Genomic DNA, 102,720 nt, shown 5'->3' on the forward strand with positions numbered 1-102,720 from the left:
CTTGATGTAATATGCTGGTAAAGATATATACTCATATTTCTTGTTGTAAAGCAAACCATGAGAACCATACATATAAAGTTTTTATGATATAAGGTACCATCAACTCAAATTACTATTACAAATATTTTTTTAATAAGCTACTCCTAGCTACAAGCTCAAATATATCAAAAAAAAAATCAAAAATCAAGCTGGTGTGGACAATAACGGACTGGACGAAATATCCAAGTACAATGAAAAACAATTTATACAATATTGGTGAAACTTTAGCTAATGACATCTTGAAAGAGATATATTTCGGTGCCTCAACTTTGATCTTGTTGCACTTCCTCGGCAAGAAAAAATTTTAAAATGCACAAAATAGATACAAACATAACATTGAAACATTACTTATGCGTCCTAATTATACTATATTAGTTATTTTTAAAAATTTCCAAACGCTAGTAATTGTGTTTCAATATTTATATCCCTAAAAGATAATTTTTTTGTAGTGTAGTAAATAAGTATCAACTACGTACTTTTTTGGGGGTGACACTTCAAATTCTACTTACGTCCTTTAATTATAATTGGGACACCAAGAATAATAACGATGTTTGAATTACCTGCTAAGTGGGCCTGGGCCGGCCCAGCTCCAAGTTGTCTGGCCTGAGGCGGCCTAGGTCGGACTAGGCCAACTGAGGCCATTTGACAACTATATCTACTTTAGTTTTTTTTCTTTCTACTACGTTACTAATTTCGAATTGAGTTTTGCACTGTCCACAAAGCATACATTTTTTGGGGAGCGAGAGTAGTACTCCCTCTGTCCGCTATTAGATATCCCATTTTTGAATGGTTCGAGTGTTAAGACATTATTTGACTTTATAAAAGAGATGATAGAAAAAGTTAGTGGAATGTAGGTTATACTTTTATATTGGTATTATAATAAAATATGAGTTGAGTGAGCTAGTGGAATGTGGGCCCCCTTGCCAAATGTAGTAAAAGTGAAATGAGACATTTATTGACGGACATATAAAAAATGAAAAATGAGACATTAATGGCGGACAGAGGAGTACATCATTACTAACATTTATACCAAAAATTAAATTTAAAAAATAATTATTCTGATTGATTTATTTCAAATTTATGGTATTTATTATTTCAATGTTTTCATATGTTAATCATCTTTAATAAAATAATTTTTTATTTCTAATATTATTACTCCATTAAAATAAACATGTTAGGCCATCCACAACGCTGTCTCTATACCGTCTCTTAAACCGTCTCTTAACTACTATTTGAGGGCCCCACTGTCCTTTTTTCCTCCATCTCTTAACTAAGAGACGGAACCTGCAACGCTCCGTCTCTTAACCGTCTCTATAACCGTCTCTTAATTACTATTCATTCAATTTAATTTATAATTTTTTTAAAAACCCAATTCAATTTAAACAAACACACTTTATTAAAATTAAAACAATATTACAACTTAACATTAAAAAAAACGAAGACATAATTAAAATTATAAAAAAATAAAAATGACATAATTTAATCTTCTCCGCCAAAGTTTTCCCAAATGTGCTCAATTAGATCCTCTTGGAGTTGGGTGTGGGCGCTAGAGTCGCGTGTCCTTGCCCGAATAGCCAACCGTTCTTGTATAGATGGATGCGCTCCACTTCGCGGCGGACTACTTGCGGTTGAGCTTCCGGGGGATTCGGGGTCGAACCAATTTCCGGCATCGGGTCCTTCGTCTCGGACAATCATGTTGTGCAAGATTATGCACGTATACATGATGTCGACCATGCTCTCCATGAACCACGAACGAGCCGGGGACGACCGACCGCGTCGAACCCTTCTCGGAAGAACTCCTCCCTGGCCGCCAAAGTATTCGCTATGTGGAGAAATAGTGGTTTCCGCATGCGGAAACGGCGACGGAAATAGGTATCTCCCCAAATCGGGTTATCGCAGAAGTAGTCGCGTACTAACCGTGCGGCGGCTTCCTCCCGGTTCCGATTGATGTACTTCCGGGAGCGTCGTGGGGGTGGTGCGGCTTCCTCCGCCTCTCGTCGTCGATCTTCTTCGAGTGATTGTTCCATTAATTGGCGCATTTGCTCAAAAGGATCCATTTGTTTGAGTTGATTGAAGATGGAAATTGGAGTGATAGAGAGGATTTGAGAGGAATAGCTGTGTGTTTGTGTTTGAAATGAGTATGGAATAGAATTATTTATAGAGTAAAAAAATTAAAAATTTTAAAAATGAAAATAAATATTTAACGGTAATATTACCGTTTGAAAAAAAAAAATTTATTAAAAATCGATTTTTTTTTAAAAAAAATGAATTATTGCGTCATCAGTGACGACGCCCACTCGCGGGCCAGCGAGTGGGCGTCACGCACGCATGGGGACGTGCCACGTGTCCCTGGCGCGTGGCGAGACAGCTCGTCTCGTGTCTCTCCGAGACGAGCTACGCGACGAGACGGTCGCGAGCTGGAGACGAGATGGGCGCTGCAATGCGTCTCGCGGGGGTCTCGTCTCTCCGAGACGAGACGCGAGCCCGGCGCGAGACGCGTTGTGGATGGTCTTAGGTTTGTGGTGAATCAGCAGACTCAGAGTATGGGTGTACATACACCAAACAGTAAAACACACCGGATAATTAATCATGAGAAGTCAGTTATAACTAACTTCATTTACATAGGTAGTATTCTGTTTCCTAGATAAAATAATATCAAGATATAATCTAGAATTGAGTTATGAGATTATTTTAGTCATAAGGGGTTAGCTATTACTAATTATCTCATGATTATCCATCTAAGAGTTGTGGGATTGAATCTCATGAACTAAAAACACTACATATTTAATTCCGGGATACAATATTGCAAACCGAACACCCCAATTGTATATATAAGTGTGTGATGTGATCTCTTTGAGCAGATGAATGCTAACGCTAAAGAGGGAGAAATAGAGGAGGATTGGGAAGAGAGAAACAATTGTGACTTAGTCTTGACATTTGATTAAGAGCGTTCTTCGTTATCCATTTGTGTTCCCATTGTAAGTGCATCTCGATCTTGCCCTTACAACTGTGTTGCTAAGTGAATAAAGTCCATACCTAGTCACTTACAACTGTGTTATCCATGTAGGCTTTCAGCCGAACCTCATAAGTTCTTGTGTATTGTTTACTTCTTATTTTTTTCTCGTTTGTTTGATCTTGCCAAAGCCAATAAAATACTAATTACTAGTGGAACGCCCACATAAATATTGCTCGGATAGAAAATTCCATTCGATGTAAAAAATGAGTTTATACGACAATCTTTATTTTGATACATTATCTTCATACTAACTTTTTTATGATACTAGTATTACGTAACTTTTACAAGCATCGGAATGTTTATCTAAGACTTTGTATTTGAGTAAATGTTAGCTCAACATATAATTCAGATACTAGCTAGAAGGTGGAGTAATAGTTAAATGTATATGTTTGAATATATGATCAGCGTATAAATTTTTTGGACAAAGACTAGAATTATAGTCCCTTTCATTAGTTTATTAAAGTCACGTGGTCCATAAAATTACCGACATCAAGCTGGTATATACCGCCAATAAATTCAAATTCAGACCAAATTTCAAAATATCTTTGACTAAAATTCGTTGACTTTTCTGCGCAGATAAATAAAGAGAAAGTTAACCATTGATAGAAAACAATCTAAACTATATAAATTATTCAAGAAAACTTATTAATACTAAAAAAATTTATCAATAGATGCATTATTATTCGCAATATAAGATAATAAAGTTAATAAGTAGGAATGCTAGTGTAATCCGGATAACTCATTAAATTCAGAGGATTCGTTAAGATTAATTTAAGTTGAATAGAGCTGACCTAAGAATCCTATGGGTTGGCCCAAACTATAACTATTGCCTAATTTTTTTCACAGTTTGACAAATAATTTGATTCTCTTTAATGACAATTTCAAAAAAATTAATTCTTCCATTTAAATTAATATAGCTTCATTAGTTTTTACTAATATACTGTTAATATAATAATAGACAAAAACTCTGCCAATTCAAGTTTACTGTTAAAAATATTCCGAATTCTAAAATGTGATTTGAAATTGGTAAGATGTGTTGTTGTTTCATTTTTAATTCTATAAATCTTTAATTAATTTTTTTAACACGTCAATTTTTATCATAACTTATTATTTTATAAAATGATCCGAATGATTTATCAAGTTTTATTTGTATCGAATGTCATATTTTTAAATTTTTATACTAATATTGAGTCATGTGATTAATATCTTTAATATTTAAATATAACTACTGATAAAAAAAATATAGGTTTCTAATGAATAAAAAATTGCATAACTTTTAATTTTATTATTTAGCTTTTTAATCTGATTAGCCAGCTGAGCTAGCCCGAAATTTGAACATTTATGATTAGAGTTTCGAAATTCCTAACTCAATTGCCCGCATCCGATTAGTCTGTAATTTTAGACGGACCCAAATTCGATAGATTTGGCCTATTGACATCCCCACTCATAAGCTTAGCTAAATGTATTTTTCTATTTTGCATGAAACACGTTTTAGGTAGAGTTTTTGAAATTACTATGGTGTTTAACGACTAAATTTTTAGTTTATAACTTTATACGAACAATTTTCATTATTGTATCGTTCGGAATTAGAGTTGCAATAGTGGTGGTAATTTGATAAGGTGGTAGTTGTTATCAAATTTTGAATAATTACACAATTTATACTACTGTTTGATATTGGTATGAAGGAAGGAAACCCCGATATAAAAAAACAAAACTCGACGACTAATATTGAAAGAGAGAGAAAAACAAAAAAATCTATAATTATTCAACAAATTCTTTGTCCTTTCAAAGCAAGACAAAAGTTAGTAGTTGTTTGATTTATTTTCAATAGTGTAGCGCATTAATTAAATTTAGTGGAGTATATATTTTAACCGCCACCGTCACCGTCAACCCCAAACAAATTAACCTTTCACTCAATTCACCGAATAAGTCTGACTAGTAGTAGTATTAAAATATACTCCAAATTAACGTGGACTTTATTTTTTTTATCGAATATCTCATAGTGTTCTCCACTACCCAACTTGGCTACTTCAATATCAATACCACTATACACACAGTCGTCGGCAAAGTGTCTAGCTTTCTCAACTCAGACCATTATCAAATTTTGGAATACTTTCCGTGCAAATATTTGAACATTTTAATTAGTTTAGAATTTCGATGAGATTTAGAAAATTACTCACTGAATTATTTGATGATTACATAGGCATATATCAGATTATAATAATAGACATGCCCGAGCACAAATAATTTCCAAGTTCAGTGACGTAAATACTAAATATACCTTGAATTATTTATCATGTCTATCCATAACTACTACTATGCGTCATTCTTACTTTTGTAACACACATCCCTTAATATTAACCCTTATTTACCAAAAATGTCATTAGTGGACTCACCATAATTAGTATTATTGCAATAATAGTCATACTCTTACTGTATTTCATTTCAAATTACATTTAACTAATTTAAAACTTAACAAAAATGAAACCTTCAATTGACTCACATGCACTTAATTATGTAATTTAAAAAAAATTATCCCAAATCAAAAGTGATACTCCCTCCGTTCCAACATAAGTGAAATATTTCTATTTTGGCATAAGAATTTAAGTAGCAGTGATTTAAATTTTACTAATACTATTTAATACGAGAAAAACTAAAGCAGGGATTAGAAAGAGAGTGTAGAATAGATTAAAGTAAAGTGAAGTAAAGTAAGGTGAAGTATAGTAAGAGAGAGTAAAATAGAAAAAGTAAAATGATAAAATAAGAGAAAGAATGAAGTTAATTAAAATGAAAATGTCTCGGGCTGGGACATTTTAGAAAAAAATACGCCTTATTTAGATTGAGACGGAGGCAGTAGCGTAGCCAACATATAACATTCGAGTTTTGACATTAGAGCATCTATTAGCATAAAATTTTGTTTAAATTAATATAATTATTTTTTGCACTCCCAATTTTAAATTTTGGATGGAAGGAGTAATATTATTTTTGGACAAGGAGCTTAGGATAGAATAACACATATTAATTAGTTATATTCTTAAGTGGTCTGATTTTTTATTAATAAAAACAAAAATACTCTGAATAAGAGTCCCATAATAAAGATATTTGAGGTAACAGAATTTAGAGTGATAGTTTATAACGTGACTCGCCTTTTTTTATATAATCATATAAAATTCGTATATACATGTATGATCTATCATATCCAAGTGGCAAAGTTCTTCAAGGCTTCCTCTAGTCTTGCAGCCACTTTTAGGTTAAATAAAAAACTGAATCAAATGAAAAACTTCCACGAAAAAATCAATTCATATTCGAACCCATGTGCTAAGCTATTCATCTGAACATTTAACCTAACAAGATTAAATGAAAATATCATCCAATTATTTGTATAAATAAACGTCATGGAATGTTAAACAAAGTGGAAAAAGGGAGGTGAAAACATGATCAACGTGTCGGGACATGATTTAACATATTTATAAATAATTGATGAAAAAGGGACGCTAATCCGTCACATGTCGGTGAGGTGACTCCTTTTAAAATAAGCCGCGACTGCCCTTAACGGCTAAACCCATCTAACCCAACAAACTTTTTAGTCTCTCTCTCTCTCTCTCTCTCTCCCTCCTCTCTCTCACACACTATGGGTTCCTCTGCATGTTGAATTTACACACTCCTCTGGTTTTGCGTAGCTAGATAGACAACGGAAAAGGGGATAGTTCTGGCCGGGTTAAGGCTCTTCTGTGGAAACCGGCGGCGGAAGGTCAAAATTAAGGTCATGGATTGGTGGCACAAAATCGTCTTCCCGGTTAGGCGGGCTTGGTTTGCCGTCTCCGCCCGCGTTAAAGCCCGAAAACAAGGTCAAACTCTCATCTCGATATGCCTATGGAGTGGAATTTCATTGTATTACCACTCAAATACTAGTACCTTTTTTTAAATATTTTAACTATGAAATTAGTAGTAGTTAATTTCGATATTATATGTTAATTGAGGTTTTCTGGAGGTTGAAGTGATTTTCGAGCAATATCAATATACACTACGTGCGTGCGTGTAAATAATTTGGTGCACTGACGTTTGCGAGGATTAAAAAGATGGTTTAATTTCTTTCTGTTTTAGCAATTTTTTCAGTTTGATATTTTCCCCTTTTACGAGTAGTTGGTAGGAGCTGCAGCTGGAGATTTTCTTGTTTTATGATATGAATTTCCTTTCTGCGAGGGCTTCAACGGAATCATGTTTTGCTCCCCTGTTTTCATTTCTGTGCTTATGTGAAGAAATTATGCATGATTTAGATTTTTACTGGAATTTGGGTGATATTCCGTTTTTCCTTCTTCATAGAATTATATCCATGGAATTTACTACACCTTTAAAGTAAAACACTTTGTAAGGGGACCTTCTTGTTCTTCGAGGATATAGATCATGTCACTCGATGGATTCCATTGGATGTAGTATCTATCGTTCATTTGAATAATGTCGCGTGCAAAATGGAATCCGTCTGGTATAGCATCTACGAGACTTTCTCTAAATAATCCTAAAAATGTGAGGATTATCTCATCTCAGTTTCACTCACTGTAGGAAGATTCCTTGCTGCATTCACTAATAAAGTGCCCCTTATCTTTTTTGCTTGTTTCTTTAACTATCATTGGATGCCTTAACCAAAAGTCTGTTTCCGAATCTAGAAAGAATTGGGTCGATGTGGAAAGAATTAGGAGGCATAGACTTGGTGTGTCAAAGGATATAAAGGTTCCGTTGACATAGATGGGGCGTTTTGCTTAAGCTTTCGTACTAGTTGTTGCTGTTGATAGTGCTTGGTGGAAGATGACTACACAAACACCGAGTAGAGCTCCCAGCCCCTGGTTTATGCAACGAACATTAGCAGATTATACGAGTGTATGATGTAAGAAGGAGAATGAATGACCAAACGAGGATGATGTTGTTTATAGCTATCTGGTCAAAATGAAGTATTTAGAATGTATGACAAGGATAGGTTACTGATTTGGACACTATTTGGCTGAAGTATTTTATGATGTTCTTGTCATCCACTTGTGGATTAGTGCAGTCTTAGCCTTTGAAAACGGTATTCTTTCGCGCACTGATGATGGCTTTTGGAATATAGTTGCATTTGTTTATTGTATGGGATCTGCTCATTATACCTAAATATTCCACTTATAGGTGCTTATAGTTAGTTCCACTCAAGAAAACAATAGATTAAGAGGTAATTGGCCCCTTTAATATGACAAAACTAAAGCAATGTCCCACTTTTTTATTCTTTTTTCGTCTCTATATTGCCTGCTTCGCTTTCGGTTTCTGTTCTTTTCTTCAGATTTTTGTGGCACTAAAGATCACATGGAAATGGGATGTATATTAACTCTTTGATGCTTGTCAGTTGTTATCATCCTAAAAATTGAGTGATTTGAAGTGGGGCTCTGACGATTTAGTAGGATAAGGTTATAGAAACAGCCAAAGAATCAGATTCTTTGTGGATGAGATGGCTATACGCATCTTTCTTTTTTGCTTTAATGTGTGCTCATGTTCATGTCGCTTCGTCTGAGGAACTTTGGCCGTTGATGTGAGGGAATGAGAATGACTGATGATGGATTTTACTCTGCTGTGTAGGTGGGGGGCTGCTGAAACTTCACGATGACATTCAGACATGCGGGTACGAGGATGTGCAGATCATGTGGGAGATGTTGAAGAAGACAGAGATGGAGGTGATGTCAAACCACAGCAAGCGCAAGCGCTGGTTCTTGAGGAACTTGAATCGAAGTCAATAAGGGAAAGCAGTCAGCAATTCATGGGTGCAGCAGCAGCAGCTGTTGCAAATAATGGCACCATCATCATCATCATCATCTTCACCCCTTTTGATGTTTTACAGAAAATGTGCATCTTAAATATAGGATTGTAATCACTTCATTATTGCAGTGAAATTTGTAAATATGGCTTTGCCATCCATCATCAATCCTTGCTCCAAGGAGGTTTACAGTAAAAAAACAATCTCTTGACTTTATTCCATTCCACACACGCTCTCTATCATAATCACAAGATCCCAAACATGAAGCAATAGAAGACAGTTAAAGCTACAACAGATATCCCAATGAACAATTCAATTCCAAAGGAAGAGCAGCAAAACATAGTTTCAGACTTTTAACAATGAACATATGCGACAAAGACCACATTTTGGTAATCATCAGAATCTCTAAACCAAACAGTCACCTAAAACGAAGGGGGTGATCTCGTAGTTTATGGTCTGTGAAGATGCATTGGTAGGTGCTCCATTTTCTTTTCACATTACGGCAAGTAGTGGGATCCTGAGCTACTAACTTATCCACAAAACAAAATTTTACAAACGTGCACTTAAAGAGATAATGCCAAGAAAAGATAGTGATTAAGAATCTTTTCTGAAGGATCTCAGTTCTCATTATTTAGATACTACATAAAGGCATCTACATCATCATACTACAATAATAGGAGAATTTAGATTCAGGTTTGAAAATAACTTCTCTTTTTTTGGCCAAACCTCATAAAAAACAGCTGCATTATTTATACTAGCTCTGATAAATCAGGCAAAGTGTTGCCACGGTACGAAAATGCCTCCATGCCCGTGTCAAATGCAGTACAATATGATAACATAAACATCATAAGAAACCGGCCACCACAGACCTGTGTTATTTGTAGAGCTCCATGCGCATGAATACTAGCATCAGCCTTGATCAGTATTATAACAAAATGCTCCCTCACCTGCAGAAGAGTTACAGGAAGTAGCAACGAGAGAAGCAAGAAAGAGGAATACCATATATACCAAAAATTTTAGGCACTGACCAATATCTCTGTCTTGGAGTAATCCATCAGATTTCAAGAGGCAAAGCAACCTGCAAAATACATACAGAGACTGGTCTACGAAAAAAAGTATGCTCATACCATTCAAGGGAAGAGATAAAGCATTTATGGAGTAAACTAGTTTCAACATGTTTTTACTTATAAATAGCCTGCTATATGCATGATGTACTAATACAGATTAAATAAAATACAAGGCCAGATCTTTAGCAATGAATCAACGACCATCATCACGGATTCTGATCAAGACGACATAACTAACAAGTAGTAAGAAACATATAAGTAATCATACTTTTGGAAACAGTAAGGTAAAATGTTATCAAAGAAGGAGAGGGCAGAGCACAGAATGGAAGCAAGTGGTTAAACTGTATTGTTAATATTAAGATCCCAACCAATCTTGATGGTACATACACAAGACTATTGTATCATGCAACCCCACCACTTTTTCCACTGAGCTACACAAATTATTCCTGCAAAACTGTTCTACAAATTTCTCACTGTAAATTACAGGACAAAGAAACAAAAAAAAAGAACTTGGGATCAAGCTAATCATACAACAGCGAGCGCGACCTTAGATTCGTGCATTCAGCTCATCACAGTGGTCGCTAATAATGGGTTTTTGGATTGAAGAGAAGCCAGAAGCAGAATGGAATAGATATTCCTGCTTTTGCCCTGGACCGGTCATGAATTTGAGCTACTAAATCCACACCAGGGCCAGAAGAGTGGCAGCACAAGCATGCCTTGAGATCCAGTAGGACTAATTACTCAACTATGAACCATAAAAATGGGAGCTCCCCGCTATTCTTCAAATGCATGTGTACATATCTTCTCCAGTAACAACGGCCAGTTCTTCACCAAGTTTTCGAGGATTCAGCTCCATGGCTACTCTAAAGTCCTGTAACGAAATGGGGGACTGACTTCTTTGGTCTTGCACTTCCATCGTCTTCCCACTATGTTGCATCAGATATTGATGACCTGGTTTTACACCGTTTATCAGCTTCATATAACTGGGATGCTTGTTGGGTTTGTTCTCCGTTGTCTCATGCCCCGATCTTGACCCTACAAGCTCGATGCACGATCTAATCAATCCTTTCATGTAAGCATCTAAACCGTGGTTCAATATGTTGGCAGAATCCACTGAAACCCCTTCAAGACCCTGTACGAGAGCAATCTGCTCCATCCGTTCCCTTAATGTTAGACTGTCCCAACAAAGAACCATTGCTATATGAGCCAAGACATCTACTGCTCCTCGATAGAGGCAGAGCTCTGTGTGCCCCACCAATGCTAACAGGACGTAACTGAACCCCAAGGGGAGCTCGAAGTGGACTCCTAGCAGAAGCCTCATTCCCATCATCACTGACGATCAACTCAGTTTGATCTTTGCTACATGAAGGAGCTGAAACATCCAGAGATCTCCTATCGATGGACATTTTAGCAGCATTTGGGGCCAAGATCTCATTTTCGCTCCCTGATTGCTTCAGTAGCCTTCTCATATCAGGTGGATTCAAATCTCCATTCTCCAACACAGCACCAAAGTCACTTGACAGAGTAGCAGCAGGAAGGTGGGTAGCAAAACTAGCCTTCCCATTAGGTCCAAGGGCACTACGACGGTCACCAGTTTTCCGGTCACGGATATTCGTCCTGACCTTTCGAGGCGAGAGAGGTAGCAGATCACCACCTCCATTTGATAAACAGGGTGAACCAGAAGCCTGAGCTACATTGGCGTGGGACCCGTTTTGCAGGAGACTGTCAGTGGACATATCCTTGCCGGCAAGGTGCACACCATGTCTCGAAACATCATCCTTCTGATTGGCCGGCGGTGGTGTCTTTGCACTACAAGCATTTCTCAGTATTGAACGAATCAACTGATTGTGAAGGGGAATATTCTCCCGGCCAATAATTCTAAGACACAGCTTATTGAACTCAACCTTACTCAATTTCAAACTCAAGAACATATGAAGGAAATAAAAGTATTGCTTTGACCCCTCTGGCCCAACTTTCTTGACTAACTGAGCTTTCAATTCAGCAAGATTGATCCGCGAATAGTGATGTGGTGGTTGCATCTCTCTCTGTCTCTATCTCTACACTAAAATCAATATAACAGAAACACACACTTGCACACAACCTTACAGCACCTTCAATGAGTTAGGGGTTTTTAGCTGCTACATCTCCAATAACCCAGTTTCCAAATATCCAATCCCTCTAAAAAAACCCTAAAACGGTCAAAGCTATGGCTCATCTCCAACACTTCAGTTTCAAACACTAAAGCAATTTGAGGCTCGAGTCCAAGCCCTGAGATCTCAAACTTCCAATTAAAATTGAGTCTCCCTCCAAAACCCCAAATTCAAGATAATTCACAAATTCTTCTACACCAACCACGAAATTCACAATTACCATCCAAACATCCCCTTTATTGAACTAGACCCCCAAATCCAGATACGTCCATGCAACTCCAAGTAAACCGCCCACCATTTTCACCTGTATTATACAAATTCAACAATAACCAAAATGCCACTCCCTCAATGAAAGATTCAAGCTTGAATTCTGAACTTCAAGCTCAGATTTTTACGCTCAGAATTCAAACTTGAACAAAAAAATTGAATCAACTAAGCATAAAGATTCAAACTTGGACAAAAATTTGAGTTCAAACCAACAAATTACAAATGGGCTGACCTTATTGAAGCTCCCGAAATTCAGATTCAACACAAAATTTAATCACATAACACTTCCAGCCTTATTTTCTTCAAATCTTTTTAACTACTAACTCTGACCCATCATGTAGCTTTCTCCCACCATTGCTTCAAATTCTTGCTTCGCATTCCCCAATTAACTCTCTAAAAATTTCTTGCAGAACGATTCTGAATCAGAAATTTGAGAAGACCCTTCTCTTTGTTTTCCTCTTTGATCGATACACCCTTTCTCTCTCTTCGCTCTTTCTCTCTCTCTTCGATTTCTGTCTGTAGAAAGTAAATGTGTTTTTTGTGTAATTTCGTAGAGAGGTACAATCGTTGATGCACGGTATACAACATAGGAATGTTGTACGTTGCGCAGTAGATATTGTATTTCGATCTGGCAGGGGGAATATCAGTTTGGCATTATAAATTTCTTCTTTTAGAAGGTTTTGGATACCACGCTCTTATAGATCCGTGATAACTACTCGCCGTATCATTGGTAAGTTTAAGTGACGTGCTCTTATGTTATTGCACCGAAAAAACACTCTCCTCAACTGCGAATGTGGATAAGTAACTCATGGGGATTTTTATATTATTTTCCTATTAATCTTTGGGTGAGAAATAAAATACACCCTCCGGTCTCAACTAAATTGTAGTAGTAATTTTTTTTATACGTTAGATTAAGAAATTATGTTAAATGATTAAATAATAATAAATTAAAATAGGAGATAAAGAAAAAATATAAAAGCTAATAAAAGTAAAGTAGGTGATTGAGTAAGAGCGATTATATGATTTGTTTGACCATAGTTGTTATTATGCAGGCTCATTAAATGCTAGGTCATTTGAACTTTAAACGCACAAGTATAACTTTAACTATCTCAACTAAACCTCCTAAGAAAAGACAATTAACAAAAAACAGAAAAAAAAAAACGAAACCTCCTAAGAAGAAGAAGGACAATTAACATGTTTTGCTTAATATTCCATTAGTCTCAATTAAGTTGAGTCAAAATATTTAAGCACAAAGATTACAAAATTAGATTAAAAAATAGGAGAGAGAAATAAAATAGAAAAGATAAGAGCATCCAAAATAGGAATGTCCCAGCAACAACCCAGCTTAAAATTCCTCCTGCCTAGACCTGCCCAAGGTTTACCGATCCGGTGATTGAAACCGAAACCGTCGATTTTTGAACCGTGGTTCGGTTCAGGTTCAAAAAATTTCAAACTGAAACCGTGTCGGATCTGTCGGTTACGGGCGGTTCAAAACCGGAACGGTGAAAAACCGCCAAAAAACAGTGAAACCAAGCCGGATCCGCAAAAAGCTGGCGGTTCAGAACCATGAAAAACGATAAAAAAAAAACCTCCGAAAAACTGTCGGTTCGGAACCGAAACTGAAACCAGCAGTTTTGGAACCCGAACCGTAACCGCGAAACACCCTCGCGGTTCAGTTCCGGTCTGCCAATTTCTAAAATCGGAACCGGCGATTCCGAAACCGTGGGCACCTCTACTCCTGCCACATCATCATGCCCTTTCCACAGCCTAGCCAATGCTCTGGCCTCCAATTTAATTCATTTTAATTGTTGGTGTTTTTCAAATATTTAAAAAAAGTGCAATGGACTTGTATATATAGAGTAGAAATAAAAATAATAATAAATAAATAAAATAAAAATGAAAAATTAGCTCAGCTCGGTGGTCGGTGTGCAATAGGCGCCTAGCCACCGCTTAGCCGGTTCGGTCGCACCCTAGCCGACCGCCTGGCCGCACGCAGCCGGCTAGGGTGGTGGCTAGGGTGTGTATCGAGGATGGTCTAAAGAGAGAGTAACGTAGGTGATGGAATAAAGTAAGAGTGATTGGATGTTTTGTTTTTTGTCAAAAAATAAAATGACTTAACTTGGTAGGAACATCCTAAATAGAAATACGACTCAATCTAGACATTTATTTATATTTTTGGTAAAGAAAGTGGGCAAATTAATCTCGGATACAATGAAACTAACTAAGATGAATCATCTAATTTATCATGCAAAATCTAACTATAGATACTTTGTTGGAATGTTTCCAAAACATGAACTCCTCTATGAAATATAAGCATAATGTGACAAATAATCAAGAACAAAATTATCTTCTCTATGTATGTACTTGATCACCACATATTTTGAAATCTTGACACAATCAATGCACTCTTTTAAGTACGAACGACAATTAACAAAGACCACAGACCGCCCATAATCATTAACTCCAACAAAACTATCACTTTCTATTTCAATTTTTGAAATCACAACGTTTTTGTATGTCGGAGTCCATAATATATGCACTAATTCTTTGCTTTTATAATGAAACAAACTCCAATTTTAGTGACAAAATTAGGCCTAAAATTTTTTACTTGACACGAACACGCGCGAAATTAATGGTTTCGGTAAATGCTTATTGGGTCCATGTTCTTACCGGATTCACCCATCAGGAACTCGATAATTTTGAGTTGAGTTATGGTCGGATAAACCTTTAAAAATATTATTATTATTTTTATTCCCAACTTAATCTTTAGTTCTATTCTCTAAATTCGAATAAATCAAGTTTAAATCGTGTATATCAAATTTTATCGTGTAAATCAAGTTTAATCATGTAATATCAGTTTTGATCGTGTAAAAAATGCCTAAGAGCATCCGCATCGCCATCTCGATGCGGGCTCGGACTCGTCTCGGCGAGACGAGCCAGCATCGAGATAGCGATGCAGCCCTCCCGTCGCGTCGCGTGTCCCTCCGCCTCGATGAAGCTGGCGAGCTCTGGCGCGAGGCGTGACGCCCACTCGCCAGTCCGCGAGTGGGCGTCGTCATGCTGACGCAATAATTTAAAAAAAAACGATTTTTCGAAAAAAAATATTAAAAACTAAAATTTTAAAACGGTAATATTACCGTTTGAATTTAATTTTTTTTTATTTTTTATGTGTTTTTTATTTTTTTAGGATTTTAAATTATAATTTTCTTTTATTTAATGAAGTGCGTTTTTATTAATTGAATTTGTTGGAAATAAAAATAAAAATTGAAATTGAATGAATAGTTAACGGATGAGATGGTTAAGACATGAAGGGTTGCAGATGCTGTCTTTTAGTTAAGAAATGAGGTAAAAATGTGCAGTGATGCCCATGAATAGTTAAGGAATGAGACGGTATTGAGACGGTATTGAGACATGGACGTGAATGACCTAATATCCAATTTTAGAAGAAAAAAAAGGTCACCCACATTTTGAAGCTGTAGTGTCTCTCTTTTGAGAATAATATAATTATTTGCATTTCGTCCTACAATTAAACATAAATGTCAAATCAAATAAGCTTTAAACTTTTATACAAACTTTATACTAATTGTCAAGTTGGTTTGAACTTGATCAAGCTCTCCCAAACGCACTTTTTTATACACACAAATTTTATGTACTACTCCATGACTTGACAAGTTAATAATTAACACCAATAAGATTAAATGGAGGATGATCAGTACACGCTCGTAAAGTGTTTTTAAATTAGGATGAGGTGCAAAAACTTCCTACACATTTATGGGTCCAAACATTTTAAATTTAAATTTAATCCTAATTCATTATTTTGCCAAAGTAGTAGACGTTACACACTAAACTACTGTCCAGTTCTTGATTCCCTGCCCACTCATTTTTCTTGTCCATCTCAGGAAGGTTACTACTGAACCTCTACTTTTTGGCTACACAATTCTGTAAAGACACCGAAAAAAATCCAATCTTTCTTCTACAAACGCTCTGCTTCAGCAAATGGAAGCAGCTTTTGAAGGTTACATTTCATCCATCCCCACTTCCTCTATTTTCGATGATTTAAGCTTAACTGTTTCTTGCCACTAGAGTAACTAATTCTGATATGGTTTATCGAATTTCTGTTACCAGTGTAATGTTGATGAAATTCTTATTATCATTATAATTCCTTTCTGTTTGTGCAATGAAAGTGTGCTTGAGTTTCTGTGCATTAGGCCTCTAGGTGAGTTTATCTGTCAAAGGAATTAAATAAAGATCAAAATTTGAAATAATTTTTATTTCTTGTTCTTGAATTTGTGGATAATTACTTGTACAGCTCTGAAATGATGAAAGATTTTTTTTTCTTGGATTCTTGAAATTGTTCTCGAATGATTTTTGAATTGCTGTAGTGGATGGAGGAGGAGAGCGTCTGCTAGGTTTGGTAGATGGGCACTCTCCTGAAATGAAAATAGAGGTGAGGGATCTGACAAGGGTTTCTGACAAGGGTGTAAGAATACTGAACAAACTCAACCTAGACATTCCCAAAGGACTGATCATGGGGGTGATCGGGCCGAGTGGCAGCGGGAAATCCACATTTCTCCGCACCCTCAACCGGTTATGGGAGCCTGCCTCTGCCACAGTGTTCTTGGATGGTGTGGATATCTGTCAGCTTGATGTCCTCAGCCTTCGTCGAAAAGTTGGTATGCTGTTTCAGCTTCCTGTGCTGTTCGAAGGTAAAGATGTTTGTATCTTGATGTCGATGGGAATTGCTTAGAGTTGGCAGTGAATTAGCTAGATGATCATAAAATTTGATTAGTTTTTGTGTGTTTTGATCCATTTAGAATGAAAGTAAGGCTGCTTTTCAGCTTGACGCTGTTCCATTATTGCAATGAGTGAATTGAAAGTGAAGTCTACTTTCACAATTCTTGTTAGAAGCAAGCTTTTTAGCTCTAGATATCTTAGTATTTGAGTAACGTGGTTCGATGGCATGCTTTGTTCTAAGTTCCACATAGTTTTGGTAACTTTTACTCTCCTTGTTCTGTCACATATCGAGTAAAATGGAGTGAACTTGTTGCAGGAACTGTTGCAGACAACGTGCGTTTTGGACCACAGTTGAAGGGAAACAAACTAAGCGACAATGAGGTGTACAAGTTATTGGCTCTTTCAGATCTCAATTCCTCTTTCTACAGCAAGTCTGGAGGAGAGCTATCTGTTGGTCAGGTGCAAAGGGTTGCTCTTGCAAGAACCTTAGCTAATGAGCCTGAGGTGACCTGAAACAAACTTCTAGTAAATCCCAAGTACATTGTGCTCGAGATAATTGGTCTGCTATTTAATCTGGAAACCCCTTTTTCTGTGAAGGTTTTGCTGCTTGACGAGCCAACGAGCGCATTGGATCCGATATCAACCGAGAACATAGAAAATGCTCTGGTAAGGCTGAAGAAGGAACAAGAAATGACAATCGTTATAGTGTCTCACAGCATCAGACAGATCCAGAGGATTGCCGATGTGGTGTGCCTCGTTGTAGATGGGGAGATTGTTGAAATCTTGAAACCTGATTGCCTCTCCGAGGCTAAGCATCCCATGGCACAAAGGTTCTTGCAGCTTGGATCTTAAACTTTAATATATTTATCACAGCAGTAAGCCACAAAAATTTGTACCGATAAACTTGTGCAATATGTATAATATGCCATGTTGATGATCACCTTTAGTCCACTTTTATTTTGTCAATGCTAAATTTTACATGGCAATCTTCACAATTTAGCTAGAGGAATGAATTTGACAGTATACATTGTTGAGAGAAGTTGATTATTGTGAATGCTATCAAGGGAAGAATTACAACTCTTTCAATGACTTATTCTAGTTGAGGGGCTCCCCACCTCATGACAGATCCGAACAACTCTTGAAAAAACAGAGTTGTAAAAGTTAAACATTTTGATACCGGTTGCTGTATCAAACTGTTGATGCTAGGTAAATGCTGGACAACACCATTGTAAACAAGAGACCAAGGCCGTAACCAAGAGGTGTGGCCGCGCTCTTTGCTGCTGGTTTACCTCCGGCTGGAGTTGCTCCTCCAACCTCTGATGACGGTCCCTCTACACCTGGAGCCATAGCTGAACCAGGGGCGTTAGCCGTTGGTGTTGAGGCTGGGGATGCGGATGGCCTGGAAGAAACTGGTGGCGGGAATTTTGAAGGTAAAGGGGCCTTGCTCAGCGTTGGTGTGGTTGCAGCTGCGACAGGAGCAGTGCTCGCCTTTGGTGCGGCGGTAGATGGAAGGGGAGCAGCAATGCTCGGTGTTGGTGGAGCCAGGGCTGGGACAGTGGCTGCACTCGGTGTTAGTGGAGCCAGGGCTGGGACTGGGGCTGCTCTCGGTGTTGATGGAGCCAGGGCTGGGACAGTGGCTGCGCTCGGTGTTGGTGGAGCCAGGGCTGGGACTGTGGCTGCGCTCGGTGTTGGTGGAGCCAGGGCTGGGACTGTGGCTGCGCTCGGTGTTGGTGGAGCCGTTGATGGGATCGGAAGCAAGCTTGCTAGTGGTGGCAGAATTGGTAGAGAAGGTAATGTGGTTGGCGGAGGGGTTGCAGCGGCGGTGGCTGGAGGTGGAGGTATTCCAGCAACGGTGGCTAGAAGAGGAGGGGTTGCAGCGGCGGTGGCTGGAGGTGGAGGGGTTCCAGCAACGGTGGCTAGAAGAGGAGGGGTTGCAGCGGCGGTGGCTGGAGGTGGAGGGGTTCCAGCAACGGTGGCTAGAAGAGGAGGGGTTGCAGCGGCGGTGGCTGGAGGTGGAGGGGGTTCCAGCAACGGTGGCTAGAAGAGGAGGGGTTGCAGCGGCGGTTGCTGGAGGTGGAGGGGTTCCAGAAACGGTGGCTAGAAGAGGAGGGGTTGCAGCGGCCGTGGCTAGAGCAGGAGGGGTTGCAACGGTGGTGGCGGGAGGGGAGGTGGCCGGCGGAGAGGAAGTTTTGGTGCCATCAATCCCCTGAGGCATGATAACACTGCTGACTTGTAGAATTGAGATGTTGTAAGGCTCTAGGAGAACAGATTTGATGAGGCTCGAGTCAAGTGGGGATCCGGGCATGGCTGAGCCGAAGGAGAAGCTGCCGACTGCGGGGCTGGAGACGCTGACGAAGCCCTGCTGGCCGCGGGCGAGGCCGGTGGTCTGGAAGAGGGTGGTCATGAGGTTGCGGCTGGCGGCTTGAGTCTGCAGCCTTGGGGCATCGTAGTAGTCAAGGAGGACGTGCACGGAGAGGATGCTCCTGATGAGCTCGACGGGCTTCCCGGAGAGGGGGGAGAGGCTGCCGTTGTCGAGGACGAGGAGGGTGATGGTGTTGCGGGCGTTGATCTCGGCGGCAAGGTTGGTCTGGGAGAGGTAGCTGTTGAAGGTGGCGAACTCGGGGTATTGGTTGAGGAGTTGGGTGATGTCGTGGGCGTAGGCAGAGTGGAGTGAGAAGATGAAGAGGGAGAGAAGGAGAGAGAGGGGGGGAGACATTTTCATGTTCATTTTGATTTTTGAGAGAGGAGTGATGAAGAAGAAGAAGAAGAATATGGAAGTGAAGAGTGGGAGGAAATGGTATTTGTATATGAGTATGTGAGCATGAGTATAGGTGGTTTGTAGGAGAAAGGTTCGCTCTCCTTAAAAGGTGGAGATGGTTGGCTGGGAAGGAACACGCAGGTGGTGGTCTAAGAATTGGTATAACTTCTCCTTTCTTAAAATAGATTTACTTCAATTTTACACTACTTGTTTTTCTTCATATAGGTTGTAGTAGTTGTAGTAGTTATTTTGTGGTATTTCCTGAATTTTATTCTAGTAATTTAGTTGAATATTGGATAAACTTTAATTTCAAATGCCAACCAAATGACCGTTACCTCATTTGATTAAGAGCATCTAAAAATGTTATGTTATCTACTTTCTCTGAACCTCATTTGTGAATATACTGCTTTTCTTTAGGCTGCATCAACCATAGTATCTATTTTGTTTTTATATACGAGTACTAATTTCTCCCTAGTTCCTATAATACTACTTCAAAATTACATAACACTCAAATGCTAACTTGTTCATTTATATAACTTCTACTATTTTTTTAAATGGATTTTAATTTTTCCATATTTATAAATTAACAATATTAATAACAATTTTTAAGTTGTTATAATCAAACTAAATATAACACAGAATTAATAATATCAATATGGTTATATTAACACAAGTTTAGTTGACATAGTACTTCTTTGTTTTAAAATTTAAATATAGATATCAAAACAAAGGTATGAGTATGTCAACTAAATTTGTATTGATAGACTAATATAATCGTGTTGCATTTTTAACATATAGAATTGACAAGTTAGCAAATTAAACTAGTTATTGATCATATCATATATCAATAATGACTGAATAATTTAGTTGCTCATAGATATATGTAAAGAAAAAAATACTACTAATACTTACACCAAATAAGACTTTTCTCTATTTATGAATTTTTTAAAACAAAATGTTTTTTTCACATTCTATAATTACATTTTCAGAACATTTTATTATTTTTTATGAAAATAAAACCTTTTATTATAGTCAAGTTATTCTTTTATTTGTTTGACTTAACGATTATTATATAAAACTTCTCTTAAATATGATGATACTTATTAAATGTATTAATAATGTGAAAATTTTACTGGTTTAAAAAATGGGTGTAGTTAAAAGGTTTGCTGGTTTTATGAAAATTATATAAAAATATAGTTATACCTTGCAAAAATTAATAAATGAATATATTATTTGATTTTAGGAAAATTATTATAAAAATTTCTTAGCAAATGAAAGCCTTAACTATCAAAGCTAGTGATGTCGACGGTAGAAAACCGGTGGTTTGCAGCTCTTCAAAGGGAGGATTCATAACCAGCCCGTGTAGGGAGGAGGCGGTTCAATTCCGGTTCAAACCGTAAATATTTTTAATCCCGTTTCAATTAATTTCCCTTTAAAGAAGATATTTGAAAAAGATTATGTGAAATTGAGATGTTTAATTTATATAATTGGACTAGATAGCCGATAGTATTACTGACTGAACTCAAGTTTGAAGTTTAATTATTTATTTTATCAAGATGAACATAGTACACACTTAAATTCCATAATATTCGAGTTTCACAAATTAATTTCATGCTTGGAAGTGAATGATTTTGTTTCTATCACACTCCAATAAAAAAAATAGTGTATCAGATTTTCCAGTCGCAACAATGGCCAGATTACGTTGTGTTGTGCTCAAATAATGCATGAGAGAAAGTGAAACACAAGTTTAAAAAGGCTGATTATTGTCATTTCCATTTCATCAAGGAAAGATTTGCATCTTTCAATGACTTATTGTTGTTGAGGGGTTGCCCGCCTCCTATAATGATCCGACAAAATTATAGTAGTATGTATGTGCTAACAACTCTACAAAAATCCTTTCAATATTTCCACTCTTGTCTCATATCGTTGATGCTAGCTGGAGAGTGGACAACGCCATTGTGCATACCACGGCCACGCCAATTTCTAGCGCCGCTGCTGCACCCTTGGCTGCAGGTGTGCTCGAACCCGGTTCATCTGATGCCGGAGTATCATCTGCCGATGCAGCAGGGGACGAGGCTGAGCCCGGGGCATCAGATGGAGTGGTCGCCACGGTTGGGGCAGCTGCCTTGGTTGGCGCAGCCGCCTTAGTTGGAGCAGCCGCCTTGGTTGGCGCAGCCGCCTTAGTTGGAGCAGCCGCCTTGGTTGGGGCAGCAGCCTTTGTTGGGGCTGCTGCCTTAGTTGGAGGGGCAGCAGCCTTGGTTGGGGGAGCTGGTGTTGGTGGGGCCGTGACCGTGGCATTGGCGGGTGGAGGAGTGGCTGTGGCTGTGGCATTGGCGGGTGGGGGAGTGGCGGTGGTGGCGTTGGCAGTGGCTAGTGCTGGGGGAGGGGGAGTGGTGGTGGTGGTGGTGGCGTTGGCAGTGGCGGGTGCTGGGGGAGGGGGAGTGGTGGTGGTGGCGTTGGCAGTGGCGGGTGCTGGGGGAGGGGGAGGGGGAGTGGCCGTGGCGGCAGTGGTGGCCGCGGGGGCTGAGGTTTTGACACCATCAATGCTTTGGGGAATGATGGGACTGCTGATTTGGAGAATTGATAAGTTGTAAGGCTCTGAGGTGACAGACTTGACAAGGGTGGAGCTTTGGGTGGAGCCGGGCATGGCAGAGCCGAATGTGATGCTAGCTGTGCTCGGGTGAGTCACGTTCAAGAAGCCTTGCTGGCCTAGAGCGAGGCCGGTGCTCTGGAAAAAGGTGGTGGGGAGGGGAGAGGTGGCCGTGAGCTGTTGGAGCTTGGTGACATCGTAGTAATCGAGGATGATGTGTACGCTGAGGATGTTCTTGATGACGTCGGGTGATCTGCTCGAAAGGGAGGCAATGTTGGCGTTGTCCACGACAAGGACGGTGATCGTGTTGCGGCTGTTGATGGCGCTCGCTAGGTTGGTCTGTGTGAGGTAGCTGTTGAAGTTGCTGAAATCCGGGTATTGGTTCAGGATTTGGGTGATGTCAAACCCATTACTACTATGGATCAACAGAAGGAGAGACAAGATCAGAAATGAGGGAATAACACTCATTTTCAACTTGTTGTTTTGGTAGTGGGAGATAGAGACAGATGATGATGAGTTGATGATGAGTGGAGGAGAGTATTTATATGTGCAGTTAGTGAGTAAGGTGTGTGAATTGAGCACAAGTGTAGGTTGTTTGTAGGAGGAGGGCTCTTTCTCCTTCATTTCAGGATCTAAGCTTTATAACCCATTCTTGAAATAGCTTGTAACATTCCAACTGTATCAATATTTGTACTTGACTCTATATAACTTTATACTAACAGTTTATAATATCTTCAAGTAAAAGTCTAAGATAAACATGTCATGTGAAATAAGACTTTGATATATCACATTTTGATCGTGTATATAATCTTTTACCCTGTAATTCCACTTTTATTTGGAAAAAGAATACCAGAAAAGAAAGCATGAGTCGAAAAATCATGGAAAAAAAAAAAGTGGAAAAGTGAGTAGTATGCTACACATTCCATTGGTATAGCGCACAATTCTTTTTTGTATGCGTGCATAATTCTTCGGTCTTGGCATATTCTACAATGGCTTGAGGCCGTGTATAAGTGCCGCCTCCCACACAATATCAATCTGATCGACGTTGATCGCCCCAACCTCGTGATGCTTCCATCCTTCAAGAAAATGTACAACTCCTCCTGCATGACAAGCATGCACCACACCTCTTCCCATTGTGTACTTGAGAAGAAAAGGAAAGTTTCTAGTGTTAGGACAGTAGTAAAAGTTTCAAGAATGATCGTATTTTACGCGTTCTCAGGTGCATACCTCGCATGATCCGAGCCCCTCAACGTCATCTGGCAGCCTCATTGCTGCCAGCTTCCCATAAGTGCAGTCCCTTCTAAAAGGGATGATGGGAGGAACCACAAACTGGTGGAAATGTGTTCCTGATGGAGCCCAGTACTGCTCTCTAGGCGTCGTCCACTTTCCGATTATCCATGTCTGGAAGATTCTTGAATTGTCAGTACAAGGTTGAAAATTGAGTAGAATTGAAGAGTTGAGATGGACATAGAATCACCTTACAGTGTTGTGCTGCCTGATACTTAGTGACTTGAACTAAGTGTTTTTGGCAGTCTAGTGGTGCTTCTTTCTGAATCTTGTTGAATCTCTCTGCCGACAGCGTCAGCATCTGCGTTCAGACATGTTTTTAAGTTTAAAGACGACGTGATTCTAGGATCAATAAATGAGCATATAGTAAGAAGCAAATGGCTCCATCAGCTGATCTATGTACAAAAATGTGACTGTGTACTTACCAAGACTTTAACCTTGCGACGAGCAAGATAGAGAGCGATGGCTCTCCCAAGTTTAGAAGTAGCACCGGTTAAGAAAACTTCGTCTACATCATTAGGAATCTCATGTAGGATCACAGCAGCTGTGAGGGTGTTGCCATGAACCACTCTGACTCTGAGGTTGGGATGCTTGGTGGTAAAGAGCGTCCCTCCTCCATTAAGGCTCTCGTTCTATCAAAACAACAAATGTATCACCCTTGTGTCCACGATGTCAAGAGGCGAGGCCAGCGTTAGGACAAGGCTTACCTTATTTAGTGCAGCAAGACTAATAACCTTAACTCCGAGCCTATCTGCTTTAAGGATAGCATCTTCTATCTGATTATTTATGCCTTTTGTTGCAAAAGGTAAGAAATACTGCCAAAAATAATTGAAAAAAAATTCAGAGGACTTTCCTTTATCTCTGCCAAATGCCAATATTGAAATATGTATATTAGGGGTACCAAAATGCACCTGAAAACCGAACCTAGGGACGATCCACGTCTCGTGCAATTTACCTCTGAGATAGTAAAGGCTGAACAAGAATGTTTTAGCCTTTGCCCACATAACAAGCATCACCAAATAGGTAAAAGGCCACATTGGAAACAAGAAGGGCTTTATAGTGAAAGGCATTGAGCTGAATGATCGGAAAACGAATGGAGAGTGTAACGCTGATATAACATCAACGACATGTGCAAGAAACACAAAATCTGCTACTCTGCTCTCTGCAAAGTTCCACTTTTTCTGAGTTCTAAAGAACTATTTTTGATACAAGTGTTCGTTTACTTTTTTTTGTGATAAGAAAGAAACCTCACTTTTTCTTGAACTTATCTCTCGTTGGAGCTCCCATGATTGGGCGTTTGTAGTCTTCCATAAACTGTCGTAGAAGGGCATAAAGAGGCAGAAATTAGTCACCATGTCCGTGTGATGAAGACTGTGGTATCTGCAGCAAAAGCATGAAAATGGTTTTTGATCAGATAAGCAGGACTATGAAGCTCACATATGCAAGAATTCAACAAAGAAACATGATGGACTTACGTAGGTGTACGAATGATATGCTTGAGAAGTGGGAAATTATCAAACAAGTTACTGGGGAAAACTTCAACATTGCAATGAGCCAAACACTGAAGAAAATCGAAGGCCAAAAGATAACCATACATCAAGCTTATCGACCCGTATCCAATATAGATCGTTCCCAAAGTCGGGATTCCTACAACTACACAAAGCAGCAGATGTTCCAAGAATGTAGCATGTCCAGCTGCATACAAGCACAAATCAGCCACATACATTTTCATTCTTGATCAATCGAAGTTAAAGGACACGAGCAACGTAGTTTCTCTCGTATGGTTCCTAACCTGTGAAAGGATGCAGAACTCTAGAGCTATGGTGGAGCCAATGATAATGTTGGAAGAAAGCAGGGGAATGTAACAACCTATGCAGCCAGTAATACAGTGGCTCTGAGATTCCTATGTGGAGAATTAGGCACCACAAAAAACCCCTCGAATCGAAGATGGGAAAATCGGATAAAGGCAAACTCAAGCACAGAAATGAAGCCGCAATAAATTGAAGTATCAAGAAATTGTCCCTGTTGCATGATCAAAATTCAAGATTTAAGCACAAGAAACCAAATTTATCCTAATTTGATAGAATTGTATTATACCAATGCCATTCTGCATCGATTTGCTTGAATTCCAAGCCCTTTTGATCGATTCTTCGATTTCGATTAAGGAAAAGCATGCTAGAATAGCTCCCCCAAAGCTGATGAACAAGGCCTCTAGCCCCAAATAAGATGAGAATATGCAAGCACCAAGCTTCATTCTTGATCTCACCTCTATAGATGGCATAAAGGGCATTTGCAACTAATGGAGCATACAACAAACACTGCTCCAATAGATTAAAAAAACAGAAAAAAAATCAAACTTTTGAAAATAATCATAAACAGTCAAATTCTTCCAGAAATTAAAAGTTGTTACCTTTAAAGTACCCAAGTTCTCCCATGGCCAAGAAAACAAAGAAGCTTCATTCCTACATGAAACACTGCAATCTTTCTCACTTGCCATTTTTTTCTGTCTGAAAACAAGACATGCGAAAAAATTAATCTTGGAGGGTTGTAATAAATGAATCTTGGACTATAACAAGGAGACCATTAATATACAAGTACATTTTCCCATATATCATTGCACTTTTTTCTTGATCTTTATTGCACTCCTCTAAAGTCTTAAAGCTATAGAGGCCTTATTATACACGTACATATATATATATATATATATATATATATATATATAGATAAAAAAAATTTTGTTGAATTCTACAGTAATTGAACCTACTGAAATATGCAGAAAGTAAGAGATTATTTTATGCCGAGATATAACTCAAAAAACAGTTGACAGCTGGGGGTTGGCACCACAAAATCAAAGAAAATTTAATGTGAGTGAGAAGAAATTAAGATGGTTGGGTGCAGAGACATTAAGCTTTTATGGGAGTTGTAAACTTTAGTTAGTGGATTACAGATTGTAGTTGAGATGTGGACGAGATAGTCCTAATCCTCTTATTTGCTCTCATCATCGATCTCAATTAGTGCTACTTTTTTGTATTTTTTGGGTTCCCATTAATTCATTCATTGTCTACAACTTTCGACATAGATTTCTCTAGGAATAATGAGATCACAAACATTAAATAATAAGTCAGGAATTTAATCATGTAAGTCATGAAATATAGGCGATACTTGTGATGTTGAAGCTCTTTTGTTCATAAATTTTGTGTGGTGCCAAAGTCTTGTAGGGTTGGGACTAGCTTCCTATAGTCCTTGTGTCTTAACCGATTTCTTACCTAACAATCCTATATACTTGGGATACTTATAATTTACATTTCCTTTTATTTATTATCTATATATAATTGTGTCTCACTCTAATTTATTTCGATCACCGGCTATTCAGATCATAATTAGGCATACAATTGCGTAGTACGTGTCGTGATCCGATTTGAGGTTGGATGAGCTGGCATTTTGTAACAATTGATTAATTTATTTAACTCATTTATTAACTACGCTGCCCTAGTATTTGTTTCATTGAATGATGATAAGAGATGTAGATCATTGCCCACTGTACTTCAATATGTTTGAAAGGACGTGTCTGAATATGAAGTGTTCACAATGTCAGCTTATTTAATAAACAGAAAATACCAAATACAATCATCATAAATTTACCTAAACATAGAATGAATATCCAAATTGATAAAGTTCTGACCGACCTAACTATCAATGTCGATATCTTATTTTTGGTTTTGGTCAATATCTTAGTTAAATTTTATTCAAATTGTTAAAGTAACAGATTCCTATTTAGATAATTTTAAATTTGCTTATAACTAAATCATAAAGTATTTAATTTAAGTTAATTTGAAATATCTACGATTGCTAATAGGGAGTAATAATTTTGGTTTTACCATATAGTAATTTCAGTTTTATAATGTAATAATTTTAGTTAAATTATAGATTAATTTACTCAAATTATAAAATGATCTCAATAAATAAAGTATTTTAATAATTTGAATAAAATACATAATTAAATAATTTAATATGTTGAGGTGTGATTCATTGCTAACTTTCTTAAGTTGCTAACTCTCCTAACTCATCAACGTAGTGTATTAAAAATGTCAATACGATGACATTGAAATGTCAACGTAATTAACTTAGTTGATATTTTAATACACTGTGTTGATATTGATATATAAATTGTCAACACAGTATATTAAAATGTCATCACAAATTTATGTTGACATTTTAATGTGATCGTGTTGATATTTTAAATACTTTGTGTTGATAAGTTAGCAAGTTAACAATTTAAGAAAAATTGACATTATAACATACCCCTTAGAGCATCCACTATAGGGGCGGCGCGCAGGCGCCGAGGTCGCGCCGGGCGTGGTGCGAACGCTTTTTTTGGGGCGAAAGGGCGATCGGCGACTAGGCGCCGAGGTCGCGCCGGGCGTGGTGCGCCGCGCCGACAGGAGCGCCGGCCTATAGCGCGGCGGTGAGCAGCGCGCCGGTAGGGGGCGGACAAAATTTTTTTCCATTTTTTAAAAATTTATTTAATTTACCTATAAATATACCTCATTTCCCTCATTATTTTCACACCATTCCAACTCTTTATTCATACTTTCTTTCACTAAAATTTATGGATTCCATTGGTATTAAAAATGGACAATTTATGGAATGACGCGTGTAATTTGTGGATTCCATTGGTTTTAAAATATAAAAATAAAAAAATAAAAAATTAAAGTGAAAAGTGGCTAAAAAAAGTGTCCATTATTGCTGCAGACACTTTTTTTATGGGCGCAGACAATATGAAGTGGCTGTGGAAAAAAAAGTGACGGGGCTATTAGAAGTGTTCACCTTACAGTGGATGCTCTTAATATGTTAGTGTCCTAGATTTAAACTAAATAAAAAACTGACTGAAATTAACAAATTCTTTGAAAAAGTCAACTGAAAATCTTAAAAATTGGTATGCATATTCATAATTGATGGAGATGATATTCTTCGGAATATAGTAGTAGTATTTTATTTGGTGAGATAGGCTGCAATTATAAATAAAAAAAGTAATGGTAAAGCGTAATAATAATGTTGAAATTGCATAATTAAAAAGTAAGGATAGTTTTGGTACAATATTTATAAGTTAAGTAAGTATTGTACGAATATTATTAAAGTTCATAATATTCTTGGTACAAACTAAATAATCTAGGATTAAATCGAATAATTGCCTACACATGCAGCACATGGTTGCGTGTAAAAGACATGTAATTATACAGTTCTACCCATGGCTTATCAATTCGCATTCAACAAATTAAACACATACCAAAGTAACATTAATAATTGGTTTTAGTATATTCCCACTTCCCATCTTTTGATCCTCTCAAGTCTCATTCTCAACTACTTGAAGCTAATTAATACTAAAACAACTGTATGTATTATATCATGACAAGTCATGCTGTCCTAACCATATTCTGTTTTACATCACCCTCACCAATATTTATATATAATCGAGATACAAATTGAGGTTACTATTGAATTAAGAAATACAGTCAGGGATAATACTGTGAACGAATTTAATTTCTCCTCTTCGCCAACTGAATTTAAGAAAATAGGGCTCACATTCACAAATCAAACTCTTATTTATTTTATTTTAATGTCACACCCCCACAGTCAACCAACTCAAATACTTTCGTAAATACGTGATTTTTTTTATGGTTTTCTTTTTTTTTTTCTTTTAAGAGCATCCACATCTGTGCTCTTGCCAACGAACATGGATATGGGCCCGGACCCACTTTTACTCCCTGCTCTTAGGTAAGAGCACAACACTCACATCCGTGCTCTTCCGCAAGGACAAGCTCAAGGATCTCACCATTCTATTATTCAATTTAAATAAAAACATTTCCACAATATTAAAATGCATTAAAATAACCAGAATAATATTACAAATTAAAAAAATTAAAAATTATATAATTAAAATCCTAAAATTAAAATTTTAATAATTAAAGTCTTAAAAATTAAAAATTACATAATTTAAATCCTAAAAATAAAAAATTACATAATTAAATTCATAAAATTAAAAAAATCCACTACTCGTGGCCGAATTTCGCCCAAATGTGTTTGATTAGGTTTTCTTGTAGCTCAACGTGGGTTTGGGTATCGCGCATTGACATGCGAAAACGGCGCCGAAAGTAATCTTCCGGAAACTGCGGCTGGTCGGAAAAATAGTCAACAACGAGCCTTTCGTTGGCTCTCACCCGGTCACGATGGATGTATCGGCGAGTTGATCTAGTTGGTTGAGGAGGAGGGGTGGGGGTATTCGCTGCGACATAGGCTTCATAGTATTCTTGTTCTTCGCGTTCCGATTCCGCAATGAGATGGGTGAAATCCATTTTAGGGTTTGAGTGAGAGAGGAAGATGTAGATATAAGTTGTATGAAAAATATGAATGAGAGATGAATGAGAGATGATTTGATGTGGAAAATGAATGATGAATGTGTGTATTTATAGATGATTTTGGGGATAATAAAAATTAAAAAATTTAAAAAATCCAGAAAAACGGTAAAAAAATGGCTAGATTTTTGGGATTCTGAGTTTTTTTTTAAATTTTTGGTATTATTTTTTATTTTTTTTAAAAAAAAAATTGAATTTCCAATGGAAATGCCATTAGCCAATCAGAACGCGTCACGTCAGTTGCTCGCTAGCACGCACATGCTCGATGCATCGAGCAGCGCTGCACCAGCGGCAAGAGCGCAGCGGCGGACAGCGGTGCCGTGCCGCTGGCACGGACTGACGGACAATGTCCTGCTCACCGCTGCGGATGCTCTAAGTACTGTATTAAATTTAATTTATGTCCAGTGTGCTAAGTACCTTTTGTTCTTTTGGCATTCGTACTGCCTAGGGCGTTTTCGTGCAAACTCGACGAAGATATAATCAGATAATGACCATACCCTACTGTTTTCCATCAAATATGATTTCTAACACTACTTCAAATAGTCAACAAGGACGAGTAACAAAGAAGTTATGGGCCTCTAAAGATTTCAAAATTTACGGAAGAGAGGGCTGCCTAGGGCGTTTTCGGGCAAATTCGATGAAGAAATAATCATATAATAACCATACCCTACTGTTGCCCATCAAATATGATTTCTAACGCTACTTCAAGTAGTCCACAAGGACGCGTAACGAACAAGTTATGGGCCTCTGAAGATTTCAAAATATACGATAGAGGCGCTGCCTAGGGCGTTTTCGTGCAAATTCGACGAAGAGATAATCAGATAATGACCATACCATTCTGTTTCCCATCAAATATGATTTCTAACGCTACTTGAAGTAGTCAACAAGGACGACTAACGAAGAAGTTATGGGACTCTGAAAATTTCAAAATATACTGTAGAAGGGGGCTGTTTAGGGCATTTTCGTGCAAATTCGACGAAGAGATATTCAGATAATGAACATACCCTACTGTTTCCCATCAAATATGATTTCTAACTCTACTTCAAGTAGTCAACAAGGACGAGTAACGAAAAAGTTATGGGCATCTGAAGATTTCAAAATATACGGAAGGGTCTGCCTAGGGCATTTTTGTGCAAATTCAACGAAGAGATAATCAGATAATGACCATACCCTACTGTTGCCCACCAGTGGGAGGAGTATCTGGTCCTCGCGGATTGTCCGAAATTCAAGGCCATCGTGGCCCAAGAGGTCAACACAGCTCCTGGGCAGAAGCGCACAAGGCACAACCTTGCCGGGGACTACAGCAGTGGAAGCGGCTCGCACGAGTTCGATTAGCCCGACGAGCAAGTCGAAGAGCCAGCCGCTACACACACTAGGCGACGACGGCCCCCGGGACAACAGGCCTCTATTCGCAGCGCCAGAGGGGCTAGAAGTGCCTCCCGCCTATCGGCTGCCGCGTCCAGATCTCACATCCCCCCGCCCGCCCCAATCCCACAGCACATGGTGCAACCCCACGAGGTCTTGAGAGATAACATAGATGTGCAGTTGATGCAACAACTGCAAGATGTATGCAGCAAATACGGAGTGAAACCTGACCCGTACGTCAGGAACGTCTACAAGAGGCTCATTACTCGGATTGAGAGTCGGCTGGGGTTGGTTGATGATGCTCCTGGGGAAACCGCGGCCGGCAGCAGCGAGGGAGGAGGAGGAGGAGGAGGAGGAGAAGAAGAAGATGATGAGGAAGCCGACTCCGACACCGAGTAGACGGTGGCGGAGTTTTTAGTTGTATTTTATTTTAATTATTCGTTGTATAATTTTACCCGTTTGCAATAGAACGAATATTCGGCCCCAATTACTTCGTTTTCTAATTATTTACACTGCGATTATTTTAATTATACCTGATTAAAACTAAAAACATTTTAAAATGAAAATTGATTATAAAATTTGGGGGCTATTGGAAGTGTCCACCATAGTGACGGAAACAAAATTTTGGGACTATAGACAAAAACTGAGGCGGAGCTATTTCGGTGTCCGCCTTATAGTGGACACCCTTACATTGTTACTGACCGAAATTAAAATTTGATTTATTAGCTTGCTTAATTTGTAGTCGTGGGGCCCGATCTTTCATTAGTTTATTTTTCTTCAGTTTTTGTGTAATCGACGTATTTTCGTCATTTCATGCACGTAACCTTCGAATATTAACAGTTGATTTATTAATTGAAGAGTGAACTATATCAAAAGTCCCTAACTTTTCGGTTTGTGACATTGTAGGTCCCTAACAAAAGAAATTAGCGCCAGAGGACCCTAACGTTAAATATAATCACGAATCATATTTTTCAGACCAAAATACCCTTAGGCCCTAAAAGGGCATTTTTGTCGCTCCATTATATTGTTGACATGTGATTTCTGTCACATTTTTGGTCAGCAACTTCTTATGCAATTTTCTAATAAATTCTAGTACTTCATACGTAATTAAAATTTTGTCATTATTTACACTTTCTAATTTTTTTATAATATACATATTTATCATTATCTACATTAGTTAATATGAAAATAATTAAATGAGACCCTTGCTTCCTTATAAAACTCACTTTCAGGTATTTTTTTCGATGTTTTCTATTTCCACTAATTTTTATTTGTTTGTTACCTTGATTTACCGATCGATTTTATTTATTATGATAGTATCCCAATTTTGCAGTATTAATTTATAAATTTACATTGTCTTAATTTCAGATACTATTATTAATTAAAAAAATCTACAAGGATTAAATAGCTAATATCACATGCTTGAATATTTTTAAAATATTACTCATATTTCAATTTTATCATAAATGACAAGAAACTATGCAAATTTATATATAAAGATTGAATATTCATGTTAAAAATTTGAACTAATTAAATTATAATTCTTAATAAAATATTAATAAATATAAAATCGTCTTAAAGTTAGGCTTACATTAACAAATTAGTTCGATGATATATAATGAAAAAATATTTTAAATGTCAGTGTTTTAAGAAAATAATACTGTATCATTTAATTAAATATGAAATATTTTTTATTCTGTGTATTATTGATTCAGATTTTATTTCATAAATAACTTCACTTTTCTATATTTTTGTTATTTTTCGATGAATTTCCTATATGATATACTTAGTATATTGTTACCACTAACTAGAAATAGAGGAATATAAGATTTTTTTTGTACAAATATTAACAAAACTTTAATCACGTATGAAGTATCAGAACTTATTAGGATATCACGTAAGAAGTTGTTGACATAAATGTGACAGAATTTATATATCAGTGAATTTAGGGATTGCCAAAAATGCCCTTCAAGCCATTTGGGCATTTTCGTTCAAAAAGTGGCTAAAAAATATGATAATGATTATGTTTAACGTTAGGATCATCTGGTGATATTTTTTTTTTGTTAGGGACCTGCAGTGTTACAAACCAAAAAGTTAGAGACTTTTAATGTAGTTCACTCTTAATTAAAAGATGTAATTATATTTGTGTAATAATGTGTTGCGCGTCTATCATTTAGGCGATTGGACACATCACTCATTTTTCTCTCTGTCCATTTAATTTTACTATTTCCTTCAATCTATCTATCTTATTCTCTTATGCCATCTCCTTGTTTTAAAAATATAAACTATTTCATTTTGGGCCATTTATTCTAAATAGAAATTTTCAAAATTTTCTATTTTAGGAAGTGGACCACACAATTCACTAATTCTATTTCCAATACTTTTTTCGCTTCTTTTCTCTTATGTTAATCTTTTTTTATCTCTATCTTATTTTACCAATTATTCTCTCTTATTTTATCAATTGTGTATTAAAACTCATATCGTTTCAAATGTTTCTATTTTTCAAAGACTGTAGGTAATAATAAGAACCGAAAAGCAATAGAAGACATAATACAAGTTACTATTTCCCTGTTAGATCCGGATTAAAACAGGTGTTCGTGTTCCCCCTTTCGTTGATGAATGATTTAAGGGATACAAGAGAGTGTACCAGAGGTTGATGTTGGATTCGATGATTAGACCCATTTTTTTTCTAACCTAATTGCTATCTTTTTTTATTGTTTGTTTGGTAAGTTAGCAATGCTTCCATGTTCTGCTTTCATATTTTAGTTCCAGGATGTTGCTAATAATAATTTGTTTGTTTGCTGATGTGTTTGTGTCAGCTTGATTATCTGAGAAGTCCCCTTTTTCTTGGATTTAGGTATTGGTTAATTGGATCATAGGAGCTTTATTATTTGATGTATTGCATGAGACTTGTTCTGTTAACGATTTTTTCTCACTATCTACTAGCAGAGTCCTTTTTTTCTTTATTACTCCAAAAATTAAGCTTATTTGATACTCCAATTGGATGTGGTAGTGATAATTAGTTTTATTGTGATAAACGCATGCCTGATCTGGTGCTTCTTAAACTCGTAAAATTTTTGTTAAAATTAGTACTAGACTTAACCATAAAATAAGTAGGATATGACTGTGCCCAACTCTTCTATATTTCGATCAATCTAGCTTATATAGTTAGTTGCTATACTTTTTATATACCAAAATGTCAAATTCAATATAAATTTCAGGTTTTGATCGAGATTAACTAGACACATATAGTCACACAAGTATCATTTAATTAGAGCACCCACAACCGTGCTCTTGCCAGCGAGCACGGTTATGGGCCCGACCCCACTTTTTCTGCCTACTCTCTGGTAAGAGCACAACACCCACAGCTGTGCTTTTCCGCAAGGACGAGCACAATTCAATTTAAAATTCAATTAAACAAAAACATTTCCATGATATTAAAATTCATTAAAAAACCTAAATAATATTACAAATGACAAATAAAATAAAAATGATATAATTAAAATCCTAAAAATTAAAAAGTACATAATTAAAATTCTAAAAATAAAAAATTACATAATTAAACTCTTAATAATTAAAAATTACATAATTAAAAGCTAAAAATACCCCGTGGAAGACTACTCATCCGACAGCTCTACCCCCAATTGTCTTTGGAGGCCCAATATCATGGCCTCATGCGATCGAAGATGCGAGGGGGTCATAGTTGACCTATCGGCCATATTGAGTTGGGCCAAGAGGGTCCACAACGAGTTGGTGGGGGGTGCAGGTGGCGCATATGGAACGAGAAACGGGAGCGGGTTCGGGAGCATTGGCGGTTGCAGTCGCGGCTCAACGGCGGTTGGCCGCCGCCTTCTTCCTTCCTTGCGATCGGAGTTGGGAACCGCTCGGGGCGGCGTCGGGGCTACCCAAGTTAGCTCCGGCGAGTTGGCTAACCACTTCTTCGGAGCCGGCGTCGGATAGAGATACCGACCTTGACCGTTTGGAGGAGCCGCTAGAGGAGGATGTTATGCCTCCCCTATACTTCGGGTGTGTCTGCGTCTCCTGCCAAACGTTGAGGTACTTGAATGGCTTGTAGTTTTTTTTTCTTCATCTTTTTAAAGGAGGATCAACGATGGTTCCCCATCTACCCCCCGAAGTGACTCGGACCCCCGACCTAACTGTCGGAGGTGAAGTTCTTACCACCGAGTTGCGCTTCGTTGTCTGGGTGGGAACAAACGAGTCCACCTACCTCCCCCAAGCACGGGTCCAGGCCGCCTCCCCCAGACATGGGTACAGGCTACCTCCCCCAGCTCCTGGGTCTAGGCTAGTGAACCCATCACCCCCAAGGGAAATTAATCCCCAAGATGCGCCTCCCAGAGGTCGAACTCGTGACCTCCAGGATGGACGCGGCATCCAGCGCCCTTTACCGCTAGGCCAAGGGGCTTGGATACCTGAATGGCTTGTAGTTCATGGATTGGTAGGTGCTCATCACGGCAGTGATGATGTCGACCTCGCTCCGGCCGCTCCCCGCCGACCGCTCTTCCTGGAGGAAATAGCCATTGAACTTGCCAATTTCTTCGTTGGCTCGGTAGATGGCGTTGCGCACCATACCCTCGTTGCGCTCGATTGTTCCCGGCGGCCGGTTTTCATTGTACCGGCGAGCGATGCGCCACCAAAAGTGATCACCGGATTGGTTCGTGCCAACCACCGGATCTTCGAAGATTTCCAAATACGCCGCGAACAATATATCCATCTCCGCCGAAGTGTACGTTGTGCGGACACCGCGAGTAGGAGGAGTCGGAGTTTGGGAGGGGGCGGTCGGTCTAGGCTCGGGTGTCCACCCGTATTGCCCTTCGGGGGCATCTTGGGTCGATTGGGTATGACCGGTAGCCACCCGGAACGCCCGAACTTTGGGTTTGAGGAGGGGCCGAATATTCCGTTTCCGGACTAGGAAACGGTTGTGAAGAGAACCATTCGGGGTTCCAATCGTGGGCGCCCGGGGGTTATTGCCTTGGCCGTACATTGTTATGTTGTAGGAGTGGAAGAAAGATTGAGAATGAATATGGGAGAATGAAGAAGAGAATGGATATGTGAGAATGAAGATGAGAATTGTGTAGTGTGGTGTGAATTTTTGGGTGTGAAAGTGAGGGTATTTATAGATGAAAATGTGTATTTTTGGAGGAAAAAAATATTTTTTTTTAAATGGTAAAAAACGGTAAAAAAATGGATATATTTTTTTTGGGAAGTGAAAAAATATTTTTTTCCTTATTTTTAATCGGTTTTTTTTATTAAAAAACGATTTTTAATTTAAAAAAATATTCAAAGGCAACGGCTATGTCGTTGCCCAATCGCTGCGCGCCACGTCAGCTGCTCGCTGGCACGGACGTGCTCGATGCATCGAGCAGCGCCGTGCCAGCGGCGCGAGCGCAGCGCCGACGGAGCTCGTCCTTGCCAGCGGCACGGACGGACGGACCGTCCGTCCACTGTTGCAGATGCTCTTAGGCCTTTTTCATATGATTTTTTTTGAAATATGCCGTTTTTCATAAATGAGCTATAAATTAGGGAGGGTGGTTGAAGATCTTATTCCAATTACTATCTAATATCATTCTCATCTAGATAAAGAGAATTAATTAAATAAATAAGAATCTAAACGTCATCAATTTTTTTAAATATTTTTTTTGTATATTCTTGCGATATGAGAATACTTGCAAGTTGAATGTTACGGACGTCCTCCGTAACGTGACCGGCTATCTATCTTCTCGGACGGATAGGGTGATCAATCCTTCGACAAGCTCGAAGGAAGGCTCACGGATTTGCTGATTCACAGACGTTCTCCGATCAGCAGCAAATAGGGAACAATAATTATACTTGATACTCAAGACAAGTTTAGGGAAAATATTATATTGATTGAATGAAAAAAGTGATAACAATAACTCCTATTTATAATGCTACTAACTTAATGAACAAGAAAACAAAGATATAGAAAAAGATACGCAAATCCCTAATATATCTAAACTAAATATTCATAGTATAAGACTCGTATCAACTCCCCCACGGTTAAAATTCACCTTGTCCTCAAGGTGGGAACCACGAACCAAGGACGAGAGTTGAAAGCAAAAGCTTTAGCTAGACGTCTCCTCCTGGATCAAACACATATCGAGCAGCTGAATGTCTCCCTTTATCACCTTTGTCAAAAGTCAACAAAGGAGACCCAATGTTGTCGGCAAAATTCCATGCCAAAACGAAAAGCTTGTTCACGCCTCCCAGAATGCCCAAGCATGGCATGTCATTACTCGGAGGGATCAACCTTGCATCTTTGTCGAGCGATGTTGATCGATGATTCATACTTGGAACATCACCGACATTCAAATCCACATTGACACAAGCAATTACGGGCAATTCGGTGTAAGCATCATCTCCTTTCTTGCCCCAACAATTTCCAACAACATTTTTGGATGACACTTGAACAACATTGAGTGAGGCGATTATCTTCTCCACTTCACCAATAGAACCATCCTCCTCTTTATCTTCTAGCAATGTCTCCTCCTTTTCACCAATCTTCTCATCATATACCCCAACGAGCACTTGCGGTGGCTCATTGTCGTTCTTGACAATCCCTTTGTTCTGGAGGAACTCTCCAGGGGACTTGTTGTTTGGAACATCAAGAGGAGCGCCATCATTGTGAACATCGGTAATGTCATTGGGAACATCATCACCGAATACTATCGTGAGAGTATTATCAGTTTTCTCGTCGGCTAAATTCTCACCTTGAATGTTTTCCTCAAACTCCTCCCCATCATCCGCATAACAGAGAATGCGTTGTTTACACACATGTCCCATCACCCATTTCTCGGGGCAGTGCCAGCAGAGACCCAACCTGGATCGTTCTGACTTCTCCGCCTGGGAGACCCGTATTAGCGGCAGACGTGGCTGCTCCGGAGTTTGGCTGGTCACACGCGCGGGCTGACTGTACAGGTCCCGCGTTGGCTTTTCGGTGGAGTAGCGGGGCTGGTGGGAGGCGGGCTGGACTCGCGCTCTCACCTCCTCCCGAGGGCGAGGTCGGTCCCAGCACGTCTCCGAGCGTCGGGGCCGGTCAACGGTCGGGTAGCCGCGGTCCTGCTGTTGCGCCGGTGGGTCCCAACAGGTAGGTCGGCGCTTAGGCGGTGATGGCGAGTACATATCTAGCTCGTAGGATGAAGAATGCTGATATGCAGTGGTCCGACGGGTCCATGGTGGGTCCCAGCAAGTGGGCTTTCTCCGACGGGTCCAGGGTGATTCTGTATCAGGCCACGACGGCGGACGGAGTACTTCCGCCCGGCTGCTCGGAGGGTCCCAACAGGTTACACGACGAGGTTGGACCGGCTGGTAGGGACGGAATGGCTGTGTGGCCTGAGGGAAGTCGTATTGACGACGATGATAACCGGCGTAGTCGTATGACATGTCGACGGGCTGAAGCGTGGTTGTGGTAGATGATGATCGTCTGACTTCAACGCGGCACGCGGGAATCCTTCCCGTCGGGCGTTGCAGAAGTAGTGTTGTCCGGCGGCTAGAGCTCGGCGGATAGGCGGAACTCGGTAACCAAAGCAGTTGCTGTGCGCGGAATGTTTTCCGTCGGGCAGTGGTGTAGCTTCGGTTCGAGATGGTGGGAGGGTGAGATCACGATGAAAGCACCAGTTGTTACGGACGTCCTCCGTAACGTGACCGGCTATCTATCTTCTCGGACGGATAGGGTGATCAATCCTTCGACAAGCTCGAAGGAAGGCTCACGGATTTGCTGATTCACAGACGTTCTCCGATCAGCAGCAAATAGGGAACAATAATTATACTTGATACTCAAGACAAGTTTAGGGAAAATATTATATTGATTGAATGAAAAAAGTGATAACAATAACTCCTATTTATAATGCTACTAACTTAATGAACAAGAAAACAAAGATATAGAAAAAGATACGCAAATCCCTAATATATCTAAACTAAATATTCATAGTATAAGACTCGTATCCTTGAAGGAAACATTATTGTCTCTATTTGTGTTGCGCCTCAACAATGCTACTTTAGTTTATATATATTGAGAATATGCTATCATATACTTGCTCTACTTTACAATGTGAAGACAAATGTCCTTAGAGCATCATCAATGGCAGACGTCCACACGGAATTCACACCGGCGTGCGGGAATTTCGTGGCAAATGTCCGCCATTGTGTGTCCCTTTCACGGATACGAAATTCGCAGTTCCGCGGCGTTCCGCGGAATTCCGTGCGGACGTCCGTCATTGCATTGACGCCCGTGGAATTCCCGTTTAATGCATTAAATGTTTTTTTATTATGGGAATTCCTTCGGGAATTCCGCAGGGAATTCCGCCACTGTGCAGTGGGAATTCCGTATGACGTGCCACTGCAGTGGGAAGTCCGTATGACATGGCATGAGGTGTTTTTGGGAATTCCACAGGGAATTCCGCCGGGATTTCCACACCATTGTTGATGCTCTTACTCAAAAAAATAACTGCAACTAACACCCCACAAAACATACATGAAAATGATGTAGATAATTGAGTCGAAGAAACTTGTATTCCCAAACTAGATACACGTCTTAACTCGTGAGTAGTGCTCATAATTTGGGGTGCCATTATTAATAATGAAATAAGTTGAAGAATCTTGTATTCCCTAACCAGATACATGTCTTAACTCGTGAGTATTGCTCATAATTTGGCGTGTCGTTATTAATAATGAAATAACTTTGTCTCGTAAGAATAAGATAGCTGTAGTGCAAACTAACGATCTCCAGCAAATTGGAACAACAACAAAGGTTGAGCTTGGACATGCTGTGAATTTGAAAACAAAAACCAGTATCCATAATTTCATATGAGGGAAAGTGAATGGGCTTGTTCTGGGCTTCATGTCCATTCAGTTATAACTTGTGGAGTACATACAATGATTACATTCCTTTCCTAATAACTTTTGAAAATGGATTTTGAAAAACAAAATACTCTATATATTGGATCAGTCACACACCACTTACTTCATTTAATTTAAGAAAAGTAAATATTTAGCAAAAAAAAAACGAGACACAACAACCACTTAATTAAAACTTGCAACTAACTTAACCAAACCTTATTTTCCAGTGTTTTTTTTTTATCTTTTACTTATATGATCAACATTGAAATTGCTTTTATACAATCACAATACTAAGATTAGGTGTGGAAAAAGGTAAATACAATTAGATTAAAATTTAATACTCCTATTAAAAAAAAATGCAAGTCACGTGCAGCGGACGTGCCAAATTCAATGTAAAATTGATTTGAAAACATCCAAGATTTCTTTTTGGTGCACTTTTTCATTCTCTCAAATCTCAATTCACTCCTCTCCTCTCCTCTCTCGATCCATAGTGTGCTTCTAGGGTTTGTATATTTCTCAATTATCTAACATTTTTTCAGATTAAAACTGTTCGAATTCGCCGATATGAAGCTCACCGTCAAAACTCTCAAAGGCAGCCACTTTCAAATTAGCGTCCATGCTACCGATACCGTCAGTAACATCTCTTTCTCCCCTCTCCCAACGTCAATAATAATTGCATTTTTAGTGTTGAATTTAATTTTAATTTCAAAGTTGTTTTTTGGGTCTGCATCTGATACCACACTTTCAGCTTCAGCACTAGCCGTTGTTCTGTTGTTGAGGTTTTATCCCTACCTTTTGAAATTATGGAGTATTTGACAATGTGGGGTTGTTGATGACCCTTTCGTGTTTAATTGCCAAGGCAATTCAAAGGAAATTAGTAGTTATAGATTATGTCAATTGACTTTCTTTGGTTTTCTAATTAGTAGAAGATGAAATTGTTAAAAGGATTTGGTTGTCTATAGAAAAAAAGCTATCATCTTGGTGCAGTAACTCTCTGTTTTTTAACTTTTTGTGGGATTTTTTTTTTGCAATTTGAAATGACAGGGAGTCAGTGAAAATTGTGGTGGATGTGTAATGTGTTGTTACTTGTGGTGATATGAATCTGTTATTTTCTATTTAATTACCGTGTTATATTAGTGTTCTGCCTCATTGTTGTCGACTGATCAAGATCTGGATACTCCTCTGTTCTAGATAATGGCTGTTAAGAAATGTATCGAAGATGTGCAAGGAAAAGATAATTATCCATGTGGTCAGCAGTTACTGATTTATAATGGGAAAGTGTTGAAAGATGAAAGTACCTTAGCTGATAACAAGGTCTCCGAAGATGGCTTTCTTGTTGTCATGCTAAGCAAGGTGACCACTTCGACCTAGGTTTTATGCTATGTACAGATTGTAATAATACTGCACTAGCCGTGCTGTCTGTGCCACCAACATATTATTCTTGAAAAAATTGTATACAAGCCTCATTGAACACCTTGTTTCCCTGCTTTTTCTTTTTTTTTTACAGAGCAAAAGCTTGAGCTCAAGTGCGTCAACATCTTCTCAGGTGTTAGCATTGGAATGCACGTGTTTCTTCATCTGTATTTTATTGTTGGTTATGTTTTGAGACAGTTAACAATTTAATTGTTTCTGCAGCCTGCTTCCACTGCTGCACCATCTAGTAATCAAGCTGCTCCAGTTAGTAATCCTTCTCCGGCTCCGGCTCCTGTAGCTGAAGCTCAACCATCTGTACCGTGAGTTGTTGTAAAACACCAGAATTTGCTACATTAATAATGGTTATATATACATGATATCATGTTACTTTCACTATGTAGGGCTCCTAAGATCACCGGACCAGTTTCTGTTGCTCCGTTAGAAAAGTATGGTACTTTTTGTGTTTTTTCTACATGCTTGTGTAAAATTTTTGGATATTTGGTAGCAATAGTTATATTGTTGCTACAGTGACAAATCTGGATCATACGAGGAAGCTGCTTCCAGTTTAGTTGCTTCTGATAATATTGACCACACTATTCAACAAATTATTGATATGGGTGGTGGTAGTTGGGACAAAGAGACAGTGAGACGTGCTCTTCGAGCCGCATACAATAATCCAGAAAGAGCTGTCGATTACTTGTATTCAGTATGGTTTGATTTACCTTTATGTTTTACTTTTATCTATGGTGGTTGGAATTTGCACTGAATCTTTATTTTCCTCTATCAGGGAATCCCTGAGAGCACAGAAGTCGATGTTCCATTGGCTCAACCTCCAGTAGATTTGATGGATTCAACTGGTCCACCAGCTTTAGGAGGACCGAACTCATCCCCATTGAATTTGTTTCCTCAGGTTCTTCATCATCCTGGCGCTGCTTCATATTTCTTGTTTTTTCTCGTGTTCCTTACCTTCCATTGGAAACCCTCCAGGAGGCTATTTCTGGTGCTGGATCCCTTGGTTTCCTCAGGAACAACCAGCAGGTGATTTTTTTTTCACCATGGATCCTTTAAAATCTGTTGACATTTTGGAAATGCTTTTGAGATCCTATTTTCTAATGTATTGTCTATCCCTCTTAGTCCTCCTAAATGTTTTTGAGCTATGTTACTAAAGTTGCTCTGTTTGGATCCAGTTTCAAGCACTGCGTTCACTGGTTCAAGCTAATCCACAAATTCTACAGGTTGCCTTTGTGTAACTATATATTTGTCTGTGTTAATGTTTTTTTTTCTTAGAGGCTAGAGCTAAAATTATTTCTTTTACAGCCCATGCTTCAGGAGCTGGGAAAGCAAAATCCTTCACTCCTGAGACTCATACAAGAAAACCATCAGGAGTTCCTCCAATTAATTAATGAACCCGTGGATGGTTCTGAAGGGTGAGTATTAAGATATTGCTATATAAATCAGCATGCGGGGTTTGGGTCTCATAAGTTTCACATAAACGTCAAACTGCTTGACCTGTGCTTTGATCTGTTTACTGTGTGAAATCTGGTACTACTGTGGAGCCTGCTTTAGTAATTTTATACATTATCCTATGGCATCGTGAGTAAGGTTTCCTGTTAAACATCACTGCTCCCGTCACCTCTCCTTTCCTCTCAAAATCTGCTTGGCATATGCTTCAAGCTAATTGTTCTGCCAAATTTGGTAGTGCTGTGAGGTAGTAGTCATCAGTTTTACTATTTCCTCTGGCATTGTGGATGGAGTTTTCTAAGTGTTTCACTTTAGTTTTCCTCTGGCCCCTCTTTAACATGTCGATTCCCATTTTGATGTAAGATTTCCTTGCATTTAAAAGTTTATGCATTCTAAAATTTCGAACATTATCTCTTGATGCACCTGTGTTTTTTGATGTGAACATCTCCTTGTTCCAGGGATATATTCGATCAGGCTGACCAGGACCAGGACATGCCTCACGCCGTCAGTGTCACACCTGCTGAACAGGAGGCTATCGAAAGAGTATGAAACATGCCAAATGCCTTGGCTCCTTTATATACTAATTTGAGAATTGTATTTTGCATAGTAACATTACTAAACTAGCATCATTTTCTAGATGGAAGCCATGGGATTCGATAGAGCTCTTGTGATCGAGGCATTTTTAGCTTGTGACCGCAACGAAGAACTAGCAGTGAACTACTTGTTGGAAAACGCTGGAGATTTTGAAGATTGAAGGCGCTGACAGGTTTAGATTGAAGATTTTTTTTAAGTTAACCACAACACGGTTGAAAGAATTTTTCCTTGTTAACATTTTGAATGATATATATGTTTGGTGTTGGTTGAGGTGTGGATTGACAATTTATTACTAATAATGTTGATCAACTAAAGCTTGTTTGCTTGCTTCTTCTGCCCTAGCATACTTGACAACCGATCAACTAAAAGAAAATCGTTTTTCGTTGCTTGATGGCTGGATTTGATAGCCAACTGTATCTATCGGACGGAGCTTTGCTGCTCCATCCGAGGCACACTTTGTTGCATCTGCACCCTGCTAATTAAATTCTAATTGTGATCAACAAAACTTAAATTAACACTGGAATGCATTGTGCCAATTCAACGTGCATAAAAATTTACATTGCCTAATTAGTTTAGACAAAGAGTATGAAAGGATTCGGCATCAAGATTTTGCGATTGTGTTCTGACAAAAAGAATGATGATAAATACGACTGCGGTTTTAAATTTGACGCCACCAGACTTTCTAATACTTCCATTCCATATATATATTTATTAAAGCCACATACTTTGGTACTTATTTACAAACAAAACAAAAATCTGGAGCAACATGAAAGCACAACCAAATAGTACAAGTTCCATCGGCAATCTTGAAAGTCAGTGTTAATCTACACGCTTACATCCGTCTGGATTACATTGGTTCATCAGAATTCTCTGTCGGGGAAGAGGACTGGTGCAACTAGGGACCAGATGAACAACGCAGCGGTAGCCCAACCAGTTACAATACGAACCCAGACAGACGGCCAACCTACATCGACCAACTTCCCGCTCTCTCCAACAGAGGTCGACCATCCTGTCAGCAGCATGGCAGAATACATGCTAGCTAGGGAGAAGATCAAGTGGAAAAATGAATACGAGTATGTGACAGACTTTTCTTTCTCTTTCTCTTTCTCTTTCTCCTCATAATGCTCGTCTGCCTTGTCCAATGGTAGCAATGGCTTCCCAGAACCTAAGCATGATGAACCAAAAACGAACCATTTAAACAAGGAAAAAAAGATAGTCAATTCCTAGACATTGTTTCCACTTGTCTACCCCCCCAGTCACTTTATTTCCACTGAAAAAAGGTTCAGAAAATATGCAAGAGAAATGCATTGGAACATGCCTTTTGGTTAGAAGGGGAAAAAAGGCATTTACAATTAACAACCTACTCTAATGTGTAGAAGTTCAGTTCTTTTTTCTGGAATCATATGTTTGTATGGGAAATAACTCCAATTGTACACAATTCTTCATGTGGATTATTAGAATGGCCAACTAGTACAAAACACTCATGATATCATTGTGAACTAATATAAAAATTCACTAACCTGCTCTTGGAGAGCTTGGAGGAGAAAGCAACGTTGTAGAAGATCCTGCTCGGACAGCAGAATATACAACAGATAAAACTGTTGTGAGCAACCCAAGGGCAAGACTACTGGTTGAAACTGCTCTAGAGTGCTTGTGAAGACCATTGCATTCATAATCCCTAGGTTCACTAGCAAGCCCAGTGTAGCAGAGGTACATGCAATATAAAGATATAACCGAAGATGGCAGAATGCTTCCGCTTACCTATTCATTCAGAGCATATTAAGATCAGAATTCATAGCAATCTTGCATACTGAAAACAATAACTATAATAGATAATATTTCTATACTAACATGCAAAGCAACAGAAAGAAGCTGATGACTAGAGATGAGGAGAATAGTAAGCATAACAATGCCAGACAAGTTCATGAAGTGATATGATGATTTATTTAATATCGGCATGTAACCACACATTCTACATACTCAAAAGCCAACATTGTTAATCCAAAAGAAAGTCATGCTTCAAAAAAAAATTGCTTTTGGAAAGACACAATATAGGAATCATATACTCCTTCCGTATTCAAAAAATAGAAACATTTGAAACGACACGGGTTTTAATGCACAATTGGTAAAGTAAGTGAGAAAAATTGGTAAAGTAAGAGAGAGGAAGAGAAAAATGAGTAAAGTAAGAGAGATGAAGATAAAAAGTAGTGAAAGTAGAGTTAGTGGATTGTGGGGTCCATGTTATAAAATAGAAAGATTCTAAAGTTTCTATTTTTAAGGAACGGCCCACCAAAATGGAAATAGTTATTTTTAAAAAACGGAGGGAGTAATGACTAACGATGTCTCCCTTATATATCTGAGGCCAACATGAGAGTCTGGATAATATGAACTACTACATCTTAAGTAAGGAACAGATGTGATGTGTCTATGGCCAAATTGTAAAGCACAAACAGTTTAACATTTTCCCAGGGCAATGCAATCCCAGCAATAGTTTATGATCACCATTTTGATTATAGAGGATTGATTAATGTAACTACATAAAGTTCAGAAACTTACTGATGGATGCAATGTGACAATAGTAAACACAAAAACGAAGATCAATGTTATCACAATGAAAAAGGTATTGAGTCCACAATCAACTCCGGATGGGGTAAAAAGATAGAAGAGCAGGGCTGAGAACAAAATGGATGCCACGTAGCAAACAAGTGAGACCACAAGCAATGCTACAAACCTGAAAAGCACAGGAAACAACAGTGAGTGGAAATAAATTTGCTATAGGTATGTAAATAAACAAAACGAATAGCTCACCAAAACTGTTCACCATATCCAACCCATTTGTCATTCCATCCATGAACAAAATCTAGTAGAAGTACAACTTGAACAAGAAGGAACAAACCCGATCCAAACTTGGAAATAGACTCTGCAATTATAATTCAAAACTAATAAGGAATAATATCACATCTAGACAAGTTATTATGTTATTGGTTTCCTTTACTTAGATGTTTTGCTGAGTCTAGTGAAAGTGATTCAGGGCTGTTACTTGCATTGGGTCATTCATTAGAATAGAAATATAATCATATAGTTTCGCTTCATTATAAACAGAACTTCAATAGGAACAATTCCTCTTGTTCATGTTCCTTCCACTTGTAGGTAGAATTCAAAAGAATTTAAGCAAGGTCTTCAGCAAAATAGAGACAATATTTATCAACACAAACAAGTTTTTTCACAATATTAAGCAATAAGATCATCCAGATATTCCAATAAAATTTTTGGATCTCTTAGCTCAATTCTAAGTCCAAATAACAATGTGCATCCAAGGCCACAAGAAAAGTCTGTTATTCAAATTGCATTGAAAATTCAAATTTTGAATTTTGACCTTTGTGGAGACAGCACAATGATGGGAACATATACATAATATGGGCCATAAATATAAAATGTACTACCATAGAAGCTCACGATCCCGTTGGGGAGAAAGAACATCAGTATCACCAAAATGCACCAGCAAATGATTTTCATCATCCAGCCCCCATGGTGCAAACTATCCCGAGGATCCTTCTGGTTCTTCACACCAATCATAAAAATAGCAAGGATGGTAAAGAACAAGAAATTTCCCAAGCTCACTCGCAATACTGCATCTGTCTCAAACCACTCTCTATTTGGAGTTTGGTGAAAATGATTGATCCCTTAAAAAAATTTATAACACTATCAGATCACATTGCATCACAAGAAGTAACAAAAAACTACACATTAACAGAAAATGTAGCCTTTTTTACAAAAACCTTCAAAATTTTGTTTAGCTCATCCCTTAACCTCCCTTCGATTCAGAGCAGTGGAAGTAATCTATACCCATTATATTAAGGACTCCCCTTATCATTTCCCAACAGAGAGTACAGCTAGAACATCAAAACATGGGCGACTCAACAACCCAGATGGATAAATCGAATTTATATACTGTATTAAACTTTTGCTAACATGTTATTTGAAAACTCTTAACTGATTGACACAAAATCACAATTCATCAACATCAACATATCAAGAGGGGGAAAAACAATGCACAGAGTTTTGAGCTTGAGTTTATAAAATTCAATAATACAAAACAAACTGAGTTCCCAAAATCCAATGACACCAAGGAAGCACTTACAAGGAATCTTCTCCATGAGGGGAGCAGCAACCTCGCGAAGAATCCACGAGACAATCAGCGAAAGCGCGAAGAGACCACAGTAAGCAATGCGAGCCGAGCGCCGACTGATCCCTGACACGACAGTCCGGCACGCGTCGCAAGCGCAGGCAGCGCAGCATGATGCTAGGCATGAAGCAGCCCACATCTTGGTTGTATGCGAGACCTCAGCGAACGATGATCAACTGGTTTTGCAAATATATTCAAACCCTACAGCTACGGAAAAAAAATTGACCGATCAACATGAATTCAATTTGTTAGCATCATTCAAGATAAGTCGGAATCGTAAAACCCTAGGCAAATTCAATCAAATTTAAAGCCTAGAGGATAATTCAACAATTTTTTTACTACCAGCAAATCACGCACACGCATATAGAAGGTTGAATGGTTCGATCATACCTCCTAACTGGGTGAGGAGGAATGGAAGATTGAGAAAAGGCGTGTCAGCTGCAGAGAAGAATAATATGATCAATTTTGATTTTATCTATCTCATTCTCATCTATGACTCTATAATACTTGCATATAATACATAAGCACCCCTAAAATTCCATGTTATTCTGAGATGACCCCAAAACAGAAATAATTCTATATTAGTAGTTTTGATATTTTGACCCAATATATTATTATACTTTATCTAAAATCCCCAATTACGCAATACATGTTAGTATTTGATAATTTGACCCAATATATTAAACAAACTTGACATCAACTAAAAAGATAGGTGTTACTGTTACATGGCCATTTTCTGCCTTGTAGTTTGACATGATCAACCGGTAATGTCAAAAATTAGTTCCTATTAATAGGGTCAACCTCAATAAAAGCCTAAACCAATAGTTGTACACCTTTGAAGTTCAAATGCTAAAATATCGGTCTCACCTCCACAAAAGTTTCATCAATAGCAAATACTGGTATATACTATTAAAGTTGACACATTTTGTATTTTCTTTATGTCCCATTCAAAATGGTAAACATTAGTACTTTCTTTATTTTATCATTTCTTTTATTTTTCTCTATTCACATAGCAGTTAGCACAGCACAGTAAATAATATTGATAAAATCTCTTGCTAAAAAATGAAATATTTTACGCGAGGAGATAATTTTTGTTAACTAATAATATATGTTAATGAAATTTTGGATTTTGAATTAGATGGTGTACATTATAATGAGATTTTTGAATGGATATATTTTTTGCACTTCATTCATATACTACTTTGTTTTTTTTTATTCAAAATCATCCACCGAAAGTGTGATATTTTCATTTATGACTTAATGAAATAGTTTCGTCTAATTTATGATCTTTGCTCTTGCACATTAAAGACCCATTGTAATTTTATTTATTTTCAAAAATAAAGAATATGGATTTTGAAAATGAGTAGAAAAGTCAAAACCATTAAATGACAAAATGATATTACCCACCGAGTAAATATTAAAATGAACAAAACAAACCATGATATAAATTATAAATGCAATAGTCTAAAAATAGAAAAAAGAAAATAAGAGTGTGTCTCTCTCTCTTGTTTCCCAACCCATTTCTAGTTGCGTCGCTCTCTCCACTGTTGGAAAGTGCGAAGCGCGTTCTCGCCGGCAACTCTACTTATATATCTACCCGAGTCACAAGCCCGTAAAAAAGGAATCACAAATTCGCAGAAAAATTCGTTGAGTGATAGTATTAGATACGTAGAAAACCAATTCAATTATTTGGGTTTGAAGAAACCCGTGTCAGTGTCTTTTCGTTAAAGCTTCTCTTGTCAGCGACAGGAAGGTATGTTCTTGATTTAGATTAGATCTGCCTGTTTTCTCGCTTCTCTTGTGTGGGGTGTTTATGATTTAGGTTTGGGTGAAGTGCGCTAATCGTATTCTTTATTAATTGCGTGTTAGTTTGGAGTTTTTTGCCGTTTATTGTTTACGATTTAGTGGAAAGATAGGATTTTGTGATTAGGGCTTCAGAGTTCGGATCTAGTTGAATTTCTGAGATACGCGATTTTATTCTAAAATAGTTTTCTTGATCTGATCTGGCATTGGTGATTTGGGGAAAGAAAGAATGCAGTGGAATTTGAGGAGATTATTGGATTAAATAATAATTTGGAATCATATTTAGGGTTTAATTTGTTGTTTGTTCAATGCTGTGAAATTATGTTGCTTTATCTTTTGTGTGTGTGTGTGTTTTCTTGATGGAATTAAATTTCTTAAGAAAAGAAAAGTGTTGACATGAAGTTAATGACATTCACACCTTATAGTCTTGTTAGGTTTTAAATGTAGTGATTAATTATGATTATATTTCATGATTATACTGTACTTGGTTTGCATTAATCTGAATGAATGCATTCTCACTTTAGGAATAAGCTAATATGCAGCAACAAATCGAACCCTATGCTATGCTTATTTCTAGATAGCGTAGATACAGTGTGTGGTAACGAACTCATCCTGATTGAATTTCTATGCAGCTTTCGACATTTAAGCTTCATTAATGATTACAATGAATCAAGAATATTGCTTAGCAAATAGCAATGCATCTTTGTTTGTTTTGTGTCTGGCAATCAGTTTGGTTTCGTTTATCGTGTGTTTGAAGCCCTTTTTTGTCTTTGAGATGATACTGCATTTTGAATGCTATACCCAGCTCATATATCATGGATAAAACATGTACAGGAGCAAAGCAATTCAGGACATGGCTGTTGACAAAGTTATAACTTCACCTCATCGGAGGTCGCAGACACAGACTGCATTCTCTCCACCTTCACCTAGGAAGCAACACTTGCGAGACACAGAACTGGGAAGCTGCACAACCCTTGTTCAGAGACATCAATTCCTTTTGATAGCCCTCGCACTCCTTGTAGTTCTGTGCACTATTTATCTTTACTTTGCCGTGACTCTTGGGTCTGCCGATGAATGCTCCAACTTGGCAGGGGCTCAAAAGGCATCATGTCGTCTTCAGTTGTTGAAAGCTTCTGCAGCGAAGGGGAAACTAAAATTCCTTTAGGAAAAGGACTATTTATACCTTGCCCTGTCTCCGGAGTTAAGTGCCAAAATTGTTTGAAATATCCTAGGCCTATTTTATTCCTTCCGAAGCTAACTGATTTTTGGTGTATATTCACAAAGCAATGTGCTTTGATACAATTTTCTATGTAACTTATACTTGTGATATTCGTATTTCTAAATCTTCTCTTTAATTGTAACATATGCAACAAAATTATTGTTTACTATTTCAAAACAGAAAGTGAAATGATGCTAAATTCAAGATCATCTATTCCTATGCTAGTAAATTTTCTTCACGGCTAATGAAAAAATCTGTTTATCTCCTTTTCATATCATGAAGAAATGCTCTAATTCCCAAGTAGCCAAACTGCCTCAGACCCCACGGAAGCAATTCATCAAACTTTATATCTCCTTTTCATATTATGGTGCACGGAAGCAATTCATCAAACTGCCTCAGACCCCAACATCCTGTCAATCGTCATCCAAATGTCAAAAAATCACAGAGCACCGACCATTATTTGCCAGCAGCCAAATATACTAACATATCATTTTGTTTGAATTGTATGCAACAAACGACTGGAACCATGCTAAAACTTCACATTGGAACGTTTCCACCTCAAAATTCCCAGAATTCAACTAGTGTCATGTAGCAGAAAACAGGGTAAGTGCTGTATCTGAGCCACAGAGCAGAAATACCAGCAGGCACCAATATAGCACACATTACAACGACTGTCATGTTGCTTTGCCGAAGAATGCTACTCCGCAAGATAATTTTGGTTCTGTGCGTGCACATCATTGTGTTGTGTTCATCCACCCGTGTAGCTGTAGAGAGAAAAGCGGCCTTCTATGAGCACAGGAGGTTGCAGAGATCTTCAATCCTAGCATGTGAAACATTAGCATAGGGAAGCACCCTATACTTGCCATTGATGGAGCAAGTCAGAGTCAACTGTGCTGCACTTACCATTGCCTGCAACACGCACAAAACAAGAATCTTTATATCACTTGCTGTTCTATTAAGTTTAAAGTACAGGTATACTCCAATAAGAAAAAAAATTCTGCGTTTTTCATGTTATAAGAAAACAGCCTTGATACAAATCATCTCTTATACTACGATCCGTAGATGTATAGATACCTGGCATTCCATTGTTTGGTCACTGCAGCTCCACCATCTAGAGGGGACACAATCCAAGTACTTGCACCAGGCACAGTATTTGTTCAAATTCATGTGTTGGAGAAGGGCCACAACACTTCCTGCAACTCTGCATGAAGAGGAGAATTATGATAAGATTTCACCGGAAGAAGGAACAGATATAGAGCAGAAAGAAGAGCATGGACTCACAGAAGGCTGAGGACGACAAGAGAAACAATCCTTGAAGTTCGCATGTCCAACTTCCTCTCAAGTTTGATGGAGCTCTTGACATCATAATCAAAAATGCCTCTTCTGTTTAGGTGCAGTTTCCTCGTTTCGGGTTTAAACAGGAGCATGAAACCAGCAGTGAAGCCGGAGATAAATCCTCCAATGTTTGAAAAGTTGTTGATGAGTGGCATCAGGCCAAGGATGAAGTTTAGCAATAAGATTGTGGCAAAGGCAATGAGAGTTGCAAACTGCACATTAACCGAAGAGATGCCATTGGTCTATGCTAAGATGCGATCAGTAAATAAATAAAGTGGATTGCAACATCTAGAACCTTTTTGGAGTAAACTTTCCAATTCTGGATAAGCCCAGATAGCGTGGCACCAAGCAATCCAAATAATGCCCCGGACGAAGCTACTGAAGGCCTGTCTTGTAGAAATAGGGCTGCTAGCAAAGAACCCGTAAGAGCAGAAAGTATGTAGATAACTCCAATCCTTACTGCAAAGATAGAATGAGTGTAAGTGAATGAGTAAGTGCATCAAAACAAAAGTATAATAGAACGAGTTTGGCTAAAGAATTTACATGGTCCAAACTCTTGCTCCAAGTGAATTCCAACAAAAGTCATGCTAGAGAGGCTGATGATAAGGTGGAAAACGCCTGCATGCAAGCATGGACTTGTGAAAAGACGCCATAATTGTTTATCATTTTCCAGATACCTTAGTCGAAGCGACCCCATTATGTCCAGCCTGTGGCAGGGAAAAAAATTCCTTAGATGTTTAAACTCAGACTGAAAGAAGCATTTCTAACCCTTCAAAAGATTGACATTTTTTTCATATATATCAATTTATCGGACGATCAATCCAAATTTCATAAAATAAATAAATGAAACAGGAAGCATAAGCCACCCCTGGAATTGGTTGATCATTCAAAATGTTTCAACAAAGCCTACAAGTCTATACATCCCCTCAAAGCAGGATTAATACATTAATCTAAAAAAACCAATCAAATGAGGAAAATTTCCATTTGAACTTGCCAGACAGCATATCCCAATTTCAAAGAAGCACAGGACTAGCGTAAGCCCTTTAAAATCAGCTGATTCATTAAAGATGTTTGAATAAAACATTACATATCTGTATATCAAGGATTGAAGAATAAATCCTAAGTCATTAATCTAAAAAATCAATCATAAAACTAAATTTCAGGAAATTGAGAAGCATCTATATTTTCAATAATATGTCATCAATCCTACACATTATGCAGATATACAGCAATTCAACCTACTCTGAATATCAATTCGTTCAAAAAAGGAACTCAGAATAAACAGAAAGAAATATCCTCTAAAAACCCTAAATAAACTCGATCCAATACATTTTCCATTCAATTAAAAAAAGTAATCGAAAACTCAAGCAGTAGAAACTCACGTAGAGGCCGAGGGGCCGAGCAGGGGGTTCTCCGACAGCGGCTGAAACGAGAACCTACCGAGTTGCTTGAAGGCACACTGAGCGTGAGAATTTCCCCAACAATCATTCACAGCCATGGTTGTGACGAAAGCGATCAAATGCAGGATGACGAACAGAGAGATGATCCATGTGCTCTCCTTTCTCTCGGAAATCCGCCTGAAAAAGGGGAATGGAATTCTGTGCTCCTTGAGCAACTCTTCCGTGCTGAGTTCAGTCGACATTCTCGCAAATGAGTGTGGTGGAATCGACTTGATCTCCACGAAGGTTTGGAGCTTTGGGATCGGACTATCCGCCATCGGAACTTGATTCAAGGGTTTGGTCGAAAGAGGGGATTATTTAGATTTTAGGTTCAGAGAGAGAGAGAGAGATGGATGTGGAGTTGTGGCGGTTTTTACAGCTGTATCTTGGCGAAGATGCTTTATATTGTTTGGCTGTGGCGGGAAATAGATTTAAAGTGCAGTTAAGTTAGGTACAAGGTCTCCAAGCCTCGTTCCTTTAATTCCGAATACATATTTATTACTATAAACATTTTACAAATTTAACCACCTATGTTCATTGATGATTATTTAGAAGAGGTGTGAAAATAATAATCATTAAATTTTCTTTAATATCTAGTTTAGTTTTAGATAGACTAAGTTCATTGATAGTTCGTTGCTCGGATTATCCTCTTACGTAACGAATCACACATCGTTAGACATCCGATAACCTATTAATCCAGTCGAAAGTTGGCTTGGCAAAGTTATAGCTCTCCAATGGTTCGAGATGTGATTCCGTATATTCCTCATGGGAGAACGCCCCAAATTATGTGCTTAAAATAATCTCAATCGATATTGAATTTCAGCGCATGATGGATCATGTATGTCTAATTCGAAAGGTCACAAACATCAACAACATTTGTTTAGAGACATAGTGGGCGGTATGGAATTTAAGGTACGTGTGTAACAACTTGAAGTCCCATTTTTACATAAAATGACAAAATGTAAACCATAAAAAAAAAGAACTCTAACTAGACTATCTTGAGTTCTTTGAGCCAACAAGTGTGCAAGGGACATGGATCCTGTTTGCCTTGAGCGATCGCCTTCTCTCTGAGAGAATAGAACCATCCATTCCTCCATTTGAACTGCAGAAATAACTCCATAATCAAATTTTGAGCTCAAAATCATTACAACAATCAAAGCATCCGAAGAAGAATTCGCATTGGTACCTCTTTGACCGCTGTTGGGAAGTGAGCAACTGCCCGTGAGTAAGCGCACAGCCTCTCCTCAATCGCACCCTCAAAGACCAAACCTTTCTCATATGCTGCAGCTGCAGCGAGTTCTCCTATAAGGGCTGATACCTGCATGTGATGATAGCCTCTGGATTAGCATACACCTTCGTGTTTTTCTTCCCATCATCACTTATAACTAAGGCCAAACAGAGAATAATGTCATTTCTTCCTATACTAGAGAATGTTCATTTTCTACCTCAGAACGATATTCCTTCTCCACAGCGCCTACTGATGCTCCAGGATGACGAGCTCCAACCAGCATGAAAGCACATATCCATATAAGCTTCTCAAGCATTTGTTTCTGGAAAGCCTCTTTCTCAAGCACCTAAAAGATTTTTTCAAGAAAAGAACTGAATCCGTAACAATGTACTGGCAGCTACCACACCATCCAAAACCATATCAAACATTACTAAATCATCAAGCCCCTCAGCTCTTACCTTGCAAGACAGCCCCCCCGCACGCAATCTCCCAGCAACAGCAGTAGCCCACTTCCCATACGCAGCAGTTAGTCCCTCCGGATTAGTATCAGTTATCCCGTCCACTGGAGGCTCACCCAGCTTTGACACAGCAAAATACGCCAGAACTTGATCAGCATCTCCAAGGCCTTTAGTTTCAAACCACGGCTCCAGCATTCCGTTCTGGAAAAACACCAAATCTGCTACATTGTTAAGAATCATCACCATCAACTGATGAGTATTGCAGATAGCATTATAAACACAGACACAACCACAAAACTTTTGCAAATATGGCCATATCCATATCCTAGAGTAGACTGTAGCTGCATAATCACGAGTGAGCTAGTTGTAACTGAAAATATAGAACCCACTCTAGCAAAAGCAAGCTAGGAGCTACATGTTTTGCACTCAGATTCTATACAATAAAGGCCTGAAAGATTTCAATTTTCAGCAAACTGTATATGGAATCAAAATGTAGTAGTACAAAATACACACAGAAACTTGCAGTGATACCTTGTTCTGCTTGACTGATGAAAACAATTGTCAAAGAACCAATGCAAAATCAAAATCCCTAGTTTACAAATAACACAAATGTACATATACATACATGTATTATGCATAATACAGTATAATGCTGCTGCAGACCTAATTTTAACAACATTGGCAGCATTACACATGTTAAGCACACTCTCAAGCTCAAATCACTTTAAATTTCATAAGCATCAATCAACATTAATCAGAAGTCAGAACAAACTGCAATTACCGCCAATAAACAATATTTTAAAAAAAAACCTCAAATCATACCGCTCCATCGCGATTTCGGAGTGGATTCAAGCACTGCATCTAGGTCATCATTGCGGGTGCAAACCAAAATCGGACCGGCGAAATCCAGTGGCACGGGCTCCCCTCTCTTAACTAGAACATCATTGCCGCCGCCCATGTCTTGCAGGGATCTCCCGACGCGGCCACCGCCCACTATGACTGCGGGGATAACCTTCTCCGTCGTGGCGGCCATGGATGACGGGGAGGTCGACAGAGAAGCTCTGAATCTGAAGCTGGGGCTGCTTCTTGAAGTGGATTTCGCGCAGTGGTGCAGAAATGAGGAACTAGATAGAGAGAGCGTGGTAGCCATGGCTGATGTTGGAAGAGTGTGAAAAAGCCATGGTTGGATTGGATTTTCTGGTTTGGGGGATCAAGAAGTGAGCCACTCGTTCTTCTGAACCATATCCGGATCGTTTTTCGCTTCAGTGCGGGTTGTACCCGACCCGATATTTGATCTAATTTAAGAAATAAATTTAAGAAACTTTTGTTGAATCAGCCCATTGCCATTGCAGTGGTGAAGCCCATTAAAGGGATACTTTATACTCTTATTTAGATGTTAGATGGCAAATACACTATGTTTAGACGTTTTAATTCACTTTATTTCAATCAATAAAGTTATGCCTACCATCAATTATAATAACAAATGAAAAATGAACTTATTGTTTTTTTATTATCTTTCTTATGTACCATAGGTACTAAATGAAACAAAATATGTGAAAGTCATCCAAAAGAGCCCAAAATAGCAACTCATTTTTCAGTAACACATTAGGCTAAATAAGTATTATGAGTTATTTCTGTGACTACTTTTGTATATTAACACAAACAAATTATCTTAAGATCCTAACACATATTCCAGAATACAGAATTCATAAGTATCAAACTCTACATGTTGATACTCATTTTGCGTTATCAATAATTATTTTGTAAATAATCACTAGTTCTTACTGATTTACGAGGAATACTTCACTGCAGCTTGATATACAAGTCAATAATAAATAAAATTATTAAAATTTAGAATATGAGGACAGGAACATTATAATTTCATTAGTCTTAGAATAAAACAACATGAATCTATATATATTTCCATGTTACACATGAATAACCAAATAGTCTTAAAACATTCCAATCTCCATCTATAATTGAGATAGAGTTTACAAATAATCAAATCACCTAAGTGTAGAAAATCAAAAATCAAAAATCAAAAACCAAAATATACTATTAAAACCTCACCTTATTCATTTATCCCCCCTTTCTTTCTTGATCATCTCAAGGCAAATCATTTGATATCATCATCAATGATTATATAAAAAGATATAAAAAAATAGTAAAATTTGTAAAAGATCACGCTGATTCATCAAGCTCACACTGAAACATTGACAAAAAGTCATAGTCACCAAATGCATTGTCGTGTTCATCAGCATAGGTGCTCAAATCTTGAATATCAAATGATGTTTGTATGTCATCTGGGAAGCTACTACGTGGCGGATTTGGCTCCATCATATCTTTGAACTTGGTGGATTGCAAAAGAAGCCCGAAAGCCTCACCGCCTTCTCCCCCAATAGGTAGCGGGGGAGACGCAGCGGCCTCAGCCTCAGTCGGAGAAGGGAAAGCTTCACCTTCCCCGGCTACATGCCTATTTTCATCCATGTTACAATTAATGTAACGGCTGAGGTCAAAATTGGTAACTGCATTATTTCCACGGTATTTTATTGCTGCCATGTCATATGCAGCTGCTGCCTCTTCTTGAGTGGCTACATAAAAATAGAAAATTGGAATTAGGAAAATGTGAGGGTATTTTTGGAAATTCAGGTGGTTGGTAAATATTGAATTCAAGAATTTAATTTGCATGAGGATTTCGGTGGGAAAGGGGGAAATTATGTCTGCAGACCTATAGTAGTTGAGAGTTGGTAATTTATGCTTTCTAGCCAACCATATTTGTTTGCTTTTTAGTACTAATTGTCTATTTATTATACCATCATTAAATGTGCGTATCATATTGTACTATATATAACAAAAAGAAAAAAACTAATATGTGGTTATTTTTAAAGGGTCTAGCTTCCTATTATATAGGGACATTTATAATTGGCTATTAATGTAGACGTAGTTATGTAGGTAACCTAAGATGATGTTGATTTGTTGTGTAAACCACTTTCTTAGCTAAATTATGAATAAAACAATAAATCGAAGTCTAATGTTTGCTCATCAACACACACCAACTTATTGGTCGATTTCCTCCATTCAAAATAAAATGGTTGGAGAATTAAATAGTTAGGCTACTTAATGTATACGATAAGTAGTACTAGTAATTAAATTAAATTGTATGGAAGTATATTGGCCTACCATATGTACCAAGGTATAGGTACTTGTTGCCAAACACCCTGCCAATACGAGCTTCCCATCTTCCATTATGATGATGCCTGTCCACACACAATATCTAATTCAAAATTTATTATCTACAAAAAGATGCAATAAATTTAATTTGATCCACTAAAATCATTAAATTAAAAGTTTATAGTTTATTGCATAAGTTTTAGTATATTATTTTATGGCTGTGTGATATTTCATGTTTCACTATCACCAAATTATACTACACATATAGACCATCACACCAAATTTTATTATATAACATATACACATGAAAAATATTAAAGAAAGTGAACAAGAAATGTAATGATATAGAAAATTAGAAGGGTAATATATAAGAGCTAGTATAATTCAATATGTAGCATTAAATTTCATTCATGTACATGATGAATTAGCAAACATACACAAGCAATCCATAGTACTCTTTCTCTTCGCCGATAAATATTCTAATATTGACACGCGTGGATTTTAAGAAATTGTTTAACTTTATAAAAAAAATGGGGAGAAAAAAGCCAGTGAAAAATGGATACTACTTTTATGGAGTAATAGTTTTATAGTAATAAAATGCTAGTGGAATGAGTATAAAATATTATCACAATAAAAATACCAAAGGCAAGATATCGCTAATCAAATTGTTACCTTTTTACTGAATTAGGTACACATTCAATACTTTTATGAAGCCACAATCCAAATCATACTAATTGTTCTAATTAATACGTACCTTGCTACGCCTCGGTATTTTGATACACCACGAGAAAAACCACTACTTTTTCTGTCATTTCATTTCAAAAAAGATAAACAAGTTATGATAAATACAACCATTTTTATAAATAAAATAGAACAGAACAGTTATAGTAATTTAATAATTAGAGTCCAGTAATACCTTCTCAATGAACAAATATATTCTTCCTTTGACTGTGCTTCCATTTCTTTAAGCTCATTTTGATATGTGGGTAGCTACAAAAATAATAAATTAATTGTATAAACACTACTAATATGAACATTATTAATTTAATTATTATATTAAATGGATTCTGACTTATTAAATTATATACATACTGGAAAGTTTAATGTGGTGTCTTGACCCCAATATTTCAAGGCAGCCAAGTCGTAGGCACGAGCTGCTGCTTCCTCGTCATTATAGGCCCCTAAAATAATTTCATAAATATAAGAAAAAATATATTCAAAGATATTGGATAAGGTCTATTGGATAGAGCCAATGATAACAAAAACAAATGCCACATCATCACAAAAATAAACTGGAGTATATTTTTTATTCACTTTAATATGGCATAGAGTGGAACAAGGAAATGCATACCTAAATATACTGCATTTTAATAGCATCCCCACAACCATCACCATCAAAGTAGACCACCAAATTAGCAAAATAGAGAAAACAACATTAGTAAGCATTGAGTAGACAATAGTGTCATACAGTAATTTGATATTCACAGTAGTTATTATTTTTCGCACAATCAAGTTAAAAGCATTATAGCAAAGATTATACTATATCACATCCTCAATTTAATGATTCTGTTTTATATTAGTAATATCAGAATAAAAGATTTAATTTTGTAAAATAGGGATTAATGAAAACGACTATTGAGAAACCTTGTCTTCCTTTTTTGTTTTGTGACTCATTCCAGCAATCCTTATCCCATAAATGAGCTTCAAAACGGCCTGTCCACCGGTGCCTGAATTCGTCATTTCACAAATATAAAAAAATTATTCTAAGAATTAAGAATAAATTACAAAATTAAACATGCAAACAACGTAAAGTAGTAGTATAATGTTATAATTACTTTCTAAAAATACACTACTGCATACAAAATTACAAATAGCAATAAATACTGCTATAATGTCTCGTTATGACCTGTCACGAGTTTGAATTTCACCAAAACGAACAGAAATAATTCAAAAAATGACCTCGTCACGCCTCGGTGGATTGAGCTACGTTGTTGTGGGGACTCCCTAGGTGCACTTTTTCGCTTCCGCTTCCCCTCGTGGCGGTCATTGTCGGAATTCTCGGCGGCGGCGGCGGGGGAGCGATTCTTTTGTTTTGAAGACCGCGCCATGAAATGAAACTAGAGTTTAATTAATTAGAAGGGGGACCACCAATGAGAATAGGAAATGGAGTGAATGAGGGTCGGAAAATGGGGGATTTGGGCGGAGGAGAGGCGGCGGAATAAACAGCCGGCGACGGCGGCTGTGTTAATGTTGAGTGAGATTTTGTGTCAAGTGTTTCACTTGTTGTGGGCTCTATTTATATGTGTGTGTGTGAATGTGCTATACAGAATCAGTTGTAGACTGGTAGTCAAGATTGGTGTGGGCTTTCCCTATTTTACTGTAATTATTTAATTTTTGGAAACAATTAATATGGCTTCTAGTAAAACGTCCACAATTTCAGTTCAAAATTTAATTCTCAGCTGCAATTTCTGATCCATACTTTTCTGACCTTCTCTCTATTTTATATGCCGCAATTTACACGCAAGATACCGTTACGGGTATTTTTATTTTTAATTGGTTAGGCACCCTTTTATTTCATTATTGTGGTTATGGATGTACTACATCTCTTTTAATTCGTTTATTTATAGTGATCATTTTTAATGATTTGATAAAGGACATTATATATATATATATATATATATATATATATATATATATATATATATATAAATTACTCCCTCCTTACGAAAAAAAGTTATATATGGAGGAAAGCTTCTCAAAAAGCATCGAATTATACATCAAAATTAGTAAGGCACTAAAATGCAATAAATGGGTATCAAAAATTTAATTTTTTTGGTACCAAAATGGTGACCGACTATGGTGCTTATGATTTTTTACCCTTATAAATGTCACATTTCTGAGTAAAAATTCCATGATCCTTCCATACCAAGTTGGCATGGTGATTTGGTATACTTCACCAATAATTTATTGACAAGTGGAAATAAAAAAAGGCCTCATGCCACATCAATTCAATAAAACTTAACTGCACAAAATAAACTTTCACTAATCATGGAAAGTAGCATTATATCACTATTAACTATGGAAATTGCCAAATAGAATAGGCGTGCAATATTACTAGACATATATATGTATATTGACCTCTTAATATAATAGGAGTAATATTTACACACAAAAAAGTAATCATATTATACTATTTTTTTATGTAAAGAAAGAAATTATTCCTTGATAGTACTAGTTTGAGATTTTATTAGTGAGACCTTTTTTTCTTATTTTATATTTAAATATATATTCGAAAATTTTATACAAATAACAACTATGACTATAATATTATATTTTCTTATCATAATCTAAGTCTTAAGTAACTAATTAAGTATATTTTCAATAACTTTCAATATATTTCTTGATATTTTTTGCATGGTAATAAGAAAATATTGAAAATCATAACTGATTACTTAATATGCTAACAAAATATATTAGTTATAGTCATAAATTTTATTTGTGTAAAATTTTTGAATACACATAAATATAAAATAAGAAAAAAAGGTCTCATTAATAAAATCTTAAAATAGTATTATCAAAGAGTTGTAATGTGCTTTTTTTTTCTTGACATGTAATATGATTACTTTTTTACGTGAAATATTATTACATTAAGAAGTCAATATACATACATAATTACATAATGTAGGACCTATTATATGAATGTATCAATATTTAATAGTGGTAAATGTTACTTTCCATGATTAGTGGACGTTTATTTTGTGCAGTTAAGTTTTATTGAATTGGTGTGTAATTGATATGGCATGAAAGGCTTTTTTATTTTTATTTGTCAATAAATTATTGGTGAGGTATACCAAATCACCATGCCAACTTGATATGGAAGGATCATGGAATTTTTACTCCACATTTCTACCTCAAAATTCGTATTAAATTTTTTCGATTGCAATTAAATGTTTTAACAAAGCAAAAACTCGAGCTGTGCCGACCTCCGCAAGCATTAGTTAAAGTTAATTAATGCGAATTCCTTAGTAAAAGATGTATTAGGACTTTATTAGAGATTTAGAGCTTTTAATTTTGATATTGAAATCTAACTAGCTGTAATTAAATTTAAAACTTATCAATCATAAAAAAATAACGGAAACACAAAAGCAAGGGCACTGTTTTTAATGTTGCCTTTTTACCAATTAGTATCACTATTTCATTTTATTATTAAGGACATTAATCTCAATTGTGGAATGGTATTTAAATAAATAAACGCTAGTATATACTGGCATTATGTAGACATGGATTGTCCATTCAACAGTTGGTATAGAAATGAACTAATGAAGCATGGATGATTGTGAACAATATAAAATGAAAATATAGTGATAGTAAATTTATTAAAATATTATTATAATATTATGATAAAACGCACACAATTGCTAGAGTGTCTCCTCCAATCAATAAGTACGGGTCAAAGTCATCCTAGATGGATGCGTGGCAGTGTGGGTTGTGTTAATTATGTACTAGGAATACTAACCTAAAACATTTTATGTTACTTAATTCATAGCGCCTAAGGCCATCCATTACTCTGTCCCTCTACTGTCCCCCACCTTCCCTTAAACTACTATTTGAGGGCTCCACTGTACTTTATTCCTCCATCCCTTAACTAAGGGACGGAAACATGCAACCCTCCGTCCCTTAAATTACTATTCATTTAATTTAATTTTTTATTTTTTTCCAACCCAATTCAATTAAAACAAACACACTTTATTAAAAAACACACAACATAAAAAAACACACAACATAATTTAAAATACAAATTTAAAGAAAATAAAAAAACTACTCCGCCGGCTAATCATCCTCCGGAGGCGGTCGAGGTTGAGGGGGAGTCGGAAGGCCAAGTTGTGCTGCCATATGCACAATTCCTTCCACCAGGCCGCGAATTGGGCGTGCGAGAAGCGGGAAGTGTCCGCCATTGTGGCGGTCATGTACGCCACCATAAGTGTGTCCGAGCCTCCCCGCGAGCCCGATCCCGAGGCCGCCTAGCTTGATTCGCCTCGGTCCTTCCTCGCTCTAGCCGCTTTGGCAGCCTTCGTCCCTTGCGGCCGACGGCGCCCACGGCTGGATCCTCCAGCATCGCCGACCGTACCCACAAACTCATGCTATTCAGCCTCATGTGGGCTGGTGCCCTCAGCGGTGTCACCACCAGACGAGTATTGGCCACTCGCCGTATGCTTCGTGCGCTTCGAGTTTGAGCCCGAGCTGGAGGGGAAACCGCCGGCCCACCGTTCCTCGTCCTTCACGGCCTGCCAAACATCAACAAATCTGAATTGTTGACGGGTGTCCTGGTAGTAGGCGCGCAAAGCGGACGTCAAAATGTCAGTTGCCGTGGCGCCGCTTTGGTAGCGCGCCGCTTCGGCCGAGTAGAGGCCGCAGAAGAATAGATGTGTAGTACGATAGAAGAATAGATGTGTAGTTGTGTGTGAAATGAGGATGAGTGTAGGAGTATTTATAGAGTAAAAAAATTAATTTAAAAATAAAAAATTAAAAAAAAAACAGTATTATTACCGTTAGAATTTTTTTTATTTTTATTTTTTTTAAAAAAAATTCATTTTTTTTAAAAATATTTATTGCGTCAGCACGTGACGACGCCCACTCGCGGGCCGGCGAGTGGGCGTCACGCACGACGCCGGGTTGCGCCACGTCGCATAGGCGCGTGGCGAGACGGCCCGTTGCGTGTCTCGTCGACACGGGATGCGGGACAGGACGGGACGGATGATGCAATGCGGCGCGCGACGGATCCGTCTCTCCAGGACGGGTTGCGGGACGCCGGCGCGCCGCGTAGGGGTATCCTCAATAGTGTGGACAGTTCCCACCTGCCTGCTACTTTTTTTTTCACAGTCATTTCTGATTTGTGCACAGTCATAAAAAAAAGTTTCCACGGCAATAGTGGACACTTTTTTTAGCCACATTTCACATTATTTAATTTTTTGTATATTTTATTTCAATTATAAATAAAATTATCGGATTATAAATAATTAGAAAACGAGATAATAATAAAATTTAAAAAAAGTATTGGGACCAAATATTCGTTGTATTATGTATACTGGAAAATTATACAATGAACATTTAAAAAAAACAAATAAAAACACCGGCTATGTGTGCTTCCGCCCCGAAAACACCGGCACCCAGCTGCTCCCTGATATTCTGCACTGTGCACTTTTAGAGATAGAAAAAAATTAGAGAGTGAAAAGTGGATAGAGAGTGAAATGGGTGTGAAGAGGTGTGTGGAGTGAAAATGAAGATGAGAGGGGTATTTATAATAAAAATTATTAAAATTTTGAAATAAAAAAAACGGCTATAGGCGCGCCGACGGGCCGTGTGCAATAATCAGCCGTGGCGGAGAGGGGTATTTATAATAAAAATTATTAAAATTTTAAAATTAAAAAAAAACGGCTATAGGCGCGCCGGCGGGCTGTGTGCAATAATTAGCCGCGCCGACCGCCGCGGCTACCCCACCATCGTCGTGTCCTCGCCGAGTAGTCGGTGAAGGAGCTTCCGCCCCCTCCCATCAGTCTACGCCGCGGCGCCCGTGTCCTCCACTATGGGTCGCCGCGGCTTAGCCGACTCTGGGGCGGCCGGCGCGCCGCCCCTATTGTGGATACCGTAAGTGAAATAAACCTATCTCTTTCTTTCGTGTTTAGCTTAAATCAACATTTTACAATGAAAATCATTTTAATATCAATAATACGCGTCAATCTTTCATTACTATCATACTTTGAATTTACATAGTTTTATAGTTATTTTACTAAAATCTTCAATCTCATGTTGGATGTTATGAATAGCCATCAAATTAAAACAACTTGCATACATATTTATTCTTAAAAAAATTATTATTCCCCGTTCCATCATATGTGATAGATTTATTTTCAAAGGAGATTTAAGAAAACGATATTTATTGTGTTTATGTAGAAAATAAAGTATGAGAAATTATAAAGTATAAAATAAAGAGAGTAAGTAAGAGAAATTTTTGATATTTTACTTTTAGCTAAAAATTGATTAATCACTTGTAATGGAATAACCTAAAAAAGGAAATCAATCACTTTCGATGGGTCGGAAATAGTACTTAATATTTATCTCACTACTCTGTTGGTTCAGTATACAATGGTAGAGTAATATCCTCATTGAAACAGTTCCAGCAAACATCAACGCTGAAAACATCGACAGTGTAGTAATAACTTGAAGTTCGCACGATGTAAGTTTCAAATTGAACATGCAAATACTCATGTCCAAATATAGTACTAGTAAATGTTATAAAATTCAAACACATTCCTCTTGTAACTTGATTTCTTATGCAGCAATGGTGAAGAAATAAAAAAGCAAAAGCAAAGACGCAAACACAACCCATTATTAATAGTAGTACTCCATATCCGAAGGATTTTCATCTTAGGGCATCCGCAACACGTCTCGTTGCGATTCCTATCTCGTCTCAGAGAGACGAGACAGCAGCGAGATGGCGTTGCGGGAACCGTCTCGTCCTTAGCCCGTCCCTATCCCGTCGCGTGTCTCGTCGAGGAGAGACAGCTAGCCACGCGTGTTGGTGACGTGGCGAGCTGTGGTTCGTCCGTGACGCCCACTCGCCGGCCCGCGAGTGGACGTCGTTTATTTCCGTTGAAAATATATTTTTTGTTTTTTTTTTAAATTCAGAAAAAATTCAAAAAATAAAAAAAATTCCAAAATTATACTAGCCATTTATAGCCGTTTTTTACAATTTTTTTTTATTTTTTAATCCCCAATCACTTCTATAAATATCAAATCATTCCTACAAATTAATCCACCAAAAAAACTCTCTATTCTCACTCAAACACTCTCAAACACTCTACATTCTTCTCCCAAATTTAATCCATTCATGGATCCATTTTTAGGATTTTATTAATGTGGTTTTTTATTTTTTTAGAATTTTAAGTTGTAATTTTATTTTATTTAATGAAGTATATTTTTATTAATTGAATTTGTTGGAAATAAAAATAAAAAATGAAATTGAATGAATAGTTATGAGATGAGATGGTTAAGAGATTGAGGGTTGCATATGTTGTCTCTTAGTTAAGAGATAAGATGAAAAGTACAATGGGCTCATGAATAGTGAAAAGATGAGACGATTAAGAGACAGATAAGAGACAACGTTACGGATAGGAAAGTCAAATGCCAAATAGATGTTTAATCAATGAGGCGAAATAAACCCTTTACTAAAAAAAAAAAATCAAAATTCAGAAATTTCCAAAATCTTCAACCCGATGTTCAGAAATGCGATCTTGCGAGAATGCGAAACTGTTCGAACTTATAGAATTTGAACTTGATTTCAGGGATGAGTAAGGGAGAGGGATTCCCGCTCCCAGTCGAGAAAGAAAGAGGCGCGAAAATTGGAATGTCTGGCCGAATTCCAAGCCCTTTCTGCTCAGTCGTTTATGGGGTGGTGAATCAATCAATGGATTGGGTTTAGCGTTGAGGAACGCGGGCCGGGCACGGAATAAAACATGAAAGCTGAGCAGAAATTGCAGCCCTCTCTAAAGAAAGCTCAGGTCTACCCCTCCATGATTATGATGCCTTAGATTGTCAAATCTCTCTGGGTGAGACTTGATTTTATTATGTTGCTTGCTTTATTTTATGGGAAAGTGAAGTTTTTTTTTTTTTTTTTTATCCAAACGCTAAATATAAGTTAGTGCAAAGTGAAGTTTGTGCTGTGAAGATTGAGCTTTTTGATGATGTAATTCTTTTGACATGTACAGCACAATAAGGACTTTCTCATCCATACAACTATACAAGTGTGAAAAATGAGTCACTGTATTAAGATATTTTCTTGAAATCTTACTAAGGTCTTAGCCCAGTTATCAGTTCAAAATGAAAATCATTTCTCAGGTGGCTTCATGCATATCATGTTCTGGACAACTAGTTTGTTTAGTTTTTAGCTGATAGCATGCACCTTGTGATGAGCTTCTTGGGGATTAGGGCTCATGTAGCTAAGAGTTGTGTGCCTTAGTTTATCACGTAGTAGTTGTATAGTGACAACCTTGAAAGGAATGAGCTAGAATTAGATTAATATGGATTAAGTAATTATAGTTAGGCTACAATTATATTAGTCCATAAGCCCAATAATCATGAAACAAACCCTAGTGACTCTTTATCTATATAATGGTTATTTATTCTCCATTGTGGGAAATGAGAAATAGAGTAACAGTAGAGAGAAAATACGTAAAGTTTTGTAGAGAGAATTCCTAGCATTCTTCTACGGAGCAATTGTACCGGGATAGTTCCTGCATCGGATTGGATTGCACGTGGACCTCGATAGTAGTGGATTCAACTTGCAGGATTCAATCGTAGAAGAAAACAACACAACAAGTAAGATTTAATCCGTTGTGTTTTACATGCTCAACTTGTAATATGATTATGAATCTAGATCTGTTATTCTTGCAATTTCCGCTGCGCTCATTAGATGAATACAAGAATTTCTAATAGTGGTATCAGAGCCCGGGGCTCGATTCATAATTTGTTTTGTAATTTGATTATATGTGGCGATTTCGGAAATCAAACTTTTATACTTGGTTTAACAGTTTCGACAGAAACTGAAATTAGATTTCAAACTTCGACGTTTCGAGAATGGTTTGAAAAATGGGAATCAGATTTCCATAATTTGGGATGTTAAAGAGAACTGAGTTTTATTTTTCATTGAAAACTATTTTATCAGAAACTAGTTTTCAAACTACTTTTGACATGTTTCTTATCTTTGAAACTGGAATTGGATTTCAAGCAAACTTTGAGAATTGAAAATTGTTCAAAATTTGGAAATTAAAACTGAGAGTAAGAATGGTTTTGGAATCCAAAATTAACGAATTGACGGGAAAATTGAAATTGAATTTCAATTCAGTCATTTTCAATGAGTGGTTTTGGAAAACAAAATTGACCATAGCCATGACATTAGAACTTGGATTTGGAATTCAAAGAATTGAAATTTGATTTCAATTGTATATACAACCATGGAGGCGGACTGTTCTTTTCCAAGAACCCGCTGATGATAATTTAGAATTAATAATATTAATCAAGCCAATAAATTATTATTTACTATCATTATTTTGAATATTAATAGTAAATGTGCTTTTAATATTAGTTTCAAATTAATAATAAGTATCTGTTTATATTAATTTAGAATTGATATAGATTATATGATAAATTTATTAATTGGATTAATACATTTTATTACATTAATTTCGAATTAATGTAATTTTAAATTCACATTTAATTAGAGAATAAAATTTGATTTTATTTGTTGAGCATTATTTGATATCCTATGTGATAAGCATGTTATTTGATTTATGCTCATTTTATTTAACTATAGTAGTTAGAGACCGTGTTATATTATGTCTGGGTAGGCGGCGCCCAGTATTTGTAGTCTGTGTTATACTATGTCTGGGTAGGCGGCACCCAGTAATTGTTTGAAATTTAATATTGGATATTATATTCACAAAACTAGTATCACACATTTTCCCATAAAATATAAGTCTTGTTTTTGAAACAAACACATCGTCCATCATAATTGTTTGATGTACCTAGCCTTTTCGACCACGAGTTTTACGCCAAAGTGTTTACTCTAAATCTACAAGGCCTAGGCTCATTCATAGATGCTTGGTTGGCATCGTGTGATGGGGTTGACTTGCTTAAATTATTTAGTGACGCCAAATCGACCTAAATAGTTTATGGATGCATATTAATTAGATTAATAAACCAAGAATTGCAAAATAGTTGTTGCAATTGGCTTGGAGGCCTACCTTGTGATATTATTGTAGTGATCAGTCAAAGCAGGGGCTGCAATAATATAGACTTGGATCTTGGACCACTAAAATTTATATTTGATATAAATTTGTATTTTATGTTTGGGGGACATAATATATGTTAAAATTAGTGGGAGCTAATCAATACAATAAACCTTTTTGTTTGATTAGTGATACAAATGTGATCTTTATATGCTTTTATGATTTATTTTCATTTTATTTTTTGTTCAGATAAAATGTCAAACTTGGCTTATAAATGTTTGATGGAAACAAACAAGTTGACTGGGTCAAATTTCACGGATTGACTCCGTTGTTTACGCTTGGTGCTAAGGCATGACAAGGTTGAATATATCCTGGACAAACCAATCGGTGTCATCCCCAATAAGGAATCTCCTGAGTTTGCTACGTTTGACGTTGAAGTTCATCAGAAACACATTGATAATGCATCTGATGCCCAGTGTGTCATGTAGTCATCTATGAGTTTGGAACTGCAAAGACAACATGAACACATGTTACCATATGAAATGCTTAAGCACTTGGAGAGTTTGTATGCTTCACAAGCTCAAACTATGGAGTATGAGATACTTCGCGATCTCTTCAAGTGCAAGCTTCATGATGGAGGCAAGGTTTCTGAGCATGTGCTGAAAATGATTAGTTTGATTGAGAGGTTAGCATCGATTGGAACGGTGTTCCCCGCAAATGTCTCAACAAATCTAATTCTGCACTCTCTTCCTAGTAGTTTTGAGAATTTCATTGTGAATTTCAACATGAACAACACAAAGGTTGGGCTGCCAGAGCTGCACAATATGCTTAAGACTTATAAGTCTTTCACTGCTAAGGTAAAATCTGTGCTCATGGTGAGCTCTTCTGCGAAATCTTCGAAATGGAAGAATAAGCAGCAACAGAACAAGAAAGCATCTAAGGATGCTGTTCTAAAGCCTAAGAGTAGAGGGGCCAAGAAGAAGTCAAAATTATCAAAGGATGAGTGTATTTTATGTCATGAGAAGGGACACTGGAAGAGAGACTGCCCAAAATTCAAGGCACAAGGTGCAGAAAGTAGGAGCTCAGGTATGTTTGTCATTGAGATAAATATGTCTATGAATAATTCACAATCTTGGGTATTAGATACAACTTGTGGCTCACACATTTGTAATAATGTGCAATGTCTAAGTGACTGCAGGAAAGTGAGACCTGGGGAAGTTGATTTGCGTGTTAGAAATAGAGCAAGAATTGTTGCCGAACGCGTGAGAACTTATAGATTAGATCTTTCCCTAGGACATAGACTAGATTTACATAATTGTTATTTTGTTCCAGTTATTTCAAATAATATTATTTCCATTCCGATGTTAGACATTGAAGGTTTTTCCTTCCATTTTGCAAACAGCAGATGCTCGTTTTCTTTTAATGGATTGTTTTATGGAAATGTCACTCTTGAAAATGGATTATATATACTTGAATATAAACGAAATATTCTCAATGTGCAAAACAAAAGACCTAAGCTATGTAATACGAATAATGTAACTTATCTTTGGCATTGTAGACTTGGTCATATTAATGAGAAAAGAATAGCAAGATTGAGAAAGTTAGACTATCTCACTTCATTTGATTTAGAATCATATGCAGCTTGTGAATTCTGTCTCAAAGGAAAAATGACAAGTAAACCATTTTCTGGGAAAGGGGTGCGTGCCAAGGATTTGCTAGAGTTGATTAACACAGATGTGTGTGGACCGTTTTCAACTCAAGCAAGAGGTGGTTATTCGTACTTCATAACTTTTACTGATGATTTATCAAGGTATGGATATGTGTATCTTATGAAACATAAATCTGAGGCCTTCGAGAAATTTAAAGAGTTTGTGAAGTTGAGAAACAACTTGAGAAAAGTATCAAGACTCTTCGATCAGATCGAGAAGGGGAATACTTGAGCCGAGAATTTCTTGATTACTTGAAGTCACATGGAATCCAGTCAGACTGGACACCTCCTAGTACACCTCAAATGAACGGAGTATCTGATAGGAGAAATCGAACATTATTAGATATGGTTCGATCCATGATGAGCTTCGCCAGTCTCCCTTTATTCTTATGGGGTCATGCCTTACTAACGACTACTTATATTCTATTTGAAGATATTACTATAAACTTTGTGTAAAGGTTTGTTTACAGAATTCACGTAAACGTCCTTCATATATCGAGCTACGCTCCAAACGCAGTCTAGGAGTTTTGTGCAGACTTCGATTAGATTGTCGTCGATAATGAGGGACTAAAGGGTCACACTATATGTGTATTTTGATCCGCTCAAGGTTACAAAGTTGGAACTGCATATTATATCTAATGCTAGTCCAAGTGGGAGATTGAAAGGAATGAGCTAGAATTAGATTAATATGGATTAAGTAATTATAGTTGGGCTACAATTATATTAGTCCATAAGCCCAACAATCATGAAACAAACCCTCGTGACTCTTTATCTGGTTATTTATTCTTCATTGTGAGAAATGAGAAATAGAGTAACAGTAGAGAGAAAATACGTAAAGCTTTGTAGAGAGAATTCCTAGCATTCTTCTACGGAGCAATTGTACCGGGATAGTTCCTGCATCGGATTGGATTGCACGTGGACCTCGATAGTAGTGGATTCAACTTGCAGGATTCAATCGTAGAAGAAAACAACATAACAAGTAAGATTTAGTTCCGTTGTGTTTTACATGCTCAACTTGCAATATGATTATAAATCTAAATCTGTTAGATGAATACAAGAATTACTAACAAACCTATCAATTAAGACATAGAGAACACGTTTTATCAAGTGTGCACAGTTTATGGAGAGTTTCGTTCAGAGTACTCATGAGGGATATAAGATAACTATTTTTGATGAAAATTAAAAATGGGTTTTTGTACCTTTACTGGCTTGTGTTTATTAAGATACAAAGATATCATAGGTTTTTTGGTCTTCAATGATCAATCTCGATGAAGACATGTTTCTGTAAAGTGAAAGTCTTTTACATGAGCACCTCTACTATATATGAAATGAGATATTCAAAAGATGCTTCTATGTACACGGTGCACCCCAATATTTCTCAAGGTTTGACCCTTTGTTCTGATACACGTTTCCCCATTTTTCGAATCAATTCCAATGGATAGAGAAATCTGGAGATGAATTTAGAAGTACCCAACTCAAAATTCTGAATATCTGCCTTTTCTGGGAAGAGCACTCTATTCATGAGATGTTAGTGTGTTGTTATAGCCACACTTTTTGATGGTAATAATTAGGGTTATAACCGAACGCCTTGTGCAAAATTGGCATCATATTCATGATTATTCTATCACTCAAAAAGGACATGATTATTCTATCACTGGTGCTGCATTTGGAGATGTTACTATCTATGCATGTGTTACTGATAATAGTATGGCTCATCGCTCATCCTTCTCTTGGTGGAGAGATGCATAGCCTATGGGGATTGTGCTGTTCGGTGGGGCAGTTAGTTGGATTCACACTAGTTCATCAAATAGGATCCGTAGTTACTATTACAATAGCACGGCATATTTCTGCCTCATTGTTGTAGATATGAGAAATGTAAAACTTTACTTTCTAGCTTCCTGCTTCAAGCTATTGTTCATATGGCCAACTTCTTATGTTAATTTGCTTTTTGTGCTGATTATTTACAACAATTCTTTCCTCACAGGGTGCGTTAGGGGTCTTTAGGACCATAGCATTCCAGGTGCACTTGTGATTGTCGTGGGAATCATAAGGAGCCGGTGATCAGAAGTTTCTTATAAGTGAGTAAGAAACAATTACGAAGGTCATTTAGTTTTATTGCTTGTGTGGAGCTAACATGTAAAATTCATTTCTGAATAGATTAGTCAGAAGTTTCAGAATGCTGGTGTGAGGCATGTGGATAGCTCGCAGATCCCCTGTTGTTTGGAGGCCATGTATATGCATGTACCAATAATATCTTTTATTGGTCTACCAATGCACCAAATAATCCTTTTATTTAACAGGCATTTCTTTGTTCTTCAACCTTTTATTCTGGAGTCACGACATCTGCAAAATTCTCAAACTGAATACTTACTCATCCTCAAAATATCATACTAGTTGAATGCGTGAGCAATCTTTCCCAATTGCTGGAGGCAGTTGGATCAAAATCAGCAGCTGTTGGTGGCTGGTGCAGTAGGCTCTCTTTCCGCTGAGTGCTTCTGTTGGCACAGTTGCTGCATGTTTCTTCAGGAATGCTGGACGTGATATTGGTTTTACGTATAACTTGATTGTTGTGGTTCCGGATTATGTAGTCATATTTGGTGCAGCTGTCAGTCATGCGATTGGACGTTTTAAATTGATGCCTCTTCTAGTGGAAGCTCTGGCCCTGGCATAGAAGGCAAGTTCGTTGCCTTGCCCGTTTCAATTCGATCATGCAGGTTCATTCATGGCATTAGGACTGATCATAGCTCATCACATTCATGTTGATATTGAAGCTGACACTGTTAGATTTATCCCTTGATTGCAGAAGAAATAGATCGATCCATGGTTAGCCGAATGCACTTTTCCCTAGTCAAATACATAAGAGGATAGATACACCAGCTGGAGAATGGTGGCTGCAACCATCATCTGCTTAAAATTTCACATCTGTAGAAGTTCCTTTAACCATCACCTTCTGTGAATTTTGTCAGATAACTTTGGTTTTCATTTAAAGAATAGGCAACATGTCAGTGAGACGTCAGAGGATCTAACATCGAGACATGCTTTACAGGCCTAAAGAATTCAAGAATTCAGAGATTCCCCTTGAAAAATATAACCTCATTTGTGGTGATTCTGGTGAACATGCAGAAACAATTCCCTTTTGTCCTTTTGTTTGTCAGTAACCGATGTACTTATATGACTAATCTATTACTACATTTGTCTATTTCTGTGGAGTTTATGTGGTCTGGATGAAAGATCAGGTTTGAGAATATCCCATCTTCATTTTTTGCCTAGTTTCTTTTATATCTCTCCAGCAGGCTTCTTTTCCTAAGATTAGGAAAAGCTCGAAGTTCAAGACGTCAAGAAGGCGGGTCCCCCGAAATTCCCTGTGTTCATATGAGGTTCCCTCTTTTCTAGCAATCTTTCTGCTGAATAATGTTTATTTTTTTTTTGTCATAATATGACATTACATCAGTGCTTAGACAAGAATATTTAGTTTTATTTGTTTGTAGCTGATGTAGTTTCCTATTCTTGTTTTCTGGGGATTATATTTCAGTAGGGCTTCTTAGCGGAAGATGATCTTCGTATTGTCCAGTAGATGCTATACACGATAAAATATGGAGTACTACATGGAAGTTCTTGATTTATCATACCTTGTGTGGGAGTATTGTATTTGGACATTAAACACAAAAAATAAGACTGAATCAATATTCTATACCACTCTTACAACAAATTCAAATTGCTGAATCAAATCTAGGAAATCAAACCTTTTTAGCTGTATGTGTTCATATTCAATTGGCTTTGCCAATGAATTTCCTGAATCACAATTACAAATCATCACTCATTTCTGTGTCTTAACTGAAACTGCAAACTTCCTTCGCAAATCCAACTTGCATCTGCTTGGTATCATATACGACTCTTGTGTTCCTCTGCTGATAGTTTCCTATGATCCCAATCTGGTCTTCATAGGCGAGGCTTGCAAGCGCCAAGCACACCTGAGATGCGTCCCTCTTAGCGAAGTAAAACATCCCAGTTACATCCACACTAATCTCTGCATCTCCTTCGAACTGCATCTTAAGTGTAGGTATGTTGACCTCGTCATATGCTGACAGGTTGAAGCAGGTGTCGAGAATTGAAAAGCTCGGTGCTGAGGGGTACCCAGTGAACTGTCTCAAGAACTCAGCCTTCACACATGTGTACACAGATGGGGGCAGCCTCGTGATCACGGTCCCTGAGTCGATCAAGACCCCGTTTCCCCCAAACCTTGGGGACTGCAGAGGCACCCCTCCCACACTAGCTCCTGTCATGTTCAGAATGTAGAAGCTGTACAGCTGAGGATTCGGAATGAGCCTTGTGTAAGAAACAGGTGTTGTGTTTTTGAAAACCAATGTATCGTTTCCTAGTATTAGCGAACCCGATGTTCCAGAATCCGAATCGGGCAAACAGTAGGAGAAAACTCCACCAAATACATCACTAGTTTGAGAAATGAGTGAGAGATCATTCCTGCCTAGTCCCAACAGGCCAGAAGCTGCACCAAATAAACCTCTGTTGTTTCTTCCACATCCAAACACAAAATTCTCGACTGGAGTCATTCCAAGAGTGAGCCGGTCTCTGCCTAGCTCCCCCCGGGTGTATGATCCATCGCCATAAGTTACTGCATAGTTGCACTTAGGTGCATTGTTGCCACATAACCCTGAGTTTCCTGTGTTGGACTGCAGAGTATGGCAGGGCTGCGAGTTGCACTGCACCGATCTGTATGAGGGTGACACCAACGGGTTGAAGAGGGGCTCCGGTTGAGTGTAGCACAGCCTACAGGGCTGGCATTGCACCCAAGAGAGGTCGCTTCCTGTGTCCACGATCATAGTTAAGTTCCGAATGCCTAATGTTACTATGACAATGTAGTTTAATGTCTGAAGCTGGATGCCCGAACTGATAGGAACACGGGCTTGTGATGATTCTACGCGGCCAGAGACGACGTTCTTGATTCGGGATTGTATGGACCCGACTCGAACTACATCAAGAGTCAGCCCTTTTTGGATGTGTTTGATGTGCTTCATTTCTAGTATGGTCGCACCATCCTCTGTTCATTACAGAAGAGAATTTAACCTTAGTTTTAGTATATATTTTGAAGCCTATTACTTTGATTCTTGAAATCACACACACACATATAGTACTATTGTAAAGAAAGGAAAGGATAAAAATAGTAGATACCTTATATCTTCAACTACCTTAACTGAGGCAGATTCCTAAACAAAAGATAAGATGCAGAGTCATGCAGGCATGTTTTGTTGCATATATACAGTTAATACTCACTTGGTATATGCGAGAATCGGGCAGGGGCAGGCGTCGTTGTGAGGCGTTTGAGCGAGAGAAGCTCCTTCTGACCGAGACTGAAGACCCCATTGAAGCAACTGAAGGCAACAAGAATGAGGAGAAGCACCATTGTTTTCTTCCCTAGTAGAGATAAGAGAAGGGTGAAAATGTGGAGAGGGAAAAGGAAGTGGGGAGAAAGAAATGGTTTAGAGGGTGAAGAGATTCTTAGGAGTTGGAGTTTGGCATGACAACAAAAGGAGGAGTTGGCTGACGACCCCACTTTTGCATGAGAAATTATTGGGATTTCACGTGCAGAAACTTAGGGGGAAATATTTATAAAAAACACAAAAAATAATAACTGTATTGTAGGAAAATAATTTTGATTTTTGGAATTGGTTTTGAATGGATATGGTCTCTCCCTTGCCATATTCACGGATTTAAAGTTTAAACTGTCACCAACCTACTAACTAACACGAAAAGGCGCTTTTCTTACATACTTATTAGTTTCTCATAATATTATAATTATATTGATAATTGGTTTATTTCGAATTGATCAGCATGGACTTCCCTTCATATTTATACAATTAATTAATGTATGCATCGATGAGTAATGTTTCACTATTTACGTACATCTATTGTGCGTATTGATGACGTGCTGTCCATATCATCATTTTTTTCCTCTTTTATTTTAGAGATTATGATTGCAATAATTTATATACAAATTAATATTTTGATTTATTAATTTTATTCCTATAGTCGAAGTTAGAGAATAAATGATACTTTGATTTTAAATTGTTGTTGAGATTTCTATCATCCATCTCACACCAAGTTGGTAATAGTTAGTGGATTTATAAATTTGATTATTCCAAAAGGTAAGTTGATAATGTGTTCTTCAGTTTTACGTGTGGAGATAACCATCTCTTTTATACTCATTTTAACGAGCTGAATGAGTTATATCAACATTGCTAATTGATGGATCCACGAATTTCTGATGTTAGTAAATGCTGGTAGAGAATAAAGACTACGACACAAAGAATTTACGTGGTTCGATTTACTGAAGTAAATCTACGTCCACGGGAAGAAGGGAGGGCAAGATTGTATTGCTTGATCTGGGATTACAGCTTACAACACAGACTTGCTATATGATTTTTTATCTCTAGAGAGCTTAACCCTGTCTATCTGATCTAAGTCCTATTTATACATTGAACTAGGATCGTGGTTTGCAGCCCCACTAACAAGATCGTGGGTGAGCAATAACTGCTCAATAACTGCTTCGTACCACTAAATAGATCGTGGGTATAGTGGAGGTCGTGGAGGCCTTTCATGAGTCCACTAACTCCTAGTTCGGTCGAATGCTGAGACCGAACTGCTGGACTTTACCGATCAGCTCTTGCCGATCTGAGAGGAGAGCTTGACTGGTCGGCTTTTACCGAGCTGTAGGCTGAGTCCGAACTCTTTGGTCGTGCCGAACTCTTTGGTGCCGAACAGATACTCTTTCTTGGGCTCTGGGCTGATGGGCCGTCACTGTTATTGGGCTTGCCATTAGGGTTTAGTTCGTACCCCATCACTACCCCCCCCCGAAAAGCGAAGTGAATCACTTCGGCGAGGTGAGTCACTTCGGCATTCTGGATAACGGTAAGGGGGAGGCTGACGTCAGGGGATGTGCCTTGCGCGTGCCTGCATTAAATGCGACAGTAAAATCCGGCCGTTGAATCCTGAAAAGGTGGGATTCGAAACAGCGCAACGATTTCGAAATCTTTCCCGAATCTGATAAATATGCTCTTTCTTCCTCATTTGAACACTTTTGCTGTTGCGTCTTCTATACTCTCTCTTTCTCGAGAAATTTTCTTCCGCTTTCAAGAGCTTCTTCAGACTTTCTTCACGTTCAAAAAGTAAGAAAAATGTCTTCTTCTTCTTCTTCGGAGTCGGGTAGCGGTAGGAAAGGCGGTAAGGGGTCTTCTGGCCGGAAAGAGTCCGGGGAGAAGACCGTAGAGTATTTCCATAGTATTTTGAGTAAGGATACTGTGATATCCCTACCCGAAAAATACTTTTTTCCTGGGGGGAAGGCGGTGGTACCTGACGGTGATCATAGGGCTGACTCCCCGCCGGAGGGTTACGCCACCGTGTACGAGGCCAGCTTAGAATGCGGGCTTCGTTTCCCCCTCCCTTCTGCCTTTATAGATTTACTAGATTTTTTTCAGCTTCCTTTAGGCCAGGTGACTCCGAACTCTTGGAGGCACTTGTCGGCCTTCGCTGCCGAACTCCGTAAGTTAGGAAGGGATTTGTCTTTGAAGGCGATCCTTAAATTCTTTCAATTTAAGAGGAAGGGGTCTTGGTTTTACTTGATCCCTGTACAGCCCTTTAGGGCCTTTTGTAAAACGAAGTGGCCGAAGTGGCAAAACCGCTTCTTCTACTATGATAGGACCGCGGCTCCTAGTTTTCCCTGGAGAGGGCCGAAGTCCGTTATCCGTCATCCTCGGCCTGAACCGTTGGACGAGCTCGATGGCGAGCTCAACAAGATTCCCATAGTTAGGAAACAATACACGGAGTCTGAGCTCGTCAAGGGCGACGTCGTGTTCGACATCTCGTCTTCGGACGAAGAGGCCGAGGGTGAGGATTTCTCTTTATCTTTATGCTCTACTGCTTTAACGAAGAAAATCTGACTTTGCTTTCTTGCTTTTTGGCAGTGTACATGCTGAATAAGGCTATCCGAAAGTCCTCCGAGCTTGTGGAGCCGGAGAGGCAGAGAGCCCCTCGCTCGGCGTCTGAAGCCGAGAAGAATCCGAAGAGGCAAAAAACCTCTTCTTCGGATCCGAAAGTGCCGGAGTCGTGTTCGGCTAAAGGGAAGGGGAAATTTCATGAGTCCCCAAGAGTGCCGGGGAAAGACCTGGTCATCTCCGAGGTGGTTGCAGACATCCCGGAACACGTCCCTGAGCCTTTTCAATGGCCGACGAATTTTGTGGAGGTAAGCTTTCTGACTTGGCTTCTTTTCCACATTTTTTGATGGCCATTCTGTTGAGTTTTTTCCTTGTTCATCTTCAGAGAGCCAAGCTCGTCTCCGTGGAGCTCTCCAAAGCATCCCACGACTACGAGGAGATGCAGAAGAAGTTGCATCTTGCTCGTAGTCTGGCCGAACAGGCTGAGGCCAAATTTGAGAGGGCCCGAGCTGCTAGGATCTCGGCTCAGGATGAAGCCCGGTCAGCCAAAAACCAGCTCATCATCCTGCAAGAGCAGACGAAGCACCGGGAGGCTCAGAAGGAGGCTGCCGCCGTGGCTGCCCAGGGGGAGGCTCTCCGTGTTTACACGGAGAAACTCTTTTTGAGCAGCCAGTTCTCGGCCTTTGTCGGTAGTCTGGTAAGGCTAATTACCGATAAGGGCGAGCAGGGGGCCGACGTCGTGCTGCCTCTGTACAGCCGAGAGATAGCAGCTCGGCTTCAGAATCTGCCGCTCCTTGAGGAGCTCGCTTCATCCTCGGTCCTGCTTTCTGCAGACCGAGTCCGGAGTTGTCGAGCTGATCGGGACGAGAACCTGGAGGCTATCTTTGCCTCCGTGGGACCCGTTTCACCCGCTTCGACTTACAACGGAGAGGGTGAGGCCGAGTCGCTGGAGCTGGAGGCCGAAGTCGAGCGGGCCGGGCATCCGGAGAAGGAAGCCGATCAGGAGGCGGAGGCGAGGCCGGCAGGATGCGAGGCCGAGGCTGAGGTAGCTCAGGAGAAAGAAGCTGAACCAGACCAAGGAGCCGGAGACGAAGCTGGCGGAGTATGATTTCGTCTCCCTTCTCTTAGTCTAGTTTCTTCCTTGTAAAATGGCCTTGAAGCCCTCCTAGTGTAAAAATTTTCCTTGTGAATGAAAAATTCTCTACACTTGTCTTCGTATAGCTTTTCGTACTCGCCTTTATTCCTGTTGTATTTTACTATCTGCTCGGTACAGCTGCCGAACTAATATAGCTGCTTTGTACTCAAAGGAGATGGAGATACTTCACTGGAAACGGCTGTACTCTTCGGCTTTAGACGAAGCTGAGAAAAGAGCTATAGCCGATCAGACGAAGAATGACGAGCTTCTGGCTCGTTTAGTGAAGCTGGAGGCCGATAATAAGGACTTAGAGTCCGATAAGAAGGATCTGGAGGCCGAGCTGAATACGACCATTGCTGAGAGGACTGCGTACGAGGATTACATCCGTGTGCGCGGGGGAGTGACCATATCAGATGTTCAGAGTCGAGTTGATGAACTGTGGGAGGAATATCATGTACTCCGGAGGAACAATGCGCTGGAGAGCTCGGCTTGCCAACAAGTTGTGAAATCATTGCGGCGCTGGGCTTCTCGGTACGACATCATTCTTTCCCGGCGTCCCTCAATCGGGAGATTCCTTAGGCATTTCCCGCCAACAGATGCTCGTACTCCAGATCAAGCCTCTGGTTCCCTTGTTCAAAATCCTACTCCCAGTCAACAACGAACTCCGGAACAGCCGGAAACGTCAAGACGAGAACGGGCTCAGGAGCAACCGGAATCGTCAAGACAGGGACGGACTGAAATTCGCCGAGGAGTTGTGACTATGAGCGAGCAAGATCAGCAGATGCTTATTGCAGAGACTCTTCATCGCCGAGGGGTTAGAGCTTCTGGGGCTCGCGGAAGAGGTGTTGGGTCGAGGATAGCATCTCGTCGACCTGCTTATTCTTCATCTGCTCGGAACAACCGAACTCGGCTTCCAGAGGATTTTGCAGATAGGTGGCTTAACTTTAGCAACCGAGGACAGTAGAATAGTCCTTTGTAATGGCGTAATGCCTTCTCGTAGGGGAGCTGAATTGTCTGCCGAACGAGATTTAATAAATGAAATTTTTTCCTTTCGCTTTTATCACTGCTTACTTACAGCTCTGCGAAACAATTTCATCGTGCTCGTCATCGGTCTTATGAAGTGAGCTTCTTTGATCGGACTCGTATTTGGACTTTGAAGTAAGCTTCTTTGACCGGACTTGGTTTGTGTTCTAATTTGGCGATTTTTGTCGCCGGGATCGAACTTTCCCTTGTCCTAATTCGGCGAGTTTTATCGCGTGGATCGGACTTTCCCTGTTAACCGAAGTGGTCTTATGCAGTAAACCTCTTTGACTAGACATGGTCGTCCCCGGTCTTGTGAGGTAAACTTCTTTGACCGAACTTGGTCGTCCTAATTCGGCGAGGTTTATCGCGTGGATCGGACTTTCCCTTATTGCAGTTCGTTTCAGACGAAGTGCTTATTTCTTAAGCCGAACTGTGGTCTTGTATCTTCCTGAAGCTTGGACTCACAATCGTTGGCTTATTGCAGTTCGTTTCAGACGAAGTGCTTGTTAAGCTGAATTGCGGTCTTGTATCCTCCTTGGAAGCTTGGACTCACAATCGTTGGCTTATTGCAGTTCGTTTCAGACGGACTGCTTGTTAAGCTGAATTGTGGTCTTATATCCTCCTTAGAAGCTTGGACTCACAATAGTCTTTAATAATCGATCTAAAAAGGGGATCAGTCTTTAAAGAACGATATACCTTGGTACCATTTGTAAGAGACGACAAGCACATAGAGACAAAACACATAGAGAAAAAATGAAAAAGATGAAGGAAAAAAACTTCAAACTTTTTTTAAAAAACGACAAGTAAAAGGTACAAGTAAGAAACAAACAAATAAAAACATATACCCCTATGACCGAACTAGACACGAGACGGACTGACCGGACTTTTGTCTCTTACAAGTGGAACTTCTTGAGGTTGGAGACGTGCCATGTTCGGGGTACTTGTTCTCCTGACATGTGAGTCAATTTATAAGACCCTTTGCCGAGGACTTCTGACACCCGATATGGACCCTCCCATGTGGGTTTGAGTTTGCCCAGCTTTTCTGCTCGGCTTACTTCGTTGTTTCTCAAGACGAGATCTCCCACTTGAAATTGAAGCTTTTTCACCCTTTGGTTATAATACCGGGCTACTTGCTCCTTATACTTGGCTGCTTTTATGCACGCCAATTCTCTTCTTTCTTCGGCGAGATCTAGTTCTGCTCTCAGTCCGTCGTCATTCATTTCTGAGGAGAAATTTAGAGTTCGGGGACTGGGTACGCCGATCTCCACCGGAATTACGGCTTTAGTGCCGTACACCAGACTATACGGAGTTTCACCGTTGGAGGTTTTGGGTGTAGTTCGGTAGGACCATAGGACTTGAGGGAGATTTTCTACCCATTGTCCTTTGGCTTGTTCTAACCGAGCTTTTAACCCTTTCACCAGAATCCGGTTCGTTACTTCCGTTTGTCCGTTTGCTTGGGGATGGGAGACCGAAGTGAACCGCTGTTGAATGTTCAGCTCTTGGCACCAATTCTTGAACGTCTTGTCGGTGAACTGAGTCCCATTATCCGAGATGAGGATGTGGGGTATGCCAAATCGGCACACTATGTTCTTCCAGACGAAGTCCAATGCCTTTGAGCTCGTTATCGTAGCTAATGGCTCAGCCTCCACCCACTTCGTGAAGTAGTCCACGGCAACGATAAGGAATTTCATTTGCCGAGGAGCTTGAGGAAGTGGTCCCACTATGTCTATGCCCCATTGCATGAAAGGCCAAGGGCTTTGCATAGTGTATAGATCTGTCTGCGGCATCCTTGGGACATTTGCATGAATTTGGCACTTCGTACACTTCTTGACGAGCTGCACTGCCTCTTGTACCATGGTTGGCCAATAATATCCCCATCTCAGTACTTTTTTAGCTAAAGCTCTGGCTCCGATGTGGCTACCGCACGATCCTTCATGAACTTCTCTGAGGATGTAGTCCGTCTCTTCTGGTCCTACGCACCGCAATAACGGCTGAAGGTAAGACTTTCTAAAGAGGACTCCTTCATGAAGTTCGTACCGAAGTGCTCGGCACGTGATCTTCCGAGCTTCTCTCTTATCCTCGGGCAATTGTCCTTGATCCAGATACTGCAAGATCGGCGTCATCCAGTTCGGCGAGCTGGATACTGAGTGTACCTCGGCTTCATCAATGCTTCGGTGCATTAATTCTTCCGCCTTTGAGCTCGGATCTGAGGCCAACTTACTTAAGGTATCTGCTCGGCTATTTTCCGCTCTGGGAATGCGGATTATCCGAAAATAGGAGAAACTTCGGCTGATGCTTTGCGCTTTGTCCAAATACTTCTTCATTCTCTCGTCACGGGCTTCACTTGTACCCAACATGTGATTTACTATGACTTGTGAATCACAATGGACTTTGAGAGATTTGACGAGCAGACTTTGCGCTAACTGGAGTCCGGCCAGGAGGGCTTCGTACTCGGCTTCATTATTAGTAGTGGGGAATAGGAACCGAAGTGAGTAGGCTACCTCGTGTCCGTCGGGAGCGACAAGTAAAATACCAGCTCCACTTCCCATCTTGTTCGAAGCTCCATCTACGAACCCGCTCCAGCAGTCCGGCGGCTCTACTTCGGATTCCAAGGGCTGTGCTAGTTCGGCACTGGCAGAATTCTTCTGTTCGGCAATAACAGGAATTGCTTGATCGAACTTCGCTTCTGCAAGAAAATCTGCCAAGGCTTGTCCCTTGATGGCTTTCCGAGGTAGATATTCAATTGTGTGCTCTCCCAACTCTATAGCCCACTTGGCGATTCTGCCTGATGCCTCTGGTTTGGTCAACACTTGCCGAAGTGGCAGATCAGTTAAGACGCATACCTTGTGAGCATAGAAGTATGGCCGCAGTCTCCTTGCTGCATTTACTAATGCCAGAGCAATCTTTTCCAGAGGTTGATACCTGGTTTCTGGACCTCTTAATGCTCGGCTTGTAAAGTAGATGGGAAGCTGCTTTAGGCCTTCTTCTCGTACAAGCACCGCGCTGATGGTTTGATCCGATGCCGCTAAGTATAAGAATATTACTTCGGCTTCGGTTGGAGCAGAGAGAATAGGAAGCTCGGCTAGATAACTTTTGAGCTCGTCAAAGGCCTTTTTCTGCTCGGCTCCCCACTCGAACTTTGGTGCCTTTTTCAACACCGTGAAGAACGGCAGTTGCTTTTCGGCTGCTTGAGAAAGGAATCGATTCAGTGCGGCTAGACATCCGGTTAGCCTTTGCACGTCATGTATGGACTTCGGCATCGCCATGTTTTGAACAACTTGAACTTTTGAGGGGTTTGCCTTGAGTCCGTCCTTTGAAACCCAACAACCCAGAAACTTTCCCGAATCTACCAAAAAGGTACACTTTTGGGGATTAAGTTTGAGGTTGGCTTTCTTGAGCACGTTGAGAGTGGACTTGAGGTTGTGCTCGTACTCCGAAGTGCTTTTGCTTTTGACGACTATATCGTCAACATACACTTCGACCTCCTTTCCAATCAGGTGCCGAAAAAGCTTGTCTACCATCCTTTGATAAGTGGCTCCGGCATTCTTTAAACCGAATGGCATCTTTTTATAAGCGAAAATGCCGAAATCAGTAATGAAGGCCGTTTTTGAAGCGTCAATCTCATCCATTAAAACTTGATGGTATCCTTTGTACAGATCAAGAAAACAAAAAATTTCAAAGCCTATCAAAGCTTCTACTTTTTTATCTATGTTCGGAAGGGGATAGCAATCTTTGGGACAGTGCTTATTTAGATCGGTGAAATCTATGCACATCCGCCATCCTCCTTCCATTTTCTTGATCATGACAGGATTGGCCACCCACGAAGGATACTTCACTTCGAATAACACATCCGCCTTCAATAATTGACGGACTTCGTCATGGATGACTTGACTTCGTTCTGCCGCAAAGAGTCTTTGCTTCTGTTTTATCGGCCGGACTGAAGGATCAATATTTAACCGATGAGTGATTACCTCGGGGGGCACTCCGGTCATGTCCAACGGAGACCATGCAAAGACGTCTTTATACTCCTTGAGGAGCTGGATGGTTTTTTCCCGAAGTAGGGGCGTTCCCGCGAAGCCGATCTTAACCGTTCTGGATGGATCGTCTTCGTACAGCTGAACTGTCATCGAGTTCGGCTCCGGTATGACTTCGGTCATCGCCTCTGACTCCGGCTGCTGTGATTGCTATGCTTGGTGGTGCCGATCTGACTGCTCGGCACTTCTAAGCGCAATTTGCAGACATTCCTTTACTCTCTTTTGGTCACCTCGGATGACCGCTATCCCTCCTTTAGTAGGGATCTTGATGGTGAGGTGATAAGTGGAGCAAACGGCCCGAACTGTGTTGAGCCAGTCTCTTCCCAGGATGATGTTGTACGGGGACCGAGCTTTCACCACGAAAAACTCAATCATCGTACTGGAGCTAGTAGGCGCTTTCCCCACCGTGATCGGAAGGCTGATAATACCTTCAGGGCGGGTGTCCTCCTGGGCGAAGCTCTTCAGGGGAAGCGGAGCCGGACTGAGCCGAGCTGGGTCCACTTCTAGTTTGTCAAAGCACTCTTTAAAAAGAATGCTAACCGACGCTCCTGTATCCACAAACACCCTGTGGATCAGTTTGTTTGCCACTCCGGCTTGGATGACAATGGCGTCTTGGTGAGGAGAGATGGCCGGGACGGGATCAGCAGCCGAGAACGTAATCACTTCGTCCTGCTTCAGCCTTTTATGCGTTGGCTCCTCTCGATTGGAGCCTCTGCGCTCTGACTTTAGGGACGACTTGGTCTTCCCGGCAGGGAGCGCGTCAATAGTCTGGATTACTCCATCATATTGCGGCTCGTCATCGTCTTCGGGATCCGGCTGCCTTTTCGGATCCTGAGGAGCGCAGTTCGCACCACTCTGCTTTTTATTCTTCTTTGGCTGCTTGCTTTGGTATTTTTTCAATGTCCCTGCCTTCACAAGAACATCGATACCTGCAGCCAAGTTTCTGCACTCCTCAGTATCGTGACCGTGGTCTTGATGGTAGGAGCAGTAGCTATCCTGTGGTCGGCGCGCGGCTGATTTCGTCATCCGCTTTGGCTTTTCGAATAGGTCAGAGTGCAGTTCGAAAATTTCCGCTCTCGGCTTGTTCAGCGGTACGAACTGAGCGGGCGGCTTCTCGGGATTGAGACGAGGTCCCAATCTGTCTTGCACCGGAGCCCTTTGAATTCTTTCAAATGGAGTCCGGCGAGGATGCCCCTGATCGCTATGATCGGGCTTCCTTCTGTCTCCTCGGGTCGATGAGCTGTCTAACGACCGTTTGCGACGGTCTGCCTCATCGGCCCGGGAGTACTGGTCCGCAATGTCCCACATTTCCTGAGCTGTCTGCGGACCGCACTCAACGAGCTTCCTGTAGAGAGCTCCGGGCAGGATTCCATTTTGGAATGCCGAGATGACAAGCAGATCGTTGAGATCGTCTACTTGCAGGCATTCCTTGTGGAATCTTGTCATAAAGTCGCTGATTTTTTCGTCGCGACCTTGACGAATGGAAAGCAGCTGAGCCGAAGTGATTCGGGCTTCCGCTTTCTGAAAGAACCTCCTGTGGAAGGCATCCATTAGATCTCGGTAAGATCTGATGCTGCCCTGGGGGAGGCTATCGAACCACCTTCTCGCGTTCCCGATGAGCAGCTCGGGAAACAGCTTGCACATGTGGACCTCGTTGAGACCCTGGTTCGCCATGTTATATTGATAGCGCCCCAAGAAATCGTGAGGGTCCACGAGCCCGTCGTAAGTCATCGACGGAGTTCGGTAGTTCTGTGGTAGGGGAGTTCGGGTGATGTCGTCCGAGAACGGAGTCTTCAGTGCTCCGTACACGGCGAATCCGATATCTCGTCGGTATGGAGGAGATTGAGTTCTCCTGTGATTCCGGTACCGAGGAGGAACTGGAACATGTTGGGGACGGGGATTCTTTCTCCTGGGAGATGCGACACTACTGCGGTAGTGACTTTCTTGTGCGGAGGGAGAAGGAGAATCCGCCGTTTTCGTCTCCGGCTGCTTTTGGCTTTTTTGCAGGAAGGTTAAGAATTCCTCCTGCTTCGCCGCCAAAAACTGCTTGACAGCCTCATTCAAATCGGGCTGCTGGGAAGACTCAGTGGGACGATTTTTGGAGCGGCTTGTTCCTTCGCCATGAGAACTGGTGGTGGATTTATCCCTAGGCTGTTTTCCCGACCTATGGGATGGATTGGCTTCCTCCTGGTTCTCACGGGCAGGAATACGGGTACTCTGCGATCTGGTATGCATTTTTTGGGTGGAAAAAATGGATCAAAAATTCGCTTTATCACAAATTTTGTTCTCTGTTTCCCACAGACGGCGCCAGTGATGGATCCACGAATTTCTGATGTTAGTAAATGCTGGTAGAGAATAAAGACTACGACACAAAGAATTTACGTGGTTCGATTTACTGAAGTAAATCTACGTCCACGGGAAGAAGGGAGGGCAAGATTGTATTGCTTGATCTGGGATTACAGCTTACAACACAGACTTGCTATATGATTTTTTATCTCTAGAGAGCTTAACCCTGTCTATCTGATCTAAGTCCTATTTATACATTGAACTAGGATCGTGGTTTGCAGCCCCACTAACAAGATCGTGGGTGAGCAATAACTGCTCAATAACTGCTTCGTACCACTAAATAGATCGTGGGTATAGTGGAGGTCGTGGAGGCCTTTCATGAGTCCACTAACTCCTAGTTCGGTCGAATGCTGAGACCGAACTGCTGGACTTTACCGATCAGCTCTTGCCGATCTGAGAGGAGAGCTTGACTGGTCGGCTTTTACCGAGCTGTAGGCTGAGTCCGAACTCTTTGGTCGTGCCGAACTCTTTGGTGCCGAACAGATACTCTTTCTTGGGCTCTGGGCTGATGGGCCGTCACTGTTATTGGGCTTGCCATTAGGGTTTAGTTCGTACCCCATCACTAATCATAATTTTTTGAGAAATCAAGTGGAAAATAGATATACTGAGGAGAATTTTTACGTTTTTGTTGCTCAAGTGTGGTGCCCATAAATATGTGTAATATCTCTCTCTCTATATATATAGTATGACAAATGTGAGGGTATGTGTGTTACATCTGTGTGTTTGCCTCGTATTTGATGCTTAATTAGGTAAATTTTCCTATACAAATTCGTGAAAGCGATTTGGAAAGATGACCATCACTACACAAAATTCATGTTATTTACTTGACTTAAAAGGTTGAAGTGGAATCTTAACTCAATTTAAATGTTTAAATTTATAACTAGTGAATGAGTTACCATCATGCATAGTAGTAATTGATTAACATTCTTTGAAAACTCTTTTTCCTTTGGGCTTTTATTGCTGTTGGTCCAACAATGATACACTTTACACCAAATGAAAATCTTAGTCGTGTGATCTAACAATGTTGATTGTTTGCAACAACTTTCAAGAATTTGGGATCATTTCAAATATGTGCAAACACAAAATAGGGTAACAGTTGTACATAATACATATACATATTTAAATGTAATTTAACTTAAAACCTCCTTCTTTGCTTAACTAAAATGAATTAATTCTTATTTGGTTAAACGACATAAATCTTAATCATGTTCAGTTCTTTTTTAACATGTGAGTGCAATATGCATCTAAAGATTATTTATCAATTTTAGACATGCGTATAGTGACATAATTGAAAGCGCAAGTTTTATTTTTAGGTACAACTGTATAAGTGTGGATAATATTAATAATTGCACATATATATATATATAGGGTTTTGATCTATGCAAAATTAGATTTAAATACAGAAACGCAGAACAATATCATACGTAGGGCACTTTTAGGTCATGGTTAGTTAATTTTTAGGTCATGCTTAGTATGACCTAAAATGATCTTAGCATGACATTAAACCCAAATATTATAATACGATCTAAAATTGTTTAATTATGACCTTCTGTATTTTTAGTTAATTATTGATCATTAGATCATCTAATCCCAGGATCAAGATTTAGGCTGCATTTCTGGATTTAAATGTGTTTTTATTTTGATCATATCTTCGTATTTTTAATTTTAACGACTGCAATCATGGGGTTCCCTTGTCAACATAATCTATATCTAGATTATTATTTTTTAGAACCTTCCAATTTACTATTTGAACGAAAAATATTTTACTTAATGAGGACTTCCCGATAATACTAATTCAACAGGAATCATTTTGACTAAATGAGTTTTGCTTCATTTATATCGACATTAACCAGTTTATCAACATTATGTATGCTGAAAGAGTTGTCACTCATCTTTCTGCATTTCTATAATCATTATGTCCGGAAAGCAAAATGTTTAATAAGTACGCTACTTCATTTTGAATATCACTACAATCATGATGTGCACTGATCAAAATTCATAATTGAGAAGAATATAATGCGCTTAAATATTAACTTATCCAAAATTGTAATGCATTAAAATGACTAAGTGAATTAACCTGCACCCATGCTCACAAATTCCAAATGACTAACGTTAATTAACTGGACGTATCAAATAAATAAATCAAAGTTTTATTAATGAACTCAGCTAAAATGATTTTCCATCTATCATCAACAACAGCTTATATAAGCTTATATAAGTACTTCGACGTAATTCCGTTGGAATCATACTTGGTCAAACGACTTTGACTAATAATAAATATTACAAGACATTTAATTTTGTGGAATTAAATGCAATAGCGACGATCTACGTTCCGAGTAGATGACCGCAGTATATTCATTTTCTCAAATCCGATTCCTGGTGAGTGAGAAATAATATATTAAAGTTGGTCACAATAAAGTTAAAAATGAGTTATGGGAAAAAACTAAGGGATTAATTAACTAAGTGTTAATTATCCCACATAGGGGATGATAAACTTCTTTGATGAAGTATTTAATAAGATGAATTATTATGTGTAATAATTATCGTGGAGCAAGACGGGTGACAGAGCCCACACGTGCGCGCCACAACTGCCCGCCCACCCGCGAGCCGGGCGCCGGGTGCCTTGTGCCTTGGTCTGTTCTTTGGAGCTGGTCGTTGAGCGTGGTTCAAGCCCCGTTTGTTCTTTTTAGACCACCCCAAACTCCACGCTATCCCCGACGGGTCCTGGTCCACGTCATGTTCCCACTGGACTCCGACACATAACGGGAGACAAAAGGTCCCCGACGGTCCATAGTGTATCCCGTCGTGTAGCATGTCCATGTCCGTCGTGTCTCTTCAGCTCCCAATGGCTAGTGCACCATTCAATAACCCCCGGCGGTTACAGTCAAGTCACCATGGCACACGTATTGTCTGTTAACTCCATCAATGCCCTTGCGGGTGGACTTAGCATATAAATAGACATGCATCCATTGCATTCACTACAGAACATACACAAGCATTCTTGCATATACGTTCTCTCCCTCTCTGCATAATCTTCCCGTCGAAACTCTGCCCCCGCCTTACTCCCGTTCGCCGGAGCTCTGTCGGTAGTGGTGCTGCTACTTCAGAGACGAAGTCGTTTTATCTTTGGGGACGACACGTCAAACCGAGAGCACTACCGGGGCGTATCTAGTCTTGCGGAAAGAGGACTTCTCAACTCAGCTTACCACTTTCCACAAGTTTTCCGTGTAATTTGTTCAGTTATTTTCCGTGTAATTATCCTCTATTTTCCGCGTAATTTTTCACCCGACTAGTTTGTATCTCATATTTTCTAACAATCGCAAGACGAGATATTCTTGCCACTAAAGGAGTTTACACACACCAACTGAACTTAATCAACACCTTTGCTTGGAGATGTCGACTGACCCGTCTACCACCGTTGCCACCGTTCCATCCACTATGTCCCCCGTTGCACCCGTCAACACGTCGTCGGACATAACAATGATTCCGACTCCTGGCTTCTCAACCTCTTCCTCAACATCCTCTTGGGTGTTTGATAACCCCTTTGGGACTATCTCCGGATTCACCTCGAGTGGATTGGTCGGTTCCACTTTCAGTGGTTCCATTGGATCCTTCATTGGGTCGAGTGTCGGGGCCTTCAGGCACGGCACGGGTGTTGGATCCTTCGGGGTCAACATGAGTGCTAGCTCCCTCGTGGGCAGCACGGGTGCTGCACCCTCCGGGGTCGGCACAAATGCGGGGGCCTCCGTGCTCCACGCAACTATGGGGGGTACTGTGTCCCAACCAATTGTTAGCTCCTACGGGGGCAACGGCCTTGGTCCCTTTCATGGGACACCAATGGCACCAAGGATGATGCCACCCGCCGAGGAGCCATCAAAGTTCACGGGAGCGGACTTCAAGAGGTGGCAACAGAAAATGTTGTTCTACCTAACAACGTTGGGCGTCGTGAACTTCCTCAAGGAGAACGAGCCAACCCCGCCAAGTGAGGACGAGGCACGTGTCAAGATGTACGTCGAGTATGGCGCTTGGCGCAAAGGAGACTATCTTTGTAAAAACTTTATTTTGAGTACTTTAGATGATAGTATGTACAATGTGTATTGTACTATTCCCACATCAAAACAAGTGTGAGAAATGTTAGATAAGAAGTATCGTAGTGATGATGCGGGCACTAAGAAATTTGTAATAGCCAAGTACTTAGATTACAAAATGGCTGATTCCCGACCAATCATGGACCAAGTGCAAGAGTTCCAGCTGATCATCCACGACCTCGCCGCCGAGGGAATGGCCCTGCCTGAAGCTTTCACGGCGGGCACGGTCATTGAAAAACTTCCACTCGGCTGGAAGGACTTCAAGAGCTACCTAAAGCACAAGCGAAAGGAGATGAATCTTGAAGAATTGATCGTGAAGCTGCGCATCGAGTCAGACATGCGCAAACGCGATGATTTGGCTAAAGGCCATGGCCCACCTGTTGCAAAGGCCAATCTGTTGGAGCGGAACGGTCCCTCCAACAAACGCTCTCGTCCAGCTGCAAAGGACAAGTGCAAGAGGAAGCAGCCTGCGAGGAAGGTTGAAGGCAACTGCTACAACTGTGGCAAACCTGGCCACTTTTCCAAGGACTGCCGTAAGCCGTAGAAGAAACCAGCTGCCCACGTTGTTGAAAAAGAGTTCAAGGACTGGGATGAAAGTGACCTTGTTGTTGTGGTCACGGAAGAAGTCAACCTCGTTGATAACAAAGGTGGCTGGTACATCGACACTGGAGCTACTGCCCATGTCTGTACCGATACGAGCAAGTTTGCCTCCTACACCGCTGTTGAATGGAGGAAAATCAATATGAGGAATCAAGCCTCGTCTCAAGTCCTCGGCATTGGGGACGTGATTCTCATGATGACGTCCCGCGTCACCATCACTTTGAAGGATGTGCTGCACGTCCCGGACATCCGCAAGAACCTAGTGTCAGGATCAATACTAGTGAATAAGGGGTTTAACTTGTATTCGAATCTGATAGGTTTTCTTTGTACAAGTTTGGAAAGTCACTCGGAAAAGGTTTTGTAACTGACGGACTTTTCAAGCTTAGTGTAGCTACACGCCATGTCCCTAAGCCGTTGGCTAATAATAAGAACGCATCTACTTCTTCTTACTTGACTGAGTGTTCTAACTTGTGGCACAATAGATTGGGACATGTAAATCCAAATGCCATTAAAAGATTATTAAGTTTAGATTTACTAAAGGAAAATGAAGTAGAAACTCAAAACAAATGTGAAACTCAAAACAAATGTGAAACTTGTCTTGAGGCGAAAATGACTAAGTTACTGTTTCATTCGGTTGAACGGAACACGAAACCCCTTGAATTAATTCACACGGACGTATGTGACTTAAAAGTGGTGCAAACGAGAGATGGTAAAAAAATACTTTATCACATTCATAGATGATTGCACAAGATATTGTTATGTCTATCTTTTAAGAAGTAAAGACAAAGCAATAGAAGCGTTCAAAAATTATAAGAACGAAGTCGAGAATCAATTTGGATGTAAATTAAAATGATTCGAAGTGATAGAGGAGGTGAATACGTAGCCTCGTTTGAGGAATTATGCAACGCAAGTGGTATAATTCATCAAAGGACTGCACCATATTCACCACAATCTAATGGTGTTGCAGAACGCAAGAATCGAACTCTCAAAGAGATGATGAATGCGTTACTGATCAGTTCTGGGATGCCCCAGAACATGTGGGGGGAAGCTGTTTTGACAGCCAACTATATCCTAAACAAAATCCCACGCAAAGTTAACGACGTTACTTCTTATGAGTTGTGCAAGGGAAGGAAGCCATCCTACAAATACCTCAAAGTGTGGGGGTGTTTGGCAAAGGTGATGGTTCCTCCGCCTAAAGAAGTTACAATCGGTCCTAAAACGGTTGACTGCATCTTCATTGGATATGCACTTAATAGTAGTGCATATCGATTCATTGTCCACAAGGCTGAAATATTGACTGTGACCGTGGGAACAACAATCGAGTCAAGAAAATGTTGTATTTCTTGAAAACATGTTAAATCTCTCTATGGATTGAAACAAGCGCCGTTGCAGTGGCACTTGAAATTTGATAACGTGGTGTTATCAAATGGATTTAAAATCAACGAATGTGACAAATGTGTCTACATTAAGAACACTGATGATGGATACGTTATAGTGTGTCTCTATGTTGATGATATGTTAATCATGGGTAGTAACACCCAAGTGATTAACGATACGAAAGCCATGTTAAAGAGAAACGTCGACATGAAGGATATGGGTCTAGCCGATGTAATTCTTGGAATGAAAATTCTAAGAACATCCGAAGGAATCACCTTAACACAATCTCATTATGTTGAGAAAGTATTAAAGAGGTTCAACGCCTATGATGACACCCCGGCTAAGACGCCTATAGAGCTCAATATTCACTTGAGCAAGAACAGGGGTGAGCCCGTTGCACAAGAAGATTATGCACGGGTCATTGGATGCATTATGTATCTTACTAATTGTACTCGACCTGATATTGCTTGCGCAGTGAACAAATTGAGCCGTTATACGAGCAATCCAAGCAAAGAGCATTGGAAAGCTCTTGTAAGAGTTTTGAGGTATCTCAAGTATACTCAAAATCATGGGCTACACTTTTCAAGATACCCCCGGTACTTGAAGTGTACTGCGATGCAAACTGGATATCCGATAACAAAGACTCACTTTCAACAAGTGGATATGTCTTTACTATTGGGGGTGGTGCTGTCTCGTGGAAATCCACGAAACAGACATGTATAGCCCGATCCACCATGGAATCTGAATTCATAGCTTTAGATAAAGCTGCGGAAGAAGCCGAATGGCTTAAAAACTTCCTTGAAGATATTCCATGTTGGTCAAAGCCCGTGCCTCCAGTGTTAATTCACTGTGATAGCCAATCCGCTATTGGGAAGGCAAACAGTGGCTTGTACAATGGTAAGTCTCGACACATTCGTCGACGACATAATACCGTGAGACATTTGATCACAACAGGGGTGATTACAATTGACTACGTGAAGTCATTGGATAATCTAGCGGATCCGCTAACCAAATGGTTAGATCGTGATCAAATGAATAAATTGCTAGAGGGAATGGGTTTGAAATCCACAAACTAAAGAATTGTCATAGTGGTAACCCAACCATGATGACTGGAGATTCCAAGAACTTGGTTCAATGGGAAAACTAAGCTATGAGAATTCGTGTGAACATTCATCTACATCTATTCCCTAGAGAGTAATAGAGTGTTGAAAAAACTTGCCTAGTGGTGAGGTTAAGTCTATGACTTTTAATGATCCCTAAAAGATCTCGTTAAGATGAAGTTCTCAAGGAGACCGAGTATGACAAGATAGTAATAGAGTGTTGAAAAAACTTACCGCCGCCCGACCGCGACCCGCGCACCGGGTGCCGTGTGCCTTGGATCTTGGCAATTGGTCTTTGGGTGGTCTTTGGAGCTGGTCGTTGAGGGTGGTTCAAGCCTCGCTTGTTCTTTTTAGACCACACCAAACTCCACGCTATCCCCGACGGGTCCTGGTCCACGTCATGTTCTCGCTGGACCCCGACGCATAACGGGAGACAAAAGGTCCCCGCTCGACCCCGATGGAGACAAAAGGTCCCCGATGGACCCGACGGTCCATGGTGTATTCCGTCGTGTAGCATGTCCAGGTGCGTCGTGTCTCTTCAGCTCCCAATGGCTAGTGCACCAGTCAATAACCCCTGGCGGTTACAGTCAAGCCATCATGGCACACATAATGGTTGTTGTTTCCATCAATGCCCATGCGGGTGGACTTGGCCTATAAATAGGCATGCATTCACTACAGAACATACACAAGCATTCTTGCATACACGCTCTCTCCCTCTCTGCATAATCTTTCCGTCGAAGCTCTGCCCCCCGCCTTACTCCCGTTCACCGGAGCTCTGCTGCTAGCGGTGCTGCTACACTTCAGAGACGAAGCCATTTTATATTTGGGGACGACACGCCAAACCGAGAGCATTATCGGGGCGTATCTCGTCTTGCGGAAGGAGGAATCTTCGACTCGGCTTACCACTTTCCACAAGTTTTCCGTGTAATTTGTTCAGTTATTTTCCGTGTAATTTTCCTTTATTTTCCTTGTAATTTTTCGCCCGCCAAGTTTGTATCTCATATTTTCTAACAAATTCAACCTAAAAAGACAATATATTCTAATTCAATTATAGACCAATTCAACCTAAAAGGACAATATATTCTAATTCAATTATAACCTGTAAGGACTAAACAGTTATAAATTAAACATCCCCTTAGCAGATTTAGTACTTAAATATCCTATGTTCAAATTAAATACATGAAAGTTACATCCCATCTACCAGTTCCTAGAAACAGAAAGTAATGATTTATTTTGGTAAAAATTCACCATGACATGATCTTTAATTTATTTATTCATTAAAAATAGAAGTGGGTCCAGTGTAACTAATTAATGGTGGCATGCAATTCTATAGTCATTATCTTGCTGAAAAGATCTAGGCATCGTCGGGTTGCTGGCTATGGACCAGCCATAGTTTTGAGCATTAGAGCATCCACAACCGTGCTCTTGCCAGCGGCAAGGTTGTGGGCCCGGGCGGTACTATTCATGCATGCTCTCTGGCAAGAGCACAACACCCACAACTGTGCTCTTCCGCAAGGACGAGCACAATTAATTTAAAATTCAATTAAACAATAACATTTCCATAATATTAAAATTCATTTAAAAACCACAATAAATATTACAAATGATAAATAAAATTAAACATTACATAATTAAAATCCTAAAAATTCAAAAAACCACTACTCGTTGCCGAATTTCGTCCACATGTGGTTGATTAGGTCTTCTTGTAGTTGATTGTGGATTCGAGTATCGCGTATTGTGTGTCTTGTCTCGATCCTCTGGCCAACCGTCGTATGCTCGCCTCGGCGTGGGGGAGACCTCGCTGTTGAGCTTCCGGCTTCGTCCTCGTCGTAGAAGCTAGCATCCCTCGGCCATTCGTCGGCTATAATCATGTTGTGTAATATAATACAGGTGAACATGATGTCGGCAATATTATTCACGTACCACAGCCGAGCCGGGGCCTTCACAATGTTGAATCGAGCTTGAAGGACCCTGAAGGCTCTTTCGACGTCCTTCCGCGCTGACTCTTGACGCTGCGCAAAAAGAACCCGTCTCGGGTCGTGCGGGTTGTGGAGCGTCTTCACGAACGTCGACCACCTTGGGTAGATACCATCGGCGAGATAGTAACCCATTCGGTATGTATTTCCGTTGATGGTGAAGTCGATCGCCGGTGCTACACCATTCATCACATCATTGAAGAGTGGTGAAGAATAGAGCACGTTCAAGTCGTTGTTGGATCCGGCAACGCCAAAATATGCATGCCAAATCCATAGGCGATAGTCGGCGACCGCCTCAAGGATAAGTGTTGGGCCGCCGCCTTTGTGACCGCTTAAGTGTTGCCCCCTCCAAGCAGTCGGGCAATTCTTCCACCTCCAATGCATGCAGTCAATGCTGCCAAGCATTCCGGGAAAGCCATGGACTGATTCGTGAAGACGAAGCAACCGTTGGCAATCATCGGTGGTGGGTGCCCGAAGGAATTCATCCCCAAAAGCAGAACGAACGCCCTCGCAAAAATTCTTTAAACAAAGGATTCCAGTGGACTCACCGATATGCAAATACTCGTCGAAGATGTCGGCCTGTTTGCCCAGTAGCGAGTTGTCGGATGGCACACGTACACTTCTGCAACGCCGTGATACTTTGCCGGCCGGCTGCATCTACACCTGTTTGAAAGTATTCAACACGTGCGGACAATGTGTTGACAATTCGCATGAACAAGCGCTTTGACATGCGAAAACGGCGCCTGAAGTAATCTGCCGGAAACCGCGGATGGTCGGCAAAGTAGTCGGCAACGAGCCTTTCGTGGGCTCCCTCCCGGTCACGATGGATGTAGCGGCGATTTGATCTAGTGCGTTGAGGAGGATGAGCGGGGGTATTCGCCGCGACATATGCTTCGTAAGCGGCACGATGTTGTTCGTAGTATTCTTGTTCTTCGCGCTCCGCTTCCGCCATGAGATGAGTGAAATCCATTTGATGTTTTGAGTGAAGGTTGAATGTGTTGATAGTTTGTATAAGAATTATGAATGAGAGATGAATGAGAGATGAATTGATGTGATAAATGAGTGATGAATGTGTGTATTTATAGATGATTTTGGGAAAAAAAATCAAAAAAAATCAAAAAATTCAGAAAACGGGAAAAAAACGGCCATATTTTTGGGATTTGGAAAATATTTTTTTTTTATTTTTTAGCATTATTTATAATTAAATACCGATTTTTTTTTAAAAAAAATTTGAATGCAACGGCTGCCCAATCCCGTGCCGCCACGTGTGCGTCCGCTGGCACGGACGTGCTCGATACATCGAGCAGCGCCGTGACGGCGACCCTTCTCCTTGCCGCTGGCACGGACGGCGGTGGCGACGACCACCACCGCTGCGGATGCTCTTATGGCTGTTCCCAACTTGTCAAAATATCCTATTTCCATTCCTAGTGCTAGATCGTATTTCGTTGGATTAATTAATTTGATAAAAAAACTTCTATGGTTTATTGTAGAAAATATATTCATATTATTATAAGCTTAATTGTTTTAACATTTTGGGTAAATGGATTCAATTAATCAATTAAACATAGTGTCGTATGCGAGCGAATTTGCATAAAGATATTTGAAGTATATTATAAGGTAAATAAATTGTTTTAGGCTACAATAAGTTTCAGCATTTCTATAGACTCATGATGCAGATTCCTTCAATTTCAGCTATTTTTGTAAGTACGCAATTATAATTAACCTAATTATGATTTCTTTTTAAAGGGGAAAAGAGAAAGTGTGATTTTCATTAATACCTTTTAAAGTCTATTCGGATGTCATCTAATGAGTCAAATTTCATAAGTGATTCTATACTAGGAGTAATAAATTTAAGATGGTGCCAATGGGATTACATCATGTTAATCATATGAAATCGTTATTAATAAAAAAAATTTGCACATTATATAATCTTTATGGTTAATTACATTTTAATCACAATGTGGTGACCTACTTGTAAATTAGCCACGACATAATAAAGGAAACGAAAGTAAAATATTTACGGTTGATTCAACGATTAAGGTATATTTGTTTTTTATATTCTTTTACAATGTGGGCTTAGCCCAATTTTGTAAGATCTAATCAATGGGCTTGAGCTTCGATATATATTTTGCAACTAGTTTGGTCAGTTATGCTTAGGGGTGGGTAGGTACGGCATACCTTACCGAAACCACCATACCGTATACCTTACCGTAAATTCGGTATGCTAAAAAATCATACCTTTATCTTACCAAAATTTTCGGTATACCGAACTTCGGTATACCTTATTTTCGGTATGGAGAATTTTCTTACCGATATCGTACCTCATTTTTGGTATGCCGTACCAAAGTTCGGTATACCATACTTTTGCGGTATACCTTACTTTCAATATCAATGAAAATTGGATATTTGAGTTTTTAGAATACTATTTATATTTTATAGTAATTTAAATAATATAAGGGTATTAAATACTAGTATATTTTATTCATATTATATTATATTTCACAATAAATTTTATAATTTTAAAATATATAAAATACTTTATTTATTATTATATTCATATTTTACGGTATATACCTTAAATTACGGTATATACCGAATTTCGGTATGCCGCGGTATATAAAAATTCATACCTTTACCTTACCGAAATATTTCGGTAAGGTATCATACCGTACCGAAAATCACGGTATACCGAAAATTCGATATTTTCGGTATTTTTTCGGTACGATGAGGCCGGTATTTCGGCATTTCGGTATTTTTCCCCAGCCCTAGTTATGCTGCTGTTGTATAAATATTGTAACTAGTTTGATTTTTAATCGGGCTACTAAAATTAAAATGAAACAACAAAATGCGATTGTTTTTTAATAATCGAATCAACCCACAATTCTCGATGTACCAAGACTATATTTATGTGTGACTAAATCAAGTTATAAGCTAATTTTTTTTTATCATAACCCTCTTTTTTCATTTATTCATATCAACTAATTGAGTTTGTACTGAATTAACATTTGAGACAATCTTTATATCAAGAGAAAAATTGTTGGCCCCGTTTTGAGGTGGCCTCACAATTTACGGTATCGATACAATATAAGCAAAAGGACTAAAGGTATTACTATTAAGAGTACTATATGCTCACATTTATGCATTGAAATATTATTCCATCACTAAAGAAAATGAGATTTTTCATAGATGCTCTATGCTTTCAAAAAGTATTCCGCAGCGAGAATAAATAAATTCTTTCCTAGCTAGATGCTCATATTAATATATATGGTTTCAATATGCCTTCCAATAATATTTCATGACCAAAATAACTAATAAATCTTTTTATAGATATGCACTAACATCTGAGTAACACAGCTGTTACTCAGACCCAACTTCATAAATTTATACTCCACAAACTATTGTCCCATCTTTTATGACACATAAAAGCAAAATAACCCACTTTATTAGAAATATTGCTAAGTACTATATTGGAATGTATTCCAACTTCTCTTAAACAGGATATATTCCAATGCTATTTCAGTAGATGTGTATTATTGCCACTGCAATTTATTCCTCTTATGTAATTTACAGATTAGTGTAAAAAAACCAATTTATTGCTTATCTACAAGACTACAAAAGAAGAAAAATACTAATGTCCTCTGCAAGTAACTCCAAAATTAATGCAATTTAGGATTTGACTGAGAATAAAAGGAGGATATGCTTAAGAATGAGGTCTTATCAAGGCAAACCCCATAATTGAAATATTGAATTATAATAAAAAAAAGTAGTAACTAGTACATAAAATAGCTGGTTTTGGGTATGTTTTCGAATACTTTTTTATGAGATGAAATTTCCTATGTGGACAGATGCATTGTGGTATAAAGTGACAATAAAAGTGACAATTCAAATCTATCCACACATAATCCCACATTTTTTTAGGAGTAATATTTTTGTGAGAGTTGTGCAAATTCTGGACTAATAAACTTCCACTTTATTTAACATACTTTGATATTAAAATTGATAATTAATATGGTGTACAAAATCTATTATTCCGATTCTCAAAGGCTTACTCAACATATGATAAAATCTACAACAATCATGTTACCAAAAAAAAATCTAGAACAAACAAATACGAGTAATACTTATATCTAATTATCTTCATATTTCACATATAGTTATAAGAATATGTCGACGAGTCAATAATTCGACCCACAAAAAGGCACATATTAATTGGTCGAAGTGCATTGAACCATATAGTCTTTTAAAAAGTGCCATATTTGAAAATAAAATTTATTATCTAATAAGTGCTATACCTGAAATAAATTAGATTGTTGATCTCATCAAACTTTTCATCTGATCTACCTCAGTTTCTAATCTCTATGCAAACTCTTCAATTATTCATTTTCTTAAAAAAATAGATAAATTAATTGTTTTTCAATAATTTTTTTTGACAATATTTAATAAGTAGGAAAATTAATGGTGTGGATAGGAAGAGAGATACGATACATAAAATCGGTAATGATTGGGTCTAAAAATAGACAGCCGCCGGAATAATATGTGTCCCACGCCTCCCTATTCGTTTAATTTTGCACTAGGCGACAAAACTCCCAATCATTATCCACTCTTGAAGCAAGCCTTATTTCTTACGTGTCTCCTAACGCTAACAGATTCCTCCACGTGTCACCCCGGCCCACTCTTGACAACTGGCGGAAGCTTCAGGAAAAAATGACAGGCCCCACACCCTCACGTGATTGACAAGACCACTTCACCACACCCCGCACATGTCCCCCCCTTGTCAAAGTACTGTTCTACCCTTCTGCTTCACACGCTTCACCTAATTCCAGATTTTTTTAATGAATAATCAATTTTCGATTAAGGATATTGAGCCATTACTTAGAGGTTAGAGCATGGTGGACGGACGGTGTCCGTCAGTCCGTGCAGCTGGCACGGACAAGCTCCGCCGCTGCTGTGTTAGCGCCGCTGGCACGGCGCTGCTCGCTGCATCGAGCACGTCCGTGCCAGCGAGCAGGCGACGTGGCGGCACACGATTGGGCAACGACATAGCCGTTGCCTTTGAATTTTTTTTATTTCTATTAAAAATTCGGTATTTAATTTTAAAAAATAAAAAAAAAATATTTATCAAATCCCAAAAATATGGCCGTTTTTTTTTTGCCCATTTTTCTAAATTTTTTTATTTTTTATTATTTTTTTTCCCAAAATCATCTATAAATACACACATTCATTATCCATTCATCACTTCAAACCATCTCTCATTCATCTCTCATTCATATTTCTCATACAAACTATTTACACATTCATCTCTCACTCAAAACCTCAAATGGATTTCACCCATCTTATGGCGGAAGCGGAGCGCGAAGAACAAGAATGCTACGAACAACATCGTGCCGCTTACGAAGCATATATCGCGACGAATACCCCCGCTCCTCCTCCTCAACGAACTAGATCAACCCCCCGCTACATCTATCGTGACCGGGAGGGAGCCCATGAAAGGCTCGTTGCCGACTATTTTGCCGACCAGCCGCGGTTTACGGCAGATTACTTCAGGCGTCGTTTTCGCATGTCAAAGCGCTTGTTTATGCGAATTGTCAACACATTGTCCGCACGTGTTGAATTCTTCCAAACAGGTCCAGATGCAACCGGCCGGCAAAGTATCACGCCATTGCAGAAGTGTACGTGTGCCATCCGACAACTCGCTACTGGGCAAACGGCCGACCTATTCGACGAGTATTTGCATATCGGTGAGTCCACTGGAATCCTTTGTTTAAAATTTTTTTGCGATGACGTTCGTTCAGCCTTCGGTGATGAATTCCTTAGGGTACCCACCACCGATGATTGCCAAAGGTTGCTTCGTCTTCACGAATCAATCCATGGCTTTCCCGGAATGCTTGGCAGCATTGACTGCATGCATTGGAGGTGGAAGAATTGTCCGACTGCTTGGAGGGGGCAACACGTAAGCGGTC

The 102,720-nt window shown here is 39.2% G+C and overlaps 10 protein-coding genes, 1 long non-coding RNA gene and 1 pseudogene across 17 annotated transcripts; 3 read left to right on the top strand and 9 right to left on the bottom strand.

The window, feature by feature from the left end:
- Positions 1–10,557: 10,557 nt before the first annotated feature.
- Positions 10,558–12,019, bottom strand: LOC121752927 (annotated as a pseudogene).
- A 4,124-nt stretch (positions 12,020–16,143) lies between these two features.
- On the top strand, positions 16,144–17,989 carry LOC121751482 (ABC transporter I family member 17-like). The gene is made up of 4 exons (XM_042146232.1): positions 16,144–16,330; positions 16,698–17,021; positions 17,366–17,553; positions 17,647–17,989. The coding sequence occupies exons 1-4, from the start codon at positions 16,312–16,314 to the stop codon at positions 17,899–17,901; spliced, it is 786 nt and encodes a 261-aa protein (XP_042002166.1). The 5' UTR covers positions 16,144–16,311; the 3' UTR covers positions 17,902–17,989.
- Positions 17,990–18,412: 423 nt separating this feature from the next.
- LOC121752613 (fasciclin-like arabinogalactan protein 3) lies at positions 18,413–19,765 on the bottom strand. Its single transcript, XM_042147734.1, has one exon. It carries the CDS (start codon positions 19,763–19,765, stop codon positions 18,413–18,415), a length of 1,353 nt encoding a protein of 450 aa, XP_042003668.1.
- Positions 19,766–21,725: 1,960 nt separating this feature from the next.
- On the bottom strand, positions 21,726–23,021 carry LOC121752614 (fasciclin-like arabinogalactan protein 3). The gene has a single exon (XM_042147735.1). It carries the CDS (start codon positions 23,019–23,021, stop codon positions 21,726–21,728), a length of 1,296 nt encoding a protein of 431 aa, XP_042003669.1.
- Positions 23,022–23,157: 136 nt separating this feature from the next.
- On the bottom strand, positions 23,158–26,582 carry LOC121750810 (very-long-chain aldehyde decarbonylase CER3-like). Of its 3 annotated transcripts, none has more exons than XM_042145426.1 (12): positions 26,449–26,582; positions 26,095–26,191; positions 25,782–26,002; positions 25,477–25,706; positions 25,160–25,379; positions 24,937–25,064; positions 24,596–24,846; positions 24,392–24,499; positions 24,110–24,316; positions 23,875–23,985; positions 23,625–23,798; positions 23,158–23,537 (listed from the first exon to the last, which is right to left on the bottom strand). In XM_042145426.1, the coding sequence occupies exons 2-12, from the start codon at positions 26,179–26,181 to the stop codon at positions 23,382–23,384; spliced, it is 1,893 nt and encodes a 630-aa protein (XP_042001360.1). In that variant the 5' UTR covers positions 26,182–26,191; positions 26,449–26,582; the 3' UTR covers positions 23,158–23,381. The 3 variants fall into 3 exon arrangements, with proteins under 3 accessions (XP_042001360.1, XP_042001359.1, XP_042001358.1); XM_042145425.1 differs by lacking the exon at positions 26,449–26,582 and adding an exon at positions 26,283–26,421; XM_042145424.1 differs by lacking the exon at positions 26,449–26,582 and adding an exon at positions 26,277–26,299.
- Positions 26,583–40,776: 14,194 nt separating this feature from the next.
- LOC121753004 (ubiquitin receptor RAD23b-like) lies at positions 40,777–44,118 on the top strand. Its single transcript, XM_042148134.1, has 12 exons — positions 40,777–40,966; positions 41,528–41,689; positions 41,844–41,882; positions 41,972–42,069; positions 42,151–42,195; positions 42,278–42,455; positions 42,537–42,659; positions 42,737–42,787; positions 42,937–42,984; positions 43,067–43,176; positions 43,669–43,753; positions 43,848–44,118. The coding sequence occupies exons 1-12, from the start codon at positions 40,901–40,903 to the stop codon at positions 43,962–43,964; spliced, it is 1,122 nt and encodes a 373-aa protein (XP_042004068.1). The 5' UTR covers positions 40,777–40,900; the 3' UTR covers positions 43,965–44,118.
- A 365-nt stretch (positions 44,119–44,483) lies between these two features.
- Positions 44,484–48,511, bottom strand: LOC121750265 (probable serine incorporator). Of its 3 annotated transcripts, none has more exons than XM_042144773.1 (7): positions 48,381–48,511; positions 47,946–48,197; positions 47,248–47,487; positions 46,613–46,724; positions 46,361–46,535; positions 45,325–45,565; positions 44,484–44,969 (listed from the first exon to the last, which is right to left on the bottom strand). In XM_042144773.1, exons 2-7 carry the CDS (start codon positions 48,127–48,129, stop codon positions 44,665–44,667), a joined length of 1,257 nt encoding a protein of 418 aa, XP_042000707.1. In that variant the 5' UTR covers positions 48,130–48,197; positions 48,381–48,511; the 3' UTR covers positions 44,484–44,664. The 3 variants fall into 3 exon arrangements, with proteins under 3 accessions (XP_042000707.1, XP_042000708.1, XP_042000709.1); XM_042144774.1 differs by having other exon boundaries at positions 47,946–48,191; positions 48,381–48,468; XM_042144775.1 differs by having other exon boundaries at positions 48,333–48,439.
- A 2,861-nt stretch (positions 48,512–51,372) lies between these two features.
- Positions 51,373–54,100, bottom strand: LOC121751358 (RHOMBOID-like protein 8). Its single transcript, XM_042146083.1, has 6 exons — positions 53,730–54,100; positions 52,891–53,054; positions 52,643–52,806; positions 52,294–52,559; positions 52,087–52,213; positions 51,373–51,921 (listed from the first exon to the last, which is right to left on the bottom strand). The coding sequence occupies exons 1-6, from the start codon at positions 54,062–54,064 to the stop codon at positions 51,799–51,801; spliced, it is 1,179 nt and encodes a 392-aa protein (XP_042002017.1). The 5' UTR covers positions 54,065–54,100; the 3' UTR covers positions 51,373–51,798.
- A 503-nt stretch (positions 54,101–54,603) lies between these two features.
- Positions 54,604–56,686, bottom strand: LOC121750190. 2 transcript variants are annotated; one of them, XM_042144673.1, is made up of 5 exons: positions 56,295–56,686; positions 55,473–55,690; positions 55,232–55,360; positions 54,973–55,104; positions 54,604–54,888 (listed from the first exon to the last, which is right to left on the bottom strand). In XM_042144673.1, the coding sequence occupies exons 1-5, from the start codon at positions 56,620–56,622 to the stop codon at positions 54,775–54,777; spliced, it is 921 nt and encodes a 306-aa protein (XP_042000607.1). In that variant the 5' UTR covers positions 56,623–56,686; the 3' UTR covers positions 54,604–54,774. The 2 variants fall into 2 exon arrangements, with proteins under 2 accessions (XP_042000607.1, XP_042000608.1); XM_042144674.1 differs by having other exon boundaries at positions 55,473–55,673; positions 56,295–56,473.
- Positions 56,687–57,346: 660 nt separating this feature from the next.
- On the bottom strand, positions 57,347–60,890 carry LOC121750761 (AP2-like ethylene-responsive transcription factor At1g16060). Its single transcript, XM_042145365.1, has 8 exons — positions 60,603–60,890; positions 60,288–60,370; positions 59,995–60,003; positions 59,736–59,824; positions 59,560–59,633; positions 59,398–59,448; positions 58,653–58,729; positions 57,347–58,063 (listed from the first exon to the last, which is right to left on the bottom strand). The coding sequence occupies exons 1-8, from the start codon at positions 60,749–60,751 to the stop codon at positions 57,654–57,656; spliced, it is 942 nt and encodes a 313-aa protein (XP_042001299.1). The 5' UTR covers positions 60,752–60,890; the 3' UTR covers positions 57,347–57,653.
- A 13,063-nt stretch (positions 60,891–73,953) lies between these two features.
- Positions 73,954–75,362, top strand: LOC121751518. Its single transcript, XR_006040104.1, has 3 exons — positions 73,954–74,512; positions 75,081–75,143; positions 75,224–75,362. It is a non-coding gene; the product is annotated as an uncharacterized LOC121751518 (long non-coding RNA).
- Positions 74,735–76,886, bottom strand: LOC121751517 (aspartyl protease family protein At5g10770-like). Of its 2 annotated transcripts, none has more exons than XM_042146266.1 (2): positions 76,425–76,886; positions 74,735–76,191 (listed from the first exon to the last, which is right to left on the bottom strand). In XM_042146266.1, exons 1-2 carry the CDS (start codon positions 76,552–76,554, stop codon positions 74,966–74,968), a joined length of 1,356 nt encoding a protein of 451 aa, XP_042002200.1. In that variant the 5' UTR covers positions 76,555–76,886; the 3' UTR covers positions 74,735–74,965. The 2 variants fall into 2 exon arrangements, with proteins under 2 accessions (XP_042002200.1, XP_042002201.1); XM_042146267.1 differs by having other exon boundaries at positions 76,323–76,559.
- Between the last annotated feature and the right edge of the window lie 25,834 nt (positions 76,887–102,720).

The sequence above is a fragment of the Salvia splendens genome, chromosome 10 (genome assembly GCF_004379255.2).
Source record: "Salvia splendens isolate huo1 chromosome 10, SspV2, whole genome shotgun sequence".
Taxonomy (NCBI): domain Eukaryota; kingdom Viridiplantae; phylum Streptophyta; class Magnoliopsida; order Lamiales; family Lamiaceae; genus Salvia; species Salvia splendens.

What these genes read in the sequence shown, in the direction of transcription:
- LOC121751482 (XM_042146232.1), top strand. An exon ending in GCTTCCTGTGCTGTTCGAAG is followed by an intron (nt 17,022 to 17,365) that starts GTAAAGATGTTT and finishes AACTTGTTGCAG; the next exon opens with GAACTGTTGCAGACAACGTG. An exon ending in CCTTAGCTAATGAGCCTGAG is followed by an intron (nt 17,554 to 17,646) that starts GTGACCTGAAAC and finishes TTTTCTGTGAAG; the next exon opens with GTTTTGCTGCTTGACGAGCC.
- LOC121752613 (XM_042147734.1), bottom strand. Translation starts at nt 19,765, where the DNA reads ATGTCTCCCCCCCTCTCTCTCCTTCTCTCCCTCTTCATCTTCTCACTC.
- LOC121752614 (XM_042147735.1), bottom strand. Translation starts at nt 23,021, where the DNA reads ATGAAGGAGAAAGAGCCCTCCTCCTACAAACAACCTACACTTGTGCTC.
- LOC121750810 (XM_042145424.1), bottom strand. Translation starts at nt 26,299, where the DNA reads ATGATATATGGGAAAATGTACTT. An exon ending in CATATCATTCGTACACCTAC is followed by an intron (nt 25,065 to 25,159) that starts GTAAGTCCATCA and finishes CTTTTGCTGCAG; the next exon opens with ATACCACAGTCTTCATCACA. An exon ending in GTCGCAAGGTTAAAGTCTTG is followed by an intron (nt 23,986 to 24,109) that starts GTAAGTACACAG and finishes GTCTGAACGCAG; the next exon opens with ATGCTGACGCTGTCGGCAGA.
- LOC121753004 (XM_042148134.1), top strand. Translation starts at nt 40,901, where the DNA reads ATGAAGCTCACCGTCAAAACTCTCAAAGGCAGCCACTTTCAAATTAGC. An exon ending in CTGTCGATTACTTGTATTCA is followed by an intron (nt 42,456 to 42,536) that starts GTATGGTTTGAT and finishes TTCCTCTATCAG; the next exon opens with GGAATCCCTGAGAGCACAGA. An exon ending in CTAATCCACAAATTCTACAG is followed by an intron (nt 42,985 to 43,066) that starts GTTGCCTTTGTG and finishes TTTCTTTTACAG; the next exon opens with CCCATGCTTCAGGAGCTGGG.
- LOC121750265 (XM_042144773.1), bottom strand. Translation starts at nt 48,129, where the DNA reads ATGTGGGCTGCTTCATGCCTAGCATCATGCTGCGCTGCCTGCGCTTGC. An exon ending in GGATATGGTGAACAGTTTTG is followed by an intron (nt 46,536 to 46,612) that starts GTGAGCTATTCG and finishes TGTGCTTTTCAG; the next exon opens with GTTTGTAGCATTGCTTGTGG. An exon ending in TCCAAGCTCTCCAAGAGCAG is followed by an intron (nt 44,970 to 45,324) that starts GTTAGTGAATTT and finishes CATCATGCTTAG; the next exon opens with GTTCTGGGAAGCCATTGCTA.
- LOC121751358 (XM_042146083.1), bottom strand. Translation starts at nt 54,064, where the DNA reads ATGGCGGATAGTCCGATCCCAAAGCTCCAAACCTTCGTGGAGATCAAG. An exon ending in GGAGCAAGAGTTTGGACCAT is followed by an intron (nt 52,807 to 52,890) that starts GTAAATTCTTTA and finishes CTATCTTTGCAG; the next exon opens with TAAGGATTGGAGTTATCTAC. An exon ending in ACCAAACAATGGAATGCCAG is followed by an intron (nt 51,922 to 52,086) that starts GTATCTATACAT and finishes TGCGTGTTGCAG; the next exon opens with GCAATGGTAAGTGCAGCACA.
- LOC121750190 (XM_042144673.1), bottom strand. Translation starts at nt 56,622, where the DNA reads ATGGCTACCACGCTCTCTCTATCTAGTTCCTCATTTCTGCACCACTGC. An exon ending in CGGGGGGGCTGTCTTGCAAG is followed by an intron (nt 55,361 to 55,472) that starts GTAAGAGCTGAG and finishes AAAATCTTTTAG; the next exon opens with GTGCTTGAGAAAGAGGCTTT. An exon ending in TCCCAACAGCGGTCAAAGAG is followed by an intron (nt 54,889 to 54,972) that starts GTACCAATGCGA and finishes TTATTTCTGCAG; the next exon opens with TTCAAATGGAGGAATGGATG.
- LOC121750761 (XM_042145365.1), bottom strand. Translation starts at nt 60,751, where the DNA reads ATGGCGCGGTCTTCAAAACAAAAGAATCGCTCCCCCGCCGCCGCCGCC. An exon ending in TATATTTGTTCATTGAGAAG is followed by an intron (nt 59,449 to 59,559) that starts GTATTACTGGAC and finishes ATGAAATGACAG; the next exon opens with AAAAAGTAGTGGTTTTTCTC. An exon ending in CCTATACCTTGGTACATATG is followed by an intron (nt 58,064 to 58,652) that starts GTAGGCCAATAT and finishes ATTTTTATGTAG; the next exon opens with CCACTCAAGAAGAGGCAGCA.
- LOC121751517 (XM_042146266.1), bottom strand. Translation starts at nt 76,554, where the DNA reads ATGGTGCTTCTCCTCATTCTTGTTGCCTTCAGTTGCTTCAATGGGGTC. An exon ending in CCGATTCTCGCATATACCAA is followed by an intron (nt 76,192 to 76,424) that starts GTGAGTATTAAC and finishes TGTAATGAACAG; the next exon opens with AGGATGGTGCGACCATACTA.